The following is a 144,179-nucleotide window of genomic DNA, read 5'->3' as shown; positions in this document are numbered from 1 at the left end:
GTACATTAACAAATTAATCAATTAGTAAGGTACATTTATGTTGGTGCACAAACTTAGAAACATGTCATTCTCAATTCAGTTTGATTAAGAGATACCACATATAATAATGTTTGGGTCTCATCATTTAAAACATTGAGACATTATTGCTAAGCAATTTGTACTAAGAAAAAAAAACGTAATTAAAAATTAAGTAGACATTCATATGTGTGTATTCTATCAATGCATGTTTCAAATTGTAGTTTCAATTAATGAAGAAATCAAAATGTTGCCTGCCTATGCATGTGTGCTGATATTGTTATATCAAAAAATTAAACAAGTTTAGTATGACAACCAACTGGACATTTCAAAATGACCATTAGATTTAACATAACACATTAAACATTCATTAAAAATTGCAACACATAACACGATGCTATGAGAACAACTTACAATTTACATAAGGTGAATAAAGTACCAATTCTAAAATGTTGAAAGTAACAATGAATGTAATTAAATGTACCACTTTGGACAATGCAGACAAATATATTCAGGCACACAAGATAGGTGATGCATTAGGTCACACGGATAAATCAACAAAACTGCATCAGTTACTTCCTCACACGTGTATAAAAGTACATTTATGTTTGTAAGAGGTAAGCATAAGAAATATGCAGTTAGCCACCAATGTTTCCAACAACACTAGGTAACAAAAAAAGAAAAAAAACCAATGTTTCCACCAATGTTTGCTATATTCAGTAATAGCCATCAACACTACAAATGTTAACTTTGCAGTCGGTGTTTATAAATTTTCGTTTCCTAAGATATGAAGAATAGAAGTGTATGTGTGATTGGATTATTAAACCGATTTCTAAGAAGTTAATTGAAGGTACCACTGTGTGTTCTTGTTTTTCTTCATAACCACGAATGTATGTGAGGTAAATCACTGTATGATACACAGTAATGATGGACCATTGTGCTGAGGTTGACTCTTAATGACGTTATGACTGTAGGTTAGGGTTATTAGGGGAAAGGAAATATGCTGGAGAACACTCTTGATTGGACTTCATTTGCATACACTTAGTATTGTTATTGTAAGGAAGAAGTATGAGCGATTCATGTTTGTCACATATGAATAAGAGCTTGAATGAGGATGCCTTACCAGGTCAATAAATTTGTTTAATCGGTTACCAACCCATTTTTGCATGTACAAGATTGCATACATGCCACTATCATACCTATAATAGAGAAGAGAATGACAGAGCATAAGGAAATTTGTTGTTTATTAAATATGCAATAAGTTTGTAAAGGTAACTCAATATTACTTACAAATTAAAATGGCCTACTAAGTCGGGAAACTATGTATGCTTTCCCAATTAAAGGCTTAAGGAAAATAGCAATCCTTTTGGCAAGTCGTTCAAATTGTAATTGCTCAAAGGATGCTATTGAGGATAATATGTCGATGCATTTTTCTGGAAGATTAAAACACAACACAACCCATTGGTTCAATTCACATACTAGGATGAAGTATTATTTCGATATGTCATAGAGAACAATCAAGGTAAACAACATTAGAGGAATGAAACTATTATATACAAACATAAATAACATTATAAGGAACAAAGGCATATGTACAAGTACTGTCGTACCTGCTCGTAATGATCTAATTCCTTAGTATGTGTTGATAATCGCTTACAGATAAGGGGTTTCGGTGCATTGAAGGCCCTCACAGTTGCCCTTCCTATGTGTGTAATACAAAAGATAAGCTTAATATGGTTGGTGCATGAAAATGAAAGACGTAGTGGAAAAACACTATAATAGGGGTAAGTAAAGTATTTGTAATATCACAAAGAATGCTAACATAAAATGTTTATGCCCGTTGTTGGCCTCCAAAGAATTCAAATATATGCAAACCATATTAATCACCTACAAATGAATTTTAGTTAGCTTAGTGCTTTTCAAACAGCATATTTCCTTAAACAACCATTTTTGTACAACATTTATAATTGCAACTAATGCACCGCCACGTCAAGTTTGTTATTGCCACTTAGGCATTGCATTTGCAATCTAGTCATAGGATGTCCACTGTACAAGCATAAAACTTCCCTACAATACAAAACAAACACATATGCACAACACCATAAATGAGCATAGGCAAGAAATAAAAAATGAAACTATTGTAGACCCTCTATTTTGTCCCATTAGCACATGTTCTATTACATGTTCGTTTGATGCTTTACAATCGTTAGCTTTGTTATTCTCAGTACCATTATTATTTATTTATATTATGCTTTTACTGTGTTATTTTATTTTCATTTTTTTATTATATTATGCTTTTTTTTATTGCTTTATTTACTTTGTTTTTATTATATAAAACAAAGAAATGAAGAGTAGGAGAAGGATTTCTTGGAGAGAAAGGAAAAGTGGGGGAGTTTTTCCCGAAGAGGCTGTGGAAAATTGGAGCTACATGGGAAGTTGTAAGGGAAGTCTTAAGGGTGAAGTCTGGAAAGGGAGAGGAAGGGGTTTTTGAACAAAAGCATTCAGATTTAAAAGAAAAAAAAAATGAGGAGTTTAGAGAGAAGTCTGAGAGAGTTTTAAGAGAAGTCTGAGAGTTTTGAGAGAAGTCTGAGAGGAGTGGGGAGATTGGAGAAAAAGGAGAGTTTGAGAGGAGTTTGAGAGGAGTTGGAGAGAAGTCTGAGAGGAGTGGAGAGATTGGAGAGAAAGGAAAAAGGATATCCAAAGACAGCATTGGGGGGAAAGCAAGGAGTTTTTCTGAGGTTTTTTAGGAAAAGAGTATGAATGGTTGAACTGGAGGAGGAAGCTAGGAACAGAGGAGCGTAGAGTTGCTGGGAAGAGTCTAGGACACGGAGCTGAGAATGGAGATTTCCAGGTATGACCATTTTTTTTTTTTTTTTTTGTATATTTTCCATTTTTTTCATACTGTCTAGGTCTGATTCTCAGTGATTTGTCATTTCTGCCTATTGGGTTGTTCTATTTTGGTGATTACTGATTAAATATTGGAAGAGCTTGTTGTGTTTTATGCCCTATTCTGACGAGTATTTTCCATCTTAACTCACTGGATGTTGGACCCATGGATGAAATGATGAAATGGGTTCGATATGCTGGCTAAAGTCTTCATGTTCTTCTTCTTGTTGCTATCCTGTTATCTCCTTGTTTTCTTTTCCTCCTTAAGCGCATACTCAAGGCTCCCTCACTTACATGGAGTTTCACGGGTGCATGCTACCCTTCACTCCCTCGCATACCCATTAAAACCACTCACCCAAACCTCCATATCCATACAACCCACCAAACCTGTTTCTCTCTCTAAACTTTCACCTACTAGTGGGATCCTCCCTAAAAAAAATGCCACGTGGCTCTCTCCCCCTTGCGACGCGTGGCATAGCTCATTCCACCCGGACGGAAATCTCCGCCGACATTCCACCCGGATATCTCACATTCAGAATTCTGTCCCGGCCGACGTTCCACCTTCTCCGGATGTCTCACATCCGGAATTCTTCTCCGCCGACATTCTACCCGGGTATCTCACATCCGGAATTCTTCTCCGCCGACATTCCACCAGGATATCTCACATCCGGAATTCTGTCCCGGCCAACGTTCCACCTTATCCGGATGTCTCACATCCGGAATTCTTCTCCGCCGACATTCCACTCGGATGTCTCACATCCAGAATTTTTCTCCGCCAACATTCCACCCGGATATCTCACATCCAGAATTTTGTCCCGGCCGACGTTCCACCTTCTCCGGATATCTCACATCCGAAATTCTTCTCCGCCGACATTCCACCCGGATATCTCATATCCAGAATTCTGTCCGGCCGGCGTTCAACCTTTTCTGGATATCTCACATCCGGAATTCTGTCCGACCTACGTTCTACCTTTTTCCTTCATCCTTAGAGTATTTTCTTAAGGTTCCCAAGATCTCATTTTTAATAAATTTTGCCGCCATTTTCTTCTCGGCATGTAACTTTAACAACTTCCATGATTTTAAAATGTTTTAAAATAAGTGTGAACTTATTTTCGTAATTCTTAGTGATAGAATTCGCGAAATTGATTCACCTAATAGTAACGGGCTTTGGTGGGGGCCCCACATATGTGTTTTATAATTGATTGATTTGATTGCTATATGTGATTGATTTACACTATTCTATGATACATACACGATTATCCTGTGTCTAATTGTTAACATTTGTTTTCGTTGAAGTAAATCAGTTCATCACTCAGGTACATTCTTTGTCTCATCCTATTCATTCAGTTATTTTTGTTTTGAGTGATATTCATTTGGTATCCATACTCGAAATTATTTTTTAATTGTGCATTAACCTCACTTTTCGATAAGCTTATTGTGGCTCGTCGCCCATGTACATATCTTTTCCCATTCTGGTATTTCTATATGCATGCTTTGGTTCTCATATGTGCATGATAGTTCCAGGTATTCATTGATTTCTTCATCAATTGCCATGTCAGCTTCATTTTATTAGTAGAGACCCGTTTCTAGGGGCTTAGAGGGGTACTACGGTCTTTACCGTACCTTCCCAATAAGTAACCTGATCCCCGAACCCAGACTCAGGTTTTTCGCAGACAGCTTTTCCAAAAAAATCAGGAGTCCATTTAGGGGTTTTATTCTCACTTGTTTTCTCCTTTAAAAATAAATAAAAGTAAGTGGCGACTCCAAGTCTTTTCTAAAAATCATATTTTTCACCCAAATAAACGAAAAGTGAGTCTCGCCGATCGAGTGGGAACGCATCATTTAAAAATACGGGGTCCACAAATTGGCGACTCCAACAATCGAGAGTAGGTCAATTGATGATGATTTTCCAGATGAGGAATTTGTCGTTATGACTAGGTTATCAGGATGGCGCATGTACTTCGATGGAGCAGCTAATCATCCAGGGTATGGGATAGGTGTTTTGTTGGTATCTCCCCAAGGTGATCACATCCCGAGATCTGTTCGTTTAACATTTCCTGATTACCATCCCACTACAAATAATATTGTTGAGTACGAGGCATGTATCCTCGGTTTAGAGACTGCATTAGAGCTTGGCATCAAACAGATGGATGTACTTGGTGATTCCAATCTAGTGCTCAGACAGGTTCGGGGTGACTAGAAGACTAGAGACGCGAAGTTGAAGCCATACCATGCCTATTTGGAGTTATTGATTGAGAAATTTGAAGAGTTGAAATACATTCATCTCCCTAGAGCACATAATCAGTTTGCTGATGCTTTGGCTACCCTAGCTTCTATAGTTGATATTCCAACTAATGTGGTAGTTCGTCCTTTGCTGATTGAGACTAGATCTGCACCCGCATATTGTCATTTGATTGATGAGACAGAGGTCCAAGATGACCTACCATGGTTTCATGACATTCGTCAATTTCTTAGATATGGCACATACCCTAAAGCTGCGACAGTCAAGGATCGGAGAGCATTGAGGCAGTTAGCCACTAGATTTGTGATATGTGAAGAGACCTTATACAGACGATCAGTTGATGGGATATTACTATTATGTTTGGATCGAGCCTCTGCAGATCGAGTGATGAGAGAGGTTCATGCAGGAGTTTGTGGTCCTCATATGGGTGGACACATGTTAACCCGTAAGATCATGAGGGCTGGCTATTTCTGGTTGACCATGGAGACAGATTGTTGCCAGTTTGTTCGGAGATGCCCAGAGTGTCAAAGGCATGGAGATCTTATTCATGTGCCACCCTCAGAGTTACATGCTTTGACATCACCATGGCCATTCTCAGTATGGGGTATTGATATCATAGGAAAGATCTCGCCGAAATCTTCCAATGGCCATGAGTTCATCTTAGTAGCCATTGATTATTTTACCAAGTGGGTGGAAGCTGCATCATATGCAAAGTTGACATCTACTAGAGTTGACAGTTTCATCAGGTCACATATCATTTGTCGCTACGGAGTTCCACATGAGTTGATTTCAGATAGGGGTGCACACTTTAGAGCTGAAGTTGAAACTTTGTTACAGAAGTATGGCATCCAACACCACAGATCGTCTGCATACATGCCACAAACTAATGGAGCTGTAGAGGCTACAAATAAGAACATTAAGAGAATTCTGAGAAAGATGGTCGAGACTTCTCGGGATTGGTCAGAAAAACTTCATTTTGCCTTATGGGCATATCGTACTTCTTTTCGCACTCCTACAGAAGCTACACCTTACTCCTTGGTGTATGGTATGGAGGTTGTTTTGCCAATCAAGACGGAGATGGGTTCTTTAAGAGTGGCTCTCGAGCAGCAGATTTCAGAGACAGAGTGGGCCCAGGCTCGATTTCAGAGACAGAGGAGATTGAGAGCAGCGGATCATGTTCAGGCCTATTAGAGAAAGATGGTTCGTGCCTTCAGGAAAAGGGTCAAGCCTAGACCATTACATAAGGGGGATTTGGTTTTGAGGATGCTCAGAGGTTTGATTGGAGACCCTAGGGGGAAGTTCAAACCTAATTGGAGTGGACCTTATGTAATTCAAGAGCTGACTCCAGAAGGGGCTGCATGGTTGACTGACCTAGATGGAAACCAATTTTTGGAGCCAACCAATATGGATCAACTGAAGAAGTATTACGTTTAAGATCATGGTCAAAGGATGGGTGGCCATCATTTCGATTAGCCTTATACCTTATCGCACCCATTTCACATACATCCCGTTGCTAGCCCCTTGAGCCCCACAAGTACATTAAAGCCTTTCATTTTTATAGCTCTGCTTACCTTTCATCACCTAGGTAGGGGCCCTTGGTTGTGTATAAATGTTTTACTTGGATAGTCTCGTGAGTTTCAACTCTTTGATCTATTTTCATTTTTTCTTGTCATCATCCTTTACTATTCTACTTCTATCATGTTTCATTATTGTTCATTTTCCATCTACTTTCGTGTTTTGTCTTTCCTTACTTCATCTCATTCTCCTTATTTTCTCTAGTTGATGACTTTTCACATTTTTTGGTGCATCAAGGTAGTCATGTCACACCCTTCATTCCATTTGTTGACTTTGATCTGGATACCTTAGCTTGAGAGGTGACCTTAGGGTGGGGGCTTTATATACAAGTCAATGATTGGAGTCAACATATTTTTGAGGGTTTGTGTATGATTCATATTTTCATTGGGGATTGGAGAGAGTTTATTCATTTCTATTCTTTGCTCAGTGGGGTTTCAGTTTATTGATACTAGTGTTCACAAAAAGCAAAAAAAAAAAAAACAATAAGTTTGTTTATGGTAGCATATTCCACTAGGCACTCATTGATGTTTGAGGGTTATTCATTGAGTTATCTATCATGGAGCTCATATGTGAGCCTTTTCGAGAGCATCCTGTTCTTTGCGTTACTCATGTTTTCTGAGTAACAATAGTTTGGTGAGAGTTTTGTGAGATCCTTCGCTTCATGGATCAAGATTGGTATACATTGGGTGTGAGGATTGGGTAACCTATCACTTGGATTTCTGGATCACTGTCTTCACTACCATTCCATCTTTAGTGGTATGATTTTCCTTGGTTGCACTAATATGAGTTGGTCCTCATCCTCTGTACCTTCTCGCTTCTCTCATTCATTTTCGATCATCACTTTTCATGTTGATTATTCCATATTTATTCCTTTCTTACATTGATACATGTCTTTGATTTATTAGCCTCTTCATATCCATTACATATCACATTGAAGACCTGACCACTTCATTTTCTCTTATAGTTCGTCATTAACACTTCCATTGTTTGTTATCGAGTTAGTTGGCTCACGAGATTACCCTACACATCACATCTTACACATGAGGGTATTGGGTTTGATCATTGGATACTTGAGCCTAGTTTCCTTTCATTTCTTTTACCTTATTACCATAAGCCTACATTACGGTCCGTGTCGTAAGACCACCTTGAGGCCATGAGATTAAACGTTATCTTTGACAGTCTCCAGTTGGGCAGGTCTTAACAATTGGTTGAAATATGGGTGTTGCTATGCTTTCCCTTATGGAAGATGCTTCGAGTGACATTTGGTTCCTCTTATGCTTAGTCTGATGATGTTTGGCAGAACCTGAGTATGAAGATAGTATTTAACTGGCGATATCAGTCCCATTTCTTTGACACACCAGATGCCTATACTGGGGCATATTACCCTCATCATGGGATTTTCCTAGTTGTGATTGGTTTGTACGACTCCCACATCCATGATTTGTATATATGCTTGACTGGTAATGATAGACCTTTGTCATACGCTACGCATCTACTCTGGTACACCTTGGCCTAGTACCTTGGGTTATCAACATATGAGCGTTTTATTTTTCTCTTGGGATGCTAAGATTTGTTTGAATGTTGGGTGCATAAAGGGGATAATCAATGTTGTTCGGTTATCTTGAGACTTGATCATCAGATGTCATACTAGGGCATATCCCTCTCTTGTTGAGGTAAACTGATTGGAGTAGTAATGCATGGGCGGATGGTTTGTATTAATTACTTACTTCACGTGAGGATCATCTGTCACACTGGAGCATATTTCTCACTTTGTTGAGACGAATGGCTTTGTGCCTTGTATTTATGATTCTCTATTCTACACGGGGAATTGATGTCTCTATGATCAGTTTTTGCTTTCGTAGCCAATTCATCTCCTTATATGAGCACATTCTTCAGTTTTATAATTTGTGATATTGTGATTTGCTACATATGACATTGCTTGAGACTGAGATGGACCCCATCAGATTTCACCCAGAAAGTATCATGGACTCCTTTGTCAAGAGTTTATGAGATGATTTGTTTTCGCCATAGTCATTCTTTTGTCAAATTATGATGTGCATTTGTTGAGCTTTATCTTCGAGATCAGTTGACAAGGAATTTATTTGAAATATGAAGAAATTTATGTTTATACTTCTCGAGACCTTTGTCATGAGGTGTTGCTTTTTTCTCATTGTAATATTTGCAGCGGCTTGTTTCATTGGACATTTTAGCAGCTTGATGCAACTGTGATACTGGGGCATATCCCTTGTGTAGAAGTTATCCAATTTTCTTCACCATTTTCATAGGCGTTCAGAGCCACCACTTTCATAGGCGTTTAGAGCCACCACTTTCATAGGCGTTCAGAGCCACCATTTACATAGGCGTTCAGAGCCACCACTTTCATAGGCATTAAGAGCCACCATTTTCATAGGCGTTCAGAGCCACCATTTACATAGTCGTTCAGAGCAACCACCATTTTCATAGGCGTTCAGAGCCACCACCATTTCCATAGGCGTTCAGAGCCACCACTTGCATAGGCGTTCAGAGCCACCACTTTCATAGGCGTTCAGAGCCACCATTTTCATAGGCGTTCAAAGCCACCACCATTTACATAGGCGTTCAAAGCCACCACTTTCATAGATGTTCAGAGCCACCATTTTCATAGGTGTTCAGAGCCACCACCATTTTCATAGGCGTTCAGAGCCACCACCATTTTCATAGGCATTCAGAGCCACCACCATTTTCATAGGCGTTAAGAGCCACCACTTGCATAGGCGTTCAGAGCCACCATTTACATAGGCGTTCAGAGCCACCACTTTCATAGGCGTTCAAAGCCACCACTTTCATAGGCGTTCAAAGCCACCACCACTTTCATAGGCATTCAAAGCCACCATTTTCATAGGCGTTCAGAGCCACCACTTTCATGGGCGTTCAAAGCCACCATTTTCATAGGCGTTCAGAACCACCACTTTCATAGGCGTTCAGAGCTAACATTTTCATAGGCGTTCAGAGCCACCACTTTCATAGGCGTTCAGAGCCACCACCATTTTCATAGGCGTTCAGAACCACCACTTTCATAGGCGTTCAGAACCACCACCATTTTCATAGGCATTCAAAACCACCACTTTCATAGGCGTTCAGAGCCACCATTTACATAGGCGTTCAGAGCCACCACCATTTTCATAGGCGTTCAGAGCCACCACCATTTTCGTATGCGTTTAGAGCCACCACCATTTACATAGGTGTTCAGAGCCACCACCATTTTCATAGGCGTTCAGAGCCACCACTTTCATAGGCGTTCAGAGCCACCATTTACATAGGCGTTCAGAGCCACCATTTACATAGGCGTTCAGAGCCACCACCATTTTCATAGACGTTCAGAGCCACCACTTTCATAAGCTTTCAGAGCCACCACTTTCATAGGCGTTCAGAGCCACCACTTTCATAGGCGTTCAGAGCCACCATTTTCATAGGCGTTCAGAGCCACCATTTTCATAGGCGTTCAGAGCCATCACTTACATAGGCGTTCAGAGCCACCACTTTCATAGACATTCAGAGCCACCATTATTTACATAGGCGTTCAGAGCCACCATTTTCATAGGCGTTCAGAGCCACCATTTTCATAGGCGTTCAGAGCCATCACTTACATAGGCGTTCAGAGCCACCACTTTCATCGGCATTCAGAGCCACCATTATTTACATAGGCATTCAGAGCCACCACTTTCATAGGCGTTCAGAGCCACCACTTTCATAGGCATTCAGAGCCACCACTTTCATAGGCGTTCAGAACCACCACCATTTTCATAGGCGTTCAGAGCCATCATTTTCATAAGCGTTCAGAGCCACCACTTTCATAAGCGTTCAGAGCCACCATTTTCATAGGCGTTCAGAGCCACCACTTTCATAGGCGTTCAGAACCACCACTTTCATAGGCGTTCAGAGCCAACATTTTCATAGGCGTTCAGAGCCACCACTTTCATAGGTGTTCAGAGCCACCACCATTTTCATAGGCGTTCAGAGCCATCACTTTCATAGGCGTTCAGAGCCACCATTTTCATAGACGTTCAGAGCCATCACTTTCATAGGCGTTCAAAGCCATCACTTTCATAGGCGTTCAGAGCCATCACTTTCGTAGGCGTACAGAGCCACCATTTTCTATAAACCTCTTATTCAGGGTATTTCTTTCCTTGCATATGGTTTATCTTGGGATTTATTGCATCATGTGCTAAGACAAAATTTCTGGTCTTTCTTAGTTCTTCGGTATAGTTCATTTTGTTCCACTCATTACTCGTGTTTCCCCTCATATTCCTTACACTCATGATCTCTACCGAAGAGGGACATATTTGTAGACCCTCTATTTTGTCCCATTAGCACATGTTCTATTACGTGTTCGTTTGATACTTTACAATCGTTAGCTTTGTTATTCTCAGTACCATTATTATTTATTTATATTATGCTTTTACTGTGTTATTTTATTTTCATTTTTTTATTGTATTATGCTTTTTTTTTATTGCTTTATTTACTTTGTTTTTATTATATAAAACAAAGAAAGGAAGAGTAGGAGAAGGATTTCTTAGAGAGAAAGGAAAAGTGGGGGAGTTTTTCCTGAAGAGGCTGTGGGAAATTGGAGCTACATGGGAAGTTGTAAGGGAAGTCTTAAGGGTGAAGTTTGGAAATGGAGAGGAAGGGGTTTTTGAACAAAAGCATTTAGATTTAAAAAAAAAAAAAAAAAGAGGAGTTTGAAGAGAAGTCTGAGAGAGTTTTAAGAGAAGTCTGAGAGGAGTGGGGAGATTGGAGAAAAAGGAGAGTTTGAGAGGATTTTGAGAGGAGTTAGAAAGAAGTCTGAGAGGAGTGGAGAGATTGGAGAGAAAGGAAAGAGGATATCCAGAGACAGCATTGGGGAGAAAGAGAGGAGTTTTTCTGAGGTTTTTTTAGGAAAAGAGTATGGAGGGTTGAACTGGAAGAGGAAGCTAGGAACAGAGGAGCGTAGAGTTGCTGGGAAGAGTCCAGGACACGGAGCTAAGAAGGGAGATTTCCAGGTATGACCATTTGTTTTTTTTTTTGTATATCTTCCATTTTTTTCATACTATCCAGGTCTGATTATCAGTGATTTGTCATTTCTGCCTATTGGGTAGTTCTATTTTGGTGATTACTGATTAAATATTGGAAGAGCTTGCTGTGTTTTATGCCCTATTCTGATGAGTATTTTCCATCTTAACTCACTAGATGTTGGACCCATGGATGAAATGATGAAATGGGTCCGATATACTGGCTAAAGTCTTCATGTTCTTCTTCTTGTTGCTATCCTGTTATCTCATTGTTTTCTTTTCCTCCCTGAGCGCATACTCAAGGCTCCCTCACTTACAAGGAGTCTCACGGGTGCATGCTACCCTTCACTCCCTCGCATACCCATTAAAACCACTCACCTAAACCTCCATATCCATACAACCCACCAAACCTGTTTCTCTCTCTAAACTTTCACCTACCAGTGGGATCCTCCCTAAAAAAAATGTCATGTGGCTCTCTCCCCCTTGCGACGCGTGGCATAGCTCATTCCACCCAAACGGAAATCTCCGTCGACATTCCACCCGGATATCTCACATCCGGAATTCTATCTCGGCCAACGTTCCACCTTCTCCGGATGTCTCACATTCGGAATTCTTCTCCGCCGACATTCCACCCAGGTATCTCACATCCGGAATTCTTCTCTGCCGACATTCCACCCGGATATCTCACATCCGAAATTCTGTCCCAGCCGACGTTCCACCTTATCCGGATGTCTCACATCCGGAATTCTTCTTTGCCGACATTCCACCCGGATGTCTCACATCCAGAATTCTTCTCCGCCGACATTCCACCTGGATATCTCACATCCGGAATTTTGTCCCGGCCAATGTTCCACCTTCTCCGGATATCTCACATCCGGAATTCTGTCCGGCCTACATTCCACTTTTTTCCTCCATCCTTAGAGCATTTTCTTGAGGTTCCCAAGATCTCATTTTTAATAAATTTTGCCGCCATTTTCTTCTCGGCATGTAACTTTAACAACTTCCATGATTTTAAAATGTTTTAAAATAAGTGTGAACTTATTTTCATAATTCTTAGTGATAGAATTCGCGAAATTGATTCACCCAATAGTTAACGGGCTTTGGTGGGGGCCCCACATATGTGTTTTATAATTGATTGATTTGATTGCTATATGTGATTGATTTACACTATTCTATGATACACACACGATTATCCTGTGTCTAATTGCTAACATTTGTTTTCGTTGAAGTAAATCAGTTCATCACTCAGGTACATTCTTTATCTCATCCTATTCATTCAGTTATTTTTGTTTTGAGTGATATTTATTTGGTATCCATACTCGAAATTATTTTTTAATTGTGCATTAACCTCACTTTTCGATAAGCTTATTGTGGCTCATCACCCAGGTACATATCTATTCCCATTCTGGTATTTCTATATGCATGCTTTGATTCTCATATGTGCATGATAGTTCCGGGTATTCATTGATTTCCTCATCAATTGTCATGTCAGCTTCATTTTATTAGTAGAGACCCGTTTCTAGGGGCTTAGAGGGGTGCTACGGTCTTTACCGTACCTTCCCAATAAGTAACCTGATCCCCAAACCCAGACTCAGGTTTTTCGTAGACAGCTTTTCCAAAAAAATCAGGAGTCCATTTAGGGGTTTTATTCTTACTTGTTTTCCCCTTTAAAAATAAATAAAAGTAAGTGGCGACTCCAAGTCTTTTCTAAAAATCATATTTTTCACCCAAATAAACGAAAAGCGAGTCTCGCCGATCAAGTGGGAACGCATCATTTAAAAACGCGGGGTCCACAACTATGGACCCACATTTTTCATGTGCGTCCCCACTCGATTGGCGAGATTCGTTTTTTATTTGTGAAAAATTAATTTTTAGAAAGAAAAGTCGGAGTCGCCACTTATTTTATTTTTATTTTAAAGGGAAAATAAAACAAGAAATAAAACCCTAAAAAAATGACTCCATAATTTTTGGAAAAATGTGTCTTTGAAAAACCTAAGTCTAGGTCCAAGGATCAGGTTACTTATTGGGAAAGCACCTCTAGGAAGTAGCACCCTTCTAAGCCCTAAAGAGGTCTCTATTGACTAAATTGGGGGAAATATGGCAATTAATTGATTAATTGAGGATACCTAGATAGACTAAGGTGATTTCAAAAAATAACATGCCAAATAGGATCAAATTACAATAAAGGAGAGTTAGGATGCATACCTGGACTGCTTCTTAAGTGCCATCAAAAGACATCAATGATTAGTTTGGAAAATAAAACACACAACATATATTTTATCCTAGTCTCATAATCAAACATGGCAAGCTAAACAAACAATCAAAAAGATATGTTGAACAGGTTGAGAATCCCAAACGAAGCAATACATAACGATCATATATAAAGCAATACATAATTTATGGAATTAAGATACGAAGGTAAGAAGCATACCTGAATAGAATGGGTAACTCGTAATGTGCTTTCACAAGAAATAAGGGGTTAGATAATAAATAATAAGATAAATCCTAGTATGCTTGTTATCTAATTAGCATAGCAAAAATTATTAGAGTATACTAATTCATCAATTATCATATACGTCTTGTATATAATTCCTAAAAAAATAGATATGATTGTAATAACCAACAAAGGTGGTAGCAAAAATAAGTTTTGAAAAGATATTTTTATGTAATGGTTTCACCAATTCCCCAATTGATATACACGAATTTAGCCCAGAATTATCCCATTTATGTGGGACCACAAGCTTTGATTCGTGTCTGATTTAAAACCAAAATTTTCGTTAAAAACCAAGAAAGATGCAAACTGATAAAAAAATGGTTGTATATTATTTTAAGAAAATAGGGTTTTTTATTCTAAGGACTCTAAATGAATTTTTAAAATAGGTTTTTATAAGGAACATTTTGAGAAAAGTATTTTATTTTAAAAGGAAAGACATTATTCACAAACAAACAATTCACAAAGATCAAATATAGGCAACCCAAAATAAAACAAAATCACAAAGTAAAATTTTCTCAGTAATCAACAAGACTAATAAAGGTGAGGATAGAGGTCAATCTTTATGATTTTTCAATGACCTCTAAAAATTAAACTTCAAAAAAAAACAAAAAACTATCAAAGCAATAAACTAAATGACTTTAGATCAAATAAAATTAGAAGATATTAATCAAGAATTAAAAATGGGGAATCGAACACAGAAGAATAATTAAGCTAATTAACTAAAATTTTAGAGAAACATATGAACTAAATTATGATCAATCCAAGAATGAAAATTTATATATTTAAGATAGAAATAATACAACTTAAGATCAATTAAACAAGTTATTTAAAGCTTTGAAAAACATACAAACTAAAAGTGGATCAACCAAGAAATAAAATTAATAAGTTCAGAATATGAAAATGGCATGGAACCAATCAACTTAAACAACTCAAGTCCTAAAAACTCATGTACTAAAAAGACGAATAAAAAATAAGATTAATATTTAAAAACATGAATTCAATCGCATAGGATCAATTAAACTAATAAATTAATATCAACGAATGCATTTAAACTAAAAACGAATTAAAATTAAAGTAATTGGAATTAAAAAAAAAACACAAACTTTATCTACCATGATTATTTAAACTAAAAACGAATTAAAATCCAACTAATTATGATCACCAACACATTCAAATTAAATCATAAGCTAAAACTAAATTAATCCAGAATTAAAAATAAATAAACTTTATCTCTCAAATTATTTAAACTAAGGAATTAACATCATTAACACATTCAAATTAAATTATAAACTAAAACTAAATTAATCCGGAATTAAAAAAATAAACTTTATCTCTCAATTTTTTTTAACTAATAAATTAAGATGGACAAATGCATTTAAACTAAAAACAAATTAAAATTGAACTAACTAGAATTAAAAACACAAACTTTATTTAAACTTTCATATAGATTAAAATAAACTAGCATAGAACTAATGAATTGCAATCATAAAAGAGAGACATTTAATCTAAGAAAAATAAAAGATTGTACAAATTGAGATTTAAAAGAATTTATCACAAACAATTAATTAAACCAATAAACTAAAAACCCAAACTAAAAAAAGAAATACTGTATCGAAAACTGAAAACTAACCTGTATTGTGTAGGAAAAATACTCTTTTGATGTGTCAAAATGGCAGCCCAAAAAATCCCACCCCCCACCCCGTGTGTCTGTCCTCTCTCTTACTTCTTCATCAATTTTCAGCCGTTGAAGACCCTCGTCAAATGCACATATATTTAACAGAAAATTCAATCACTCCACTAACAACATGGAGTCATAATTTCCCACTATTCTGCCATAATTTTCAGCTCACTTATCAATGGTCCTTCACCAAATTTCCAACACATTTCATTGTGAATTTTTCAGCCATGAAAAAGCTTCCATTCACAGCCACAATTCTCGTGTGTCCACCACAAAATTCAGTTTTCAAGAATTCACCTTTTGCATGAAACTACCTTCAAAGGAATTTTCCATATGCAACCATGTATTCCGTGATTCATCCATGGAGATTTATAAATTCAAGGCCATTATTTCCATTAAGCTATTTTAAAATTTATCCATGGAATTTATCAATTCAAGGCCATTATCTCCATTAAGCTATTATAAAATTCATTCATGGAGATTTATAAATTCAAGGCCATTATCTCCATTAAGCCGTTATAAAAGTCATCCATGGAGATTTTATATGCAAGGCCATTGAAACCTGATTGGAAGCAAGTAATTGATATTCACAAAGTGGTTGTCCATTTTCCATCAGAATCAAAGTGTTAACACGGCTGAAAGTGAATGAAAGTCTTTCCATTTAACCAAGGCATCAACACGGCTGAATGTGTATAGAATCTTCTTCATTAAATCAAGCCGTCAACACGCGTAAAGGGGATGAAATTCCTGCCCGCTTCGATGGAGATCTCCCCTCCTTCCCAGAATAGTGCAGCTGAGTTCCAACCCCCCACCTCAAAAATCTGATTCTAAATGTCTCCGACCTGTTGTGTGTGCAGCTCTCCCGATCTGACCTGTGCGCGTGTTCTTAGAAATTCAGAATTGTTCGTGGACTCCTTCATGCGGCTGTGGAGACTTCCCGAAGTGGTGTGTGGTTGTTAGTGCGTGGTCCCCATGTTTGACAAGGTGGCAAAGAAGAAGAGGATCCTCCTGGGATCAATAAGCCAGGAAGGAAAAGCCCGCTTGAAATTGTATCTCCTACTGATGCACCTGCTTTCAATGATGGTGCTGATGTTACCTACCATGATGGCTATGTGATGATGCTCTTGTGATCCCAACAGGTGATGATCTATTCGAGGTTCGATTATGGAAAATCCCACAAAAACTAAAGACCATGAAACTATGTTTTTTTTTACGAAGGAGAAGAGGGAGAAACAACACGCCCTTTTGATTCATGATGGCCTTAACGGTATAATCGGAATGAAATTCGTCGGCGCCGCTCTTTATGTTTAGCCATTTTTTTCATAACCAGTTTCGGCCAAGATGACTTTAGATTCTTTCCGACTTCCGTCCTCATTGCTCCAGTGTCAGATCACAGAGGATAACACCTTACCAAAGCACAAAGACATCAATCTAGAAGGTTTAAATATTGAGAGAGGCGGAGTAGGCCAACTTCATCCTTTTACGTGAAGAATATTTCTTTACAAGCTTTTGTTTGCTCTTTACAGAGGGAAGGACAGGGTGGAAGATCAACAATTAAAGAAGCAAAATATTTCAACTTTTTCTTTACCCCTCTATGTTAGTTCGTTCTCCAAGTGCCCTTTTCCTCTGAAGCTTAGAAACACGGAGATGCAACTCGCCCCTAACAGCATATTGAACCTTCTTCACGTTTTCATTAAGTGTCTCGTGGTTTAGTGCCTTATGCGACATGATGGATCAACTGTTGTCTTATTGGTGGCGCTCAAATACACAGCAGCCTCTTGAACTAACTCTGCTACTAAGCTTTGATGTTGGGTTGACGGTGAGACGAGGTGTGGCCTCTAGAGTGGAAGCCCAAGTGCTGTGCAGAATGGCCAGGAAACAAAGTAAGAGTATAAGTCTGCCTAAAAAAAAAACTATAGCCCCTTTGTCGTATTATGAAGAGAAGTTATGAGGTATTGACTGGGCAACACCACAACGATCAAAAAACTAGTCGATCGATTCATAGGAGAATGGCAGAATAAAATATAAGGGGATCCTCTAATACAGAGGTGTCGTGCTGCTTTAAATGACGAGCTCTTGGTAGATAATGAGAGACCTCTCGCGCGTCCTCCTCTCACACCTATCTCCTTTTTGGGTCCTGCGGTTTTTTCTTCTTTTTGTCCTTTTCTTGTGTTCTCTTCTTTCTCTATTTTTGCTCCCTTTCCAAATACATGCTCAACCTCCTTTTTTAGAAAAATAAAAAAATCTTCTTTCCATCCTTCATTCAGCCGTGATCTACTTTCCTTTCTTTAACACTATAAATCTCCTTTCCATCATCCATTCAGTCGTGATCTGCTTTCCTTTCTTTAACAATATAAATCTCATTTCCATGTTGCATAGAATATCCCCACATATATGCAGTCGTGTACATTACATCGAGGATCTTCTCCAATGTGTGCATTTGAATCTCATGCCAAAATAAAATAAGGATTAAAATTAGTAAAGGACATGAAATTGAAAATTAAAACTAATTTAAAATTATGCAATTAAAAACATTATGTCTATCATAGGTACACAAAAATAATTAAGACATCGGTTTACACAATTAATCGTCAATCTCATGCAATATTCTATAAAATAAAAAAATAAAAAAAATAACTAACCAAATGATAATAAATAAATAAAATAAATAGATAAATAAATGAATAAGAAATCAAGTACATGCAAGCATTAAAAATGCAAATTATGCAAGTCATGTGGGAATTACCTAAAAGATAACATAGGTGGGTCAGGATGCCTAAGTGGACCTGATGAACCAAAGTGGGTCTAGATGTGCCTAAATGAGCCTAGGTGAATTTAAGTGGGTCAAGGTGGACCTAAGTGGGCTAGGTGTCCCTTGATGGGCCTAAGTAAACCTAAAAGTGCACCTAAAAGCTATCCTAAAAAGGAAGGAAAAAACTTAAGTCTAAATTAAGGCCACCAAGAATCACAATGGGGATAGATAAATCCTTCAACCAGAGTCTCCGAGGTGGCTCAAAAAAAATAAGTAGTGTGAGTAGTAATGGGCCACCAAGGAACTACTATGGAGCATTGGAAGTGAATTTAAAAACATGTACTAAAGGGACAAAATGGAGGGTCTACAGAAACACTATAAATGTAGTGAAAATTGAAGTAAGGCAGTATCCATTCTCACATTGGATCTCTTGTATTCTTGTATCATCGAAGACATAGTCTACAATTGTAATGTCATCTTGGTTGAGGGTGTATTTCGTTGCACACTCAAGCACAAATGGCGACTTGCAGGATGCTACTCGTTGCCTAGTACGTCGAATTCCCATATTTGATGGCAGTCTTTGAACAAGTCCATCTTCATTGTCCATCCTTTCTTCTTCATTAGAGTGAGGATGTATGAGGTTTGGAACTTGGGGGGGTGTCAAAATCATTTTGTTCCCTTGGAAATACACAGTTTGATGGTCCACCATCATCATCCCCTTGAATTGATGTTTCATCGACAAGCCTTTCAACTACTAGTTTTGCTGCATTGGTCATGTTTTTGAAGGGCTAGAAATATTAATCTATAGGAATTGAGGGACTAGGTTGCAAGTTTTTTAGAGCAATAAGGTCGCGGCCATATGTTGCTATCAAATTGTTCATTTAGGTATGTGTTGCTTCTAATTGATGACTAGTTGCCTCCATGCGAGCAACAATAGTTTGAATGAATAAGATGTTATACAGTCCCTTAAATATTGTAGGGAACATAATTAAGGGCATACGTAAAATAATTTGTAAACTAATTAAATCACATATTAAATTGTGTCATCATATAACCTGAATAAACTCATTCCCAAGACTCATCTCCGTTGTAGCATTGTTGTCATTCTTCAAACCATTATTTTCAACAGCTGCATTAAGCAAAGCACGATGGAACTGCAGAAGGGTCCCAAAAAAATCCTTTGTGTGAATAGGAGAAATATGCAACCAAAATATTGTTGCTTAAGTTATAAAATGGGGTGCTAATTAACTCATTCAAACACCTAAACACGACCTAAAGCTCCAAGCATTTGAATCTCTAGTTTTATGCATTTTCTCATGAGAACATCTATCTAATGTGCACAGCATAGCAAAGAATTTGGTATCGTCATGGACAGAAAGTGCAAATAAGAAACGTAAAATACCTATGGACAAATCACAATTTGTAATCATGAATTGGCGAATAGACATCACCTCATTAAGAAAAGCAAAATTGCTCACAATTATGTAGCGATAAGAGATACTAACCTACAAGAAGAGCAGGCATCCCCTTACATAGGACCCAACATGTTGCCTGAAGTCATTAACTCCATCAATGAAATGGTCTAAGAGAAACTAACCCCAATTAACATGGCTAGAGATGGGTTCAACTAGTGCATGCTAGAGCTCATTGTCACGAACTTAGTCATTCACTAAGCTCGTGCGTCACTTAGGCAAGTCAAGATGCTTGATCTTGCTAAGTCAGCCTTGCTCCCCCAATGCTTAGCTTGCTCGGCTAAGACACTCGCGACTCAAAAGCTTAAGAAGCTTAGTAGCCAACTCTTTAAAGAATGGAAGCTTTCACTAACTCAAGGAAACCTTTACAAGTGCTTGGAAGCTCACTTGCTTGGTGCCTTGGCCAAATGAGGCCCTCACCTATTTATAGGCACCAATGGAACTCTCTAGAACCTTGGAGGGTTCCTTACAACTCAAGACTATTCTAGAATGTCCTACATCATTCTAGGTACAAGCCTATGTACAAGGATATACAAGAGACTTTTAGAATTCTCTAAAAAGCCCGGACTCCTCTGTCTTCCACCATAGTGTAGAATTGTGTGGATTCCTCCAGGCTTCTCTAGAACCTTCCACACTCTTCCCACTCTAGGAGTCTCCAGAAGCTTCCTGGCTCTATATAAGCCCATGGGAAGGCTCATTTGAATCAGCTTGTGACATCATGGTGGCCTTCCAATTGGGTCGTCGGTGCCAAGATAGTGGCACAAACAAATATGATAAAAAGTCACTTGAAGTCATCCCCATTCTCACTTTTGGCCATCTGCACTTGAATCTCATTAATGGAAAGGACCCTTTCATAATTGTTTTTGCCCCTTGGGAAGCTTAATGTCCTTCTAGTGTGGGGAAGTCCAAAAACTAGTCCCACATCACTGGCAATCATTGGAACTACAACTCCTCTATCCAGATCAATGTGGTTGTATGCCATATTTATCTTATTTAAAAGCCATATACATAGCGACATATGAAGTTGGGTACAGCCTAACTAGAGGAGGCCACTGAATCCCAACTCCCTTATAATTTTTTTTTGTCTATCAGAAAGATGTTCGACTCCATTGAGAAATCGATGGCTAGAACATCATGATCTGATTGGCATCTAAAACACATTGGAACAAAGATAATGGTAGTTGTTGTTAGACTATATAAAGCATAGATAATCACAATAAATTAATGAAATAAGCAAAATAATTTGGTTGCAAAGTTTGGCCTATATTGTAACTTAACATATATGTTACTATGATTATTACTAATAAAAGAACTGGAAAATAAGGTAAACTACATTTAGACAACAAAAAATGGAAATAGTGCTTATATACGATAAAAAGTCGCATCAAAACTAAAACAATTTCCCATAATTCAGTTTAGCCATGTACAAATATGCATATAGAGACTTTTCACAACAAAACAATAAAGAAGATTAACCAAACAAATATTTGAATGTAATTAGTTTTCTATGTAATTGGGGGTAGGAAATTATATAAACACTATTACATGTAATATAAAGGCCTCTAACTGTATTCAATCTCAAACCTACCTCAAAACTGCATTGTACATCATTTCACCAAACATGGGACTTTAGGCCATAAAGACTGTTACATTTACGTTATCATGGTAGTACCCTTAAATTTGCCAATGGTCTGAAAGGGTTAGCTATGTAAGGACATAAATGAATAACAAGCTGTTGAGAATTAAATTATGAAATACATTAAATTGTTGTATAGTTGGATGTCTGGAGTGAAGAGAGTTTATGGTATAGATATATTTGAGTAAGGTTATATATGCAATAAAAATAGCATGGATTTTAATTTACATTAGGAATGAAACTGAATGAACGATGGAAGCAATAAGGATCACACAATAAGATGGTGATGCATGTCACAACAACCAGGTGAATAAGAGAACCTCAAAAGAATGTTACATGTAGAATCAAGGATTGGGAGTGCATTCAATCCCAAACGTGTCTGACAATTGGAAAGTACATCAATTTACCAGATGTGGGACTTTAGGCCATAACGACTGTTACATTATGGTTGTCATGGTCGTACTCTTAAATTTGGATATAGTTTGAAAAGGGTAGCTATGTAAGGAAAACATACATGCATGATGGACAATAGAGAATTGAATTATCATATACATGCAATTGGTCTATAGGTAGATGACTAGACTGAAGAGAATTTATGCTTTAGATAAATTTGTGGAATACAATATGTGGAACAAAATAGCATGGAATTTAAATGACAACACAAATGAGATTCAATGAAATGGGAAATGAATAAGGGTCATACAAATACTAAAAAAAAAACAGTTGAACAATAATATGGAGATGCAAGCAAATATCCTTATAATAACACAACCCAATGTTATATATCTTACTATGATGATTGCCCATAAAAGAAGTGGAAAATACTGGAAATTACATTAAAAAGGCAAAAAATTGCAATCCTACTTATATACAATGAAATGTTGCATCGAAACTAACAACCATTTTCGATAATTCAATTTAGCCCAAAATTATTATGGATATAAATACATTTCACAGCAAAATAGGAGCAAAGATTAACTAAGAAAATATTTGAATGTATTTAGTTTTCTATGTAATTGGGGGGGATTTAAAATTATATAAAGCATACAATAATATGTGATATGTGATGTCAATCAATATGTACTTTGTTCAATACATTTGCAACAAACAAATTCCTAATTGAAGGTGAATTTGCAATGACATGACATTGGTACATATTTCAACTTACATTCTTAGTTTCAAGCAATAACAATGTTACATCATGATTATACAGTTGTACCCTAAGTCAATATCAAATCAGAAATGACACCATGACTATACATCATTCAACAAATATTACAAATTTATATTTAAAAATGAGATATCATGAAATTACAATTATTTGACCTTCAACATAACAAGCCTTAGCTGCCATGCTATTGATGTAGTTACATGACCTTGGGCCAATGTTAGAACAATTGTGTTAAACTAACTTATAAACGATATACAAGATTCAACCCATGTGTTGCTTAAGAGGTTTAATTATATAATAGAGGGAAAAAAAATGGTACCTTGAATAAACTCTAACAGATTTTAAAGAGATGAATAACCTACATCATAATATTGACTTCACTATTCATAAATATGATTGTTCACGTCGGCTTCTGCCTAACTCCCTAACCATGAAAAGGAAATACTAGGAACAAAGCCATAGTGAATCTATACCCTAACTCACATGAAGATTGTACATTATTCAACCAACATTGTTTCTGTTATCTTAAAACTCTTAATTCAACTCCCTACCAATGTACATTTTACCAACTCAAATAAGGATACAAAACCGAGTAATTCTTAATTCTATCTAATATGAAGTACATTGTTGCATCATGTAACATATATTGTTACTTTAAGGCCAAAACAATGTTACTTTTATATGAAAGAATTGTAGACAATCAATCTCCTTAATTATAATAACACTCCCATTGATAAATATATTTATTTAAATTTCCCTAAGTTTTTCTTTTTTTTTACAAAGTTAAAACAAATATATTTTAAATCAACCATAAAACTTAGGTTTGGTTTAACTTGTATTATTTTAATTCAAAGGGGTAGTTATGTTTGAATAACTATTTAATCTGATAGTTAGGAAATCAAATTTTAGCCAATGAAAAGGTTGTTGTGGCTGTCACATGGGTTTGTTGGGTGATGTGGGTGGCAGCAAAAAAGAAATCCAATGGCATTTTCAACAAATATGGGTGGAGCAAAGTTCCACTACATGAAATGGGGACATTTTTTGGGGAAAAATGTGCTACCCATGGAAGGGTCTTTTTTGGATTCTGTTTGCATCTAAAATTCCCAATTACAACATATTTACATAATTCTCTCATTGATTAATCTAGTGGGTGGAATCAATATAGTATGCATTTGTCTCCAATTTTGATTAAGCTGGTAAATTGTGTTTCCAACTTTGGTTTTGTCGCATCTACATCTTTATTCAACAATCACTTAATGTTTATTTCACATGGAAAATAAATATAAACAAATGGAGACGAGACCCATTAATGCTCAACCCCATTTCACATGAGGTAAATAAGTTCTCGGTGCTATTTTTCTTGTGGTACGCCGATTCTACACAATACTCCTGGTCATGCCATCACTAAACCTATGAGACATCCAACTCACCCTAAAAGCTCAATAACATTTTCTCCCTAACCCCATCCCAGAACTATGGTGCGCCAATTCTACACAATACTCATGATCGTGCCATCACTAAAACCTATGAGACGTCCAACTCACCCAAAAATCTCAAAAACATTTTCTTTTTAACCCTATCCCATAACTGGAAACAACCAAGAAAGAAGACGTTTACCACAATCGATTCTACATGAAAAAAATACGATCACATATAACATAGGGAGATACCTTCAACATAGATTTCCAATTTCGAATCGCCTTCCCGCATAAAAAATATTTAAAAAAAAAAAAACTACATGTTTTTTTAAAGAGCAAGGGAAAGGTTTGTCGTTGTTGTCTCCACGTCACTACTAGGCCGCCACCATTGACAACTTCTCTCTGGCTTAAGGCTCCATCAGATTCGTCTGGTTGCTTGGGGTTTTAAGGAATATTTTATTCTTTTAATTTATTATGTTTTAAAGAAACGATGTGTTTATGTGGGTTGAGTTTTTTAAAAGAAGGATGTTTGGATCTTCTAATTAGGTTCCATTCAGCACTTAACTTTGTTTATGTGGAGAAAGTGACGTGGCTGCCAAGTCGGACCAATGGTTGTTGTGAGTGGAAGCTAAATAGCTCACCAAAGGGCATTTTCGTCCATTAAAGGGGTGCACTGTTACAGTGCATGAAACGGGCATTATTTGGTGTTAAATGGTACTTTACCTTAGAATGACCTTTTTGGGTTATGATTTCTTTGATTAATTCTCCTTGCTACTTATTTACGTAATTCTCCATTTTTCTTATGTATAAAATTAAGTGGATGTTTGGTAAATCAACTTAATAGCTTAAAATGATTTAATAACTGTGGACCCTGTATTTCTATCTCGATACATTCCCACTCGATTGGCGAGACTTGCTTTTTGTTTAAGTGAAAATTTGATTTTTATAAAAAATTGGAGTCGTCACTTACTTTTATTTATTTTTAAAGGGGAAAACAAGTAAGAACAAAACCTCTAAAAGGACTCCTAATTTTTTATTTTTTTTTGGAAAAGCTATCTGCGAAAAAAAAAAAAATTGAGTCTGGGTTCAGGGATCAGGTTACCTATTAAGAAGGTACAATAAAAACCATAACACCCCTCTAAACCCCTAAAAATGGGTCTTTATTAAATAAGATGAAGCAGACATGACAATTAACTAGGAGATCAATGGATACCTAAAGGATCATAGTTAAAAAAACAAGTCATGATAACGAAATAATAAACAAAGTGAGGGCGAGAGCGTACCTTGGTAGCATGTAATAAAGCGCTGCTATGAAAATGAGATTAGTGTACAATGACAAGTGTAAAAAAAATCTCACACAAAACCAAATCAAAATCAAACAACATCGATCACATAGTTCACTTGAATTATTTTTTAAAGAAAGGTTATGAATGTTTGGTCCCCACCAAAGCCCGCTTTATTTTGTTATGAATTAATTCTCATAAATTCTATTGTTTTGAAATTATGAAAGCTTATTCATTTTTATATTTAAAGAAATTGGAAAATGGGAGTTTTGAAAATTAAATTTGAAATTTATGAAATTTTGGAAATGGAATTTTAAGAATTAAATTTGAAATTTTGGAAGTTTTGAAAATTTTGGAAATGAAAATGTAAAAATTAAATTTGGAATTTTGGAAGTTTTGGAAATTTTGGAAATAGGAACTTAAAAAAATGGAATTTTGGAAATTTTGGAAATTTTGGGAAATTTTGGAAATAGAAACTTTAAAATTAAATTTGGAATTCTGGAAATTTTGGAAATGGAATTTTAAAATTTAAATTTGGGATTTTGGAAATTTTGAAAATGGAAACTTAAAAAATTAAATTTGGAATTTTGGAAATTTTGGACATAGAATTTTAAGAATTAAATTTGGAATTTTTGAAATTTTCGGAAATTTTGGAAATGAATTTTTTTAAAAAAAAATGGAATTTTGGAAATTGTGGAAATGGAAACTTAAAAAAATAAATTTGGAATTTTGGAAGTTTTGAAAATTTTGGAAATAGGAACTTAAAAATTAAATTTAGAATTTTGGAAATGGAAACTTAAAAAAATAAATTTGGAATTTTGGAAGTTTTGGGAAATTTTTGAAATGGAAGCTTAAAAATTAAATTTGGAATTTTGAAAATTTTGGAAATGGAAACTTTAAAATTAAATTTGGTGGGCTTTGAGAATAACTTAGGAGGGTGGCCATGCATGTTCAGGTATGAGCTATGGTAAGGCCATATGGTGGCCATGAGTGAATCGTGGGCTGCATAGGAGCTGGAGAATGGCCACATGGTGGCCATGGGTGAGTCGTGAGCTACATGTGGTTTGGGTTTTGAGGAGAGTGAACAAGGGAGGAGGTAGAGAGAGAAATGGGTTTAGTGGGTATGGAAGATGGAAACATGGGTATGGTGGTATGGATTAGTTGTGAGGATGAGTGGGCTGCATGGTGGTGGTGTGGATGAGTTGTGGGTGAGTTCTGGGATGTGCGGGCTGCATGGGGAGTTGTGGGATATGGGATGGCCATGGAGGCCTTGAGCTACATGTAGACTGTGGGGGTGGTCTTCAGATGGGAGGAGTGCATGGGTGGAGGTGTGGGTGGTGTGCAGGCTGTGTGTGGGCTATGTGCGGGCTGTGCGCGGGCTCTAACAAGATGATGAAGGTTAATGGTGATGCAACTGGGGAGTGGTTGGTAAAGATTGGAAGCTTTGGGACTGAAGTCGGGTGGTGTTCGAGTGGTGGAATAGGTGAAGGAAGCAGTGAGAGAAATGGGTTTAGTGGGTATTGAGATATGGAGGTATGGTAGTGAGATGGGTATCAGTTGCTAGCAGTGGGTATGATGAGATGATTTCTGAATCCAAGCATCACTAGAGTGACCCAATCATCTTCTAAAGAACGTAACAAGGAGATTGTCCAGATAGATTTTAGTGTTCCATCAAGGTGGCGTTAGCTTCAGACACGGTGCGTGCAAGTCTTCATAAGAATCTGTTAATAGTGTCAAGTCCATCAGCAAAGGATGTGAGAATACATCCTTTGTGCATCAAAGGTTGATCTTTAGGTTGATTTCTAGATATTACATGTTGACTTTTGGCTAGAACTAAACAAAGTAATCCCATTGATCCGTGAGATAAGTCACAAAAAGAACACCTAAAAATAAAAACCTCTAAGATCGAAATTGAGTAATGAGAGACTAAAGCTTGGCCACTTTCATTGCAAATCACAGGGTGTTTCAGTGACTTGCTTTCACACAAACTAGACAGCTCAAACGACTGTCATAACATACTCTTCAAGCCCTTCCTCTTTCAGATATTTGCTACAAGTTGACCAGTAAATGAACCAGCCTCAAGTGGGTCAACTTCATGTCAATGCAAAGTCATCCAACTTTGGTTGGTGATTAGGCCTTGGAAACTATTTTATGTGCCCATTTGCTAGTAATAGAATCGTGCTCCCTTTGATTTGCCACATTATCATCTTCTCATTTTGCTGAACTTTAACTACATTTTGTGCTTGCTTTGAACCAGAAAGGGAACCAGCAGAATCTGAGACCGAATTGAGATCAGTATCTCCCACCATAGTTCTTCACTTGTAAGAGGCTCCCCAAGTGGCTTCTTAGCTTTAGGGTCAATGAATGGATGATTCTTCTGATGGAATCCTTGCTCGAGCACCAAAAGTTGGTTCAGGCTACCTAAGATAGGTTTCCTATTACCATCCAATGAATCAACAGGCTAAGTCTGTTGCCACAGACCTGATAGTGTTAATGAGAGCCATCAAATGCTTAAAACAACCTGGCCTTTGGATCAGTTGAAACATTCCTTTGAAGCTCCCAAAACTGTAAAAAAAAACAATGGGTCCAGAAATAATTCCCATCATAATTAAACATTATCACCCATAAACTGGCCTTCTCTAGATTTTCCATGTCAATAATGTTCGTCATGTTGGGGAGAGCTGCTTTTGAGCAAGACTGTATTCAGACTTACATATGTACTCTCACTGAAGAATTTCCCATATGATGATCTTGGGACGGGAACCAACTGAGTTACTGATTTTTTACTCAGACAGGGGTATAATATTAGTACATCCAGATGCTCGACGATCATTAATCAATTTCTCTGTCATTTTTGGGTTGGTAAGGATTTGATAATCAAATCTGTGTCAATCAAGCTTCCCTGCTTCTTGTTACTACTCTTCATGATGCTTTTGAAGAATTTTTGCATCATAACCACCGAGAGGAGTTGTTTCCCTCATCCAAACTAGATTCCCCTTTTGAGAGCAAGCTAAACCCGTGTCTCATGATATTGGATCACAGTGAATGACTAGCACCACTTTTTAAGCTCCCTTTCCCACTTTTCCATAACAGCAGTAGGACATACAACTAAATAGGAACCAAGGTCATTGTAGGTTAGGTAATAACCAATACCATCATCCATGCTTGAACCATACCCATAACTAAGGCATTGTACTCAAAAGAAACACATGGTGGTTAGCCACCTGATGCACACCATTGAGAGATACCAAAACCAGAGGAAAACAACAAGAAGATAACAACCAAAGAAATAGAGTCTAAACACAAATCACTAAACCATCAAATGAAGTTTCACCTCATAAAGTATTAGTGAGCTTATAAGCCAAGGGAGATAGAAACCATGGGTTTAGATGGGAACAAGAATGTGATTATGAGTTTATGGATAGTAAAATAAAACATTGAGACAGGTTGCTTTCTAGCAAAAACCAAAAGGTAACAAATATAAAATCATAATAATAAGTCCACAATCACCTCAAAAAATCAACAGAGATTGAACATACAGAAAATCCACACTCAACCCAAACAAATATGACCCAGAATGCAAAAAGAGTAGAGGAAGAACAGTGTGATTGACCTGAGAATCCTCCTCTGGAGCAAAGAGTTGTTTGGCTTCATGCATTTCCCATCTTCTCTTGGCTGCGAAACTCCAAAGTGTTTTCTGTTTTTCCCATTTTCCCCTTAGCTTCCTTCTTTCTTTCTTTTCAACTTTCACTCAAACCCAAAATATCACTGCGTTCATCCCCTTATTCCTTCTCGAATATTTTCTAACCTGTTTTTTTTTTCTTCTCCAAACCTCTCCGAAAACCTTTCCTCCTGACCGTCCCGACTTTTTCTTTCTTCTTGCTTCACCTTTTTTTTTTTCTTTTCTTCCTTTCTAAGACTCCCCCATCTAGCTCCATTTTCCCACAACCAACCTCTTCTCAAGGCTTTTTCTCTCTTCTTTTTCCAGGCTTCTGTTGGTTTTCCTCAACCTTACCTTCCCTCTATTTTTCTCTTTCTCTCCATCCCTCTGTTTTTCTCTTCAGCCAACGACCCCCATTTTTCTTCCCAAAAACTTCAGTTTCCTTTTTTTTTTTTTTTTTTCAGTTCCTCTTCTTCCTCTTTTCATTTTTTTTCTCTTCTAGAATAACCAGCTAGTGCATTTTTTTCTTCACCCTTCTTTTTCTTCCTTTTTTTTTTCTTCCCCCTTTCTTGGTTTTCATTCCTCTTCCTCATCGTCCACCTCCTTTCCCCATTTTCCAAAATGTTCTTAATTTTTTTTTTCTTTTTTCAAAACCTCTGTTTTTCTTCTTTTAGCCAACGACCCTTGGAATATATATAATTTTTTCTAAGCCTCATTTTATGCACCCTTCCATTTTTAAAAATATCAGCTTTTTTATTTATTTTATTTTTTCTTATTTTTTTTATGCCATCGGTTTTTACTTTTCCAATTCTTTTTTTGTTTTGTTTTTGTTTTTGCCTAAGTAAATAAAATAAAATAAACTAAACATTTAAGAAAAGAAATGAAAATAAAATAAATTGAATGAAATAATAATAATAATGATGATGATGATGATAATGATAATAATAAGATAAGATCACTAATCACATACAATTTTCTTAAAATAAATAAGTAGTTGAATAAATAAATAAAAATAAGAAAAATAAATAAATGTCACATGCATATAATTAATAATCTAAATATTAAACTAAAACACAATAAAAAAATTATTATTTTTTTTAAAAAAAAACAAAACAAAATATCAAATTGACATAATTAAATATCGAAAATTCATCTTTAGCAATCAAAATCAAAATCAAGAAATCAAGAAATTAATCTAAGGAAATTAAGCCCAAAAAAGCATCTAAGTGACCTAGGTGAAAAAGTGCCTAAGTGACCTAAGTGGAAAGTGTCAAGGTGAATTAAGTGGAAATTAAACTAAGGAGGTGTCTAAGTGATCAAAAATGTGCTAAGTGACATAGAAGGTTTAGAAAAGTGCCTAAGTGATGTAGGGTGATTAGAAATGTGTCAAGTGACCTAGGAGTGTACCTAATGGGTCAAGTGCATCTAAATGAGTCTAGGGTGCCAAAGTGAGCCTAAGGTGGTGTCCAATGGGTCACTAGAGAATTATTGTAAAGTATCAAACGAACATGTAATAGGACATGTACTAGTAGGACAAAATGGAGGGTCTATAATAACCTAATTTATGTCATTAAATAAATTAAATATATTTGGTAAAGTAACTTAATAGTATGACTTAAAATAAAAAAACCAACCTTAAATAATAAGTAAAAGCAATTAACTCATTCCTAAGTCATCATCTTCATCTTACCTTTTTATTCTCATTTGCCCTAATTATCTCAACGATCTCATTCATTACTCCATGCTCTTCATTGTTACTTGATGAGAATAGATATATCAATTTAATGATTTAAAATAAATTTTAAGTTATCAAATAACCTTAATACTTAAAGTAAAGATCAAGTAATGAGCTTTAAGTCAACAACTTAAGTATAATTTAACTTAAAGTCCACTTAAATTATTAAATAATAAATATTAAGTTTTACCAAATAACTCATAAGAAAATTAAAGAGGTAAGAAAATAAGGATTCATGATCCAATTTACTTCTCAAATATGGAATATGATGATGAATAGATTACAAAACAAGAAGAGTGATGCTTAGTCGAAGATAATTCATGGATGAATATCTATGAACATTTTCAAGTTAATGAAGGTTGTAATGGAGATAGAAAGCAAGGTAGATTTCAACTTTATACTTTGTATATTCACATACAAATAATATATTAAAAATTATTCAGTTCTAGTTTATCATTAGACCAAGTAACTTAAATGTTAAAGACAAATGGTAGAAAAAAATTATAAAAGTTGAAGAAGATGGTGATAATGAAGGCATTATTGAGGTTAAAGATAAGGAAGGAGAAAAATCTCACAATCAAATCATGATGATGAGGATGATATTGAGATTGATGTTGATTATGGAAGCTGATTAAATTTTATTACTATATATATTCTTAATTTAAATTAAAGTCGCACTTTTTAAAATGCGGGTTTAATACAAAATTAGGAGTCATATTTTAAAATTATCATAGGATTGATGGTGCTTTTTTTGTATCATCGATACACCATGGCTTAGCCAAACCAACTTAAAATGTGGGACAAGCCTTGTAGGAGACAGAAAGCCAACAACCCTGAAAAAGTTGATCATAGAAAAGTGAGAAGAACGTGTACCATCAGCCCACACAAAAAGCCAATCTTCATGGGCTGATGCCTTTTTAGATTTTCGTGTTCACAACCCAATTATCATTGCTTCCCACCAAACCTCTGCACTCTCAACATCGCGCCCACCCGTGAATCCATTTGATTATTGTTTTCATTAATTTTTTTATTGTTGTAACTCATTTTAAATTCAAATTTAATCCCTCTCTCTTTCTATGTATATAATATATGTTTTTTTAGTCCAATTATGTACAGTGAAACGTGGGCATAAAGCTGGTGTTAGGTGGCAACCAAATGGCAGGAGCATTGACATTCAGCAGTGACGGAGTGGGAGCATTGGGATTTTGGAAAACCCACCAATATGGGTTTATTTCTGGGGGTTTCAACAGGCCATTGTTGAAGAATTGTGTTCCTCGGCACCCATCTTCTCCATCTCGCCCCTTCAGGTGATTTCCAATTTTTTTTGCCTTTTCCTGTTACCCACGTCCATATTACAATTTTTTTTTTTCAATTTTTGTTTTCATTTTTGGTTTGATTTTGGGTTGGAGTTGCTTTGATCATTGTTTTACTCACAGGGTAGAGGGATTTTCCTGTGATTAAATCACTTGGGAAGTCTGAGTTCTGTGACGAATTTTATGGGTTACCTCATGTCCCACAATCTTGGAAGTGTATATATTTTTTTTCTTTCAAGTTCTGGATAAAAATCACAACAATTCATGGGGAAAAATTGGCGACCCGTGATATAATAAATCCCACTGAATGTATAAAATCTATTTTTGTTTATTCATTTTTCATCCGTTTGATCCTCAATAACCCCTTTAGGAAACAAGGCATGGTTCCTTGATGTGAAATGTTTGAACATCTTTAGACTTAAAAAAAGGCATAACTAGTACTAGTGATAAGAGCTATAAGAGTTGGAAGTTCTAAAAAAAGATGTCAAGTTTTTAGGAGTTCAGTGGAAATTGAAGTTGGAGCTCTTGTTGATTTAAGTTAACAGTTTTAAGCAGTTATGGGTGTTGTACTTATTTAAAGTAAGAGATCAAGCCCACTCCCCTCTCGCTTTATATGTTAGTATAGATTTGGGAGTTAGTTGCTAATAGCAATCTAAATTTTCTTTGCTTAGTTATGGTATGCATTCATTGAGCTTTAACCAACAAATTACTTAGCTTAGCTGCTCTTCAGCTTTCGAGAATAGGTGTGCTAGTTCTTGAGGGTGCAGAGTAAGAAACCTACCAAAGATAGGGTTCCAGGAACTATTCTGATTCATGTGGCTAACTGCAGTTGCATTCTCTGCTCCAATTGCTGTTTTTGTTTCAGCATTCCTGATTTATTAAATCTTAGTATCACCTGTGATCACTGGTTATTAACAACTTGGGAAGTAAAGTTATTACACAGAGTGCAAGAAGTGCCAAAAGGGCACAAAAGGACATCAACCCTGGTACACGGGAAGTATACAAAGGACCACCCAAACAGAAATTAAGAAAATAATAGAAAGAACTAAAAATGAACTCACTGAAATAGTGGAAAATGAATTTGGAAAGCTACAAGTAATTTTGTTCTTGCACAATAACAATGGTAAGTTGTTCATGACAATGTGGCACTGCTAGCTTTAAAATGATGGGAAATGGTTACCTTTTGGTATTTTTCACATCCCATGTTTAGAAAATAGGATGAACTCACTAGCTTCTAGCTTTTAGATTCTAGATTCACAAAGCTCATGTGTTCTAAATTTTCTGTACTGAAGATAGCTTAGTAGTCTTACAATGTCAAGGATGGACAGCTTGTTAATCATCATGAACAAAGTTCTTTTCTGATTTTGTTTTTCACTATAAGTGATGGAACCGAGATGAATTATTTTATTGAGAGGCTATCTTTGTTGCAATGTGAAGTGAGTAATTTTTTAATAAAACCATTTGATTGTACATGTAAGTTCCTCTAGAGGGGACATAGTGCCATGTTGCTTCTCAGTCCTTTGCTTGAGCATCTGTTTCAGATGTTAGGTTCAGACTCGTCGTAAGTTCTCTCATGCTTTTAGCCCGTAAGTAATCAATCAAATACCATTATTTGATCATTTGTAAAGATGCCAAAGAATTAATTGGCTTATTTCAGCTAAAATATAAATTTTCGCTTCATTTTGAGAAATGGCTGAATAGGAGGCACTATGTTGAAGAGGAATTCCTAACACAAGTTTTTTAGCTTGCAGAAAGAGGGTTAAGAAGAGGCTGATTGGTGAAAGATTAGTGATCAAGATGGCAGAATATGAAGGAAAGGTGGTCCCTGCAGATTTCACTTCTGGAAATATGCTTTTTGAACCTATCCTGGAGGAAGGGGTTTTCCGGTTTGATTGTTCTTCAGATGATAGAGATGCAGCATTTCCCAGTCTTTCATTTACTAATCAGAAAAATAGAGATATGCCAATCATGAATCACAAGGTTCCTATGTATACCCCTACATTTGAATGTGTTTTGGGGCAACAGATTGTTACAATTGAGGTAAGTTATCTTGCATTATTTTCCAGTATTAGTGCCATCAACATATTCTATATTCTCTACTAACCAGCATATTTTACTATCTGTTTCTCAAATATTTCCTTGTACCTTAACTAACAAAATAGAATTTGGTCTTGATTTAGCTTCCCACTGGTACCTCCTTTTATGGAACAGGAGAAGTTAGTGGACAGCTTGAGCGGACAGGGAAGAGAGTAAGACAGTTTGTATAGTTTCTCATCATGAAGCCTTGTTCCAGTTCTACAAGTATTGATAAACTTATATTCCATGTAGGTTTTTACGTGGAACACAGATGCATGGGGTTATGGTTCTGGAACAACATCCTTGTACCAGTCACATCCTTGGGTTCTAGCTGTTCTTCCAAATGGGGAGGCACTTGGGATTCTTGCTGATACAACACGGCGCTGCGAGGTTTTGAGAATTTCTATTTTATGTGATATGCTGAAGTTCAATCTTTTAAAGGATCTTTTTACTTGGGTCTCTACCTATTCATTTATTTTCTATCCAGATTGATTTGCAGAAAGAATCAATAGTAAAGTTTAGTGCTTCATCCTCTTATCCCATCATCACATTTGGTCCATTTGCTTCACCAACTGCAGTTTTGACATCTTTATCACATGCAATTGGTAATTTCCTAATGCATTTTAAATGTTTCTTTGTACCTGTGCAATATGCTCTTTCTGAATGTTTCTATTTGACCATGTGGGGACCTAAATTTCAGGCACTTCGCAAAATATTTGAAGTACACTGTCAAACATCTCTTAGCATCTGAGTATGATGTTAAGCCTTGTTGTTGTTTTGAGGAATCTCTCAGGAGAGGCCCTGTGCAAATTTGCAACAATAAACATGCACCATAACAAGAAATTAGGTTCATGTTGTCATGCTGTTCAACCAGTTTTCTGCAACCTGAAACTGAGAAGAATCAATTTCATCTTGTACATTCTAAGTTCATCACTAGAGATGCTAATGTTATACCTGTTAGAAGAGGCAATTAAATGTTCTTTCTTGCAAAATTAATATTAATCTGAATATCAGTATTGTAAATAAGAACCTAAGCTGCAGGATTCACCTTTATATATTTAGCAAGACTTATGCCTCTTAGCAGCCTGCCAGTCTAGCTACCAAATTCTGATGATCAATTGTTGATTTGTATATGTCGTGTATACTTTTTAAAATTAATACAATCTCCATTTACATATCAAAAAAAATTGTTATGATGATCAATTGCAAGTTGCCAATGGACACCATGCTCTTCCAAGGGCCCTGATCTTATTTGAGGTAGGCATCATATGTCATGGTCCCTCGTGTATGACTTTGGAGGTGCAATGCTCTAGCATTTACTTGAGTCTGGGATTTGTCTTAAAGTAAGAATCCGTACTGAGCATCTTGTAAGGGGATTCTCAAACCTATGTTTTCTATTCTCTCTTAGAACCTTTCCCAAGAGGTTCCTTTGGGGCCAGGTAATTCCTCTCTCCACTTGTAATATTAGGACACCTGTCATAGATGATTCAGATGTTGCTATTGCATTAGGCAAGGGAGTCAGCATTTGTATTCATAAAGTGATTTCTTATTTTGTTTCTTACCAATCACTCTATCCTCCTTATAAAATATCAGTTTCACTATCCTGTCATGCCTATAATCTAGTTGTTTGCAATGTCTATGGATGGAACATAAACAAAGCAATGCCAGTGTAAGTGGAAAGGCAGAATATTTGTTGAGATAAGAGCTCTCACAATGAATAATAGATGGGAAAATGGGATTTGCTTGATCTGTCAAAGGAACTGTTGGTCATACATGTGGGAACTGAAACATGCAAGGAGAGGCTGGAAGCTAAGCAATTTACTTACACATAGGAAATTGGTGAACATGAAAATTTTTACTCCCATAGCCAAGATAAAATCTGTTCAAGATATAATTGGACAAAAAACCTATAATGGGTTAAAATGAAATATATTATTTTTGAAAATAAGCTTTTCTAAATTAAAAAGAAAAGTTTAATGTATCCAAGTGGAGTCTTCTGAAGCTTATCAATGAGTCTGACTGATATTTCTGAGTTGTTTCATTCCATAAATAAATTTGAACACTGAAAGAAACCGTTGGAGAGATTTACTCTTATAACTGATGCAACTGGCAAATGTTCTCTAGAATTTCTCTTAGATTTGAATGCATAGCTGATGAATAATGATAGAACATGAATTGATATTTTTTACTCCTCTTCACAGGAGCCCATATGCTTGTTTTTCTACCAATCTCTATTTCCCCCCAATCTAGTATTGTGATGACAACATAGATAAAAAGTCCATCATGATTCAATTGGCCCATTGTGTATGTAAGTTTCTCTGGTTGAAGATTTGTTAGGGAAAATGGGCTATATTGCTAAAATAAAGCCGCAATCAGCATTTGGAATGATCCAGTCAGCATAGCAGAACTGAATATGTTGAAGTTGATTAATACTTTGTGCCCCTATGAGATCTTGCATTTTTTTTTCCTTTGTGTTTGGGAGTCCATGTGAGGGAAGTTCCTAACGATAGACTTCTTCATGAGGAGAGGTTTGTCAATGGTGAATAGATGTAGTCTATGCAAAGTCAATCAAGAGTCGGCAAACTATTATGGTGTTTGTTTTTTTACTTAATTCTAAATAGAACCTTAATGTTTAATAGTGTTAAATATTAGGTTGTTTGTTTTTGACGTAAATTGAGAGAGCAGAATTGTGGAAATAATTTTATTCTCCTTCCTTCTCAGAAAACTACATTAGCTTTATACAAAAAAATCTTAGCTATAGAAAAGGAAACTAATTACTAGGCTATATCAAATCCCATGATTTATGGGATACTCTAACAAAATAGGAAACTAACTAAATTAACCTAATTCTAGGAATTCTGGCTGTTACAAACAAACTCTCCTAAACTAGCATAATTACTATACACAGCAAAATACAAGCCATTAATTTACAACCATAATTCACGTTTTCCCACACTCCCCCTCAAGCTGGTGAATAGGTATTCACCATACCCAGCTTGGATACAAAGCTTTGAAACACTGAACTACTTAGCCCTTTGGTAAGTATATCGGCAAGTTGACCATGTGTAGACACATAAGGTGTACATATCAATCCACTATCCAACTTCTCTTTGATGAAGTGTCTGTCAATTTCAATGTGCTTCGTTCGATCATGCTGTACCGGGTTGTGAGCTATGCTGATTGCAGATTTATTATCACAATAGAGTCTCATTGGGCCATCCCATTTAATCTTTAAGTCTTCTAAAACGATCTTCAACCATAGTAGTTCACACACACCCTGAGCCATTGCTTGAAATTCTGCCTCTGCACTAGACCGCGCTACCACATTCTGTTTCTTACTCCTCCATGTTACGAGATTTCCACCAAGAAAGATGCAATATCCAAAAGTTGACCTTCTGTCAATAATTGAGCCAGCATAGTCAGCATCTGTGTATGCCTCAAGTACTAACCCTCCATTCCTTTTAAACAGAATACCTTTACCTGGTGTCCCTTTGAGATATTGTAACACTCGATAAGCTACCTACAGATGAGCTTCCTTTGGACTATGCATGAATTGACTAATCATACTCACTGCATATGCTATATCTGGTCGTGTATGAGATAGATAAATGAGCCTTCCCACCAAGCGTTGATACATTTCTTTATCTACTGTAACATCATTTTCTGCCTCTCCGAGTCTAAGATTCGGATCTATTGGAGTACTTGCTGGTTTGCATGCGGTCTTTCCAGTTTCTTTGAGAAGATTTTTAACATACTTCTGTTGGGAGATAAAAATGCCTTGCTTAGAGTGAGCCACCTCAATACCAAGAAAATATTTCAACCTCCCTAATGCCTTGATCTCAAATTCCTTAGCCAAACATTGATTTAGAACCTGTCTCTCCTTGTCATCGTTTCCTGTCACTATTATGTCATCAACATACACCAAGAGAGCTGTGAGTTTCCCCGAAGATGAGTGTTTAATGAACAACGTATGATCTCCTTGACTTTACCTATATCCCATAGTTATCATCACTCTTGCGAATCTTCCAAATCATGCTCGTGGTGATTGCTTAAGTCCGTACAAGGCCTTTTTTAATTTACATACAGTATGAGCAGCCAAATTATTGTCATAACCTGGCGGGACCTCCATATAAATTTCTTCCTCTAGTTCTCCATGCAAAAAAGCATTCTTGACATCAAATTGCTACAAATCCCAATTGTAATTAGCTGCTAATGACAACAAGACTCTAACAGTGTTCATCTTTGCGACCGGAGCAAAAGTTTCTTGGTAATCAATCCCATAGGTTTGAGTATAACCCTTGGCAACCAATCTAGCCTTGTATCTTTCTATTGATCCATCTACTCTGTATTTCACAGTATAAACCCATTTACACCCCACGGGTTTCTTTCTTGTCGGCAATTTTACCAACTCCCAAGTTTTGTTTTTTTCTAATGCCTCCATCTCCACATTCATAGCTTGTTTCCATTTTTCATCGGTCAAAGCCTCGGATACGGTGGTAGGGATAGAAATAGTGTTTAGGCTAACAAGAAAGGCTCTATGAGATGGTGAAAATTTTTTAAAGGATAGGAAGTGTGTAAGAGGGTATAGAGGTCGATTTGTGCATTCTCTAATCCCTTTCCTAACAGCAATAGGGAGGTCCTGGTCATCATTGTTCACATGAGATTCAGATTGCAATGAAGGATTAGAAATTGTTACCTCATTCTCAGAATTTGGGTTGAAGTCTTGGACTTGCACAGATTCAGGGACAACTGTCTTCTTCCTCGAAAACACTTTGTCAAATCTCACATTCTCAGGGGCAGATTTTGGATTTTCAGGCACAAGTTCAGGCTGATCGGGCAATTTAGGTAAGGTTTCAATCAAAGGATCAATGGGACGAGATTGTTTTGACAAGGGAAGTGATGGCAGATCAAGGAATAAAAAATCCCCCCTATCCTTATCTTCCATTACCGAATTCTCCCCCTGAAGATAAGGAATAGTGAAATAAGATTCTTGTTCATGGAAAGTAACATCTACCGAGACATAGAATCTTTTTTATGGAGGATGGTAACACTTATACCCTTTATGAGTTGAAGAATAACCCAAAAAAACACATTTTAATGTCCGTGGATCTAACTTCCCCCTGTTTTGATTATGAACATGGACAAATGCCACACACCCAAATATCCTAGGAACAAGATTGTTTGTAGTGTGTAGGTTTGGATAGAATGTTGAAAGTATGTCCATTGGACTTTTGAATCCCAAGATCCTAGAAGGCAATCTATTTATGAGATGAGCAGCTGTAAGAACTGCTTCTCCCCAAAAGGATTTAGGCACATTTTTATGAAACATGAAGGATCGGGTTGAGTCAAGAAGGTGACCGTTTTTTCTTTCTGCCACTCCGTTTTGCTGTGGAGTGTTAACACAAGATGACTCATGTATTATTCCTTCCCTTTGAAAGTATGGAGTTAGGACTTGATTGAAATAATCCTTAGCATTATCCGACCTAAATCTTTTGATATTGACTCCAAATTGAGTCTTAATCATAGAACAAAAATTTGGAAGGACAGTACTGACATCAAATTTATGTTTGAGCAAAAAAATCCAAGTGACTCGAGTACAATCATCAATGAATGAAACAAACCATTTAGCCCCAGTAATGTTAGGAATAGGAGAAGGACCCCAAATGTCACTGTGTATGAGATAAAAAGGAATAGAACTTCTTTTATTGCTAACTGGAAAAGACACACGTTTGTGTTTAGCAAGTTCACACACTTCACAATGAAAATGTTCGACGTCTAGACCTTTAAATAAAGAAGGAAACATAATTTTAATAACCCTAAATGATGGATGTCCAAGTCGACGATGATAAAGCCAAACTTTTTCTTTATTGAATGAAAAAACTTCTGAGACAAAAGAATGAGATGATTTGCCTTTGGTAATGTTTGATTGACTTGGTGTTTTGAGATAGTAGAGTCCATCCCGTTCTCTAGCATGTCCAATCATCCTCCCCGAATCCTCGTCCTGAAATACACAATGACTATGATAAAAAACCACATTGCAATGTAAATCTTGAGTGAGTTTTTGGATAGAAATGAGGTTCGTGGTTAACCTAGGGACATGAAGAACATTTTTTAACATCAGTGATGGGTTTATTTTGACATCTCCTATACCTGCTACAGTGGTCAAGGAGCCATCGGCTGTGGCTATTTTTCTACTGCTTGAACATGGGAAATATGTGGAAAAAATGTTTGGTGAATGAGTCATATGGTCGGTAGCACCTGAGTCAATGACCCAGGAGTTGGCAAAGGTTATATCCAAGACATTTAATCCAATAGAGAATGGAAACTTACCTGAATACGCCAATAAACCAGTACCTGTTGGTTTGTCAAGGTTGCAAATAAGAGACCTCACCCTCTCAACTTCTTCTTGATTAAGACTGCCTGTCTCTTGCGGTGTTGCTCCATTCTGTTGTACTGTTGTAACATGGGTCTGACCATTATTACTTGGTTGTTCTCCCTTCTGTCCCCACTCTCGACTTGGTGGTTTTCCATGTAGTTTCCAGCACCGCTCACGCGTATGGCGTGCCTTCTTACAATAAGTGCACCATAAGTTGTCCTTGTAGTCACGATTTTGAGTCTTTGGTTAACTAGATCTTCCATTGCCAGAAACTAGTACTCTTTCCATATTTGTGGCTGAATTGTTACCACTGCCAGCCACCATAGCCGAGCTGTCCGTGTTCTGTGGATTAAGCATCAGGCATCTTCTGCTTTCCTCTCCTCGAATTAATGCCACCACCTCATTAAAGCACGGAACTTCTTTCTTGCCAAGAATCTGGATTCGCAATTGGTCAAATTCTGGATTGAGTCCAACAAGAAAATCATAGACTCGATCTTGTTCTATGAAATCCTTGAGAATAGCAGCATCTTCGGGACACTTGGTCTTTATCACCCTGTAATGATCAAGTTCTTGCCATAAAGATTTCAATTGATTAGCATACTCAGTAACAGTTTTCACCTTGACCTCGTATACTTGGGCCGCATCTCTCGCCTTAGAGTACGTCTGTTGGATTGCATCCCAAATGTCCTTGGCAGTAGCTAGGAACATGCATGTGTCACTGATTTCAGGAATCATAGAATTCCACAACCATGCCATAATCATGGAGTCTTCTTCATCCCATGCTTCAAAATGAGGATCTCCTAGTTTCGGCCCTGTACCCATGAGATGGCTAATCTTCCCTTTCCCTTTCAACATGGTGCGAACAAGTTGGGACCATTTCAGATAATTTTTTCCATCCAGCCTATATGCAGCCTGGATATTTTGCAATTCTCCGGAATGTTGGGGTCGAATAATCTCCTCTGAATGGACTGTAGTGGTTGTTTCTGCAATCTCTGACATTTTTTACGGAAAAAAAAGGGCAATTTCTAGGTGATTCAAGCAAAGCACGTGGGTCAACAATAGACAACGTTGAAAGCCAAGAGATCAGATTGATAATGAAGGCAAAAAAAAGGCAAATGAATGGCAATGAAGGCCAAGAAGAAAATGAAAATTCTAGGAGAGGAAACAAATGCTCTGTTTTGAGTTTCAAAAACAGAAGAAAAATTGGGCACTGTATTCAGCAATGAAGGCTGAAACAAAATAAATTCCAAGGATCCTAATTCAGCTCTGATACCATGACGTAAATTGAGAGAGCAGAATTGTGGAAATAATTTTATTCTCCTTCCTTCTCAGAAAACTACATTAGCTTTATACAGAAAAATCTTAGCTATAGAAAAGGAAACTAATTACTAGGCTATATCAAATCCCATGATTTATGGGATACTCTAACAAAATAGGAAACTAACTAAATTAACCTAATTCTAGGAATTCTGGCTGTTACAAACAAACTCTCCTAAACTAGCATAATTACTATACACAGCAAAATACAAGTCATTAATTTACAACCATAATTCACGTTTTCCCACAGTTTTTGTAGTATTTTATTTCTATTAAGTTTTAAAAAATAAAGAAAAACCAATATGTTATTTTTTCTATTTAGAAAAAGCTACATATTTTGGCTTTTTCTATTTAGTAAAAAGTTTATAATAAGTTAAGAAAAAGTAGAAAAACAAACAACCTAAATTCTGAAAACAAATTGCTTTCAGCAAAAATCCAAAAAAACAAACACCACCTGCATCTTGATCCATTGTGCCAGATCCAGAAAATTGTGGGGCATGTTACTAGCTATTTTTTGTTTTTTTAGTGGGTACTTCCAGACACAGTTGGAGATCTGTATTAGGATGGAAGTTTCAAGGCTTGGATAAGAGAAGGCAGAAGGTTTGGTGTATGGCTCCCCTTTGCTTGTTCTGGTGCATGTATTAGTCGGGTTTTTGACAAGAAAGAGCTTCCCAATCAAAAATTGAAGGAGAACTTCATTTGATACCTAGTGGGGTGGTCTAGAGCTCCGTTAGGACTGAAGAACTGTAAATTGTTGGACTTTTTAGGTGGCCTACAGTGTGGTTTGTTGGTATAAGGGAGTATGAAGAGCTAGGTGACCATGTTAATGATTGACTTTGTTGATTGGCTTAGCTTAAAGTAAGGCGAGGGAGGTTGTTTTTTATGCTTCTCTCCTTTTTAAGTGTGCCTTTGGCGAATGTCAAATGTGTACGCCGTGTGTAAGTTGCTGTGCCTTTTGCTTAGGCATCTTTAATATATATTCTCTATTTGCCTATCAAAAAAAAAAAAAAAAGGGGGGAGTGCAAAGTGCTAGCTTTGCAAGCTGGGTCTTTGTGACATAGATGGACCAATTTGAGCGGGTGTGTTGTAAGTTTAGTGTTTTATTGTTTTTTATCCTCTAGACAATATAAGGTTGTCTTTGGCCTTTTATGATTTATTTTATTTTATTTTTTATTTTTATTTTATTTATTATTATTATTATTTTTATAAATATAAGAGGCTAGGGAGAAACTGCAAGTCCTCTAGCAGCATTTTACTGTCTCTCTGTATTTATACCCAAAAACCTCAGAAATTAATGGATTCACTGTCTAATGTTTCCCCTTGCGCTGAAGCCCAGAAATCATAATAATTCATCTTTTAGGACTCATGTTCTCAAAACCATAATGTAGGAAGGTCTCTCTTTTTTTTTATTCCTTAATATAAGAACTAGTAATTTGCAATTTATTAGTTTGAAATGACAACCACTAGCCCTTTTCTTGCAAGCTCTTTAATTAAAAGGCTGGTAGAGAATATATTTCTTGTCAATAAAGTTCTATTTTTTGTGGAGCCTTTAAATAGGCTGTTAATGTATAGGAAAAATCGTCAATTGTTTCAAATTTCCTAAAGCAAGAAGGACTCTATACTTTCATTTATTTCAAGGAGAATGACATTTTATCTCATTTGTTCTTGTGAGATTTATCCAATTACAAGAACAGTTGAAGTTTGTTTTGATATCTTGGTGCTGTATCTAACTCTTAATAAAGCATCATCATGAATTCAAAGGAAGATACTTCTTTTGTTAAATAGGAAACATCTTATTTAAAAGTCTCCTAGCCTGTGTTTAACATTTGCATCCTTCTATTTAAATATTTACTCACAGCAATTTATGTTTCATACCTGATGCTTTCTCTCTAGGAACTGTATTTATGCCCCCAAAGTGGTCCTTAGGCTATCAGCAATGCCGATGGAGCTATGATTCTGCTGTGAGAGTTCTTGAGGTTAGTGCTATGGACCTATCTCAAATCTTTCATTTCATAGGAAACTAAAAGTATCGTTTTTCAAAGAGAAAGAAATCGCAAGGATGAGAGATCCTGTAAGCATAGATGGTAGGAGTAAACAAAACTAGTAAACATGATCATCAATACAGCAACATCTTTAGACTCAGCCAAACAACCCTCAATACAAAGGAGAGTGGGATGTTTTTTCAAATGCCCTTTGCAAGAGAACCTTCCCTCTTGGCAAGCCTGTTAGCTTACTGGTTAGCAGATCTAAACTTCCAAGAAAAGGTAGAAAGCATATGTTCTTAACGAGGTCAAGAATGTGGGACACCCAACAGTGGTGTCTCAAATGCTGCTAGAACTGATCACCCTTTCCTGGATCTATGTCTCATTAGAAGTAAAACCATGTTCTTGAAGAAGGTAAGAATGTGGTACATCCAGTAGCGGTATCTCTGAAGCCCTCTAAGGTAAGAGTTCTTGCTTCAATAGCTGTTGCATTCAAATATTATGCCCTCTATTTCGTTTTGGTAACATATACATAAATAAGCTCCAGAATGTGTTAATGAATATGGTATTTTTTTGAGATGACATTTGTGGTTTGATATCTTGTTCTTTTCTGAGGAAAAGTAGAATCCCAGATTTTGTAATTCTCAGAGCTTGTTTTACACACTGCTCTGACTTTGTAGAACCTTTTAAACTTTGAACTTCATTCCCTCAAATTTTCTGCTGAATTTACCCACTCATACTTACAGGTTGCCCGAACATTCCGTGAGAAGGGAATACCTTGTGATGTCATATGGATGGATATTGATTACATGGATGGTTTTCGCTGTTTCACTTTTGATCAGGCAAGTTATATATCCCCTATAAGATATTTATGAACTATAGTTTCATGATGAGTTCATAGTCATTTGGACCACATTTCAATTACTATTATTGTCATTGTCATTTGTTTATCATTTTTTCACAAGTAAAGTGTATTTATGATGTGAAGATAGAAAATATGCAAGAATCTGTATCCTTTATAACAGCAACAACAGGAAAAGCAAGAACTATAAAGCAATCTACAAAACCTGTAAAAACAGACAAAGACTTAAGAGTAAGAGAGGGTTGGTTTCCAAACAAAGACATCTGGTGCCTAGATCACCTAACAAAAGAAGAAAATATATTTCTAGCAAGGGCTTGAGTCCTCCACGTGGTCTCTGTTAGACAATCAATTTTCCTTTAAAGTTTAACCTTGTAGGATTTGAACCCACAATGTATATCATGCATTCCAACACTCTCCCTCACATGTAGCCTTCTTTTTTGGCTTACACTTGAACTTAATAAATAGGGAAAGAAATGTGTAGTAGTGATATTATCTTATAGGATTTGGGGGTACAATGTATATCATGCTCTCTAGCAGTTTGAGCTATCAGTTTACTCATTTCTTAAAATTTTGATTTCCACCAATGTACACACTGAGGACTAATTCAACTAAATACACGAGGGAAATAACAGAATTTCATCATTGTTCTGACTGTGTAGGCTAGAGTTTGAGTTTTAAAATTATCATTTGCAAATAATGTTAGAGATGCCATTCGGGATTTAATACAGGATGAAAACTTTCATGTGAGTCTTTCTCTATTTTTGTCAAAAAAAAAATTTTTCCTCCTGAAAAATGTGTCAGTGTGCTTGTGTATTAGGCAAGTAGAAGCATTCTAGTTATACTTTCATTTCAGTATCTTTTGGATTATTTTCCTCCTTTGATAAATCTGGATGATCCTGCCTCTAAGGTATAATTAAGCTTGAGTACATCTGACAGTATCTTAGTCTTACATGGACTTCAGCTTTCAATCTTTGTCATATGTAGCTACCTTTGGATGGCTTGTTTAGCAATTTGACACTGATAATCAATCATCAGTTTAAGCAAACCAGCTTTGATGCTGTATATTAAGCCAAAGACTTTCTTATGCAATCATATACAGCAGCCACATTTGGATGCTTATGCATCTCTGACTTGTTCAGCAATTTAACTCTAACCAGTCAATTTTTGTGGACCACCCACCTTGAATGGTGTTGGTCATACACTTGTGAACGGATTGGCCTCTGGGTACATCAGAACTGCATGTGTTCACTGTGGTGGAGCATGCTCTGCCAAAATCAGCATAGATTAGGTGCTGTTGAGGGAACATGGTCAAGCTGTAGGTCACATGACCTGCACTGAGTTGTGGCTGACTGGACTTATTCCTTTTATCAAAGCAGATCCATTTGCTTTATTGCTATCCAAAGGTCAGTAAAATAACGCCAGACCCTGCACTAGAACATTTAATGAAATAGGTGGCAAAACTCTCTTTTTATGACTCTTTTCAGGTGATAGGCCCTTCCCCTATCCCTTCCTTATGTTTGGAAGCAGATATGCCAAGAAAGATCAGGCTTGTGGTGGAATGAAGGCATGGACTCCATGAATGTTCCCCATACCTTTGACTAATTAGGAAAGAAAGTCTCAGCCAGAAAAAGAAGCCTTTGTGTATTCATCTACAATTGTATTTCATGTGCATGGGTGATATAAATTATCTATTTGATACCTACATAGAGGCCTTTACATCAGCAGGAATGCATTCATTAGAAGATCTGCTTATTGCTGATTTGTATCTCGTGCCATACGTAAACATGGTTTTCTTGAAAACAACATTTTAACTTGGAAATGGCTTACCCATTCCATGAAATCCATGACTTCTTTGTCCCATTCATGTCTTGGATAATAAACTACATTAATTTCCCCCAGGAGCGTTTCTCAGATCCAAAATCTTTGGGTAAGGATCTTCATCTTAATGGTTTCAAAGCAATCTGGATGCTTGACCCAGGGATCAAACAAGAAGATGGTTACTTTGTTTATGATAGTGGTTCTGCAAATGATGTCTGGATTCATAAAGCAGATGGAACACCTTTTGTTGGTATGTTTTCCTTACAGATTTGTATTCTTGGTTATTATTGGTTTTATGGATTTACTGAGGTTTACCTATCCAATTTTAGGGAAAGTATGGCCCGGTCCTTGTGTTTTCCCTGACTTTACCCAGTCAAAAGCTCGTTCATGGTGGGCCTGTTTAGTCAAAGATTTTATTTCTAATGGTGTTGATGGTATATGGAATGATATGAATGAACCAGCTGTTTTTAAGGTGATTTTTCAAATTCCTTTCTCAATTTCTTGCATTTCCTTTTGTTGCTCTTTAGTCTCATTGTTTTTGCTTTTCAGACTGTAACAAAGACAATGCCTGAGGACAATGTTCATAGAGGAGATGCTGAGCTTGGAGGTTGTCAGAATCACTCACACTATCACAATGTATTAATCTTCAAACCCAGTCTTGTGCTTTCCATAGTACATGCTTTATTATGAATTATATGCTTATATCATATGCAAGTTTGAAATAGGGTTGATCTCATTGATGCACTGGGCTGTAGCAATTTAAATGACATACTGGTTTATGAAAGTCATATTTGTCACTGCTTTAGCTTTGGGAGTGCATGATACTACAATAATCTCTTTTGGACTTCAATTATTTATATTTATTGCCCAATTAGGTCTATGGCATGCTGATGGCAAGATCAACATATGAAGGAATGAAATTAGCTAATGAAAATAAGCGTCCTTTTGTTCTCACTAGAGCTGGGTATATCGGTAGCCAGAGATATGCAGCAACATGGACAGGAGATAACCTTTCAAACTGGGATCACCTCCATATGAGTATCTCTATGGTGCTTCAATTGGTAAGTGACATGAGAATCTTGTGCTGTTTGCCTGATGCCAAGTTGAAGATTTAACTTGTTTTATGCTTTTAACATGTTTTTCAGTTATGCCTTTTGCATACTCCTCTTGCCACGCCAAGCTGCAAACCTTATTTTGCATATAAAATATTCATGTGTGAGAGGTTAGAATGTGTTCTTTTGAAAACAGTACATGAAATCCTTAGTTTCTTTTTTTTTTTTTTTAATGACCACAAAACTGTTGTAAATGGAAAGGGCAGACTTTCAATATTTAAATATGAAGATTAATGTTTAATTTAGTGAAAAATCAAGTAAAGAACTTGGAAGAATCCAGAGTTCCACAGTTTTGTAGTTAGGGGAGTTCCTTCAGATGGCTAATAATCAGTTATCTTTGAAAATACCCATGGTAGTTTCTGAAAGACTTAAGAGTGAGAGGGTAAGTAGGTCTCAATTAAAACTTAACCTGATAATGAATTCCGAATTAGTGATTGATAACACACCTAAATTTGTTTGCCAAGTCAAGATGAGTCCCAAGATCTGGATATGCAGTGACTATTAAATAAAAGAATAAAGTAGAAAAATAAACAGGAGGAAAACAAAACTTTTTATGTGGAAAAACTCAAAGGAAGGGTGAAAACTACAGGACTTTCATCTGAAATTAATCCACTACTAAAGAAATAGAGGTATAATTATTCCGAAATGTGGAAGTTGCACCTAACCTGAATCCACAGTTCATGACTCCATAGCTTCATGAGTTCTTTCTCTTTGCTAACATCAATACATGTCTGACTACATTTTAATCCCACTTACACTCTCTAGCATGATGCTTTAAGTATCTGGTGATCCACTTGAACAACGATATTCTATATCCCCTTGGCTGCATTAGCTCTTTCAAAGAATTTCAGCTGCATTGAGTAGAGAAGAACTACCTCTTTTAATTTCAGCTGCATTGAGTAGAGGAGAACTACATTTCCTTACCTTTTGCACAAAGAATCAGTAGCAGGGCCTAGTTATCCTCTCAGTAACATGGTGTTGTTTAATACTTCCTTTGCACTGAGTGACATCATATTATTTGTTCCCCAATTTATCTAGCAAGGAAACAGCCAAGATAACATGAATAAAACAATGTAATTCATCAGGAAAATCAGTGATTATAAGAATTTTGGTATAGTCAATCAACTTGGACACCAAAGAAGAAAACACCAAAAATTGACGTTCTCCTGGATTCTTCCTTAAAATCCAAAGTTACGAACATTTGATTTGGAACAAAGGAAAGAAATTATGTTTTATTTGAAGTTACGATATGTTTCCCCAAGACACTGTGATTTAACATCCACCCTACCTTAAACACACACACACACACACACACACGCACACAAACCCCAGAGGAGAAAGTTACATATGTTCCCACTTTAAGTTTCTATAATTCAAATCATTGCTCTAATTATGCTCTTTAGTGTGTGTCCAGGGGCTTAGTGGTCAACCACTATCAGGACCAGACATTGGTGGATTTGCTGGAAATGCAACACCCAGGCTATTTGGAAGGTGGATGGGTGTGGGTGCTATGTTTCCTTTTTGTCGCGGGCATTCTGAAACTGGCACAGTTGACCATGAACCCTGGTCTTTTGGGGAAGAGGTTTGTCATCATCCCACTAGTATGATAGGAATTATTTTCCTGTCTTCAACATGATAAAGACGCGACTCTTTCAAAATGGAATAAATGACATTTGCAGCTTTGACAACAGTGCTTAAACACCTAGAGATTGTGTTTGTAAGATTGACAATAGCTGCGTCTGACTGAGAAAGCTCATGCCTTGTTTCTTTTAGTAGATGGGCTTTCTTAGTGTTTCTTTTCATATGACATGCTGTTACGAATCACTACACCTGAGATTGAATGTGGAGTGAGTTTTTCATGTCAAACTCCTTTTGCATTCCATCTCCATTCCTTTATGTTAACATGTGATGTGATTACTTTTTGGCACCATTCTGATTGGTTACATGAGAGGTTGGTTCTTGTGTCAGCATTTCAAGAGCTCATAGAAGTGAAGTTAGATCTGGAACATAATTCGTTACATGACAGTCTAGTTGCCTCTAGTTTGGAGCTTAAATGCTTTGACGCTGGAAACTTAATGCCATGAGGCAAGTAGAATCATAATCAGAATATTTTAATTTACTATTTCTAGGAGTATTTTTTCTTTGTTAGGATGGGTGATGATAATCAGCCCTTCAAAATGAGGGCTTGGTGAAAGAAAATAGGAAAGGGAAAGGGAATCATTACAGGAACTATGGATCTCAAGATAAGTGGATGTGGATAGTACTCTTGGTGGGTGTGTTGGACCTACTTGGTCAGGAGAAAAATTGAAAACTCCATATCTGGGGTATTTTGACAATGTTATGGTTTAATATTGTCATCTGCTGCCAAAGTCAGAAGGCATTTCCTTGTGATTTGTGTTAATCACTTTTGTTTGCATTTAGTTCGGCTCTTATTTAATTATTTATGTTTTACAATTTGGCAATCTAGAAAATCTCTGTTTATAAGCAAGGCTCATAGAGGCTTCTTTTTTCTTTTCTTTTTTTCTTTTTTTTTTTTCTCTTTTTTTTTTATACTCTCTAGATTTGAGTTCTGTTTAGAGTTTAGCAAGTTTTCTGTTAGTAGTACAAACTTATTTTTTAATTTTTAATTTTTGAAGAGTTAGTGTCTATGCTTCTATATTAGCAAAACTGATGTGGTGATGGAGCAAATTATCAGAGAGAATCATGCACAGATTTTGCGTTCCATGAATGTTGTGTCTGTTAATTTCAATTCTTTTGAGACACCTGAAAGATCTTGGTGAGATTCCAATGTGTATCTTCTCTCTAATTCTTTTTGGTCATTTTATATTTCTGGTTTGTTGTACACACTTTGAAACAAGCTGTTTCTTAACCTAAACACTATATCTTTTGAGCTTAAGGCCTAAATCCTAGATTCATGGTACTAACCTCACACTAAAACTTATTTTTCGTCTACCATCCAGAAATTGTGCCTGCAGTTGCCAGCTGGATGACACGTAGTGACACATTTTGACTCCTGAGATCAATAGGTTTAAGGTGTTGGGCTTGGTTCAAGAAAGTCCTATGGTGTAGATTTGAAACTTGTGTACTCTAATGATGTGTCTAGACTTTCCTCATTTGTCTTGGAAAGGCCAAACATGAGCAGAACTTGAGTAAAGCTTAACATGATGAGAAGAACTTTGCTTCTTTTGAGGCCACAAAAAGAGGAGTTGTCATCCTACTGAAACTTGAGTTAGAGTTGGTAAACTTGATAATCATACTTGTCAAAAGAATACATGTAACTAATATTTGGTTCACTGGGTTTTCAACACTGCACTGACATAGAGGGTTCGCTGAAGACACCCCTTTATGTTGGATATGGAGTACTTTCAATCCAAATTAAGGAGTGCCAACATTCAACCATCTTCTGTGATATGTAGTTTTGGATTGGGACATGGATGGTTTTGTAGGGAGATCGGTTTTCTCTCTATTTTTGTAGTAGCCATGACGTGTACCTCTTCTTCCATGAAACACATTCTCATGTTTCTTTTGTATCTTTCTATTTCTTAATATGAATACAAGAATAGTTTCTTATATACTTGATAATGAGAAAAAGAAATTTCCATTATGCTCTTTCATTTTAGATTTCTATCTTTGATGTGCCAAATGATTTTCATTCTTAATTAATGCTATTTCTATCCGTTAGTGTGAAGAAGTTTGCCGTTTGGCATTGAAAAGGCGGTACCGCTTGATACCACACATATATACTCTGTTTTATATGGCACATACAACTGGTACTCCAGTGGCAACTCCCACCTTTTTTGCAGGTGGGCCCTTTTTGGTTGAATTAACATATCACCATTTTAATGGATTTCATGGAATGTTTTGCTCTTTATGGAGATTGCAAATGTTTATAAACTTCTTTTGCAGATCCAAAGGATCCCAGCTTGAGGACAGTTGAGAACTCCTTTCTCATGGGACCCCTTCTAATATATGCAAGGTGATTCTCTTACTTTGGAGATTATCTGTAGTTGCTTGTGGGATTTAATATATATTTATATTGCTTGATTTTCTGTCCTGTTTATGCAATAAGGGGCCACCTTTTCTGATGCATGATGTGAACTGTCAACTCTTATACCTATTTTTCCTTTATTTAGATTCTAGGGATAGTATTTTAAACAGGTTCTTAATTTTTTCATATGACAAGATGGGCTTTGGATACTATAGAATAAGAAACCTTGATTTTTATTTTGACAGGTTCAAGTCCATTGCCCTCTTCATCATCCATTACTCTACAAGATAACAAAATTGTGTGTACTTGTTGGCTTTGTTTCATTCCATATATTGCCTTTCCTGTTTCATGTCAAACCGCATCATCCAACATTGACCGTTGATGGATTTCCTTGGTTATTTTGTTGGGAAGCTAGATCTCTGAAAGTTGCATCTGTATTTTGTAGGATAGTAAAATTTTATTGTTAATAACTGCTAATAATCCTCCAAAATGAAAGAAAGCAAATTTCCTTTCCTAAAGTTGTAGTTTTGGAACAAAAAGACTTTCTTTTTGTCCCCAGTCTGCTGTAAGTTTGGATTGATTGATCCTTGTGTTTCATGTTAAAGCTTGACCTTACATCACACGTTTCATTTGCATTATTGGGGGAACTGGAAATTGAAAATATAAATGCGATACTAATACCATCATATGGACATTTTGATCCTTTGAGCAGAGGGAACTATTGGGTTTGTCTGGTTTAGAAATACTTCTTTTTTTTCTTTTTCTTTTTCTTTTATATATATATATATATATATATATCAGAAACAAGAATATGTACTAATTGAGAAAAAATAAAACATGAGAAGGATGAGAAATCCTTCTCATGATATCAAATCTGGTTTTGAAATACTAGAGGAATCTACTTTAACCAGTGCACTTTGTACTGACATCCTTTTCATTCTTTATCAGCACTATACCTGACCAGGGATTGGATGAATTACAGCACAAATTACCCAAAGGCATTTGGCTGAGCTTTGATTTTGATGATTCACATCCGGTATAAAATGCTGTAGATCTTAATAGGCTTTTCTTTGTAGATTCCCTCTTGCATTTGTCGATTATCATGCTTTATTTTTCTATCCTGTTTTTTCTTAATGTTTCAGGATTTACCAGCTCTATATTTGCAAGGTGGATCGATCATTCCTTTGGGTCCTCCCCATCAGCATGTTGGTGAAGCTGATCCAACAGATGACTTAATACTCCTTGTCGCTCTAGATGAACATGGTAATTTCCTGATGTTAAATCTTTTCTAATCGAAGGATATGAAATCCATACTTGGTAAAATCTATAATTTCAAGTTCCAAATGGTTCAGCTCCTAGTTAGGGTCATATTTTTGAGCCTTGAATTTTCCTCCATTTTTGGCTTCACTTATGAAACAATTGTTTGACAGTGGTTTTAGAAAGCACTTAGCATAGAAAGCGTCTTTTGAGAAAAATAAGGCATTTGGCAAATTTAGAAACTACTTTTAAATAGTCAAAATATTAGTTGTTGTGCTTCTTGGAGAAGCAGTTGATAAGTGATTCTCTTAAAAACACTTCTATAGAAAACACTTAAAACTAAAAACACTTCAAATAGAAACACTCTCAAATGCACTCCAAATCTGGACAATTTAATGCATGCTCTGTGGGAATTCTTTTTAGTTTCTTCTTTATTTTATTTTATTTTTAATTTTTTTTTTATTATTATTATTATTTTTTTGTGATAAGCATGCAATACAAGGGGAAAATACAGTATGCTTGGAAGGGTTGGGGCCAGTTTTAGGCTCATGCTCACTGTGAAATGTATTAATAGCAATGAAATTAGTTAATTTGTCGAAAGATATTTTAAAAGATAATAATAAGACTGATTAGTGTACTAATCTGATGTAGTAACAGAGGTTGTGAGCTGGCTTATACACCTTTTATCGGATATAAGTTAGGTAGTCAGGTGTTCTACCGAATTCACTGCTACTTTCACTTTATGGAATTCTATTGACTTTTGATTTTATTTATCTATTTATTTATTTACTTGGTTTTTTTTAATTGCCACAAACAGCAATTCATTCAATCATGAATCATAAAGTGCAAGAATGATGAGTTGTCCTCAAAGGACTGAAACTTCAAATTTGAACTCCCTTAACAATTCTTACGCAAGACTTCACATTTTTTAACATCTTTATAATACTAATATAAGCATGTACAGACAAGGTCAGAAGCCTCCAGCAACTGATGCCAGGCTCTGATAAGAAGTTTGATGGAAGAGAGAAGGAAAAGGGAAAAAGGAAGAGGGGAAGAGAAGAAAGAAAAAAGAGGATTGCTGGACTTATAATCCATCAACACCTTTAAGGCTTTTCTATGTCTATGCAGAGAATATAATAGAAAATATGGCCTACAATTGGCAACTAATTAACTCTCTGCCATAGAATACCATTAAGTAGATTAATATTTTGTGTAATGTGCATATCTAAATTAAATTTTTGTATTACAGGGAAAGCTGAAGGTGTTCTCTTTGAAGATGATGGTGATGGGTATGAATTCACAACAGGTGGATATCTATTGACATACTATGTTGCTGAACTTCAATCTTCAGTTGTTTCTGTTAGAGTTTCCAAAACTGAAGGATCATGGAAAAGGCCAAAGCGTGGTCTTCATGTCCAATTATTGCTTGGTGGAGGTGCAAAGGTATGTTCAATTTTTAAAGGCTGATGGTGAGTAAGACAAAAAAAGGCATTATAATGACAAACTGCTTCACCATGGGAGACTCTCTATTTACTAATTATTATCCTTAATTGTCTATCCTGAAAATAGATTGATGCACAAGGCACTGATGGAGAGGTTTTACAAATTACGATGCCTTCAGAACATGAAGTGTCTGACCTGGTATCTACAAGCAAGGAACAATACAGGAATCGTCTAGGTAGTAATGCTATTCCATGACTATGTACTGGTTCAGTTTTCCTGGAAATTAGTTCTCTAAAATTTATTTGAATGCTATTTATGCAGAATTTTCTTAATAGAGACCATGTTAATTTGTCTCGGTCTGCAGTTCATTTTGATGCCAAAGTATGACCTTACCAATGAACTGAATAGGGCAGAGTCCTTAATTTTTTCTTTTAAATTATATTGTTTCAATGATCACTTTTCTGCGGCATCTATTTGCTTATTATATTCTCTTTGAGAATCACATTTTTCTATTCATGCTGTGTACCTCATGATTTCATGCCTGTAAAATAAATTCTGACACAACTCATTGGGCTAGACAACTTGTTTTTTATGTTGAGGGTGGTAGTAGCTGCAGAACTACTAACTCATGAAGATGGAATCTTTTCTTTTCTTGCATTGTATTTCTGATAACTAGCAATTAACTCCGGGAACCTTTTTTCTCCTATGGTTCAATGGGTCCTCAGTATTGTTTATCCCAAATGCATTTATTTTCTAATGCGTGAATTCGGAATGTCTGTTGTTGACCATGCTGTTTCTTACTATATAAACTGCTAAATGCAGAAAGTGCTAAGCATATTCCAGATGTACAAGAGGTTTCTGGCCATAAGGGAATAGAACTTTCAAGTACTCCTATTGAACTGAAAAGTGGTGATTGGGCTCTCAAAGTGGTCCCTTGGATTGGGGGTAGAATTATTTCCATGATGCATCTTCCTTCTGGTATGCTTGTGTTCTTCATGAAGTTTTACCCACTATTGATTCTCTCAATTCTTTTTCTCAATGTGATTTGTTTTTTCAGTTTCTCATGTACTTCTGTGAAGTTCAGTTCCCGATGCTTGAATTATTTATTTATATCTTTGTTATCTATCATGCATTTGTATTTAATGGAAGATATACTTTTCCACTTATATTGGGAAATGATGCTCAAAGTCTCACAATGTATATCACTGACCAAGAAATAGTCTACCAAGAAATTCTTTCATCTGAGTCTCTGTTGAAGAGGATCAAGTTGCCCTTGTGATTTTATTGATCCAGAAAATGACAATTAAATCCCCTTCATCAGTTCTTTCTTTCTTTTTGGAGCTATAATGTTAGTTTTTGACAGTGCAACGATTCATTTATTTTTCCTCTTTTGCAATCCGAAACTTATTCATGAAGATATTGACTTTCAAAAAGCATATATATCATAGAATTCTTCTTTTGCAGTCCACAGATTCATCTGGAACCAATAATTGTCAATGTTCTCTAACTATGATTAAGAGAAATGAAATCTCCCTACAAATCTCTTGGTCTTTGTCTAACTCTTATAAAGTTAGAGAAAAAGTACAAGAAAAAGAAAATGTTGATGATAAACCTTGCTCACATGGATCCCCAAATTTATTTTTCTTATTCTCTCTCCAACTTCAATTCTTTTTTTTTTTTTCTTCTTATTTTCTCTCCTTTACCAAGAATGAAGAAGTTGAAAATGTATAAGTTTCTAAATAATTTCCATTGTGTTTGGTTTTCTTTCATACTTGCCACAGTAACCTTACTCCAGTACTTTCCATGATTCAAATAGAGGCGTTGTGTTCTGTTGCACATTCATACCCATTGACCAAATTAAATTCTATTTCCAAGTCTCGTTTTCCTAACTCAGAAATTTAGAACATCTCACTGTTGAGATTTTAACTCCCAGAAGCTTCCAAATGATCCAACAGACAGTTGTAGGCACCAGTCTCTAAGAATCATCGTATCAAATTACCTTTTCTATGCCGTATATGTGATGGTCACATTCCACCACAAGTTTACGGTACTGTATTTTTCTAGAGAAGTGTCTACCTAGAAAATGGAGAATTCTTACAAGCAGGAATATAAATGGACTACTGATTAAGATAACCTCCCAAATCTGAAGAAATGAATGTATGGACAAGGTTTTTCACTTGCTTAATTTGCAGTATCCTGTAATGCCAATGTTTGGTATCCTGTAATGCCAATGTTTTGATTCTCAAAACTCCTTAAGTCAACTAATTTAGATGGTTGGAACATGAATTATTTGCCATGAATTGACCATGTCTTCCTCTCCTATATGAGCAATGTTTCAGGAACTCAGTGGCTTCATAGCAGGATTGAAGCTAATGGATATGAAGAATACAGTGGTGTTGAGTACCGGTCAGCTGGATGGTCTGAGGAATATACCATTGTTGAGTGAGTTTCTCTACTATCTCTCACAGCCTTATGTTATACCGTTGTTGAGTGCGTTTCTACACTATCACTCATGGCTTTACTTCTTATTGAATGAATATTGCAATAGATCAAACACTCAATTATTTTGTTGCTCATCCTAATATTACATGACAAACCCAACCACATGGAAGGTGGGCTTGTTTGGTATCTGTTTTTTGAAAACAGTTTTCTAACTTAGTAAACACATTTGACATACTTTTCCCAAATGGATTAAGGATGCTGGCTTGGTTGAAGTGATCCTTGGCAATTCCTCTTTCACTTGACCCAATTTTCAAGAAGGCTTAATCCGCAAAACACTTGTTAGCTTTCTTCTCTTGAATGAGTGGCACTCTAGATTCCCTAATATTTTTCAGGAATTATCCAGTTAATCCCTAATCACTGCCCTATGATTTTGGAATCTCTTTTAGGACAAGTGTTTTGTTTCAGGTTGAGAGGCCAGAAAATTTTCTCTGGCCATGGTATCATAAAACGCGATTTATTTGCTGCCAATAGCCTTACTTTTTTAAGTATCTCTTATATGTAGAAAAAGAAGAGCTAATACCATTTCTGGATCGGTCTAAGAATTAAGATTAATTAATGGTTGCCTTGTTAAAAACGATGCATGATAGATCTGTGGATTGTCCAAAAACAACTGAAATTATCATAAATGCTGTTCTATCACTTTCTTGTTAATCCATGTTTGTACCTTGGAATCTTCTTTCCTTGCAGGCGTAATCTTGAGCAGGCAGGAGAGGAGGAATCACTTAAGTTAGAAGGTGAAATTGGTGGAGGATTAGTTATTGAGCGGCAAATATCCCTGCCAAAAGATAATTCCAAGGTTTTCCGAGTAGATTCTGGCATTATAGCCCATAATGTTGGTGCTGGCTCTGGTGGATATTCAAGGTTTGTGTTTTTTAATTACATCTATGTATGAAATATACCAACTAGTGACAGGTAATTTGCATTCCCGAGGTCCATGATTGAATCTTTTCATGAAATGAGGTACTTTGTATAATTCATTGTTTGGAAGAAATTCAAAAAAACTTCCCTTTAAGCCATTAAGAGATAATGGTTCTAGTGGAGAAGATAGGAAGAAATCTGTATAAACTAAGCACAGAAATGCGAATATCTGAGTCCATGCAATGTGTTAAGGTGCCTTGCTTTATTATTCATACTTTATAATGAAAAAGTTCGGACAGACAAAGTTTGAAAAATTAGAGGTGGATAAATTCCTAGCTAATAAGAAGTTAATTAGTTTATGTATTCCATGGTTTCTCTACAAGCCAATTGGTCCTTTAAAAAAAAAAAGAATAGGTTTTCATGCTTTCAGTTGCTGCTCTTTTGGGAATTCATGCATAATGCTTCATTATGGTTTGTTCATCTTGTAGGCTGGTTTGCCTCCGTGTGCACCCAATGTTCAATCTCTTGCACCCAACAGAATCTTTTGTCTCGTTTGTCTCCATTGATGGATCTAAGCATGAAGTTTGGCCTGAAGCTGGTGAGCAGTCTTATGAAGGGAATCTTCGGCCTAATGGTAATGTTCCTCTTATCCATCTTTACAATCTTCCCTATCATTGAGATAAGAAATCCAATCTATCTTTAGGGTGCTGCACCCTGAGAGTGAACTTAGCTGATTTGTTGGTTGTTGATCCTAGAATTACATAGTTATCCTAATCTTTCGAAGCAGCCACCCTTCATATATTTTCATAGCTGAAGTTGATCATTTCCTTTTTCCACGATTTTTGTTTTCAGGTGAATGGATGCTGGTTGATAAATGTCTCGGGCTGGCTCTAGTGAACCGGTTCGACATCACTGAAGTCCACAAGTGTCTCGTTCACTGGGGAACCGGAACAGTTAACTTAGAGCTGTGGTCAGAACAGAGACCGGTTTCCAAGCAATCACCTCTTACGATCTCCCATGAATATGAGGTGAGAGTGATCCCTTAGTTTGTTATCTTCAACATAAACCTGGAATTTAAGTCAGAAGACTTCAAAACTTGGAACTGCAAGCTTACATACTACTTAAGAATGTTCTTCAGTTATTACCTAAATGCTTTTCGTGATCATGGAATATGCTTTGAGCTTCTAGGCTCTATGAGAATTTCGTCTGAACTCGCAGTTCGAAATTGATATGTTAGTAGTAAACCACAAAGATTCTTTTCCTAGTGTTTGGCCTATGGGAAAGTAGGCCTTGGTTTCTCATTTGTTATAACATTAAGGCGTGTTTGGTACATAGGAATAGGAATGATGAGAATGGGGGCGGATCACCATACCATTTGGAAAAGATGAATCAAAATTTTGACTATAGTGAATTTTGGTCTTCCTAAGAATGAAATTTTGATTCCAATTCTCATTTCGCAATCCAACACAATGATATATAAATTAATTTTGATTCTCATGTCAATAAAAAATTTAAATGTGACGGGTCATACTTCCCTTCTTGTTTAATTATTTTTTATTAATTTTTTTAAAAAATTATTTTCACTAAAATTAAATATATTTTATTAAAAATAAATATTCTAAGTTTTGTAATAAAAGTAACTTTTTAAATTATATATATATAATGGACCATGATAGAGTCTGATAATACCTGGATCTGTCCAAGGTTTTAAAAAATCTCAAATTCGTTTCTAACTCGTTTGTTTAAAGATAAAGGGGTGAATTTAAAAAAAAATAAAAAATAAAAATTCATTCTTCTAGTATCAAATTTTTGTTTGATATTTTTTCTTATATTTTTATAAAAACTAATTACCTATATTTCAACCTTAAAATGGCATTAATATAATTGAAAATTTGTAAATTCCATTGAAATCCCTTTTAGATTAATGTCTTCTAGTCAAAGAAAGAAAGAAAGAAAAATGGCTTCAAGATCAACCTAACTTTTGCCTGGCTTCACTAGAAAAATTAAACAAAAAGGAAAAATATCTTGGGCTTCGAGGTACCTTCTTCATTGACTTGTTCCCCAAGAAACTCCTACCACTAATTAATGTAGCATTGAGGCATAATTACCAAAATACCCACTTTCCATTCCAAGATGGATTCATAAATTTTAATTTAATTCACGAAGTTGATAACTTCAAACATTTCTTGGGCCTCAAGGAGCCTTCTTCATTAACTTGTTCCCCAAGAATCTCCTACCACTATCAATTTGACCTGAATATTGCATTGAGGCATAATTACCAAAATACCCATAATTACTTCACTTTCCATAATTTAATTCTAAAAAAAATAATATTATTTAACTCCAAGTTTTTTAATCCTATTTTAATTATATCTTACCTAATTTGAACAAATATGAGCAAATAAGAATTTGCTCCATGGTGAAATTTATATTTTTTTTTAAATATTTCATCTCTTAAAAATTTAAATGGGAAAATATAATACAAAGTGGAGAAAAAACGGCATTTTTATTATTTTATTTTCAATGAATAATATTTTTTAAGAAAGTCGTTAGCAATTAAAAAAAAAGTGAATAAGAGTTTGTTTGGAAAAGTTTTTGAAAATAGATATTAAATAATTATTTTTGAAAATAATTTTTAAAAACAATTATTTGATGTTTCCTAAAATAAAAACTTATTTACAAAATTTTAAAAAAAAAATCTTGTGTTTTTTAATATTTCTTAAATATAATTTGTATTTATGATACTTTATTTTCAATTATTTTTCATATTTATAAAGTTATTTTTTAAAATAATCATCGAGAGTTGTTGTTAATTACAATTCATAAGTCTGAATTTGTTCTACCATGAAAATTATATTTCTCAAGATGTAAACTTTTAATGGAAAAATATAATATAAAATTGAAGAAATTTTTTTAAATTATTTATTTTCAAAAAATAAGAGTAGTTTTTAAGAAAGTGGTTTTTATTTTGCTTATGGAAAGGGTTATTTGTGTCATTTCACAAATCTACCTTGCCAAGACATATTCCACCGCCATTGCCATGCAGACCCGTGAAACAAATTTAATTAAATAAAATATATTAAAACTACGTATTAATAAGCATAAAGTTGTATTATTTCCATATTAATAATAATAGTAATTTTTTAAAAAAAAAACTATATAAACCCTGCCAAAAAGACATCTTCAACGGGTGATTATTTCAGAAGCTCTTGATTGATTTTCTTCCTAATATATCTAGTTCTTAATCATGATGATGAGTCGCAGCGCCATGAAGCTTTTGTCGACAGCCACCGTCCGTACCATCCATGGCGGCGGTGAGTTTAGGCGAGGCTTTTTTGCTTTGGGAGCGCGGAACTTGAGCAGCACGGTGTCGGCCGTAAGAGAGAAGCCGCAGACGGAGCCCGGCTCCCGCTCCGCCGCTGGCCACAGCAGCTTTGAGGGCGGTGACAAGTCGGTTGTGAGTTACTGGGGCGTGGCTCCTGTGAAGCTGACCAAAGAGGACGGTACGGAATGGAAATGGAGCTGTTTCAAAGTAAGTTTGCTTTAGAAAATACCTAAGTTCATCTTCATCTCTCTCGTGCATTAGGAAATGCCTAAATCCGATTTACATTTGTGAATTATGAAGCCATCGGAGGCCTACAAAGCAGATGTGTCGATTGATTTGGGGAAGCATCATGTCCCTAGGGTATGGACTGAGAAAGTAGCTTATTGGGGAGTGAAAATGCTCCGACTCCCCACTGATATCTTCTTCAAGGTAATCAGAACTCAAAATATTTTTTCTAGAAGGAAAGAAAATAGATAAAATTCTTACTGCTTCACTTGTATGGAATTAATTGTGTGATTCAATTTTCTTGTTACAGAGAAGGTTTGAAATGCGAGCAATGATGCTAGAAACCGTAGCGGCAGTGCCTGGCATGGTGGGAGGGATGCTCCTGCACTGCAAGTCGCTGAGGCGGTTCGAGCACAGCGGCGGATGGATCAGAGTACTCCTAGAAGAAGCCGAGAACGAGCGGATGCACCTCATGACCTTCATGGAAGTAGCCAAGCCCCGGTGGTACGAGCGCGCCCTTGTTTTCGCAGTTCAAGGCATTTTCTGGAACTTTTACTTCGTTGCCTACGTGATCTCTCCCAAAGTCGCCCACCGCGCTGTCGGCTATCTGGAAGAGGAGGCCATACACTCCTACAATGAATTCATAAAAGAGCTCGACAGCGGTAACATCCCGAACGTGCCGGCTCCGGCCATCGCCATTGATTACTGGCGCTTGGCACCAGACTCAACTCTCCGGGATGTTGTCATGGTTGTGAGAGCGGACGAGGCACATCATCGCGATGTAAATCACTACGCATCTGTAAGTTATCATTTCATTTCCATACTACTTAATTTTTAGCTGGTTCTTTTGGGTAGATATTGATGGATATGGATGGATTTCAGGACATACACTATCAAGGACTCCAATTGAAGGAATTTCCTGCTCCTCTTGGGTATCACTGAAGCCTTTGAAATTAATCCGCCTTCAATCAGCCGAATGAATAAAGAAAGTGTTTGTAGTATGAGGTTGAGGGAAAATGTTTGCAGTCTGGTAATTTTGTTCTATTGCGACCACAGTGATCTTGTCATTAATTCTCTTTTTCGTTTTGATTGTTTTGTTTTTTTAGTTTGTAAGTTATTAATCAATGATTTTTATGATATTTGTTTGAATGGCAGATGTTGAACTTGAGACATACTCCACGCACAATTGTAAATTTTGAAGGCTCTGTTTGTTTAGAAGGAAAGCAGATTCGCGGGAAAAATAGCGATCGAAAGCAGAACTTTGCGGCATCGTGGATCAACTTAGATTCAAGCAAAACTTTTTCCTGGGATTTAGTTTTCCTAGATACCAGACAGAGCCTAATGATCAAGTTCAGAACTTAAAAAAGTGGTAATGTACTTCCAAAATCTGGGTAAGACCCAGATGTTGTATTTTGCGGGTTATTGAAATTTCGTGAGTTTTTGCTAAATATCTCACTTTTCTTTCTCATTTGATATTTTCACTATCTCTTCTCTAATTCAAAATAAATAAAATATTTAACGAATTTTCAAACTAATGGAATCGGTTATATTTAGCCATAACTTCACCGGACGTAAATAAAATTAACAAATTAACTCATAATCTTTTCCTTTGACGTAAGGAGATGAGTTTGGATTTAATATTTAGGAAGAATTATATATAAAAAATAGTATTTATATTTATATTTATCTAAATATTTTTAATATGCCTAAAAACTCTCCTTATTGTTCTCTATTATATCTATCCATCTTTTGCTTAGTTTTTTATTTCTCAACAACAAACCCAAGGCAAAATCGTTGTTTTAAAATTTATTTTTTAGAAAAAAGTATTTGAGATAAATCCAAAATTAATTCCAACCATTTATTTTATAATTTTTTAAGGGTTATTTAATTAAAAAGATATTTAAAAATTCAAATTTTGAAATTTAACCTCTCATTCTTATTTTGGTCTCATTTGAGCAAAAATGTCTTTATTTTGGTCTCATTTGAGCAAAAATGTCTTTATTTTGGTTCTCTCGTCAAGATCATTTTTATAATATGAAATATCCAAATTACAAGTGAATATAAAAGTACATTTTAAACCAAACTAGGGATGAAAAAAAAAAAAACTTGATTACGTTTATTAAAATTTATAAAGTTCAAGTAGAAAACTAATTATGAAAAATTACAAAGTGATGAAAATTTTGGTGCCAAGGCGGGTGTTGCTTTAGGGTGATTCATCTTAGTCGAGTATCAAACTACCTAGAGCATCCATTCGGGTAGCTCACTATCTGACTACCCACATGTATCACGCACCAAGTCATAGTATATATGGTGTCATAGAATGTAAAAATAGAAAAATATGGAGATTATTAGTATTATATTAATAAATTCTAATTTATAGGGAGAAGCTTTGTTAACTACTAATTGTATACGCGATAAAATACTATATAAAAATTGAGAAAAAAAATAAAGTTTGTAATCTTAATACATCATTATATGCTCTTAAACAAGCTATTAGGCACTTGAATACAAAGTATGAAGTAGAAATTTGAAAAATTGGCATCAAAAGTAATAAACTAGATGATTGTATATCAATTTGATATATATAAGCTTTTGGGATCAATTTTGTTTTGTTGATTTGGAACAAAATAATCTATATCTAATTTTTATTGTTCTTAATTAATGATTTTTATCGAACATATCAATGTAAATGATATAGGGGATATTGTTAATGAGATAGAAGACTTGTGAATTTTTGGAGCTCTCTTTGTTTTAAAGGAAAATAAATTCTTTGGAAGAAGAGGACGGTGTGTTGAGTTGGATTCTTGTTCTTTTGGTCTAGGTTCGCCATGAATCGAAGAATTTTGGTGGCATGATGGATGAAAATTTGCAAAATCAACCTATGACCGAAGATTCTTAATGAAATTTTTTCCTAGATTTAGTTTTCCAAAATAACAAAGAGTTTAATGATTATGAGTTATGCTTATGGAATTTATAATGTATAATCATTAGATATGAAAGTGGTATTTCATATAGTTTTATAATTTGAATTTACGACTTAGAAAATTGAGATATGATATTTAAACTGGTTACAATATCATTTAGTGATATAATCTAATAAACTTGTTTAGAGGTCATACTAAGTTAACTTGAAAAATTTGTAGGCTTATTATCAAATAGTTCAAAATTTTAGTTTCAATTAATAGCTTTATAGGCACAAGACTACCCACATTTGGAGGTGAAAAAAACGTTTGTCCAGTAAGATAACACCTAGAAGGAGTGAACGAGTGATTTTAAAAAATTTATAATATAAAGATTAAAATATTTTACCTAAATTAAATCCTGAAGCAATTACATACACACGAGATAAAAAAAAATTTATGTGGAATACCTCCACATGAATTGTGGAAATGGAAATAAAAAACCACGAAATCTAAAACCTTTAATCTAATAATCCACTTTATGAAATCAGGAACATCCACTAATGATATCCAAGAGGTGCGGGAACATCCTTGAACTGGTGCCCTTGACATTGTATATCCTGCAATCAAACAAAAGCAACCCAAATCAATCAAACTCACACAATTTCTCATATCAGGAATAAGACACTTCAACATCAACATGATTTTACCCACCGATGCATAGTGGTTAACGTCCCGGTGATGCGCCTCATCAGCCCTGATCACCTCCACAACGTCCCGGAGAGTTGATTCCGCCGGCAGACGCCAGTAGTCAATGGCAATGGCCGGGGCCGGCACGTTCTCAAAGCTGCCATTGTCCAAGTCCTTGAGGAATTCGGTGTAGGAGCGGACGGCCTCCTCCTCCAGGTAGCCGGTGATGCGGTGGGCGACCTTGGGGGAGGCCAAGTATGTTAGGAAGTATGCGTTGAAGAATACACCCTGGACGGCGAAGACGATGGCGCGCTCGTACCACTGGGGCTTGGCCAGCTCGATGAAGGTCATGAGGTGCATTCGCTCGTTCTCGGCTTCTTCCAGTAGGGCTTTGATCCAACCTCCGCTCTGCTCGAACCGCCTCGGGGACTGGCAGTGCAACAGCATTCCCCCGACCATGCCTGGCACCGCTGCCACCGTCTCCAGCAGCATGGCATGGCACATGTGCTTTCTCTGTCATTAAGAATGGAATTCTTATATTTAAATGGGGGAAAATGGCAACGCTAGAAAAAATATGACCCATTCAGAAAAAGCAGCGTGGGATCGTGTGAATAAAAGGTACCTGAAAGAACATGTGAGTAGGGATCTTGAGAGCTTGGACAGTCCAATAGGCGAATTTGTCCATGAACTTCACTGGTTTGTGATGCTTTTCCACATCAATGGAGATGTCTGCCTTGTAGGTCTCCCATGGCTGCCAAAAATCAATTCATCCCAAATCAATACATTCATCCATATCCATATTTCAATCCATCTAAATCCATGAAAACATACCCTAAAGCAGTGCCACTTCCAGGGCGAACCATCCTCTTTGGTCAGATTAGCCGGAGGCACGCCCCAGTAGCTCACAATTGCCTTTTGCTCCCCATTTTCCGAGCCCGTCTTCGGCACTTGAATCGGCTTCTCCTCTTTTGCATCCCCCGATGCTAGAGTACTCTGCTCCCGAGCCGGCATGGGGTGGACTGTCATCCACCCCATATACGCTGGCCTCGAGAATCTCGAGGCCTGCGGGCTGACCTTCCTAAGAAGCAGACCGGAGACTTTTGCCATAGCACTATGATTCATTGTCGGAGTTGACAAAAATTGCAACAGTAGGAAAAAAGATCGATCAACACTTGAGAGAGTTTGAAAGAATGATTTGAGTTTGTACGAATTTGTTGAGCAATGATTTTTGGTTTATATAGATGGATAGTTCTTAGCTACAATTGCTGTCCACGATTTGAAGAGTTCATGGGGGGAGCCTAGAAGTTGGGAGGCAGATTCCATGGACTTCCAGGTTTGACTTGCTTTCTTGCAAGACTCGGACACAACTTTCTAAGGTGGGTAACAATATTCTGCAATGGGTAACTAAGCAACCTTCTACAATTGTGTTATTATTATTATTTATTTGTTTTTTTAAAGGTTAAGATTGATCTCTTGAAATATTTGGATAGAAATTAAGTTAATACAATATGGGTAGAGTAGAAGTCTTTAGTTAATATATATATTAGTTTTATTTAATCTCGTATTTGGTTGGTTGGATGTAATATGTATATCCAACAAAATATAAAATATGATAAGTGATAAAATATATTATCACACGTTTTCAAATCATTTTAACTCAAGATACTTAATCTTGATTAGTGAAAATATAAAATAAATTTATTTTTTAATCATTTTTTATTATTTTTATATAATTTATTTTACAAGAATAAAAAAATTTTGATTGAAAAAATAAATCTGTGGTTGAAAAAAGAACTAAAAAAAATATAAAATAATAATAATATATATTTATTGTTTATATTAAGTAACATAATATAAAAGGATTATTTATAAATTTTAAATATTTTATTCATAAATATTGTTAAATGTAAAAAAAAAAATTCTTTTTTATTTTAATAAAAAATATTGGAATATAATATAATTTTTATTTTGGACAAATATATGAGACATTGAAACCATTTTTTTTTTATTTAACAAACTAAATATAAACATAACATTATATATATAATAACATTCAAAGATTATCACTTTAGAAATGTTATTTTAAGATGTGCATTTTTATTTAAAAGATTATTTGATAAAATTAACTTAAAATTTATTTTAAATTCATAAATTGATATATTTATTTTCATAAATTATAATTAGGGCAAAGGAGGTCAAATAACAGTAAAGATCATGAAATAGCAAAAAAAATCGTAGAGGTAATTATGATAAATAAGAATAAAAATGTAAAATAAAGATGTGAATTTAAAAATAAATTGATTACTTTTATTTATTACTTAAAGTAATATTTTTTACTTTAAGTCATATTATTAAGTTATTTTATCAAATATACATAATTTATTTAATGATTTAAATTAAATCCTTTTAAGTTATTAAGTCGGTTTACCCAACACCCACAAGTTTAATTCCTATCAAATTTAAGAAAAAAAAATCAGGATGAGAAAATAAAGAAAATCATAATTCTTTTCTCTTATCAAATGGCCGGTTTGTGAGATTGCAATCTTTATAGACAATCAGGGAATGGATCCCCGTGGTGGGCTTAGGTTAGATATTTTCCCTGAATTGTGGTTGGAAACAAGATTCCTTTTCATTTGGAGGGTTCATGAACCTTTGGAAATTTTAAATTTGTGGGCCAAGTAATTGACTAGGTCAATGGTCAATATTGTACTAGTAGACATCAACAAATTTTTCTTTCTTTTATTTATTTATTTATTTTTTTTTTGAACTAAGAAGAACCTTCGTTATAAGGACAAATAATCGAGAAAATTACTAGGCTATGGGTCAACTTTACTCTCTAATTTTTTGTTTGGGGACAAAGAAAAAACACTGCACTTTCTAATTTTATTGAATTGACAAGGATAATAAAATTTGGAAAAAAAAACCTACTAAGCTTATGTGTGAATGGACTAAGAAGTCCATTGACCAGTCAATGGGTCAGATGTGAAATTCAAGCCCACATGGCCACATCATTCATTTGAAAAGAGAAAGCTTGACCGCAATATCAAACTACATATGCCGTCTGCTCTGCCACTTAAGCGTCAAAATTTAAAAAAATATAAAAATAATAAAAATAATAAAATCCTCTCTCTCCACATTCTAGACGGAGACTGAACCCAAGGGAGAAATTAATTCTCAAGATTAATCTTCCTCTCGAAACCCAAAGTGCAGAGTACGTGAAATCGAAATGGTGTGATGTTAGGAGTAAAGCTGAAGCTTCACTATGATGAAGATGATGATGGAGATGGAGATGGAGATGAAGATGCTGATGACAAAGCTTTCTTCTTCTCCTGCTTCCGGTTCATTGATGCTTTCTCTTCCTCTTCAATTATTGTCTTCATCACATAATAACAGCTTCCATTCCAAATCCCTGAATTTTAATACGATTGATGAAGCCCTCTCTTCCTTTAATTGAATGCTTTATATGTAGGGAGTTTTATTCTCCATTATCATCAAAAGCAGATACACGATATATATATAAACATATCAAGCATTAAAATATGTCTTGATCTCTAGACGGGGAACCAACCGGAATCCATTATTCGTTTGATGAAGAGATACGAATCTTCTAAGGATGTAGAGGGCTATCCACCAATTATGTAATCTCTCTGACGATGGGAGCGGGAGAGAACGAGTTTTGTTCTTATTCAAAAGATATATTTAAAAAGAACAAACACTTAGCCTTATATATATATACCCTCTATGCCTTAGGGACCATACCCTTTGGACTATTGGGTCTCGCGAGTCTTAGACCCATCATTTAAGACCCATTATGGCACTGGGCTCTACACATAAGGTGGCCTATACTCTAGATCAAATGGAAATCACATATATATGGATAGTTAAATCCTAAACAATGGTTAATATGATTTGGGTCCACATTTATTCTAACAATCTCCCACTTGGACCACATATATTAGCCAACAATGTTCATGATAATACTTCATTGAGCTCATCTATTCAAATATCCTTAAACAATCCGGTTTACTAATTATGCTAACACATGATCAAAGCGACCTTCATTAATCATAATTATAACTAGACCCATCAATGATCACAACATTAACAAAATTAGCAACATGGATCAAGTATGGATGTGTAGCATGGAAATTACATAGAATGTGATCTTTAATATGTCTCTTTCCAATTGGTCCTACTTTATGACTAAAAATAGTCAAATTCCACTTTCAACACTTGATGCTAAACTGCTTCTGAAAGTCATCATTTCAATTTAGAGTATTCAAATACAATAGCCTTTAAAATCAAGTTCTATACAAATAACACAAACATAATATCACATTAAGTAAACAAACACAAAATCTAAATACAAACTCCCACTATACTAGCACATCATCAATGCGTACAACACCCATATATGTAACATGCTCATGATATACTTTGGGTGGCAAACTCTTAGTGAGCAGATTCGCAATCATGGAGTTTGTGTTTATGTGTTCAATTGATACTTGAAGACTCTGAACTCTTTCTTTTACAACTAAGAACTTAATGTCAATGTGTTTGGACTTTGACGAACTTTGGTTGTTCTTAGAATACAATTCTGCGGTCTTATTATCACAATTGATTCTCAATGGTTTCTCAATTCCATCAACAATCCGCAACTGAGTGATAAAATTCCACAGCCATATCCCATGGTTTGATGCCTCGTAGCAGGCTATGAATTTTGCCTCCATGGTGGAAGAAGCAATAAGTGTTTGTTTAACACTTTTCCATGAAACTACTCTTCTAGCCAACATGAAGATGTATCCTGAAGTGGATCTCCTACTGTCAAGACATCCCGCGAAATAGGAATCCGAATATCCCATAATCTCTAAATGTGAGCATATAATCTTTAGTTCTTTGTAAATACCGCATAACCCGTTTTGCCTTTTTCCAGTGATCCATACCTAAGTTACTCAAATATCTGCCTAACATTCCAACAATGTACGCAATATCCAGACGCATAGAAACTTATGCATATATGAGACTTCCTACTGCCGAGGCATAGGGAAACCTTTCCATATCCTTCTTCTCAAGTTCATTTTTCGAACATTGGTGCAAACTAAATTTATCGCCTTTTGCCACAGACGTGTCTCCTGGTGCTCAATTGCTCATGCCAAATCTACTCAACACCTTATCGATGTAGGACTTTTGTGATAGCCCAAGTATATCTCTTGAACGATCCCTATAGATCTGTATACCCAGCACAAAAGATGCATTACCAAGATCCTTCATGTCAAATTTACTGGATAGAAATCGCTTGGTTTCATGCAAAAGTTCCATATCACTACTTGCAAGTAAAATATCATCAACATATAGCACCAAGATAATGAATCTGCTCCCACTAAACTTGAGATATATGCATTGATCAATAGTGTTCTCCTTAAAACTAAATGAAGTAATCACCTGATCAAACTTTCGGTACCATTGTCGGGATGCCCGCTTTAAACCATATATGGACCTTTTTAATTTGCATACAAGTTGCTTTGAATCATTAGACTCAAAGTTCTCCGGTTGCACCATGTATATTGTCTCATCAATGTTGCCATTAAAAAACGCAGTTTTAACGTCCATTTGATGCAGCTCTAAATCATAATGAGCTACAAGTGCCATGATGATTCTAAAGGAGTCCTTTAACGAAACCGGTGAAAAGGTCTCCTTATAATCAATGCCCTTTTTTTAGTGAAACCTTTTGCGACTAGGCATGCCTTATACCTAACAATGTTGCCTTTTGAATCATACTTGGTCTTAAAAATCCATTTACAACCAATCGGTTTTACACCTTTAGGCAACTCTACTAGGTCTCAAACACCATTGTCTTTCATTGATTTCATCTCATCCTTCATGGCTTCTATCCACTTTTCAAAATCAGAACTTTGTTTAACTTGACTAACTAAAATTGGATTGTCTTCCAGACCCATGTCAAACTCATGTTCCTAGAGATATACAACATAATCATCTGAAATTGTACTTTTCCTTTTTCTAGTGGATCTCTTCAATGGCACTTGTACTTGAGGTTTTTGAGGTTGTTGAGTTACCTCTTCATGAACTTGAACTGGTTCCATAACTTAAGTAGGAGGAATCTCAGGTGTGTCTTCAATCTCTGTTATTGGCTGTACATTCTGGATAGTGTCATTAAACATAATATGACCATGTCTAGTTGTAATAATAAGAATACTAACAGATTCTTCTTCAAATACCACCTTTCTTAATGGCTCTCTCCCACTTAACTCAACATCCTCAACAAACTTAGCATTGCCCGTTTCAAAGAAGGATCTTGTTGAGGGGTCATAAAACTTGAAGCCTCTCGACTTTTCAAAATACCCTACAAAGTAGTAGTTCACTGTTCTGAAGTCCAATTTCTTTTCATTTGGTTTGTAAGGCCTAGCCTCAGCTAGACAACCTCAAACATGCAAGTGCCTAATACTAGGTTTCTTGCTAGTCCATAACTCATATGGGGCTTTGGCTACTACTTTGCTTGGAACTTTATTCAAAATGTAAACTGCAATTTTGACAGCTTCGTCCCAAAGTGATTCTGGTAAGGTGGAATGACTGATCATACTTCTTACCATATCTTTAAGAGTACAGTTTCACCTCTTTGCTACACCATTTTGGCTTGAAGTCCCCGGCATGGTGTATTGAGGAATGATACCACACTCCATCAAATATTTAGCGAATAGCCTTGGACGTTGTTCACCGGATCCATCATATCTACCATAATATTCACCTCCACGGTCAAATTTGATGACCTTTATTTTCTTGCTTAATTGGTTCTCAACTTCAACTTTAAAATTCTTGAACACATCCAATGATTGAGACTTCTCATGAATCAAATAAAGATAGTCAAAACGCGAGTAATCGTCAATGAAAGTAATAAAATATTGTTGTCCATTCCAAAAAGGGGTAGGAAATGGACCACAAACATCCATATGTATGAATTCCAAGATGTCACCGCACCTATTGGCATCCCTTTTTCTCATATTTATTTGTTTACCCTTAATATACTCTATAGAGACTTGAAAGTCTGAGAAATCAAGTGGTTCAAGAATTCCTTCTGACACAAGCCTTTCAATACGTTGATTTGAAATATAACCTAAACATTTGTGCCATAACATTGATGAATTCTCATTTGTTAATTTTTGCTTAATGTCATAATTACTTGAATACAAGGTTTCATTTCCATTAGAGGCCTTTATGTTCAATTTGTATAATTTGTCTGTTAGACTACTTGTACTAACCATTCCATTTCTAAATGAACAACAATATCCACATTTGTCCAGACATGAAACATAAATTAAATTTCGTCTAAACGACGGTACTACGAAAGTCTCTTCCAAATCTAAAGTACATCCAGAGTTTAAATGTAATCTAAAAATACCAATAGCCTTGACTACAACCTTGTTGCCATTTCCCACATGGATGTATCTTTCACCATCAGTTGGCATTCGGCTCCTTAGGAAACCCTGCATCGTGACACTTATGTGAGTAGTTGCACCCGTATCTATCAACCAAATGTCAGTAGGCATTATAGCTAAATATAAACGTAACATTATATATATATAATAACATCCAAATATATCATATCACTTAAGAAATGTGCATTTTTTATTTAATGAGATGTGATATTCTAATATATATGGGGTGTTTAGTAAAACTTAATACTTATTACTTAATGCCTTAAATTTATTTTTAGTTAAATTATATTTAAGTTATTTACTTAAAACTTATTATTTAATTTTTACTTTAAGTATAAAGATTGTTTGATAAAAATTATTTTAAATCTAAAAATTGATATATTTATCTTCATAAATTATAATTATGACAAAGGAGGTTAAATAACAATAGAGATCATGAAATAACAAAAAAAATCATTGAGGTAATTATAATAAATAAAGATAAAAAATTAAAATAAAGATGTGGATTTAAGAATAAGTTAATTATTTTTATTTATTACTTAAAGTTATTTTTTATTTTAAGTAATATCATTAAGTTATTTTACCAAATATATTTAATTTACTTAATAATTAAAATTAAGTCATTTTAAGTTATTAAGTTGGTTTACCCAACATGTTGATGACAAAATTCCCCTGCTACAATAGTCGTCACCAGCAACGGAATCTCGATCAACGCGTTACAGTGAATTCTCCTTCCTCCTGCAAAAAGATGTCCGGATGGGTTGTCCGGACATACCCTCCAATGATTAAGTTAGTCTTTTGGAAGTTGTTGGAAAATAGAGTTTTCCTTTGGGAGTGTTGCTCCGTGATTTTCGTCAAGGATGCTTATTCTTTGTTACTTATTGCTTATTGCTTCAAGGATGCTTGTTCCTTTTTTGCTTACCTTCCTGAGAGTCTCCTTAGAGTTTATATATGAGTTAGAAAGTATGGCCCCGCTGTGCTAGCGGGTCCCATCGTCATGATTGTGGCGAAGCAATCATGACGTTTCTGGTGCCAGGTGGCGGCTGTCAGGAAGGTATTCAGGCGGCGAATGTCGCCTCAATTTATGACTTTAAATATCGGGGATGTGTCAGGCGACTTGAGAAGATTTGGGAATGTCTTGTCAAATGTATCTTGCATTAAAGATGAGTGACAGTTCAAGAGACTTGATCGTCAGTATTGTTAGAGTTTGCTTTTTGATTGTGGGCGGAAATGGATCCAGCGAATCGCGAGTATCTAACGAGCCAAACTATCCGGGGAAGCTGTCCGGGTAAGCGTTACCAGAGGATTCGGACATGTTTGTCCGAGGAAGCTGAATCGTCGGCTACGGATATTCTCCAAGTAAGCGTTACCGGAGGATCCGGACATGTCTGTCCGGGGAAGCTGAATCGTCGACCTCTCCCATCCGACGACAAGCTCATTCGGATCCGGACATGTCTGCCCGGGGAAGTTGAATCGTCCTCCTCTCCCATCCGGTGACAGGCGTCGAATGTGGTATATTCGGAGATGGTGGAATGCTGGTCCTGACAGAATTACGACTGTGAGATATCCGGAGATGGTGGAAAGTCGGCCGGACAAAATTCCTACCCGGGTGGAATGAACTATGTCACGCGTCGCAAGGGGGGTGGTCTGCGTGTCCAAGGGAGAGGGAGCCACGTGGCACTTTTTGGGGAGGATCCCACACAACACCCATAAGTTTAATTCCTATAAAATTTAAGAAAAAAAAATCATGATAAGAAAATAAAGAAAATCATAATTTTTTTCTCTATAAGAAAATTAAATTTTTAAGAATATACTTCTCTCAAACTTTCCTAGCTTTTTTTAACAAACTTAAAAAAAAATAAAAAATAAAAAATATTTTCATCTACATTATATCAAATGGCTGGTTTGTGAGATTGCAATCTTTATAGAAAATCAGGGAATGGATCCCCATGGTGGGCTTAGGTTAGATATTTTCCCTGAATTGTGGTTGGAAACAAGATTCCTTTTCATTTGGAGGGTTCATGAACCTTTGGAAATTTTAAATTTGTGGGGCAAGTAATTGACTAGGTCAATGGTCAATATTGTACTAGACATCAACAAATTTTTCTTTCTTTTATTTATTAATTAATTAATTAATAAAATAAATAATGGTATTGTAAGGAGTAGTACACAAAAGAGGACTAGGTTATGTACATAATGGTATTGGAGCATATGGATAAAAAATAAAATAAAATAAAATAAAAATGAAAACCCGCTTATGTGTGAATGGGCTGAGAAGTCCATTGACCAGTCAATGGGCAGGCTCAGATGTGAAATTCAAGCCCACATGCCCACATAAGGGTCTCCAACAGGCGGGCCGGGCCGGGCCGGGCCGTAAATAGGAGGCCCGCGGCCCAGCTCAGGCCGGGCCTATGGGCCCGTTGACTGGTCAACGGGCCGGGCCGGGCCGGGCCGCGGGCTTTTTTAAATAAGCCAAAATGGCTTTTAAATAAAGGAAGAGAGAGGGGGGGATTTGGACCCCTCCCCTCAAACTTAAATTTCAAGGCTCTAACCAACTGAGCTACATTCCTTTTGTGCTTATTAAATGAGTTAGTTATATATATATATAAAAATAAAGTATATTTTTTTTAATACTTTTTATTTTTGTAGTTTTTTTTTAAAGGGACGGGCCGGGCCTAAAATTAGGCCCTCGGCCCGGCCCGCCCATAAACGGGCTCGGACCGGGCTTGGGCCAGGCCGGGCCTAAAGCGGGCCGCGGGCTTTTTGGAGACCCTTATGCCCACATCATTCATTTGAAAAGAGAAAGCTTGACCACAATATCAAACTACATATGCCGTCTGCTCTGCCACTTAACTACTTAAGCGTCCCAAATATAAAAATATAAAAATAATAAAATCCTCTCTCTCCACATTCTAGACGGAGACTGAACCCAAAGGAGAAATTAATTCTCAAGATTAATCTTCCTCTCGAAACCCAAAGTGCAGAGTACGTGAAATCGAAATGTTGTGATGTTAGGAGTAAAGCTGAAGCTGCACGATGATGAAGATGATGATGGAGATGGAGATGGAGATGAAGATGCTGATGACAAAGCTTTCTTCTTCTCCTGCTTCCGGTACATGGATGCTTTCTCTTCCTCTTCAATTATTGTCTTCATCACATAGTAGCAGCTTCCATTCCAAATCCCTGAATTTTAATACGATTGATGAAGCCCTCTCTTCCTTTAATCGAATGCTTCATATGCAACCTCCACCCTCAGTTGTTGATTTCGCCAAAATTTTAACCTCCATCGCTAACATGAAACACTACTCCACTGTGCTTTCTCTTTCTAAGCAAATGGATTCTCTTGGAATTCCCTCCGATGTTTACACTCTCGCCATCGTCATTAACTCTTTCTGCCATTTGAATCGGGTGGATTTCGGTTTCTCCGTCTTGGCGAAAATCTTCAAACTTGGGCATCAACCGGACACCGCTACCTTCACCACTCTGATTAGGGGCCTCTGTGTTGAGGGTAAAATTGGTGAAGCCCTCCACCTGTTTGATAAAATGGTTGGGGAAGGTTTTCAACCCAATGGGGTTACTTATGGAACTCTGATACATGGGTTATGTAAAGTGGGCAACTCTAGAGCCGCTATCAGGTTACTTAGGAGCATGGTACAAAAAAATTGTGAGCCTAATGTGATTACTTATAACACCATCATTGATTGCCTTTTTAAGGATAGACAAGTAAATGAGGCTTTGAACATTTTCTCTGAGATGATCGCTAAAGGCATTTCACCTAATGTTTCAACTTATAACTCAATAATTCATGGCCTATGCAAGTTCTCTGAGTGGAAGCATGTTGCAACACTGATGAATGAAATGGTAGATAGCAAGATAATGCCAAATGTAGTTATCTTTACCACATTGGTGGATGCACTCTGTAAAGAAGGAATGGTCACCATAGCACATGATGTAGTTGATGTGATGATTCAAAGAGGTGTGGAGCCTGATGTAGTCACCTACACTGCATTGATGGATGGACACTGTTTGCGATCTGAGATGGATGAGGCGGATAAAGTATTTGATACGATGGTTCGTAAGGGCTGTGCACCTAATGTTATCAGCTATAGTACCTTGATCAACGGTTATTGCAAGATTCAAAGGATAGATAAGGCCATGTATCTCTTTGAAGAAATGTGTCAACGAGAATTGGTTCCTAACATCGTGACTTACAACACTCTTATACATGGTTTATGCCATGTTGGAAGACTCCGGGATGCAATAGCACTTTTTCATGAGATGGTAGCTAGTGGCCAAATTCCAGATCTCGTTACTTACCGCATTTTATTAGACTATCTATGCAAAACTCGTCATCTAGATCAAGCTATGGCTATGCTGAAAGCTATTGAAGGTAGTAATTTGGCTCCTGATATACAAAGTTATAATATTGTCATTGATGGGATGTGTAGAGTTGGTGAACTTGAAGCTGCAGGGGATCTCTTTTCCAGTCTCTCCTCCAAAGGTTTGCATCCTGATGTTTGGACTTATACTATAATGATCAATGGGCTTTGTCTACAAGGGTTATTAGCTGAGGCAACTAAGTTATTTAGGGAAATGAATACAGATGGCTGCTCACCAGATGATTGCACTTACAATTTGATTACTCGAGGATTTTTACGAAATAATGAGACATTGAGTGCTATTCAACTTCTTCAAGAAATGCTTGGAAGGGGATTTTCCGCTGATGCATCCACCATCACATTGATAGTGGAAATGTTATCTGATGATGGATTGGATCAATCTGTAAAACAAATTCTACATGAGTTTGTGCAGTAAAGAGTTATGGATATTCATCAACTCTAAATGTGGAATTCTTGGAGGGTCTCACTCTTCGTGGTAGTTGTTAATGACTTTTGATTGTATCAACAATTTTTTTGCAAGCAAATGAGTTTAATTTTTTAAAAAATCATGTTGTTGCAAGAGATTGATCTAGTTTATTCCAATTTATGTTATTTTTGTTTGTTTACTTGCCATTGTTTTCCTTCCATGTTAATTTCATTCAATGGTCCTTAAACTGATTGTCTTTTAGCAATGGAATAAGCAATGATCATTGGTTACTACCACTGGTGTTACTCGAAGCGGTTTGTTCTTAGGTGTGAGCTCATTGGGTTGCACTAGAGTGCAGTATATTTGTAGAAACTGTTGCCTTGAGATTTTACTTGTTCTTCTATATTATATTTGTCTAGTAGGTGTTTTTTTTTTAATTATTATTAGTATTATTGTTGTTGTTGCCTTAGAAACTTTGTTGGAGCATTATTTTGGCTAATTAGTGTTTTGAATGATATATGTTTTAAGTGACATTTAAATTTTATTAAATTTGATTTCATTTAGAAATTTAATTATGTGCAATAGTTAAAGATGTTGATATTTAGTAAAATTTGGTGATGCTTGCGTCTAGACTGAGAATGTTGATGAGAACACATACACACACAAAGAAAAAAAAATTGAACGATTGCAAGAAACGTGCAAGCATAGTTTTAGCATAGTTGATTTCATTGGAATGTCAATGGTGATTCAAGTGATAAATAAAAATGTCAGAAAGAAAGTGAAACCATGGGTAATGCCTCGATTCCTTTGGTTTGTGAGGCACTTCGCTTTCATATTGCCAACTACCTTCCTTCTGAATGAGGGGTGGGATTGGAGCTGGAGAAACTATGGGTAATGGAAGGTTTTTAGCTTTGGGATTGCAATTAGCTGGGAGGTTCCTTGCCATCTCTTGTAAGTTACTGCTATATTCAATGTATTTAAAAATGGTGCAATTTTTATATTGTTTGTTGTTTTTTCAATAGTCACATTGTTCCAAACTCATATTTGTAACTAAGTCCTGATAATTTTTCCCTTTCTTTTTTCCTTTTTTTTTTTTATTCAAAAGGGGAATATCAAAATGTATAAAAAATTCGAAGATTTTTATATGACTAATCTTTTTTTTTCCTTAATATTTTCTTTACTTCTAGGTATAGATATATTAGATGATCTATTCTTTTTTGTCATTGCAAATAATTATCTTTGTTTATTCTTTAATGTTATTTCATCTATAAATTTCTAAACATTCACGTGAATCGTAACTTACATACTATGCGTGTTTCTTAACTAGTAACTAATGCTTCTCACGTATACCTCCATTTTTTTGTTGGGCAACTGTTGCCTATACTTGCTTGATTCTAGGTGAGCGCAATTTAGGCAGTTTAGCTAAAGAGGCACTTAAGAGTAATTAATTTTCTCCACGAAATGGGTGCAAATGGATTTATGCCTTTGCATCCACTGCAACCATGTTAGTCGATTTGTTATCTAATGATGAGTTGGATCAATTTGTAAGAAAATTCTATCCAGGTTTATTTGAATTCTGTTCAGGTTTTCAATGTTGGGATTGCAACAAGCTTGGGTAATTGTTGATATCACTTGTAAGTTACTGTTACATTTGTTGTGTATGATATTGTTGCATCTCAGTACAGTCAATATTTTCAAAACTATATTATGTAGGAAATTAGTGATAGCAGTTCTTTTTCTTTTTACAGAAAGCAAATATCAAATCTGAAGGAATGTTCTCTTTTCGGTCTCTTCTTGAGTGGTCTCAACAGTTTCTGGATTTGGACTATCTCTCTTTTCTGAATTTTTTTTGTGATGGGATTGTTGTTTAGCTTTTTCCTCTCTAGGTTTTTTCCTTCTTTTGTGGCCTTGGATTTGACTTTCTTTGTATACTGCCTGTGTACGTAGGGAGCACCCCCTGTATAGGCGTGTTTTAATCAAATTCTCTCTTTGTCTATCAAAAAAAAAAAAAAAATCAAATCTGAAGGATGTCATCTTTTGTTATGCTTAATCAGACACTAATACCTCAGCAACCTTACATCTTAGACTTCAGTATTGCTCATCCATTCTCAGTAGTTAAGAATCTGATAGCAAAAGTTAGAATTGACCCTTTCGGTCTACATGATGATATCTAGGAAACACCATGACCTGGGAAAATACAACGCATCCCATATCGTTGTACGGTTACTGCAGTTTCCCTCCAAGACATGCAGTCTTGAAGGCTACAATAGTAAGGAAATTCCAGAGCTTATTGGAAGCAGATGGGTGGAAACTTGTGAAGATAGGCTCCTTGGCATTCATATTTACGGGCTAAGTTTCCCATTCCAAGACATGCTGAGTGCTGTTTGCTTTTGTCAATTTGCTATTGCTTATCAAAGATAAAAGACTGTTGTTGCCATTGTTTCTTTAGTGCATTACCATAAACCATCAAAAACAGGAAGATATTGTATTTTCTTTTCAAAAATTTAGGCCACCATCAGCTCCATCACATCCTTCCTTGAAAGGAACAACAAAAAGCAAGCTCCATTACATTCTCGCTTGCATGGAACAATAACAAGCAACATTTTCATAATTAGATCGACAATTGAACTAAAAAAGTTATCAATTCATAATTCAATGGTCAAACTGATGGTTAAATTATGATTACAGTCAAACTGATAATGTCATGATAAATGATTTTTCAATACTATAAGTGAATTTTTATATTTTTAAAAGTGTTTTATAAAATTTGCCTAATACCATTTTTTTTTTTTCAAAAACACTTTTTAGACTAAAAATGTATTTTAAAATCATTGTCAAACAAACTCAAATTTGTTATTAGCCAACAAAATAACATATTAATTTAATTTAAATCTTTAAAAAACCCTCAACTTTTAAATAATATAACTAGTTCCCTTTAGAAAATAAAGATTCAAAATAAAAATTTAAAAATTAGGGGGACAAGCATGATTGAGAACACAAAATCACAACACCAAATATTAAAAAGGTATTTTAAAGTTAAACACAATTTTTAAAAAATATTCGAATAAATATAATACCTTCTTTGAAAATTGAAATATAATATATTATTATTCTCTAATAAATAAATAAAAATTCATATTCTACAATGTGTGAAAAGGCAAACTTGGAAAAGCACTTAAAAGTCAGAAGAAGAGACCCAAATTAAAATGATAACCTCCCTTCAAAAGCCATTGATTGGTTGTTTCCATTCCAATCTATCAAAATCAAATATGTCAAAATGAAGGCACCCAATTTTCTTTGGAAAGTGACAAGTGCCAACTCAATTTTATTAATTCAACCCTTCACTCATTGGTGTCCATTATTGGAGAAATATCTCAATGATGTCAATAGAAATTTAGGGTTTACTTGAATAATCTTCTCTTGAGAAGATATTTGAATCTACCCATACATTGAAAATAAAACTTTGCAATTTTTGTAAAATCAGCAAAAATCTAACTAGCCATTTCATTCCATTTAACATCTATTTTGAAAATTTAAATCATATTTGATAATTATTTTTTAAAACCGTTTTCTATTCTTCAAAACATAAAAAAAAATAAAATAAAATAAAACATATTTGACAATTAAAAAAAGATTTTATTTTCTAAAAAATAAAAAATAAAGTGTTTTCAGATATTTTTTATTATTTTTACTTGTTTTTTAAAAGTTATTTTAAAAATAATTAAAAATAAAGCATGACAGATGAAAACTATTTTTAAAATATTGAAAAATATAAAAGCAAAATAAAAAGATTTCAAAGTTCCTAAATAAACTTTTATTTTATAAAATATAAATAAACAATTTACAAAAACAGTTCTAAATTATTGTTTTCGACAACAATTACCAAGTAGAGTCTTAATCTCTATTTTAAATTTGAAGGTTCAATTGCTATTATGATTTCCATATTTTGAAAATACAAGGAAATGAATTATTTTTCTTAAGCATATAAAGAAATAGATTTTTATTTAATTGAAAATTTTAAAAATATCAAAATTACCTGTATTTCAATTAAAATATTTTTTAAATAGGATACTCAAAAATAGAATCAACCACAATATAAATGGAAATTAAACCTTATCTCAAACAAACCCTCAAATTGTTAGGTATGATTAATTCTACACTCACAGGTTTCAGGAATCCTAAAGAGACCCTCCAATGATTGAACAAAATAACATCCAATCAATTTGGTTTCTACCAACTTGTGACAAAGGTACTGTGTTTTGTATTTTTTTTCTTTTTTTGAACAAATAAAATGAATAATTAAACCCGAGACTAAAAATGCTTTTGATAGTGATTCTAATTTGAATGATAAAATTTTCAAGTTAAAAATATTATAAACTCTACTTAGAATTTGTGAAACAGATTTAAAATATTTATATATGAGGAAGATAACAAAGTTGTCAAGAGAGAATATAGGCTGGAGAGTAATAATACAGTTATATATGGATACTACAAATGAGATGACAGCTATGGGAACATATGTAAAAGAGTTCCCCTGTTGCCTTGTTGCCCTGTTGCCGATGCCAATCAATAGAGATAGAGAATCCTCCAAAGACAAAGAGATACCATCCTAGTTTGACTTGTCATCCCATTGAGAATCACAAAGAAAATTGCTGTAAAAAACAGGAGAGAGTTTTGAATCTATGACAAGGGTTTATTGAGAAGAGATTTGAAGAGAGAAAAGAAAAAGGAAAGAGAAAAAGAGAGAGAGAGTGAGAGTGAGGTGGGTTGTGGCCCATGGCTTCTTGTCCACCGTTTGAATTCTCCAGCAAGTATTATCAAGTATCAGATGGAGGAGGGTGTGTGAGGCAGAGCAGCTTCTTCCAAGGAAAAGCAGTGCTCAACCAAGGTGTTGGCTACTCTGTTATTCTTGGTTTTGGTGCCTTCTTTGCTGTCTTTACCTCTTTTCTGGTAAATTTCACAGCACCCATGTCTTGATTTTTTATTTTTTATTTTTTATTTTAGGTGTTTTTGGCTGATTCCCATGTGGTAGTTGGTAACTACTGAAGATTTCCAGCCATTGATTCCACATCTTTCTCATATCTCTACTTCTTTTTCTTCACTTTTGCTATGTCTTATTGAAGAAAGACTAGAACCCACCATTTAGATATGAGTATTGCGGTTGCCTTCAATTTGAAACTAGAGCCTAGAGGAGTGTAATATGCAGAACCCATCATCTAAATTATGTTGGGATTTGCTAATTTTCATTACATTACTGAGTGAGTTGTGGGAGAGATAAATAATAATAATAATTAACCAGAGGTCTGCAGTCTGGAGATTTTAATCCTATGCTGTTTCTTGAATTAGAGGGGATATTGATTAATCTTGTGTTTTGGGGCCATGGTCCTGCTTTTTTGGTATATGACAAGAGTCTCTTCTTCAGTTCACTGGGGAATTTTCTTTCTCTATGGCTTAATTCCATTCATATGAATCACCTCCTTTCTTGCTATCATGATCTTCTTCACTAGCTTGCTTTAGATGCTAAGGTTTGTTTGCAAATTTTTCTTAGAAAGCAATTTTCTTTCTTTCTTTTATTTTTTTTAGAATAGAAAATAATTTTATTACTTACAAAACATGTTTGTTGACGAATTTTAATAAAAAATAGTTTTTCGAGAATTTGTTAAAAGAAATAAATGAAAGAGTTTTTAGTTGCTTTTTATAAAATGCTAAAAGCAACAATTGAAACGATGAAAAATACTTTGAAAACTTTTACATTGTTTATAAATGCACGATACGGTCAATACCTTCATAGAGAATAAATTAACAATTGTTTTTCATATTTGATTTCTTGAATAAAATTTTGTTCCAAAAAACAATTGAGAACCGGTTTTTTAGAATTATTTTTGAAAACATTGTCAAAACATACCCTAAATTTTTCAGAATAATCTCTGATCAGATATCTCCAAATGTTATGAATTGGTGCCTTCTTGATGTTGAGACATTCCCTACCCCTAACTCCTAGTCATGACAAGGATGGTCTCCCAAAAGAGTAATCAAGTCCCTGAAACTTTGCTCAGAACTTGATATGAGCTGAGCAATTAACATATGATCTTGGATATACCAATATATTAGAGTGCTTATAAAAGACGAAAGTCCATGACATTTGCAGAAGAGGATTTCCTATGAGTCACTATTGTTGATAGTGCTGACAATGGGTATATCAATGGGGTCAGGTATGGCTGGAGAAGCGATACGTTGGTTCCCGACATACATCAGAATGGTTTAACACTGCAGGCAGAAATGTAAAAACCGGACTAATCGCCAGTGTGATCGTATCCCAGGTAATGTCTAATATCGCTTCCTTTGTAGTTCTACATGGAATTCAGATTCAATAAGCTTATATTTTCGAGTACCGGTCTGTACAGTGGACTTGGGCTGCCACAATCTTGCAAAGCTCCAATGTAGCATGGCAGTATGGAGTTAGCGGCCCTTTCTGGTATGCCAGTGGAGCTACCATCCAGGCATGTTCAAGCTATAATTTCTTCTTCTATGTTTTCTCTCAATCTAGGAAAATGACTCCAGTGATGCTAATCAATAGGTACTCTTGTTTGGCATCATGGCTATAGAGATCAAAAGAAAGGCTCCTCATGCTCATACTGTTTGTGAAATAGTTAAAGCTCGGTATGTTATACTGCTGCCACAAGCCTAACCGTAATCATTCAATGTTTTTCAACTCATCATTTACCAATTTCTCGTATTTCAGGTGGGGCACCGCTGCTCATATCGTCTTCCTCACTTTCTGCTTTATGACAAACATTATTGTTACTGCTATGCTTCTTCTTGGGGGCTCGGCAGTGGTGAATGCACTCACTGGAGTAAACATCTATGCTGCAAGCTTTCTGATACCGCTCGGGGTTATCGTTTATACAATAGCTGGAGGACTAAAGGCCACCTTCTTGGCGAGCTATATTCATTCTGTGATAGGTATTGGTTTCCCTAATAGTATTTGGTCTTTTTTCCTCTCAATCTGTTACTTGACTGAGCTTTTTCTTTTCAAAATTGGTTCCAGTCCATGTGGTCTTAGTCATCTTCGTGTACCTAGTTTACACGGCCAGCAACGAGCTTGGGAGCCCCAATGTTGTATACAAACGGTTGATGGAGGTTGCAGGCAAGTCGAGGATGTGCCAAGAGCCATCTTCCCATGATGGGCAAGCTTGTGGCCCTGTAAATGGGAACTACAAGGGGTCTTATCTAACGATGTTGAGCTCTGGGGGGCTTGTGTTTGGGATCATCAACATTGTTGGCAACTTTGGTACTGTTTTTGTTGACAATGTAAGTTTCCATCTTTTGTTTCCTAACCTACCCAGCATATTGTCCATGTCTCTACCTTCAAAAACATAGGTAAACTTTGCAGGGATACTGGGTGAGCGCCATAGCAGCAAGGCCTTCATCTACACATAAGGGTTACCTGTTGGGTGGGCTGGTGTGGTTCGCTGTGCCGTTCTCTTTGGCAACATCACTAGGCCTAGGAGCACTGGCGCTTGATCTACCAATAACTGAAAGTGAGGCAAGTCATGGACTTGTTCCCCCTGCTACAGCCATAGCTTTGATGGGAAAAGCCGGATCAATTCTGCTTCTCACGATGCTTTTCATGTGAGTTGCAGAATATATCAAACCCCCACTTCAAGATTTCTTCATTTTGCCCTAAACATGATTTTGTTTTCCTATGCTCATCAGGGCTGTAACTTCTGCTGGTTCCTCTGAGCTAATAGCAGTCTCCTCACTATGCACCTATGACATCTATCGTACTTACATAAACCCGAATGCAAGTGGGAAGAAAATCCTCCAAGTTTCAAGGATGGTTGTCCTGGGATTCGGGTGTTTCATGGGGCTTCTGGCAGTGATCCTGAACAAGGCAGGAGTTTCCCTAGGATGGATGTATCTGGCCATGGGAGTACTAATTGGATCAGCTGTTCTACCCATAGCTTTCATGCTTCTCTGGAGGAAAGCAAATGCATTTGGCGCTATTCTTGGCACAGTTACAGGGTGTATTCTAGGAGTGATCACTTGGTTATCGGTTACAAGCATCGAGTATGGGCAGGTGAACCTTGACACAACTGGGAGGAATGCACCTATGCTTGCTGGAAACCTTGTTTCCATTCTAACTGGAGGAGCTGTTCATGCTGTGTGTAGCCTTTTGTGGCCTCAGAACTATGACTGGGACACAACTAGGCAGATAACTACGGTGGAAAAGGAGAAGAGTGAACTGCCAGCAGAAGAGTTCAGAGAGGAGAAGCTGATCAGAGCAAAGGCATGGATCGTGAAATGGGGTGTTGGCTTTACTATCGTCATTGTTATACTCTGGCCTCTGCTCTCCCTTCCAATAGGTAAATTCAAACAACAATTTTCTGTGTCATCCTTAGCATTTCAATCACAGACCCAGTACTAAAATTAAGTTTTTACTCAAGAATGAAACAAAAATCATCAAAAAGATAAACAGTAGAAGCTTAAATCCATGTCTTAGTTGTATAGAATGGACTCATTTCACATGCTATGTAAAAGAAACCAAAATAGTTTTGTTACTGTTAGCGTCCAAACCATCTCCTTCAGTGTCTGAATCAGTTATTCAAGAGGATGCCATCAAGTGAGATTAGCTTCAACGAAGTCGTTTCTGAGGGTCCTGTATCTTGTCGTTTTCATGTCAATTAACTTAAAAGCTTAAGCTGAAGAGACTCTTAACACAAGACCCTCCAAGCTCAAACCAAAACTCAGTTACCATGTTAAACTACGAGTTAACCTCAAAGCTTAAGCTGGCTAACCCTTATCAACCCTGACACCCCCCTCAAGCTTCTTCACATTCATTGACAAACAATGTAAATTGAGTAAGCCTTTCAGATTAGGAGTATTGAATATTCTTAGGCTCAAGGGTACTATTTTGGATTTCAGTTTTCTCGGTTTATTTACCTGTGCCTTTCTGTTGCAACAGGGAAATTCAGTAAGGGGTATTTCACATTCTGGGCAATCATAGCTGTAGCATGGGGTACAATAGGATCAGCTGTCATCATCGCTCTACCTCTAGTAGAAAGCTGGGAAACGATCCAAAATGTGTTTCTTGGGATGTTTACAAATGACAGGCTGATGGAGAAGATTGAGGAGATGAATATCAAGTTGCAGTCCATAATACTGTCTATTCCTGAAGCAGAACGAACATACTTAATGGAGAAAGAGAAACTGAAGAAGAAAGAAGCATCAGAGTACCTAGCTCATTCTACTCCAAATTTATGAACTCAAGAAATGAGGAATGTTTTCTAGCTTTTACAGTGTATATTTACATATTTATGTAAAGGAAACTATGAGGAATTGTATAATGGAATTGATGTTCTACAAAGGTGAAACTGCATCATTGAGTTTTATATCTATTAGGGCTCTCACTAAATTGGGTTGTTGGTCCATTACCTACCTGTTTAGGAGAGCAAACACTAATAGCAGCATTTGAAGGTCAAAGCATTTGGATAAAACTCTCAACTATGAGCCACACATTTCCTAACGAGGCTGATTGGCATCTTTTTCAAGGTAGATTGAGAATACGCCTTAAGCCCCTATGCTAGAATGGACAATAATGAGATTATGGTTTTAATCAACCACAAATAGTTCAAAAAACTCTTGAAATATGACAGCTAACTCAAGGAATGTTGGAGGCATGAAAAAAATAATTGAGGTAAACTAGCTATTACACAAGTTAGGACACAACTAGAGGCTATCAATGTGACTTCACAACTAGTTTATGCACCTCAAAAATTCCCAAACAGGATAAATTCAGCTTGATTTACATTAATCTGTAGGATAATCTACAATATCATTGGACAATATTCAATAATTTATACCTACTTGGCAAGAAATGGATAGGATAAATTCCCTCTCCACTCATGCAAACATATTAATTACAAAAAGATTAGGCTTAAAATGCTACTTCTTACAAAATTTTCATTTTTCTATTAGGCAAAAATGCCTGATGTCAATCTTACTACATTAATGACTATACCTAGGGTTTCAATATGAACAATAAACAATTTAAACAAGCATGTTACATACTCAGCATTGATGACACTGGGGGACCAGTGTAGCAGATAGGAAGACTGGCATGAAATCACCGATGGTTCTGCCTACACAAAATGCATGTCATAGTAGTATACATCCAGTCTTTGTATAACTGTATTTGCAGCAGCGCCAGCAGCAGTAATGTGCATTTACAATGGAATGGTAGCACAGTTTGATGTTCTGACCATGATAGTTGCCGATCAGAGCCGCCAACTTGGGTCTCATAGGTACTTGAGTGTAGAACTATAATTGGATCATTTACCTGTCTCATAATATTAACGATAATACGGGTTTCCTATTGCTTTATCATTCAAGGTTGATTATGGGTTATGCCTCTGATGCTGAAAATTAAGTTTTGTCCTATCAATATCAACACCCTCCTTTCTTGCAGATAAATTACCCGCTGCCCGTTCTTTCATGGCTTCCTTTTCCAATTTCTTCTTTTCAGCATCAGCCTGTTTTTCATTATCATCGCGTGACTTGTTGAATGTCTTAATGAAGACGACTAAGATTTGGGTCACTGCAAAACAAAAAAAGTTTACCAACCAAAATGAGAATTTGTCCCATTGAAATACAGGGCAAAAGCTTTATCTTTCTTTGCAGGATTGTATCTTGAGTAAACCATCCACTAAATAACAATTGAATAGTAATCAATCTTATGCATATAGATTTTAATACATACATATATATATATATATATATATATTAAAAAAGGAGATATAAAAACTGCAGCTCTGAGTATCAGTTCCCTTCTCACTTGGATATACCAAAATCCAAGGAAGAAGAGAGTTGCTTGTAAGGTCTCATCTTCCAAAGATTCACTTCAGGAGTCTGGAGAATGTATTTCAGGAGAACCTTTGCTTTGGGAGACCAGAGCATGTGTTCAGGAAAACCTTCCATTAAGTGGCCACCCAGTAAAGGATTTATGTTTTCCTCTGAAAAACTAGAAGCACACAGAAGACTCTAAGCTATAAAGAAAGAATATTATTTTTCTTGGATGGAGAGCTTGATGATTTATAGAAAGAATACCATTTGTCTTTTCTTCCTTTTATTTTATTTTTAAATTTTTACCTTTTGTGCTGATTGAAGGCAAAAAGAACTTATTAATGCAATTTGCTGGAACCCCAGTTAGGCTGCTGCACATGGATGGACCATTGCTAACATCTCCTCAATCCTATGCTTGCTTGTGTCTGGACTGAGCACTTGCTTGGAGGATTTAGGAGAAAATGTGTATGAAAACATTTAACCATTATGCTGATGTTGTGCAATGAAGGACTACAAAGAATGTTACTGAGAATAGTGCTTCCAAAATTTTAAAAACAATAAACAATAAACATCCTTTCTGATATGAATTTAAAAATAATAAACATCCTACAGTTGAGAAGAGGAGAATTGATGTAGAAGCAGACTCACTAGTCTGCAGCAAAGAAATTCAGGGTCTGTTTGGGACCCATACGTTTTTGAAACCTATTCTCAAAAACCAAGTTTTTAAAGACAGTTTTAAACAGCTCTCTCATATTTTGTATTAACAAAAATCTAATTGGAAACTTGAAATGTTTTCAACTTGTTTTCTTTGTTTCCAGATATTTTTTAAAAATCTGTTTTATTTTTAATTATTCTTCACATTTATCTTATTATATTTTTTAAAAGGCTCTAAGAAAACAAGAGAAAACAACTGAAAACAACTCAAATATATTCTCAAAAAACACCCTATTTTTCTATTTAAAAAAAAAAATTGTTGTGTTTTCTAATTGTCAAATATGTTTTCCTGTTTTATTGTTCTCAAAAACAATTTACAAGCCCTCGATCTCTAATTAAGATTAAATGCTAGCATATTCCCACGTTTATTTCATTATTTTGGTTTAATACACAGGTAGTAACTCCTAGCCTTTCTAAATAGTCGTGTGAAGGTAATCTTTGAAGTAGAGAGAATGTAAAGTGCTGTAGCCCTAGAATAGTTCTACCCATAATGAGTAGAGAATGCAAGGTGCTGTAGCCCTAGTATAGATATACTTCCAAAGCTAAATTTAAAGAGTTTTTTTCCATTTAATTTCAGAAAATTTAAATAAATAAACAAAAGAGAAAGGAACAGTGATTCAGTCTTAGAACCCTGCAAACTCAACTTCAATCTCATTGCAGCCTTTTCCTATTTTTCTTGGTGGAAGTTCCCCAAAGGTGCAGGTTTACACCTACTGCAGCAAGCTGGTGGCATATTGAATTGCTTGCTGCATCAAATTGTTTTGAATACCAAACCCTAGATATAAAGCATGGTTGGATGGGGAAGAGAAAAGGGCCCAGACAACATAGACAGACAAAGTATGGCAAGATTTGATAGGCTGTGCAAATGCTTCAGGAGAAAGAGAGGACTTCTACAGGGATTCTAGAGAGCAACCATGAATCCATGGACATACCAGAAAGTAATCTAGAGAATGAAAATTTTGAAAAATCACATCCAGACGATTTTTCAATACTTCTATAAATACATGTAGTCATAGAAGAACAAAGATTCTTCTTCTATTCATGTTCAATTCTTCTTAGGCTAAAATATGTTAAGAATAGCTCTTTGATTCTAGCTGATTTTCACTAAATACGGTGATACAAGTTAAAAAAACAAATGTTCTCTTTCTAACGTGACATTGAATGGAACAAGGTTTATTTTAAAATAGGACACAACTATTTTAAATTTGTTATCCTTTTCATATGACTGGTATAGAAAGTGAACTGAACTATTAAGAAAAATAACACCATACCTTGCTCAAATGGACACCGAGCTGGATCTTCTCCAAAGTACTGGGACAAGGAGTCTGCATTTCTTCCCTGCAAGACAATGTAGCAGTACCAAAATCAGTACCGAACTACATACTCACAGTTGTCAGCAACTAAGACCATGGAGAAGACTCACCACTTCAGAATACAAGGAGATAAGCGACCTTACTTCAGCTTCAGCAGTGTCAAGGAAATTCTTCAAGACCTGAGATTGATGGACATCAAGTATATATGTTTATACAATCAACCTTCTCATAACTATGAATTAAGGTGGTTATCTCAAACAATCAAATAACTTCTTGAGAGAACATCTTGGTTACATGTTGAACAATAATTCTAGTAACCAATGATGATAATTATTGAAAAGAAATCCCTTTATATTATTAAACACACACACATGCACACTCAGAAACACACTGTGCAAACAGACATAGATGAACAGAAAAATATTAGCAAAAAAGAACTGATAATCCCACATGAAATGTCCAGGCCAATGAGATTTTCAATCAAACAGATGATGTTAATATATTATTATATCTACAGTTAAGCTAATAATGTAGTAAACTAAAATCAGCTGATCCTCCAACCTAGATCCCTTTTTCAGTCGAGTAATGATCTTCCATAGTTTTTCCTTACAAGTTCACTTTTTTTTTTTTTCTTTTTTCTGATAGGTAAATTTTTGTCCCCATTGAGACTTGAACCTAGAAACTCCCATAAACCCCCCAATCCTTTCCCACTTAAGTCAGGCCTCAAGGGCGCCTTAAAAGGTGACTTTTTTGTGTGATGTACATGCAAAGAAGTCTTTTGTTAAGACACTAAGAGAGTAATCAATAATTAATAATCATCTTTTGATGAGTAAAGCAAGAAAATATTATAAACAAAAGACACTCAAATAATGCACCAAAGCACTCAAGCAGCATACAACAGACACCTCTAAAAGAAGAGGGACCACAAAAAGCAACAACCCCCTCAAAAAGAACCCAACTAGTCAACAAATTCTGCTAAAGATGGAGGACCAGAACCTAAAAACAGCCTAGACCAAGATCATAAATTAAACAGGAATGAGTGTTTTATTCTTTGAACCAGATGTTCCTCGCTTTCAAAAGATCTACTATTTCTTTCCTTCCATATGGTCCAAAATAAGCATAGGCGAGTAGCCCGCCACATCTTTTTCCATTGTTTTCCCACAAAAGGACCATATCATCCTAAAAGTCTCTTTGACCGAAAAGGGAAACACCCAAAACACACCAAAAAGGGAGAACAACAAATTCCATAATCCCCTTGTCTTGACACAATGGATAAGAATGTGATCGATGAACTCTTCCTCCGATTGACAAAGGAAACATCTATTTGCCAAACACCACCCTCTCCTCCTTAAATCATCCAAAGTTAAAACCTTTGCCCAAGTAGCCTCCCATGCAAAAAAGCTCACCTTTGGAGGCACCCAAGAGTTCCAAATCACACTTGCCGAAAACAACACCGTACTTCTTGATTCTAAAGTCGAGAAAAAGACTTTAACAGTGAACTTCCCATTTTTTTGACCATGTACAAATCACCTTATCTTCCGCTTCCATGCAAACACTCCTTCCTAGCAAAATCAAAAGAAAACGCTCCACCATGTCTACCTCCCAAGCATTTAGGAGCCTAGAAAAAAAGGGGGTTCAACAACCCTCTTCATCTGTCGGGTGCCAAACATCCACCACCTAATCCTCCTTAGAATCAGCAATAATCATATTAATCAATTCCTTTTTTGTCTCCTCCAATTGTTAATTATTAGCAAGTCAGGTTCTAATCTTTTGCACAAGTAGAATCACCAAAAAAAAAAAAAGGATGATTACACAAACTAAGTCCAAAAGAAACATGAGAGCAGATTCCATAGTGAATTAATCAGTAATCCTATGTACCCCTCACCTTTTGGAAGCCAGCAGAGATAGCACCATCATTCACCGAGGCAGTGAGTTCTTGCTCAACCTTTTCAAGACCTTTACTCACAGCTTGCATTTCCTCGGCCAAAGATTTCAATTGAATCTTGTTCAATGGGAATGCAAAATGGATAAGAACCAACAAGAAACCATACAGATAAGCTATGGAATGTTGTTACAAGTTAAACAAACTAAGCAAAGAGCTGCGGGGACAATACTTTTGACATGTTAAGCATACCTTAGACGCTGCTTCCAAATGAACAAGATCCTTGTCAAAATCCAACAACTCTGACAATTTCTCAGAAAGGAGCTAATGAAAACAAGAAAACAGTCAACTACAGCATGAAGTGACCATCCCATATTAAAATTGAAATGAACACAACAAAAAGCTGGAAATGCTAACCACACAGAAATGGTAATGATGATCATAATAAAATTGCTTAACCAATAACCAAAAGAAAGACAAAAATTCAAATACTAATCAGTGCTTCTCCTGTAAGAACTCAGAATTTTTGAACACCTATATTGATTTGAGTGGGTATCATTCACAGTACCAGTATATTTGATACTACCCGTATCAGAAGTGCAACTTGGCAGTATAAACTAATCATACATCATATAAAAATATATAATTAAAAAGTTAAGGACAACAAAAATCCAAAACCATTAAATACCTAAATCTGAACAATAAAATGGGCAAACTTACTGCACTAAATTTGGATATTAATAATTGATACTAAACAGAAAGTACTTGAAACTTATGTTGGAAAACTAGTATATCTTCTAGGCAAGAGAATGTTTCCAGATGCAAAAGAATCAACTGCAAGAAGTAATTTTCAGTTCTATCAAAGAAATCTATTAATGATTCTTCCTTTTATTTAATCATCATTTTTTTTAATTGTACATCACATTACTATTAGGAAAACATTTTAGTGTTGGTGAATATTATTTACTACACAGCAATCTGAATTGTGATATGTCGATGCTCCAAAATGTCTTTACCAGAAATGGCTTGGCTCAGATTCTTTCAGGAGGGTTTACATAACTGGAGCAATGAATTTGTGAAAGCTATACTAGGAACTAAATTTCTAGACTAAAGCACTTAATTATTTGAAGAAGTTTAGAGCTTGACACATAGAGAAGAAGAGGAAATAAGGAAAACATGTAGGTCTCTAAGCAATAACACCTAATAGAGACGACGACACATATCAATTGAATATAATAGTAAAGGGTTATAATTTTCTTCATCGCTTTAAAATCTGTCAAGCATTCTCTTAATAAAGATCACCCATACTCAAGAAATGCAAAATTCCACAGAGGATATATTTAGAGTCAAAGTAATGAACAGAGAGAAATAGTCAAATTTCATATGAAAATTGTTAATGATTGCACTTTTCTTTAAGCTTAAATTTTTAAGCAAGAAGGCAGTTGTTATTAAGTTCTTCAAATTTTTGTGCTAAATTTTGCATTTATAAAGTTTTTTCTCTTTCATAATGTCATCAATTATTTGATAAATAAAAACATTTTGACCTTCTAGATAATGTGCACTTGTCTCTATTGGTACATTAGGTTATGTAGTTTAAGATTGACAATTTTATTCCATTCATTCTGGTATAGGATCTTTCTAGACTGTGCCTTACTCTCCATTGAAGACTCGAGGTTGTTGATTGATCAACCGGGATGACACAAGTAAGTTTGGAAAGGTTCAGTAAAAGGCAAATTAGGGTTGGTGTGGCATGGGTTAGATCATGTTTTTAAAACTATGCAAAATAGCTTTTCAAAACTGTTCTAAAAACTGAATGAGTGCCCAAGCGCTGGTGCGAGCATCGGTTCAAGTGCTCAAGCGCTTGGGACTGAGTCTTCTAGAATTCTAGAGATCCGTCTTTGAATAGCTTTATTTTTGGGGATTATTCCAGATGCAATCCACTAGGTCATTAGGTCTATATATGCCTTACCTAAATAGGTTTTCCAGTTTTATGCAAATGTTTAGAAAAACCTAGTTTGTCTTCTCATTCCCAAAGCTCTCAAAAAAGGCTTTCCAACTTCTATCAGGTTGTGAAGGAGATCTTCTACATCCCCTTAGGCGCTGAAGTGAGATCCAAAGCAAGCATACGAGGCGCTGCGTCACGAACATGGAATGCAATGTAGGCACTAGGAAGTAAGTTTAAGGTGTCTGCCATGTAAATCTATGTATTGCATTCTCATATAGTGGATTTAGATTTGAGGTTTCTGACCCCATGTTGGATTCTTTTTAATCTTCCCTATATTCTCAAAGGAATGAACTGGATTAAAAAGAATCAATTTTTGGGCTAATAAGAGGAAAAACATTTGTAACAAGTGATACCCCATTGGATCATTTATTTTTTAGTCTCAAGTTAGTTCAAGACTTATTATGATAGACTTGCTGTCACAAGAGAACCACAAGTCTTACAAGTTCACAAGAAGCAAAAAAAAAAAAAAAAATGATTTTGGGGTTGCCTAACATATAAGCTTTCTACAACAAAGTTTGTTTTACCCTTTTAGAGTTTTAACATGGGATACATTTGTAATTAGGTACCAAATTACCATGCACAAGATGCTTGTTTATGACACGTGTTTATAAAGGCCTATAAACTCATTTCGAAACAAACGGTGAACATATCCCTATTGCTCAATGCTAAGAGATATAATTGGTGGTATCCATATGCCCAAACCCAAGCACACATGTGAATCATAAGACGGAGTGCTATTAGAAAAGCATCTCATGACTTCAACATCTAGTTCAAGATGAAGTTAAGATCCAAACTTAAACTTATCTCTTAAAATGATTATCAAACCTTTTTATAGGCAACCCCTTTTTTCTTGAGTGAAAGATAATTGTTTAAGAGGTAATAAAGTTCACAATAGATGAAAAAGAGGGAAGGAAGACACACCATACCCTGTATGGAAACATTATACACCTTATTGAAGACATGCGTTCAAGATTGAATGTCTAAGCAGAATTATTGTTTCAACAAATATTGATAAGTGTCATTTGAACAAAATATATATTAGTTTAGATGATTTAAATGTTAACCTGGAGGTCGGGTTCAAAATTCGGTTGAGACTAATACAACTCGGCCAAGTCATATCCACCTTAGCTATGGTTGGTACCGGACCAATACTTGAGTTTAGGATTTAGTTGACTCATGAGTAGACTCAATTGAAATGAACATAAATATGTAGTCTCAATGTGAATTGCATAGCAACTTTAAGAAAACTCCAAGATTATGTGAATATAAACTATTCGGATCATGGGTGATGGAAAAAATAATTTTGAAGCATAAATGCTGGAGAAGAGAAGATCAAAAGCCACAAGAATGAAGAACTATGTATGAAGAGTTCGGACCCTATTTTTACATCTTCATCCTTCAAATGTAGAGCTTTGGCATCTTCATAAGGTTGTTTTATCTTTCAGTTTAGAGCCTACAAACATCAAAGAACTAGGTATTATGTAGATAAACAAGGAGTTGTCAATTTTGAGGTTAAATGGGTATATTATGTAGAGAAGGGGAATAGGTGTTTGATGGAGTGTATGGATTATATGTATTTGATAGGATTAGGAATTTAGGTTTTGAATCATGGTAATGGAAATTTTGATGGAACTTAGGATTATAGTAAATGGATAATGAATATTTGGGTTTATATCAAATAAGTAGGAAATGAATACTAATATAAAAATTAAAATCAATGAATAAATGTATAAAAAAACTAATTTATTTTCAAATATGGTCATTCAAATAAAAATCCACGTTTTTTATAATCGTTTTATTTAGAATATATTTTAAAGGAAAAATGATGTTTATTTTTTTAAAGATGATCCATGGATGTATTTTTTAATAATTGAAATTTTAAAAAAATTCAAAATATTTAATTTAACAAATTTGTTATAAAAATAATTTTTTTATTATTTTCATCTTTTATTTTTTTGAAAATAATAAATATTTCATATGAAGTGATTAAATAAAAACGTTTTAAATTTTTAATATTGTTATAAATCATTCCGAAGGTTTGCTTTTATCACAATTTGAATAATTTTATACATAATAGAAGCTTATTTTACTAATTTGTTAGTCTAATTATTTGTATTTATTTTTGTAATAATTTTTGCAATCTTTAAAAAAAAAATTGAGCTTTTAAATTAGAATATTGTGTATCACTTGATATTGACCCGAGATGTCAATACCGAAGCACCTCGGGACCTCTCAAGTCAGTGACTGATGCCACGACTTAGAACCATGCTTGGAGAATGATCATTTGATTTTAACTCCTATATTTATGTCTTAATGACATCGCCTCTTATGAAAATAGTTTCACTATTTATATTCCGTTCTTGTAGTATATATGCGTTTGCATTAGATTCTTTGTTAAGGTAGGTTGGCAACATGGATCATGATGTTTTGCCATTCGAGAGAGCAGGGCTATGCAAGACACTAGTGAGGGTGGGAAAAAATGAAAGTAACCCCCTGAAGGGGCTTAAATTGAAGAACTAAAAGGGTGAACTTCTAATTCATTTCTAGAGAAAATTTTGAACCCTTCAAATGGTGACCTCTTATGCCTATTATAGAGGTTTTGTGGATAAGGGCCAATTAATTGACATAGGATGAACCAAAGAGATGTTGTTGTGTCTACATGGACTAACAAGATGGTGTCACATGACATGAAACAATAAGATAGTAACATAGTAACATGTGTACACCTATTTAACCCTTTGCAAATGCATGCAGCGATCATGATACATCATTTGTTAGGTCGTCTCTTGTCCTTAATCCTGTTGAAACAGCCTCAACAAAACTGGGCTCTTGCTTTTGCAGGCCTCCAACAGTAGTCACCAAACCAGAATCCTCAAACAATCCCATATACTCAATGGAGAACAGGCAAACCCACTTCTAAGATCCACCAAGCCTAATTGGACTTCTCTAAGTCTTGCTCTTAACTTAAGGAGGCACAAACCATTTGGGCACTATGCCATTATGCACGATAAAAGTGTAGATGACACTAAATGTGAAGGCAATAAACTTAGGTGACTCCTGATGAATGAATACAGAGAAAGATGTTTGGGAATATCCTCCTAATAAGATGAGAAAGGGTAGTAAAGGCAACATAAGAAGAAGAGGAAATGACCTCTCATCACTAATTTTAGCATGTCAAAGGTAATCCTTCATTCATTCCCAACTCCAAGTGATATTCCATCCTAAGGCGAATAGGAGATTTCTCTCATTATCCACTAGAAATGGCATCTACTTTCATAAGCATCCACCTGAAGGATGCACTATGTTGCCGCCATCTCCTAGCAAAGGAAAGAAGAGTAGGAGATTAAGGCATCAAAACCAAATGGAAATTAAATAACACATGGCATCCTCACAATAGCTCTACAGGGCGGCATTCATCAGCAACCTAACCTCTAGAGATGTATTACGTCATAGTCTTATGTGTCATAATGGATACATGACGCATCTTTGTAAATCCATATGTTTGTGTGAAATTCAGATATCAACAATATGAATTTATATTTATTTTCCAATATGTAAAAAAAAAATATTTAAAAAAAAAAAAAAAAAAAAAAAAACTAATAATAAGCAAGATGGTATGATTGACATTACAGAAAAATAGGAAAATTATACATGCTAAAATTTTTGAGTTGACAACTATGATCATAATGCAAATAAAAATTAATTTGGACTTTGAAGTGAAGGTTTCAACAACCTACCTTACACAAGTAATGCATTAAAGTCATTTTGTTGTTTCTTGCACGAGTATCAGCCAATTTAAGAAGGCTGTCCAACTTGAATCCTATGGCAGCTCCTGCAGTATAAGGAAAAGGGGCTGTAAGCTAAGAAGCTCTATGTCAAGAAAAGCATCAAAAGATGTATTTACAAAGTTGAATAGACATTACCTCGTGCTGTGCCCTGATTCAGTGCATTTCCCAACGTGAGAATTGTTTGCATTATCTGACGCAATTTTACAGATTCCTTCACCTGCAATCACATGTATGATGGTTAAAATCAGGATGAATGTATGTTCAGTAATATTAGCTTAAAAACCTTAGAGATACCTCCCTAGCAGCATCATTAATCGTATTTAGGTTATTCCTTAAGTCCTTCACCTGAAAAAGTTCAAGGCTATAAGCACAAACTGTCACCCACAACAAATTATCATGTAAAATAAAACAAAAAAACGCACATTTACAAACAAATATACAAACGTGCATTTACAAACAAATATACCTGACTTGAAAAGGTTATTTTAAATGAAAATACTCGCAACTTGGATTCAACTCGTGGAACCTTCATCAGCTCCAGGAAAAACTGATATCAAACATGAAGTTTGTTAACAATCAAGATACAGGATTGGGCATGCATTCATATTCCAGGCATCAGAAATCACCTGCTCACACTTTCCAAGCATTGCCTTGTCTCCAGGGTAATTCTGAAAGATATCGTGAAACTAGTAAGAAACAAACAGAAAATGCTAAAACCATTTTTTTTTTTTTACAATAAATTAAAAACTATAAAATGGCCTACTAGAGTACATAAGAAAGCAAGAAACCAACACAATCCTTGACTTTCCATAAATCGTTGATAAATTTTTTTGTTTTTCATGCAGTAAGAGAATTTTGGAGGTTAAGACAAAGAATCAAATGCATCAGATGATACACTAGGCTTCAGGTCATAGAACAAAAATTACATAAGCATTAAATCTCATACCCATGTTAGCATTTCTTCATCTTCGTGATGGTTTCCTATGGCCTGTTCTCACTTTTGTTGGGTGTCTAGTGATCCAGATAGTCATTTTCTTGTATTGGATTGTCTTGGACTTTTTCTGTTTTGTAGTGTGTTTTAATCATGTTCAAAATTAGCTGATTTCCAAATGCAGCCACTAGGATTGGAACAAACCACATTAGAGCCTAGAGTGAGAAATTTTCCTTCCAATCATGACCATGAAGCTAGTGTGAAAATGACTAGATGTCACAGAAGCAACTCTTTTGTTTATCAAGAGCAGAGGGAGGATGAGCTACTTGAATGGGAAAATCAAGAAACCTCTTATGACAAGTGAGACAATCAGACTATGCAGTGATAAGATGATTACTTCAGTTCATGCAACCACATCAACAGAGGTACCTTGAGAACCACAGACACAAATTGGAATGGCATCATCAAACAAATTTTAATATAGCAAATGCTATTTTCCTTTTTAGTTGAAGAGGCACAGTTGTCAGACAAAATGAGAAAACTATTGGAGACTCAAATATGAGAAGCATTGACTGTTCCAAAATATTTAAGTATATTGCCACTGTGATGCTACAAGATAATAAGATAATTGCGAAAAAATGAATTTTAGAGTTTGTAGTAGGGTTTGAAACAGACTTGAAGTGGACTCGTGGTCAGGTTTGCCTATAGATTCCTATCCTTCTCTTAAAGAATGTACCTATCAGATCCCTGTTTTAGTGGGCACCTCTTCTGGCCCCTATATGCTATTCTCTGTTATAAGACTTCAGTTCAACCTTGAGTGCACTACTGGTTAGCCTTTTTCTATTTTAATAAATTCTTATTCATTAAAAAATCCTTTGAAACAAATAATACAGGAACAAACCTAGAGCATGATGATATTAATAATCATTTACAAGACACTATAACTTCAGCTCTAAGAAATACATGATGATAAAAGGTCATTTGCAGATATAAGCATAAAACAAGAGCACATAATGTCCACAGAAAATGCAAGTGCAAGTTCAAGAAAAAAAGTCTGTGTGAGGGTTCTGTATGGATGTGCATGAAAGAGAGAGAGAGAGAGAGATTGTACCTTCAGCAACTCCATTTCTTCTTTTGTAGGACAAAATTTAATGAGATTCTCAACCTGATCAATGTCCAAGGTTGAAGAATCCAAAGCCAAAATTGCGTTCTAGAAACAAAGCATGACATTAAATATAGGAACATAATAATCAAGACATTTTACAGAAATCAACTTAAAGGGGACAAAAGAAAAAAAAACATTGGTTAAATTACTCAGAACAGAAAAAGTAATCAATATTTGCAATCAAAAATAATGTTTTGGAATGCATAGCAAAAAATGGAAATGGATGGACATCATTCCAGTCTCCCAAGCTAATATTGCAGAGAATTCTCTGCACTAGACCTTTCAAAATTTATTTCTACTAGTCCATTAGTTCCATTAGCTACTAAAATAATAAATAAATAAATAAGTAATATTTGAGACATGATACTAATAGCAAGTCAGAGGATATAGATGATTATTAGTGGTGATTATGCTACTTATTCTAACAGAGAATAAAGAAGAATCTTAATAGAAATAAATCATGACAGGAAAAAAAGGTAGACAAGAGATCCTTTAAAAAAATATGAAAACAAGGCTCTAGCCATATACAAAAGGAACTCTATTACATGGGATCTAGTTCTTCTCTAAGTGAAAGAATCTGCATCCTGTTAGTCAATCTAGATCCCCACAAAAACACACTTATATGAGAGTTAAACTTTGGAGAAAATGAACACTCATGCTTCATTATTTTAATGACCTAATTCCATTTATACATATATGAATTATTTGTCTAAAAAAATATGTTTTTTTTTTATATGTTCGAACATTATGAATTTTGGAAGATAAAACTGTAAATGTTAAGGCTTAGGGGTATTTGATGGTCTTGAGGTCCAAGCTGGATTCAATGAAGTGGAGCTAAAGAAAACCAGCTGGTGAACAGTTGATTCTCCATAATTGGAGCAATCAATTCCTTATCACATCCCTCCCAATATCCTAGCTTACCAAAACTTCCTGTGGATTGATTGACGTGCAGTTTTCCCATATTACTATCATTTTGGGCTAGCAGCCCCCATAACTGCAAGAAGGGAGGAAACTTTGGGATGCTAGCACAAAGGCAAAAGTATCATGACATCTCAACTAAGGTAGTGCCACAGCAGGTCTTTCCTAAGAAGTTGTTTAGCCTTCCAACAATTGAGAGAATTTCATGTGTAAAAAACATTATTTAGTGTCTGTTTTACATTAATTTCTAGTTATATCCTGCATTGTACAATAGTTGTCTTATATTCTAGGTTTTCTGTCTTACAGTTTAGTCAAATTTTTTACATTAGGATTGACATATATTAAGTCTTCCAGTGCCATATTTTATCTCATAGCAGGTCCTTAAGCACTTCTAAGCACTAGTTTTGCATTTCCATCCACATATAGAAGATGCAAGAGTGCTTGGGAACGAGTAATCCAAAACTCATTAGACTATTATAACGCCCGTTCATAAATATAATATAAAGTCCTAATCAAGCCACAAGAGTGAATTCATTGGATTGAATGCCATCGATAAACCTTGGCATCTAAAAGAACTTCTTAAGGACAGGAAAGTTTAAGCTTAGCACTGTCCAGTGGATGGAACAAATTAAATTTGATCGAAACAGACTTTTGTAAAAGCAATAGCCTCTCAGTTGGCAATTTCGTAGAGAATTGCAAGTCTTTGTGCAAGTATGCTTTTTTGCATGCATGTTGGTGAAGATCAAACATAAATATCAAGACAAAGTGCATAAAGCCCAGATTACTGCAACATAGACAAAAACTTGTCTTGGTATTGCAGCCTCCAAATACCTAGCAAGTTTACAAGTTTATACATCATGTCCATTGTCCCAGAGAAAATAAAGAATGGTGAAATGAATAAAAGGTAGTTTCTATGAATTTTTTGTCCTTGAAATCATAGGCTTGTCTAAATTTTTCAAGCATCACTTTGACCGTAACAGAAAGCATAAATACAATAACTACTCCTGAAAATCCCTCCAACCCACTTGAGCCTGTCTGGACCCCCCAAAAAGCATTCATCCATATTAAACTTAACCACACTGCTTGGCAGAACTCTCCCAGCTCAAACTGAGATCATACAGAGGCACTTTGAGGAGCAAACAGCATTGAAAATCCACTAGGAAAGGAAAAGCTGAATCCTTCCAAAAGGTTCTTGTTACAGTATTGAATCAATATAATTCTGACTGATGATTTAGAAACTGAATTTTTAAAAGATGTCTTCAAATAGTTATAGCAAATACAGAATTAAGAGGCTGAATTTAAAACTTGAGGATTCCCTTAGACAATGAGTTGTAGAGAACAAACAAATATACAAATCAGTTAAACATTGATTCCCTTTAAATTTCTTCACAAGGTTATGATTTAAATTAATGGTACTCCAACATATGTACCAATAAATATGGAGAGAAATCAAAGAAGACCAAAAAGCAAATTGATTTCAACTAAAACTTTCAATTTTACATTATACCTAGCAACACCATACGAGAAAAGGGAAGGATGAGCTTACAAGCATGTCTGGCAAAGGAATTTTTATTTTTGTCAGCATTATCTCACAATTATATGCTCTGCGCAAATCAACCTGACAGATGGAAACACAACAAAAGGCTTACATCTAGATATACAAGTAACTTAACAAACTCACATTCTTAAACACACAAGTAAGAGAAATTTCTTAACCAAATAAAGAAAAAAGGAACCAATGCATGCCTTTTTCAACAAGACTAAGCATAGACTTTGAGTCTTAATATCATTTGACCCAGGTAAATACTAACGACATGCTACAGTTGAGAAGACCCTACAAAGCACTTAGTCCCAACATTTGCATGTTGTGCATGAAGCAGGGAGAAACAGTAGATCATCTTTTTCTTCATTGCCCTCTGACGATGGGGTTATGGTACAGATTATTTCAGTTAACAAAGATAGATTGGGTCCCTCCTAGGAGCATCTTTGACATGTTATCTACCAATTTTAATGGTTTTGGTTCTTCTAAGAGAGGGATTGTATTATGGCAAGTTGCGTGCATCGCTTTATTATGGGTGGTGTGGCGGGAAAAAAATGCAAGGATTTTTTAGGATAAAACAAGGAATTCAGAGAACCTTTGGGACATGATTCATTTCCTTGCTTCTCTTTAGGCTTTTTGTTCTAAGGTTTTTAAGGGGATTCCCCTTAATGTGATACACCTTGATTGGTTAGCGACGTGCAACTCCATTGGGTTGGCCTAACTTATAGTAGTTGTCTGTATCTACTTTGTATTCTCTCGCATTTGTTTCATTGTAGTTTTGTTTTTCTTTGGTGGGAGGATTCCTCATCCTTCTCTTGTACTTTCCTTTTTATCAATATATGCCTTTGTCGTTTCCTATCAAAAAAACATATCATTTGACCCAGGGGCCAGGCAAACATTGCCGAATTAGACAAAAGCAATCATGAAAGCTTACCAGAAATTAAAAACAAAAAATAAATTATTCATTAATAGAAGGGTTAATAGGTATATCCAATGTGAACTCATCAAATTCCAATTGCAATGTCATGTCAATTGATGAATCCATGTTCTACACTAGAAGGCACCCTCCTCATTTCCCATAGGTTGTTCCTACCAAACTTCCAAAATCAAAAATAGAAAATAAATTTTTTTGTTCAATTGTGTATATGTCTAAGGGTTCCTAGAAGGAACTTAGAGGAGAGCAGTGAGAATTTTCTAAAGCACCCTATTTCTTTTATACGAAACAAAATTTATTAAAAGAAAGATAAACTAGAAACAAAAGTAGAAACCAAAAGCCTTAGAAAGCAAACTTGAGATCCTTGTTTTTTTTTCTGAAAGGTTTTTAATTTTCTTAATTTGTTTTTTCCATATAAATATGTTATAATAACATTCATGAGACGCATATATAGTCCTTTTGGGACTACCAAACTAATTAAGAAATGATATGTGATTGCGTCCATGACAGGAGAGAATGTTTCCTCATAGTCAATACCAGGTTTCTACGAGAAACCTTGTGCTACTAATCGCACTTTGTATCTTATGATCTCATTATTCTCATTGAGTTTTCGTACAAATACCCATTTGTACCCAACAGGTTTTACAACTTTAGATGTTTGAACTATAGGTCCAAAAACTTCTCATTTTGTTAATGAGTTTAACTTTACTTGTATAGCTTCTTTCCATTTTGGCCAATCATTTCTATGTCGGCATTCTTCCACATTTCGTGGTTTAGGATCTTCATCATTTCTTATGATATCGGAGGCCACTTGGAAAGTGAAAATATTGTTAATAATAATATTATTTTGATCTCATTTTTCTCCCATGTATACATAACTTATTAAGATCTCACAATTTTCAAGTACTTGTGCCTCTTCAGGGGCTTCTCGTTCAATATGTGCCTCTTCAAGGGTTTCTTGTTCAATATGTGTGCCTCTTTAGGGGCTTCTTGTATTATTTGTGCCTCTTCTAAGACTATAAATTTATCAATTTTAAACTAATCAGTTATTTTTTATGGCCTCTTTTAGAGTGCCAAGTTTTTCTTAGGTACTCCTCTTCCAAGGAGTTACATCCTTTGAGCCGACAAGTCTACCCCACTTTAGGCATATCTTAGATTAATTTGGTAATTGTCTTACAGGGACATCAATCTGTGCTGTAGTATTTGCAACCGGGATGTATGACTTTGTCACTTTCTTTGTATCAATGAATGCATCTTGTAATTGATTTGCAAGATTTTGCAAATGAGTGATCCTTTGAACTTCTAGTTCACATTGATTTGTATGAGGATCAAGATGAGTCAAAGTCAATGCATTCCAAATAATTTCACACCGTTCTTCTGGAACTAGCTCTTCTTCCCCTAACAGCGAGATAATTATCTCATTAAAATGATAATCTGCACAACAAGTCATTCTACCTTTTAAATGTATAGGTAGACTAGTCACTAAATAAAAACTTCTGGTTTTATAATGTACATCCATATGATCTTTTACCCCAGGGGACCAAGTTGGTCTTAAAAGATTCTTCTGGATCTATCATCATATAAAGTGTCATTCACATGGAATCAAATACTACTAATGACATAGTATAAGCTCTTTTGGAGCCTTTAATTAGGTTTCTATCACCTGATATATTATTAACATTGTTTATCATCAATATTGTGCAATTAATGAGACAAAAGTTTCATCAAAGTAACAAGTCATAAAATATTGTCATAAAGACTTCGTCTTTATAGAGTTTAATAAATATTACCATAGAGAAAAAGTTAAAATCAATGGAAAAATAATAGTCATCAATGATAACTTAACTTAATAAGTTGTGTAAAAGCACTTCTTGGTTACAAAGACCCATAGAGAGGCCAAAAAATAAATATGATCCTTTTAACTTTATAGTGAAGCTCTCTCCCTCAAAGGTTTTAGCATTTCTCAGTCCATATCAACCAGAAAGTAACCGGCAAAGCACAATGCAGTAGAACCTCACTTCTAGCACCTCTAACCCCTGAAAAGTTTTGGCTCATATCTGAGATCTATCTTGAAGCTACCGACTAATGCCAAGACATAGAGAGTGAACTGCCAAAGATCACATGCGAGGAGAAAATGGAGGACCAAATGATCAATGACCTCACCACGTCCCCTGGAAATAATGCATCTGGAACTGTTGATGACTCTAAAAGGTCTTCAGATCAAAATGATGCCAAAGGGAAAACCAAAGAAACTTTTTGAATACAAAAACACAAATAGATGACAGATGATAAGTGTTGTGCAGCCTATCTTCAAGTAAACTCCTTTAGTTGTTGATAGATCATCAAATTCCTCTCAAATGTAATAACCCATAGGGTGACTATACAGTACATTGCCCACAAAAATATGCCCCAAAGGCTCCTCTTAAAACTCTGGAAGCAAATAATTGTTATATCAGCCAAGCCTCTTGAAGCTATCCATGTCACCAAGCTAAGTAGAACAATCCCTATGATAGTTCAATAAAAATAGAAATAAAAGAAATGTATAGATACTCCACTAATTTCCTATCTTAGATACATCTCTAGAGGCTGATAACCAGTAAAATTTCCTAATATGAGGTATGCTATTGGTATTGCTTCTTTTCAGCCACTAACCAAGCCATGTTCTAATTTCTGAAGCACCCTTAAGTCTTTCAAATAAGTTTGGTTGAGGGAAACATGATAAAGTTATCAATCTTTAAAGGAAAGCCAAAGATGGATTAGTTAATTGATCAACATCTTTCACACTGGAAGGATAAGGATAATAGAACATGAAACAAAGACAGCAAAAAGGAAGAAAGGTCATTAATCTCATGATCAATTAAATTCCTTTTCAAAAAGCAAAGTCCCATGAAAGTGAATCATGAGAAGGGGAGGGAGAGAAAGAAAGAGAAAGAGAGAGAGAGAGAGAGAGAGAGAGAGAGAGAGAGAGAGAGAGAATGTGATAAAAATGCAGGTCTATAATCCTCAAAAGACTATATGCAAAGATAATAGAACATAAAAAGCAGGTAACCCCATGAAAGATCCTCCCAAATTCTAATCCACAGTCCATCACCATCAACACATCAAGTATGATGAATGAGGTCCTAGTAGCCCAAGAAGATGGCCCTCCTTGAAGTTGGCACCCCTTCCAATAATTATTATCCGAGTCATAGATGCTTTTATATGGCAAGTTAAAAAAATTATACTCCCCAGGGAAATGCCACAGCCCCATACCAATCAGAGCTCTATTCCTCATAGAGTTTTTCTTGAACTCAAACCGCTTGCCCCACCCTTCCCCTTAAGATTTTGGCTAGCAGACTACTTTCAACCCAATCAAGTGGCCCCTATAACCCTCCCAAAACCCAACCATCAAAAACCTTCCGGATTTCTCTATCCTAAAGCAACTTTAACAGGAACTTTAAGAACATAACAAGCCTAGCATAAAAATGTAATAACAATACTTCAAGAAGGTTGATCAATCAAAGCATAAAGGATTTCCAAGAAAGATACATTTATGAAAAAAAACAAAGTCCAGGTAAAACTGTTGTGCCACATCAGATAAGGCATAATGCACATGAACTTGATGAATATGGAAGGAAAAGGGGAATATAGCAAGAAAGTTGATCAATCAAAGGATAAAGGATTAAAAGAAAGAAATATTTATGAAACACGCAAGGGTCTAGTAAAAACTGTTTCGACGCATCATTTAAACATGCCCTGATGAAGATGGAAGAAAAAGGCCACATAGCACGTGATATAAAGGCTAAGAAAATGTTAATATAGTGAAAGCCTTTGAAGAACACAAGGAGAAATTCAAATTGGAACCAGAACATGATCTGTCTGTGAAAGAGTGAGTGTACAAATGGGATCTTGATGCAGATAGCCTAGAAAAATGAAGCTCCTCTAAAACAACCAGATGCTGACAGAGAGAAAGAGAGAGAGAGAGAGAATCATTAGAATCTCCACCATTAGCCTCAAAACTCTATGAATCACAAGTTTCTTTGGAGTTGGATAACCTCAAATCCGAGAAAAGACATTGGATATCTATGGCACAAGGGAATGAAATCTAAAGTCAACTCTGCATTTACTCATTTGAAGATAATCATGGTTGAACAAATAGGAGGAATTCCCAGGATTCCTTCCACTAAACTTAAAAACAATAGATAGCTAGAAGGATTAATAAATTTAAAATTATGCCCATATTAGGATAATCCCAATGTCACTGAGCGGGGAAACTGGTGGAAAATGATTTATAGCATCAAAAAGATTGCTTGATGGTATGTGAAAGTTTGGGAGGCAGTGGATCGAGTGCGAAACAAAACCAGTAGCCCATGTCATTGGATGTCCATTCTTACATATTATTATATCACTTAAGATACACAGATGACCTCTCAGAATATCACTTTTGGGAGCTACTTGGCTTCCAAGACAACTAGCATGTTTCAATGCTAGGTAGAATATTATTCCTTATAAACTTCTTCAAATCTTATTTGATAACTTATTATTTCCAAATCTTCCATCACAAATTATAAAAACTTCCAAAAACTGTTGAGGTCTTTTTTAGTAGACAGTAGCTGCTGTGTTGAATGCCAAATGAAGAAGGCTAGAACAATTAAGAAATGCAAATAGATTTTGAAGCACATATAGAAGCAAGGGATTACAAAGGACAAAAATACCCCTACCCAGCTCTAATAAAACCAGTACCCAAAACAAAACCTGAAGTAAAAAATAGAAAAGAAAAAGAATTCTACCTTTCCCCTTACAATCTTGATATACCATATCCAAATAGTCAAGCAATAAGCTATAAGAAAACTAAAAACCAACAGCACACTGTTAATTTTTAACTGCATTTAGCAGAGGCAGAAATATGCCTTAACCTAACCATGTCTAATTCAGTGTTATGTAAGAGTCATGATATCAAGTACATAACCATCTGAACCAGTATCAAACAATTACTGTAACTGCCCACTGGAAAAAAATATCAATTACCAATTGGACTTTCTCGGGTTTGTTGATATTAGAACCACGTCGACCTCCACCTTTTTCAGTGCCCTTTCCATCTGAGGTAGAAACCGCTGAAAATAGACTTTCAAGTTCTGATATATCTATTTCAGGGGCCCTAGTAAAAATTAAAAAATGGACTTCTATCAGGCAACATCAGAAATTACATATATATAAATGAAAGGCAATTACACAAGCACTTAGCTTGGCACAGGATTGAACAAGCAATGACTGAATATATAAAATATGGAAAAGTGAGAAAGAAGAAAAGTATGCCACCCAACATCAAAAAATTTCTCTAATATTAATGTCAGGGGTTGCAATATGACACATGAATATCATCGAGTCTGAGGCCAAGCTCAAACTAGAATAATCTCCAAAGTCAAACTGCCAAAGGAAATTAAATATGTGGCTCAAGAAACTTACATTCATGCCAATTTAAAAAGTTCAACCAAATTGCTTGAACTAGTTTTCACTTTTCATCATCTAAAACAAGAGATAACATATTATTTGATACTCATAGAAAAGTTCCACATTCACTAACCTTGACTGATTTTCCTGTTTTTGAGAATCAGCCCATAAACTCCCTTGCACTGCTCGGGTAACTTTCACCCAATGCAAGGGCCTTAATGAAGCTTTCTTAGGGGCAGTGGTAAAGCCTGTACTACCTCGACCTCTTCCATGACTTGCTGACCCTGAAGAGGCTCTTCCCCTTCCAGTTGGTGGTGGTGGGGGTGCATTGGTGCCCTTTGCTCCAGGTGGTGGGGGTGGACCTGGTACTGTGACATGACTTGGTGGTGGAGCGGGGGCACCAGGAAGCTTGGGTGGTGGAGGTGGGGGAGCACCAGGAGGCTTGGGTGGTGGAGGTGGGGGAGCACTAGGAGGCTTTGGTGGTGGAGGTGGAGCACCAGGAGGCTTTGGTGCTGGAGGGGGTGGTGGTGGTGGTGGTGGTGGTGGATGGGCACCAAGAGGCTTGGTTGTTGGTGGTGGAGGTGGGGGAGGTGGGGGTGCACCAGGAGGCTTGGGTGCTGGTGGAGGAGGAGGGGGAGGTGGGGGTGCACTAGGAGGCTTGGGTGCTGGTGGTGGAGACGGGGGGCAAGAAGCTTGTCGGGCGGATCCTGGAGGGAGCGGCGGTGGAGGTGGGGGTAGAGGTGGTTGAGTGGCATTGCTAGGATTACAACCCAAAGAAGGTGGAGGAGGTGGAGGATGTGGAGGTGGCACCCCATGACTTGAACTAGATCTAGATGTTGAACTCGATGAGGAAAACATAGGCAGAGGTGGAGCAGGTGGTGGAGGAGGTGGAGGTGGCAGTGTTGGCTTATTACTAGATGAAGAGGAAAAATCTGGAGGTGGAGGGGGTGGAGGGGGCCCTTTAGAAGAAATGGAGGTGGGAGGTGGAGGTGGAGGAGGAGGAGGAGGTGAAGGGCCTCTACCAGCAAGCATGGAAGTATCACTATTGGAGACACCAGGGAGAGGAGGGGGAGGTGGTGGGGGAGGTGGAGGACCTCTACTAGCAGGAGTGGGAGGCATTAAAGGATTTCCATTAGATACATTGGGGAGAGGTGGAGGAGGTGGTGGAGGAGGGGGTGACGGCGCTTTATTAGAACTAATAGGTGGAGGTGGAGGTGGAGGTGGTGTAGAGGTGGATGGAGGCAGAAGGTTTCTGTTGGAAGCATATGATTGGGACATTGACAAAGCACTTCCAGGTAAGGGTGGGGGCAGTGGTGGTGGTGCTGATGATGGTAAGGATGCAGCTTGAGGGGCAATTGTACCAGAGATAGCAAAGGGAGGTAGAGGAGGTGGAGGAGGTGGTAAGGTAGGCGGAGATCCTTCAATAGGACCTGATGATTGCTGGTGAACAGATGACATAGCTGTTTCAATGGACGCTTGATTTGAAGCAGCTGGAGGACTAGGAATAATATCAGTTGCTTCATCAGAAGCGGAATCCTGAAATGAGGGATCATCAAGGAAATTATCTGCAGGTTCAGTTGTGTTAGTCAGGCTATTAACCTTTTCAGAATCCATAAAATCCAAACTATCAGCAATACTAGATGCATTATTTTCTTCTTCTGAGTCAGCAGGTGATGTGCGTGAACTGACTTTATTTGGAAATCTTGAAAGTTCTTTCGCATCATTTAGAACAGACAGTTGTTTCAATAGCCATAAAGTAGCATCGTCACTGTTGTCAACCCATTCAACACCACTGAAGAGTTCTTGAACCCTAGAAAAGGCTTCAATAGGCAATCCACCTTGCTCCTCGCCATTTAAAATTTCAGTCGGTGCTCTTGAAGGAGAGATGCTCTCGACATCGCCAAACAGAACCTGAACTTGAAAATGAAATTTACAATCAAACAGATGGATGGATGAATTATAAGGAAAATCCCTAAGAAAAACTAAACCTAAGTTTTCAAAAATAATCACCTCTGCTCGAAAGCCCTTTGGATACCGCTCCTTTGAGTCCCAGAGTATGTCCAAGTTTTCACAGTTTAGCATCAAAATGTTGGATCGAATAAAAGCAGTATTGAACATTACACGAAACATCATAACCTCCCTTTCTGAATCCACATCTAAATGGACACACTCTAGCACAACATCTCCTTGCACCATACACTGAATATCTATTTTAATCACATCACAATCTGCCTGCAATACAAGAACATTCATACAGCCACGTGCCAATACTATAGAATAGAAGCTAACATAAGATGATTGATCATTCCATAAACCTATACCTGGCAGTAATGTCGAATAGTTTTCCTCTTCTTGGACATGGAGAATAGCATTTGGGTTGAGAGCCCACCTTTGCTATGGAGATTTCTACCAAAAATACGAATAATTGGCCTGCATCCATTCTGTGAATCAAAACTTGGAATAGCACGAAGAAACACACAATCCAAAGAAAGAGCTCGCTCAGGAGGTGGCCATTCTGGAGATATATTCCTTCTCGCCACATACTGGAGATAACGAAGCTGAGATGGAAATGGGTTTAATGGAGACAAGAGCTGCAAAAAACCCTTTGGAGCCTCTCGATGGACGATTTCTAGCGTCTTACGTTCACCACTGTGCAATTTTCTAAAAATCAAGAAGCTAGCTAAAAGTAATGCCAAGAGCGGCCAACCCCCTCTCTCACAATGGAGCAGAATAATATTCTGCTGACTCCCAAGTGAAAGCCAACTGCCACAAACTCTAAGAAAATGCTGAATCAAAGACAATGGAAGGAGGGGACAGCCCTCATATTGTCGTGGATAGTCCAAGACAGTGACATCATACTCGCACAGAATCTCTGCAAACTGACTCCTTTTCTCACCTTCCCGAAAATTGAAGGCAAGAAAGGATGAATCGGGGTATTGCTCATGTAACTCGTTTATAATTTCATGCAAGTATATTTGGTACATCCCATTGGGCAAAACTTCAGTCGAAAAGCATGAATCAAAAACTGCAACAAAGACATGAACCCAATAACTAGATATTAACTAAGGCATTGACAGATTTTCATCAGTTTAAAATTAAAAACCATACTAACACCTCAACCCAACACCCAAAAATTAGACAAACACCCCATAAAATGAAAGTTGAGTGATTCAAATTAGAGAATACGGCTCTTACCATACACTCTATCAACAAATTCAAGCAAGCCATCAGGGGGTCTTCTGTAAAAGAACCTACTCAGAAGGGACATATTTCTCAACGAAATTTCAGCTTCAGAACCTGAAACAGTGCAATCCTGAAACTCAGCGCTGATCTTCTCTTGTTTGGTTTCTAAGAAAAACTTGAAAAATCAAGATTTTCATTACCTGGGTCGCCAAAGAAAACCAAGAGATTTAAAAGTCCAGAGCTAGCTAAGTGATGATTTCCCGTTTGAAAATTCTTGTTTTAGCTGAAATTTAAGATTCCCAATTTGCATTCTACTGATTTCCTACATTTTCTTGGCACCCAGACAGGGTGAAACGGACTGAACCTTAAAAAAAATGTTATTTCGAAACTCAGCACTTATCTTTTTCCTGTTTTGCTGCCGAGAGAACCTCCAAATTCAAAATTTTCCATCGTTTGTTCCCCGAGAAACCCAGGAAGAATAGAAAAAGAAAGGACCCAGTGAACAGAACATAAAACAAACGAGTTGGCTTAGCTAAGTAAACTTCGATTCAGCTGAACATTTTTTTCCCTTTTTAGCTGAATCATAAGATTCCTAATTTTGTATTATTCCATTCTCCTACATTTTCTCGGCAACCAAACAGGGAAAAATACACCGCACGTTAAAAAAACGTAACTTTGACACTCAGCACTGACCTTTTCTTCTTTGGCTGCGGAGAAAAACTCAAAATTCCAAATCTCCCATTGCTTGTTTCCTGAGAAAACCCAAGAAAGAAAAGAATGAAAAATAAATAAATTGAAGGCCGGTAAACTAAACACAAAGCAACGATTCGGCCTAGTTAAGTGAAGTTTCTTCAGCTGAATTTGCTGGTTCAGCCGAAACGAGAGAGTCAGAATTTTGAAATGGCTTAATTTTCCTGCATTTTCTCGGGAACCAAACAGAGGATAGAACACTGCGAATCTGAAAGGAAATCAAATCTAGGGGAAGATTTAGAGAACCGTACGAACCTGAGAGAAACCCGAAACTTTGTGACAAGCGGTGGACTCGCTTTTTCAACTCCTGATTTCAAATTCTGGATCCCATACATAAACCTTCTAAAAATATTTCAAATTTTAAAAAAATAAGTTTTTTTGTCCATTTTTAAAGGATATCAATTAAAATAACAGTGAGCCCCTTAATAGTACACCCTCCGTCCCAATCGGGGGGTCGGGTTGTACCCACTTATCAATATGCCTAACTCATGTCAAAGGTGGCCCGAGATTGATTTGATTAGGATTTATAAGGATGGCAATGGAATGGGCTCGGACAAATTCTCTTATCACAATCATATCTTATTTATTTAAAATAATTTTCATTTTCATTCTGTTAAAAAAATTAAATGAAATGAGATGAGGCAGGGCGGGACCAGGTACTATGCAAATTTCTCATGCCAATCCACCCCATCCAGTTTGGTTTAACTTTTTTTTTTAAATTTAAAATATATATATATATATATTAAAACTTTTTCTAATTACATTAAAATAAATATATTTTATAAATAATAAAAATGTTATAATTTTTTATTATTTATAAAATATCCTTTTGAGAAGCTTATTTAGTAGGAAAGATACTTTAAAATATAAAGGTATATTTTGGCAGTATTTTTAAAATTGTTCTAAAAAATTAGTTTTAAGACAGGACTTTTTAGAAGCAAAATTTCATTTGGTAACCTAATTCTAAGAAACAACCTTATTCTCCATATTTGAGAGTAAGATGATATGAAAAATAAGTAAAATTTATATTATAAAATGATCATTTTTTGTGTTTTCTTAGTTCTTAAAACAATTTATAAGAAAATAAGAGTTTTATTTTATAGTAATTTTTTAAAGTATTTTTAAGATTTTTAAAACTTGAAATTTTTTATCATTTAAGTGTTAGAAAGTCTAAAAACATTTTCTAAAATTGGTATCAAATATAGTGTGTTTGGTATTGATTTTTAGGAAGTGTTTGTAACATTTATAACATTTGAAAAATTTTATTGTAAGTATTAAAATGTTTCATAAAATCACTGTCAAACACTCTTATATTCTAAGTAAAACATCTAAAATTTATCCTATTTTGAATGTATATATATATATATATATATATTTTAAAAACTATTTAATGACAAATTTACCCAACATTTTCTTAATGCAAAGCCAAGCCTCGAACATCTAATCTCAACTTCATTGAAATACGATATTTTAAGGTTAAAATATTTAATAACGGGGGGTTTTAGAACTAATTTGAATTGAGAGATAAAAATTACTTTTTAAGGTGTGTCTAATTGATTTAAATGGAACTTTCATAGATTTTTGAAGAAAAATTAATTATCAAAATCCTTCATTTAATTTTTGGGAAAAATATTTTGATATTGACGGATAAATATGTTATAAGTATTTGAAAATATTGATTTGATATTGATAATACTTTTAGAGAATGTTAGTCCATTCTCGAAAACTCTATGAATATAACATCGAATTATTTGTTTTTTAGGAAAAATGTTATTTGAAGTATGTACAAGCTTATTTGAACTTTACGAAAAATTTGCTTTAATTGAAATATGCATTAAGGAACATGTGCTAGAAAAAAGACAAATCAAATTATAAAAACATCAAAAGGAAAATTACAACAAATGTTAGGTATTTGCTCTTAAAATATTCGATTGGTTTAGAGTATGATGATAATGTGCTTAGGATATTCTATTAAAATTATTCATCAGTTGTTACAATTTGATGAATAGGATACCCGGTAAGATAATCAAAGCTAAAACATGTTTTTCTATTGGTCCAATGATTATTATATATATTGTTTTTTTTTTTGTAATCCACTTTTAATGGAAACCAAATTTATGGGTTTTGTTTTATTCTTTTTTATTTGTGGTCCTTTTTTGGTCGTCCGAGTATGGTTGTTTAATTTTCCAAAAAAATGAAATAAAATAAAATAAAAAAGAAGTGAGAGATTGCATTAAAAACCAACAAAGAAATTGAAAAATTGACAAATAGGTCTGTTTAGTAACTGTTTTGAAAATAGTTATAAAAAATAACTTTTAAGAATAATTTTTGAAAACTATTTTTTAATGTTTTATAAAACAAAAGTTTGTTTGGAAACTTAAAATGTTGTTAATCTATTTTTAAGATTTTGAAATATGTTTAAAAAATATTTTTTGTTTATTATTTTATTTTTAATCATTCTACATGTTTGTATAATTATTTTTTAAAATAATCCTTAGAAAACAAGTGGAAATAATATAAAATAACTAAAAGATGTTTTCTGAAAACACCACGTTTTTTGTTATTGAGAATAGAAAGCAGAAAATAGTTTTTAGTTGCTAAATGTGTTGTCAAATGCGTTTTCTTAGTTTTTTGTTTTGAAAAGAAAACTGTTATTGAAAACGGTTACCAAACAGATTAATATTTTATGACAGTTTTAAAAAACACTACTATGTTATTTAAAACAAAAGTCTAGTTAAAAATTTAAAATCTTTTCAATTTTTTTCTTTGTTTCTCAACATGAATAAAAAAAATTACATGTAGTGTTTTATTTTTAATTATTCTCTATATGAAACCAAAATATGGTTAGTATCAATTTTGATGATAATAAAACAAGGTTTATAATTAATGTTTTATCTTAAGTGCGTTTTAGGAAATAAAATTTCTAAAGAGATAATTCTAAAGATAAGTCAAAGGAATAAAAAGAATGTCCTAAAGAGAAGATAAATCAAAACTTTTCTATATGATATCTTTGTAAGATTCTTGGTGCACTAGGTTCATATTGCATTTCATTTTACTTAAGCACCAAAATTCATCGAAGTGTTAAATTGTTTTAAATTTTTTTTATAATTGAATCATTTCATGTTTTGATTAAAATCTTGAGTCAAATTCTTTCTAAACTTATCTTAAAAGATTTTAAGAAGTTAAACATAAGTTGTTTGAGGTTCCACACTTCAAACTGGGTTGTTAAACACTTTATAGTGCAACCCAATTGAGGATGTGAGGAATCGATTGAGTTGGTTAGGCTCGACCAATCCAAGTACATTTTTGTCACTCTCACTTCTAGTAGTATATGTCTACCTAATTAAGAACCAAATGAGGTCTTGAACCCCAACAGTCATTTATCAGTATAATTCATGTTTAACGACTAGTGGTCAGTTTGATCGATTGGTTGACCGGTCGACCTTAAACTATGTCTAACTGCTAGTTTTGACTCTAAACTTCATTTTTTTGTAAGTTTGACATTCTAAAATATTTCTTGAATATATTTTAGCCTTAGGGAAGTGTTTTTAGTGCACTTTGCTTTCAAATTGCATATCCATTTAGTGCACCTCCGTCATAGTTTATCTTATATCTATTTAAGCTTAAACTTATATTAGGATTTTGTGAGATTAATTTTGGGTTATCTTTTGTAACATTTATGAGGTGAGCTTAAGTGTCGGTTGAGGGAAAAATCTAAGAGTGAGTTATCACTTAGTATTTGTCAAATGTCGAGCATCATTTGGGGAGTTAAAGAATTGGACATCTTTTGAAGAAATTGTATGTACCCATTAAAGCCAACTAATCCAATTATAATGCTTAAAGTCTTATGTTAGAAGCCTTGGTTTAGTGAAATCATCATTTGGTTATGAGCTAAAAGAGATTGAATGTAGGTCAAATTATGTTGAACCGTTATCGAAATCTAGAGTTTGCATCTCTCTTCTTTACTTTCCTTATTTTATATGCAATTAGTTTTCTATTATATTTTTTATTTAATTACATATAATTGTCACCTGCATTTATATAGTTTAAATTTGCAAAAGGTGGCCTGATTACTACTCAAAAACCACACATTTTAGATACTAATTTTCATGAGTTTCACACATTTTGAGTAGTAATTATGCCTAATATGCCCAAGTAATACATTGCTACCCTTGCAAGAGATACTAATGATTCTTTGTTGAGTTTTGGAGATATTTTAAGGTGACTTTTGAAGCATGGAGTGACAAATGGAAAATGGAATGGAGGAGGGTACATAATGTGGATGAAGAGGAAGAGGAAATGCACTTGGACCAAACTTTGGAGCTTAATTGAAGGTGGTGGAGATGGATTAAAAATGAAAAAATGGGAGAGATTGCAAAGAGGAGTCGGAAAAGCATTTTTTCAATTTCGCATAGTCATGCGAAATAAAACAGTATAAGCTTGGCTGCAGCACATAAGGGAAATGTGAAAAGTGATTTCGCATTACCATGCGAAATTTTTGCACAGTCATGTGAAACATTCCAGCAAGACGAAAATGCAGTTGATGGATTTTCTACTTCACATCATCAGCGAAATTGTTGAGGCTCATGCGAAAATGTATTTTTCTCCAGATTCCTTGATGAAGAAGCATCTGGAAGACCTCTTAAATGATGTCAAGTGTCCTTTTGACCTTGGCCTATAAATAGAAACGTGATTGACTCATTTAAAAACTTTTTTGGATTTTTCCTAATTGTAGAACTTTTCAGACTTCTTCTCTCTATATAATTCTCTACTTTCTTTCATTTTCTCAGTAGCCAAACATGTCTTGTGAAATCAAATCTCCAAGCATGAGTGGCTAAATCTCATTTTTCTCGGAGGAGGGAAGATCTAAAGGCAAGATCTATGGTGAATTAGAGAATTGAGCTTGATTTGCAAAGGTAATTTGATCCAATTGATTGATTAATTGAAATTTGGGGATTTTTCTCTTCAAATTGTCTTGGATGATTACTACAATGCAAGCTAGGTAGATTCATCAAATTCTTAATGCTAGATTTGATGAGATTGAATAGTTGCATTGTGTGAATCATCGGAAGATAATTTAAGATGAATTGAATATATGATTCAAATTGATCTCTTGGATTATATTACCTAATTTGAACATAAATTAGATCTAGACCTAAAGCTAAATCAAAAATCGGTTTAGATGAAAATTTAGGTTTTCAATCTAACTTGATGAAAATTAGATCTTAACATCTATTCACCATGGAAATTGCTTTCTAGAAAATCCTAACTCCGAGAATCTCACATCTTATTAATTTTCTTCTCTTGTACACTTCATTTTCCTTTCAATTTGAATACACTATTATCTTGAGATTTTATCATGCAATTTCAAGTCAATTTCACTTGATCACAATCGTTTCTTATCATCTCATTCAAGCCTTAATTATCGAGAATAATCCATCCTTGTGGACGATACCTAAATACCACTATACTATAGTAGTTTGTACTAAAACCACTTTTTGATCGGGTACAAATTGCTATAGAATAGTGAATTAGGTTATAAATTTTGTTTTGATCCAACAAACGATAAAATCCGAGTGATCAAAAAATGGCGTCGTTGCCGGGGATGGTGCTAAGGTGATTGAGGCATTTTCTTTGGTGAGGATTAACCTTTGTGATCCACATCACAAGATTGGTGAAGTTTTCTTTACTGATTCTCCACGTTCATCTTATTTTTCTTCCAGATTTCATTTTTCTTTTTATTTTTCTCTTTTGTTTTTTATTGTGTTTTGGTTTTTCTTTGTTTGTTGTGTAGGTGAACCCTTGTATGCTCCATTGGGAATGAAATTCTAAGGGAAGGTTGGAAAGAACTAATTCATCTACTCAAGTGCTGAATATTGGAATGTGTACAAATACAATGGAACCTCAAGGTGAAGATCAACTAAGTCAACATGGTCCAAATGAAGAAAATTTCCATTTGTATCGATCTATGAAGGACCATATGCATTCACCGAGAATGAGTGCATCATCATGCATTATTCCTCCTAGTGAGCAAATGATCATCCGTCCTTATTTGGTGCCATTTTTTCTTCAATTCCATGGAATGGAGAATGAGAATCCTTACACTCACATAAAGGATTTTGAAGAAGTATGTCATACTTTTCAAAAAGGGGCTGCATCAATTGATATTATGAGACTTAAATTGTTTCCTTTCACTCTCAAGGACAAGGCAAAAGTGTGGTTGAATTCTTTGAGACCGCGAAGTATCTGCTCATGGCTTGAATTACAAGCTAAATTTTTGAAGAAATTTTTTCCAGTTCATCGTACTAGTGGACTGAAGAGGCAAATTTCCAATTTTGTGGTCATGGAGAATGAAAAATTTTATGCTTGTTGGGAGAGATATATGGAGGCTATCAATGCTTGTCCTCATCATGGTTTTGACACTTGGATGTTGGTAAGCTACTTTTATGAAGGTATGTCACCGGCTATGAAACAATTGTTAGAAACCATGTGTGGAGGAGATTTTATGAGCAAAAGTCCTGATGAAGCTTTGGATTTTCTAAACTATGTGGCTGAAATATCTAGATCATGGGATGAACCTCATGGAAAAGACTCCAACAAAGTCAAGCCCCAAAACAATTCTAAAGGAGGAATGTACACTTTGAATGAGGATGTAGATGTGCAAGTAAAAATGGTAACTCTATCAAGGAGATTGGAAGAACTTGAAGCAAGAAGAGCTCATGAAATCAAAGTGGTTAATGATGTTCCAATGCAAATTGCTCAATGCTCCATATGTCAATCCAGTGAACATCTAGTGAGTGAATGCCCTACCATACTAGCTGTTAGAGAAATATTTATGGATCAAGCTAATGTTGTTGGATTTGTTAAACATTCCAACAGTTCTCCATTTTCAAATACTTTTAATCCGGGGTGGAGGAATCATCCAAATCTATCTTGGAAGAGTGGACAAGGACAATTTTCTTCTAACATGCAAACTTCTCAACCTCAAGCTGCACCGGTAGAACAAACTATAGTGAATTTGAGTAAAGTGATGGGTGACTTCATTGGAGATCAAAAGAGTATCAATACTCAATTAAATCAAAGGATGGATCATGTGGAGACATCTTTCAATCAGAAATTTGATAGCTTGCAAACCAATCTCACACAAAAATTTGATAATATGCAGCTTGCTATTTCCAAACTCACAAGTATGCATACGGTGCAAGAAAAAAGAAAATTCCCTTCACAACCCCAACAAAATCCAAGGGGAGTTCATGAAATCGGAGAAAAAAAATGAAAATTCTGCTAAAGTAGATGAAGTGAAGGCAATTATTACCTTAAGAGGTGGCAAACAAGTTGATCAACCTATGCAAAACCAAAAGAGAATAAAAGAGGGAAACAAGAAGAAAATGTGAAAGAACAAGAAAAAGGGAAAGTGGTGAATGAAGATGATAGACCAAAGCAAGATGAGATTGTCAATGAAGAGGTTAAGAAGAAAGATAAGCTCTTATCTCCACCTTTTCCAAAAGCTCTTCAATCAAGGAAGGTGGTAAATAATGCAACTAAGATTTTGGAAGTTCTCAAGCAAGTCAAAGTTAACATACCACTCCTAGACATGATCAAGCAAGTTCCTCCATATGCCAAGTTCCTTAAAGATTTATGTACAATGAAGAGGGGGCTAAACATCAACAAGAAAGCTTTCTTGACTGAACAAGTTAGTGCAATCATACAATGCAAGACTCCAATCAAATATAAAGATCTAGGGTGTTCTACCATTTCTGTGAATATTGGAGATACAGATGTAGAGAAAGCTCTTCTTAACTTGGGTGCAAGTGTAAATCTTCTGCCTTATTCAGTGTACAAGCAATTGGGTCTAAGGAAACTCAAGCCTACTTCAATCACATTATCTTTGGCTGATAGGTCAATTAAAATTCCAAGAGAAATGATTGAAGATGAATTGGTTCAACTGGATAAGTTTTACTATCCGGTTGATTTTATTATCCTTGATACAGAACCAATAGCAAGTGGACTCAACCATGTTCCTATTATACTTGGCCGGCCTTTCCTTGCCACAACAAATGCATTGATTAATTGTCGAAGTGGGGTGATGCAACTCACTTTTGGTAACATGACAATTGAGCTAAACATTTTTTATTCATGTAAGAAACATGGTACCAAAGAGGAAGAGGAACTTAAGGAGGCTTATTTGATTGAATTGCCTATGGAAAAACTAGTGAAAGAAAAAGTTGAAGACAATTTTTCAAAACTTGGTGAAGCAATTTCCAATGAACGAATTGAAGTTTGGAGCATCAATGAAGAAATTCAACCTTTGAAGTTAATGAAATGGTCTTTCGGCTTGAAGAAAGTGAAAACCATGAAGCATGGTATGCACAATAATTCAAAGACCATGAAAAAGAAGCTCAAGGAATGACATGACCAACTTATTCAAAAGAACAAGCTCAAAGAAGGCTATTTCAAGCCACATATTTTTTCGGGAAAGCTTAAGTACCAAGGAGTTGGTCCATTCATTGTTTGCAAGCCATATCCAAATTGAGTATTGATGCAAAGAATAAGGGGCTTAGTCATGTCAATGGCTAGCTAGGCTAATGGTTTCTCATTTCTCTATTTTCCTTTGAATTTTGATTTTTTTTCTTTTAGTTTCCATTAAATAAATCCATCTCAATTCTTTGATTTGTGTTTTGAAGGATTTTTCGAATGGATGGAATGCATGAAGCAAAGGAAAAAGCAGTTTTAATGGCCCATCACGAATTTGCGTCTTCATGCCAAAATAGGGGAGTTCTCATGCCAAAATAGGGGAGTCTTCATGCCAAAACAGGGGAGTTTTCATAACTTCAGAAATGTGCAAAACGAGTCTTTGTCCCAGTTTGCATGATCATGCAAAATTCTCGCATGACTGTGCGAAACTGATAAGGGTAGTGCAAAATTTTTTAACCCTCTAGACCATTTCACATGACTATGCGAAATCCAGCTTAAGCACTACAACAAAATGACCCATCTGGACCACTTCGCACACTTATGCGAAAATTTCGCATGTCTGTGCCAAAATTTTCTTTAAAAAAAAAAAAAGAACAAAATTGTCCCCAATATAAGCCCTGTTTTATTTCGCACCGTTAACTGAAAGTGAGCCTCATGCGAAAACTCTTTGTCTTCGTTAGTCATGCAAAACTGAGGAAGAACACCATCGGTTTTTTTTTTCCATTTCACCCACTCTCTCTCACACATTTCTTCCTTGCCCTAAACCACGATCAAACATCGGGAATCTGATTACTTTCAGTTCTTGATTTTTGGATTGAGCACTCCCGACATTTCAAGCATTTCAGGTATTTGAATCTCACTCATCTCTCTCTAAAATTGCAAAATGAATTTGAGTTGAATAGTTTGAATCATCTTGGGTGATTGTCGCAATTTTTTGCAAACTTCGGTCAAATTGATATCCATTATTCCATTTCCCAGTTAATTCATCAAATTGTTTATTGTAATTTTTTGTTCTTCTTTGTTACAGATGGGGAATCAAAAATGAAAATCATCAGACATTGAGAAAAAATTCATGGCGATGAATGACGGAAATGGCGAAGACACTGATCCCGAATCACCTCCGGGATTTGCCCTTTCTGAACCTCCCATTTTTGGACATCCAAACCAGAGGAATGTCACAAGATCTTCAATGGATAAAGGAAAAATCAAAGATGGTTGCTCTTGGAAAATTACCGGTGAAGAGAACACGAAGCGTCAAAGCTCGAACTCCTTCAATTTTTCCGGCATCCCCTGCTACTCCTTCAGAGCAACATGCTATAGTTCAAGCCACTGTTGCTGAAGCCCCTACACCTACTCCGGTTACAAAATCCACACCCCCACCGAGTCGACCACTTCAGTTCCAATTCACGAAAGCACTGAAGAAGAAATTAGCCACTGGTGCAAGGGAGGACTACTCAGGTAGAAAATTTCATGAAGAATGTTAGTATGATTTCAAGGCTTTTGTTGCATCCCCTCTTACTAAATTCTCCACGGAGCTTTGTTGTTGATATTTTGTGGAGCCATTCATGGTGCCTAGACCATTCTTCTATCTTGGCATAATTCGGGAATTTTACCACACCATGACCAACAAAGAAGTCTACCCATCTTCAGTGATTTATTTCGAAATTGATGAGAGACAAGGTATGCTGAATTCTGAAATGCTAACAAGAGCTTTGGATATTCCTTTCACACCTCCAAATCCAGCTGAGTTTCAACCTATTACTTAAATTGAAGTTGCTGAGATGGTTCAGATTGTCTCTCAAAATCAATCCATCAATACACATGCAGTGCTGAGGAGAGAAATAGACTCCAAATTTTGGTTCTTGGATCATGTCCTACGCTCCAATGTCTATCCTTGCCAACATGCAATGCAAAGGCGAGAACATATCCTAGAGGCATTATTCAGAATTATTAGTGGACAATGGTGGACACCTGTTGATTTATTCATGGCTACCCTATTCTACTTTGAAGATAAGGTACATCTAAAGCAATTGCAAAGAGCCAAGAAATATCCATTATTCTTCCTGCGCATGTTGGGCACCATATTGGAGTACTATGGCTTGCCTACTGAACCTGATAAAGAAATAAAGCATCATTGTAGGGAAGTTTATACTGTTTCCAGATGGCAAGGTAGTGTGACCAAAACCGAGTCCACTCTCACAAGTGCCTCATTGACTACTGATAATGAACATCATTATGTGCCTCATTCGAATTTGATCCTTGAAGATTTTGGTGATAGAGAAGATACACCCTCAAGACCACCAACTGCCACCACACCAGGAGCTACTTCTACTCCCCCAAATCCGGATACAGCTGCACATATTTTGGCTAGTCTTTCCTCTACCCCAAACATAGGCCCATTAACTTCTGATGGCTATGTCCATATATCAGCTGAAGCATTCAATCAACTCTTAGCTCTCTTGGATATGATTCAAGAAAATCAAGCAAACATCCAACTCACTCAGGGGCAACTTGTCCAAAGAGTTGATGAACTTACCATGGCTGTCCAGCAATGGAATTCTTCTTCTAAGAAGCCAACTAGTGTTCATGATGCTCCTCCTCTATCCATCCCACCTACATAAGAGACAAATTCTACAGAGAGAGAGTCCATAGTGCCCACCACGATTTTGACACCTTCAGAGATCATCCCCTCCCATCCATCTCATGCTTGAGGATAGGGAGTGCCCTCACTTTTTTCCTTGACTTCGTATTTTTTTTATTTTATATAGTGCTCATATTTTTTGTTTCTTCTTTTCCTACCACACTTATACTTCTTTATTGTTTTGTCTCAGTTATAGAAGCTGGAAAACAATGCTTTGTAGGTACTTTTCCCTTCCTTGCTTTACATTTTTTTGGTTAACATTGAGGACAATGTTTAGTTTGGTTGGGGGAAGGTGATTACTACTCAAAAAGTGCTATTTGATAGCATGTAATTAACTCTTTTAAACACTTTTGAGTAGTAGTTATTACTTTTTAACTCAATTAACATATTAAGGACCTTTGCAATCATTTCTAATCAAATTGTGTAAGTTTTGGTGCTTTTGATAGTAATTTGATCACCAAAGCAGTCCAAGATTGAGGAGAGTTATATGGAATCCATGGCAAAGCAATGGGAAGCTCATTAACATGAAGAACTAAAGATTTGAAGCTTTATAGTCTTTTGCCATAAGCAAATCATGAATGAAAGGAGGGAAAGCAAAGAGAGAAATCTAACATGAAGCATTCAAGAGGATAGCAACTGTTGGACACTTTTGGAGCACTTCCTGGATCTCAATTGATGTATACCATATGTCGTTTCGAAGCTCGGGAAGTCAGAAATCCAATACTTCAAACGGTGCGCGATTCAGAGTTAAAATGAAGAAATTAGAGCCATTGGAAGCTGATCACACCAAGTTGAAGGCCAATTTCGGAGGCTGCGAAATTAGCCTTTGGCTGCGAAATGGTGTCCTTCAGGTTGCGAAATTTCGCATCCATCTTGCACGCTTGCGAAATTCTCCTGAGTGCTTCCAGATATTTGCGACCGACATTTTTAGATTTTTTGCTTCAGATATTTGATGTCTAAATCCCCATTTTCTCATTGTAATCCACTTATCATAGGATTCCTTAGTCTTTAAGTAAGAACAAAGGGTAAATAGCCTCATATATATTGTTTTGTAATTTTCATCACAGACATATCTCGGGAGCTTGTACTCAGAGACATCTTTTGTATAGTTTTGGAAGGAAGTAAAATACAGAGCTTTGCTCTGCCTTGCCTACTCAATTTGATTGTATTGTATTTAATTTTTCTTACTAGCCAAACAAGCTCTGAGGATGTTTCCTCAGAGAATGAGTGGCTAGACTTTTAATTCCTTGGAGCTAAGGTAGCCGGGTAAGGCCCCAAAAACAAGAATTGGAAGTTTTGTTGTTTCAGCTTTTAATGAAGAGAAAGTGTGACCCGTTAATGATTTCTATGTTTTTAGTTAACTTAAAACGCCTTCAATTCACCTAGGCCAAAACTTGGTAAGGTAAGTGATCTCCATCCATGGAGATGCACTAGTTTATCTCTTGCGAGCCTTTGGGAGGTGACTTGAAGGTAGGATTTTCTAGAATTGCCAACACTTGGTAAGCTTTTGGACTCTAAGGAGACATCCATTAGTTATCTCTTGTGAGCTTGAGAAGGGAAGTCCAAGGTTAATGATCACCTTGAATGGCGAATGCTAGGTGAGAGGCACGAGCCATTGCAAGTTGCATCAGTGAGAGAAAATTAGTGTTGAAATCCATTAAAGGGAAGCATCTGTACAACACCGATTAGAGAAGTAACTATATGTTAATTCTCTAATGCGAGGAAAAGATTCAAGTGACTGGAGCTCTGTTTTTGCATGAGAAGCCTGACCCCAGTGATCCTAAAACTCCAAGGAACGCTTTTCTTCATAAGTAATTCCCATTACTTTCTTTTTAGTTAGCTTAAAACAAATCATTTTTCAACCAAAGTTTATGTTTTCTTCTTAAGCTAACCTTGAAATGGAAAAACACCAATTCAGCTTTGAATTGGTATCAGTTGTAAGTTGAAAACCCTTCCCATCGAACGATCCTAGAGCCACTATGCTATATTAGCTAAGGCTATCCTAGTACATGGTGATATAGGTTATAAATTTTGTTGATTACTCCCGTTTGAGGACCAAACTCATGATACACCAATTAGGAACGAATCAGGAGGATAGGAAAGGAAGGACTTTTGGTTTCTTGTTGATTTAGAATTGGTTGTTAGATTTTTTCTTTTCTTTTCTTTTGCTTGTGTATTAGCTAGATTTTTTTTAATTGGTAATTTTGTTTTTGAGAAGGACATAGCACTTATGATTGATAAATGAGCATACCTAGCTTAAAAGAAGTTGATTTGGAATATCAGCTCATTTGCTTGATCTTAGAAAACTTGTTATGTTGATTGAATTTGATTTGATTTTGAAGTTTTCATCTTCCCAAGGGTTTTTTTCTAATTGAGTCTTGACACACACTGTGCACTCTAGACCCTTGATATAAGATGAAAGACTAATCTAACCCTAAGACTTGGACCCAATTGTCTTAGCAAGTTGAATCACTTTTAAATTGAGTTGAGACACCTTAAGAAGAGGCCAATGTGCCCAATTTAAAAAAAAAAAAGAAAAAAAGTTGATGAATAAAAAGGTTGAGTTATGCTTTCCTTGAAACCTGAGCAAGATTCGAGGGGTATATGGCTTAAAGGTCTTTAAAGCCTGGTGCCTTAAGCCATTATGGTTGGGAGCCACCGACCTCAATGCTCGCTACATGGGTGAATATGTGGAGTATGAGCTCGATTGTAGGTACTAAGGTATTGGATCCTAAATTGTGGAGTCTGGGGTGAAGTCTGAAGAATTAGTGGCTGAATTAATCCTATAAACTTGGTGCCATATGCCTTATGGTCGGGAGTCATCGATGAATCCCCGCTACATAGACCGTATACTTGGAGATACCTTTAGCATTGCATTCCTACAAATAGACATTTGAAAAAAAAAATGTATATATATATATATATATATATATATAAATAAATAAATATATATATAAATAAAAATAGGTGCGTTCTTGACCTATGAGAGAGTGGTTTTTGTTGCTTAAGATAAATTAGGCATGGTTAGGGGGAGGAATAGTTTTGAATAATATATTATGGGGCTAGTTTAATTTCACTCAAGACTTGTTTGGAAATATCATTTTGGGGAGTTGAAAATGGATATGTCTTTGACACTTTGATTTGCATGATGTCTTTTCTATTAGAGATAGTAAATGAGCTTGAGATTTTGATGACACCTATGGATGGTGAGGTGTGTTTCATTTTTGACCATTTGTGCTATGGGATTTTCAAACACATTTTCCAAACAAGTTTAAGATTTTCTTTTTGAGTAATTTTCTCTTTCTTTTTGTTATACCATTGCTAAGGGACTAGCAGTGTGTTGGTTGGGGGGAATGATTACTACTCTAAAACCACACATTTTAGATACTAATTTTCATGAGTTTCACACCTTTTGAGTAGTAATTATGCCTAATATGCCCAAGTAATACATTGCTACCCTTGCAAGAGATACTAATGGTTCTTTGTTGAGTTTTGGAGATATTTTCAGGTGATTTTTGAAGCATGGAGTGACAAATGGAAAATGGAATGGAGGAGGGTACATAATGTGGATGAAAAGGAAGAGGAAATGCACTTGGACCAAGCTTTGGAGCTTAATTGAAGGTGGTGGAGATGGATTAAAAATGAAGAAATGGGAGAGATTGCAAAGAGGAGTCGGAAAAACATGTTTTTCAATTTCGCATAGTCATGTGAAATAAAACAGTATAAGCTTGGCTGCAGCACATAAGGGAAATGTGAAAAGTGATTTCGCATTACCATGCGAAATTTTCGCACAGTCATGCGAAACACTCCAGCAAGACAAAAATGCAGTTGATGGATTTTCTACTTCGCATCATCATGCGAAATTGTTGAGGCTCATGCGAAAATGTATTTTTCTCCATATTCCTTGATGAAAAAGCATCCGGAAGACCTTTTAAATGATGTCAAGTGTCCTTTTGACCTTGGCCTATAAATAGAAACGTGATTGACTCATTTAAAAACTTTTTTGGATTTTTCCTAATTGTAAAACTTTTCAGACTTCTTCTCTCTATATAATTCTTTACTTTATTTCATTTTCTCGGTAGCCAAACATGTCTTGTGAGATCAAATCTCCAAGCATGAGTGGCCAAATCTCATTTTTCTCGGAGGAGGGAAGATCTAGAGGCAAGATCTATGGTGAATTAGAGAATTGAGCTTGATTTGCAAAGGTAATTGGATCCAATTGATTAATTAATTGAAATTTGGGGATTTTTCTCTTCAAATTGTCTTGGATGATTACTACAATGCAAGCTAGGTAGATTCATCAAATTCTTAATGCTAGATTTGATGAGATTGAATAGTTACATTGTGTGAATCATCGAAAGATAATTTAAGATGAATTGAATATATGATTCAAATTGATCTCTTGGATTAGATTACCTAATTTGAACATAAATTAGATCTAGACCAAAAGCTAAATCAAAAATTGGTTTAGATGAAAATTTAGGTTTTCAATCTAACTTGATGAAAATTAGATCTTAACACCTATTCACCTTGGAAATTGCTTTCTAGAAAATCCTAACTCCGAGAATCTCACATCTTATTAATTTTCTTCTCTTTTACACTTCATTTTCCTTTCAATTTGAATACATTGTTATCTTGAGATTTTATCATGCAATTTCAAGTCAATTTCACTTGATCACAATCGTTTCTTATCATCTCATTCAAGCCTTAATTACCGAGAATAATCTATCCTTGTGGACGATACCTAAATACCACTATACTATAGTAGTTTGTACTAAAACCACTTTTTGATCGAGTACAATTTGCTATAGAATAGTTAATTAGGTTATAAATTTTGTTTTGATCCAACAAACAACAAAATCCGAGTGATGATGACCATTACCTTATTCATCTCCCCTCTAGTGTGATTACTTTTAGTTGATACAACTAAAATCCCAACATTTTCTATGTGTCCTATTATTTTTAAAACAATCCTCATAAAACAAGTTAAAAGAATTGAAAATAATTAAAATATATTCTTATAAAACACTTGATTTTTTGCTTGAAAGAATAGAAAATTGTTTTGTTAAGAATTGTTTTATTTGTTTTGAAATTTACATTCTTTGGTTGTTGGAAAGAAAGTAAAGGACATCCTGAGTTCGAGTGAAACGACAAAGTTACATCTCTTTATTACTCATTTTTTTAGGGAACCTAAAGATCTTTTTGCATTTAATGTAGTATGGATGACCTAGGCTCTGGTTAATAAAGGAAGATAACACATTCTCTTTCACTTATTAATTTGTTTTCTTTTGTAAATAGCCTATTGACCGTAAATTAGTTATATTATAGGTTATAATTTTAGGTAATTACAAACTTTCAAAACTCATATTCTTTATATATATATATTTCAAAATCAAAGGAATAACATACAATAATTTACCAATCTTATTTGTCTTCAACATGGTATCAGAGCATTCAAGCTCCTTGGCTTGAAAACCCTAACCACCACTTCTTCTTCTTTCTTATCTCTTTCTCTTTGCCAAAGCCATCTAATGCTCCTCCTCCTCCTTATAGCCTCATGGCCACCTAAGACGCCACCACTTCTGCAACTTCTACTCTTAATATTCACAATACCTATGAGCCATACCAAACACTCATCTTAATAAATGTTTTTGCTTAAGCCCCACTTAAACTAACCACTACCAACTATGTATCATGAAGGCTTCAATTCCAAACCCTATTCATTGGCTATAATCTCCTTGGTTATATTGAAGAAACCAACCCTCATCCACCCACCACTCTCATTGCTAACAACACCATAATACCCAACCGAGCCTATTCCTCATGGCGTCGTCAAGATCAATTGACACGATCCATTTGCCTATATGAATCACCTTACTTCAATTGGTCATATTTACCTCGTTTCAACTCCGAATTACGAACTATTTGTAACATTGGATTCTTGACTTCCTAAGCTTCAAAACCATATGTGATTTTCTTTAAGAAACTTGCTAGAGATAGTCCCAAATTTAACTCAAAGTTACGTCAATCCTAAGGATCCATAAAATTAATTGTGGATTTAACACAACAATAGAAAATTTGAGGAATTTGATATCTTTATTTCTATCTCAGCAAATATGACGAAACCTAGAAATCATCCTAAATGCATTTATTGGCTCATTTTTACCCATCATACTTCCATTCATTACCTATGCCACAACTTCTTGTGAAACATGAACCATCTTTGCTAATACCTATGCCAACCATCATGTGGTTGCATTAGACAAATTAAGAGCCACCTTAAGAATCCCACAAATGGTTCGCAAAGCATCACTATCTTCCTACAAACCGTCAAAGTCCACGCCAATGAACTTACTCTTCTTGGTGCCCCAATGGATGAAGAAGATCTCACATAAAATCTTTGATGGTCTCAATGACAAATACAAAGAACTAGTCTTTTTTGTTCAAGCGCGTGACATCCCAATCACGTTTGATGAGCTCTAAGAAAAGGTCCGAAAATTTTGAAGCATTTCTTCATACTAAGCAACCAGCCTTGGATCACCTCCCTATTGCTGCTAATCCGACTCATTGAAACACAAATTGGTGCCCATCTTATTCCCTTAGTCATAACAAGGGTTGGCGTCCATCGTCTTCCTCCAACAATCGCTTCCCCGTCACCTTCAATGTTGGGCTAAATTCAGTACCATCACAAAGGGAATACCCATTTCTACGCTCCTACCAAGGTTTTTGTCAAATTTGTGGCCTCCAAAGTCACACTGCTAAAAGGTGTATTTCCTTTCACTTCATACCGGTTCAAGCCTCCATGCATTCTCATCATCCCAAAACCATGGCAACCCTGTGCTCATCTTGCTATCAACACCATTTCCAACCCTACATCATGGATTCTTGATAATGGTGTTTCACACCATGTTACTGTCGAATTGAGTAATCTTTCCTTTTATTTCCCATACATTGGCACCAACAACATCATGATTGGTGATGGCACAAGGCTTCCTACACCCATACCCGTTCCACCTCTCTTAATACTCCCAATACTACATTTTTTTTAAAATAACGTTCTTTACATGCCTAACATGAAAATAACTTGATTTCAATCTCTCAATTTTGCACATCAAATAATGTATCAATTGAATTCTTACCTTTTTATTTATTTATGTGAAGGAACTTCACATGGGGGGCAATTAAACTAAGGATGGAGTGCAGGAGTGGTCGGTTTCCCCTCCTGAGTCATCACCTTTACATGTTTTCTCCAATGTCAAGACTACCTCATTCGAGCGACATCATCAATTAGGCCATCTTGTTTTTCCAATTTTGAAGCATATTGTTTCTAGTTACAATTTAAATTTGTCATCTTCTATGTCATTAAGCCCATTATGTCATGCTTGCAATTGCAATAAAAGCCACAAATTATATTTCACTACTTCATCTATTCTCTCATCCCAACACTTGAAATTCTTTTCCCTGATGTGTGAACTTCTCTTGTTATCTCTTATAATGATTTTAAATATTATGTTATCTTTGTTGATCATTTCACAAAGTATATTTGGTTTTATCTACTTAAGCAAAAATCTCAAGTTCTTGATGGATTTTTTTTTATTTAAGGCTCTTGTGGAAAAATGTTTTGATCGTAAAATCATCACTTTTTACTCCTGTTAGCCCAAGGGTTCTTCTAATCGTGTTTTGATGATAATAACCATGGTTAAGTTGCTAATTGTTTTGAATTAAAAGAATTTAAAGTTTTAGTTTGGAAATTCAAAAGGATATCCGAGAAATTCATTAAAGAACCTAATGGATGCAAGATCAAGACACATAAAAGACTTTTTAATCTTAGGAAACATATGTAAGTGGAATGCATGGGTGTACTTAAGATTTTTCATATCTTTTCATCTATTTTTAAAATTTTGGTTTATGCATTAAAATTAAATTTCTGTTAAAACCTGAGTTTTCTTATACAAAACTTATGCAAATCGTTTTAAATTTAACTTATTAATACTCCTAAAGACCTTACTTAAGTATTAGAAGTGAAAGGAATAGAAAAAAATAGGTTTTTGGGCCAAAATAAGTGAACTAATTAAGGGAATGGTGAACTGACTCAACTGGACAAGATACCAGTCAATCAGTTAAGCCTTCATGGTTAAAGATAGATCGAGGGATGCAACAAATCTTCTCTTTTTTCCAATAGCTATACATTCCCGATCGATGGGTAGGTTTTCCCGATCTTGGTCCAGTCGAGGTTCGGTTAAGATATGATTGAGACCCAACGATCACTTGTCATGCATTTATTGCCCCACAACTAGTCAATTGATCGACCCCTAGTTTGACCGATCAAGGCTACTTTTTGAATTTTTGGCTCCAGAGGCTAGAAACTTATATATTAAGAGTTCCACTTCACTTGTGACTAAGAGAACACTTGCATTCAATTATTTAACTACCTGTTCTTCACTTAAAAGCTCTCATTCTCTTCTTGATCCATTAAATCCTCACTTGCATACTCTTTAAGTTCACCCTTGTCATTCTTCCTAGCATTTCAATTGTATTTGAGCCTTTATTAAGCTAAGTTTGAGAGGTTTCCATCTATATTTTGAGTGTTTTTGTGAGTGTTAAAAGATTCAAGTGAATAGAGACTTGAATGGATTGTGTAATAGCTCATTGGAGCCAGAATCCAAGTGTAAAGATGTTGGAAGCTTGGTTGAACCTTCAAGATAGTGGAACCCTTACTTGATTAGGAGCGTTAGGAGAGTAGACATAGGCAAAGGGTGCCGAACCATTACAAAATTTGTGTTTGTCTTCTTTAACCCTATTTCTTTATATTTATACTTATTTTTCTTGAATTTGAAAAAAATCTTTTAAACACCTAATTCACCCATCTTCTCTTTCCCTCTTGGATGTTTTCCTAATTAAGATTAGCTTTATTTTCTCAACTCCGATAATGGAGGTAAATACTAACCTCTTACAAAATTTCTCGCCACCCAAGGTATCTTTCACCTTACCACTCCCTCCCACACCCTTAGACACAATGATTATTCTAAAAGGTGTAATTGTCATATTATTGAAATTAACTTCTCCCTTCTTTCTCATGTCTTTCTTCTCCTTACCTTTTGGTCTCATTCCTTTGCCACTTTGTCTATTTTATGAACCACATGCCCACTCTCATCCCTCTTTTCCTTTTGAGAAACTCTTTAGCACTTTTCCTAACTACTCCAAGTTCCGTGTCTTTAGTTATTTTTTATACCCCTGGCTTCATCCCAGTTCCACTCACAAGCTTGCCTTCTACTCTAAACCATGTGTTTTCATAGGGTATTCTATCACTCCAAGCACTTATATTTGCCTTGATCTTTCCATCTAAAAAATCTATGTCTCTCGTCATGTCAAGTTTGATGAGTTTGTGTTTCTATATACCCTCCATTTTGTCTTCCTAGCACATGTCCTATTAGATATTTGTTTGGTACTTTACAGTAATTCCCTGGTGGCTTATTACTACTTGTGTAGTCTATCTTTTCTGAGCCACCTTGGGGACTTTGGTTGAGGGATTTATCTAACCCCATTGTGACTCTTGGCAACCCTAATTTAGACTTAGGCTCACTTAGGCACCTTAGGCCCATTTATATACACTTGGCCCATTAGACATCACCTTACGCCCACTTAGGCACCTTAGGCCCATTTAGATACACTTGGCCCATTAAGCACCACCTTAGGCCCACTAGGCCCATTTAGATGCACTTGGCCCACTTAGGCTTACTTGGGCCCATTTTGGCACACCTTGACCCACTTAGGTTTATTTAGTCTTGCTTAGGTCACCTTTTTGGCACATCTTGCATGGTTGCATTGCTTCATGGCTCACATTTTTGCATGGCTTGCATGACTTTCTTTTTTATTATTATCTATTTAGCCATTTTGTACATTACTTTGTGTATTTTTTTTTTTATCATTTCATAAGACACTTTTATTCAATCTAATAATTTTGTAAAATACTTTTATTTATTTTAATCTAATAATTTTGTACAATACTTTTGTTTAATTTAATCTAATAAATTTATCAAATACTTTTATTTAATCTAATAATTGTATAAAATATACATTTTTTGTCAATCCAATAATTTTACTCATTTTCTGAAAAACATGTTTTTTTATTATCTAATTTAATTTATTAACTTTGAAATTTTGTAGGAAGGTATGGAGCAGCATTTTGGATAGAAAAATCAAGCTGATCTTAGGGGAAAGATTCGGTATGCTTTTAGGAAATGAACGAAGGTTGGTCAAAGGGAGGATTGGGAGCACATTTTGGGAAGGAGTTGGGTTGACATTCTGGAGGATTCTGAGCATGCTTTGGTGGAATTCTGGGGCTGACCTTTGAACGACATAGAGGCCATGGATAAGGAATGTGAAGATTTTTTCTGGAAAGGTGGATCATTCAACGGTTAGGAGGAGCAGACATGGGGAGGATTGACAGGATATTTTATGGCTGAATGAGGCTGATTTTCAGGGAAGATACATGGAGCGCTTTATTCAAAATAGGAAGCAACCGGAGAGAAGAAAAATGGGAAGAAAGTGGGGAATCAATCTGGTGAAGACAACATCATTTTTCCTTTTGAAAAAAAATATTTTCATAGTCGGTTTTGGCAAGTGAAATGAAAAGATGTAGCGTGTATGTGGACAAAAAGTGAGAGGATGTTCAAGAAGATAAAAAAAGAAAAGAAAAAAAAAAAAGAAAATGGTTTGAAAAAATAAGAAGCGGCACCATTAGGGGGAAGAGATTTGCAGCCGCACGAGGGAGAAAGCTTTGACAAAGCATGCATCCAGAAAAAAAGAAAATGGGCAGCACCAAACGGGGGAAAGATCGGCAGTCGCACCAAGGAAAAAATGAACATTTTGGAGCATAAGAAGATGTGGGGTTTTTCTGTCGGTAGTGGGGTGCAAGTTTGATAGCTGCACCATTGAAAAAGGAAAATGCAGTTGCACAATGGGAAGCGTGAGAAGGTGCAACCACACCATAGAGAGGATTTCCAATGCAGCCACACCATTGAGAGGATTTTCGGAGGAGCCGCACCATTTGATAGACGAGAAAAGGGGCAATCGCACCATTGAGGGTAGGATCTCTAGAGGAATGAGCACCATCTTGGAGTGTGAAAAGGTCCAGCCATACCATTGAGGGGATTTCTGGAGAAGCCACTATCTTGAAAGACAAGAAAAGGTGCAACTGCACCACTGAGGGGAGGATCTCTAGAGGAGTGAGCACCATTCTGAAGCGTGAAGAGGTGCAACCGCACCATTAAGAGGATTTTCGGAGGAGCTGCACCGTTCTCTAAGCAAGGGAGGAGAATCCTCTCTGTCTTGCATTTCCGGCGTCACAATAGGCACTATCCCTATTTGGAAATGAGATGTACCAACAACGCCGCACCACACTTTCATCTCTACCCCTTCGCTGCACCATCATAGTTGTCTCCATGACCACCACTAGCCATCCATGATGACAACCATCAACATTAGTGACTATTACTACCAAAAATCTCATGTCGCCCATAGCAACTGCTCACTTGTAGCAACCCATCTATTGCTAGTTTGCATGAGGAGTTGTTGCTGACCCACGCTACCTAGAGCACGCCTAGCTAGCCGGTTTTGTCTCGTCAAATCATTCACTCGACTGCCATTTGGAGAAAGAAACAATCCACACACCTACAAAACCTCCGTGGGAAGCACTTTCAGCACCAACTCCATGCCACAATTGGTTGACATTTGCTCACACCTCACCACACCAGCCGCACGCCATCCAAGTAGCTTTGTAACACCACAACTGGCTAGGTAAGTTAATTTTTTATATGGGCTTTATATGGAGAATTTAAAGTTTAGTTTATTTTCAATTTGAATTCATTATGTCGGGTTGAGTGGTTTGACTTATTTTATTAGTTCCAACATATATTTGTTTTAGTGTGGCAGCATGAATCTCATTCTTATTTAATTTTGATATACTACATCAATGTTAGAATTTTGTTTAAATTTAGTTTTGATTTATCATATTAAATTCAAAAAATATAATTTTATATAATTTTAGCTTTGAGAAATAAATAATTTGATATCTATTTAATTTAGTTTTGATTTATCGCATCATATTGAGAACATTTGAGTTTTATTTATCTATTTTCTATTTATTTAATCACTTGTTATTTATTTATTAATGAGATTGATCATATAGGTTAATTTAGTTTCAAAAAACCGTTTTGGTTAGTTTTTTTTTAATTCAACTTTAGGTTTAAAGTGCTCTTATAAAATCTCAGTTTGTTGAATTAATTAATCTTATGTGTTAAATATTTGATTTTAGATTTGTCTTAATTAGTGTTTAATTCATTTTAAGCTTAGATTTCATTTTAGTAATGTAAGTTTATTTAGAAAATTGATTCCATGAGTTCATATTTTGTTTTAGTTATATTTGTTTATTTATTGTTATTTATTTATCCATTTGTTAATAAGATCAATTTTATAGGTTAGAAATTTAGTTTTAAAATTTATTTTGGATAGTTTTCAATTTGATTTTAGGTTTAGGTGTTCTTATAAAGTTTTGGTTTGTTAAAATAATTATTGATCGCTCGGATTTTGTCGTTTATTAGATCAAAACAAAATTTATAACCTAATTCAATATTCTATAGCAATTTGTACCCGATCAAAAAGTGGTTTTAGTACAAACAACTGTAGTATAGTGGTATTTAGGTATCGTCCACAAGGATGGATTATTCTCAGTAATTAAGGCTTGAATGAGATGATAAGAAATGATTGTGATCAAGTGAAATTGACTTGAAATTGCATAATAAAGTCTCAAGATAACAATGTATTCAAATTGAAAAGAAACTGAAGTGTAAAAGAGAAGAAAATTAATAAAATGTGAGATTCTCGGAGTTAGGATTTTCTAGAAAGAAATTTCCATGGCGAATAGGTGATGAGATCTAATTTTCATCAAGTTAGGTTGAAAACGTAAATTTTCATCTAAACCGATTTTTGATTTAGCTTTAGGTCTAGATCTAATTTCTCTTCAAATTAGGTAATCTAATCCAAGAGATCAATTTGAATCATACATTCAATTCATCTTAAATTATCTTCCAATGATTCACACAATGCAACTATTTAATCTCATCAAATATAGCTGTGGACCAGCATTTTTCATGTACGCCCCCACTCGATTGGTGAGACTCGCTTTTATTTGGTGAAGATTTTGTTTTTGGAAAGTTGGAGTCGTCACTTATTTTATTTTAATTTAAAGGGAAAATAAAACAAGAAATAAAACCCTAAAAAATGACTTCATAGTTTTTGGAAAAGCATGTCTTTGAAAAAACCCGAGTCTAGGGCTAGGGATCAGGTTACTTATTGGGAAGGTACCTCTAGGAGGTAGCACCCCTCTAAGCCCTACAAAGGTCTCTACTGATTACGTTGAAGGAAATGTGGCAATCAACTGATTAATTGAGGGTACCTAGGTAGGCTAAGGTGATCTCAAAACTAGCATGCCAAACAAGAAAAACCAATCACGCCCATAAAGAAAAGTTAGGATGTGTACCTAGACCACTTCTTAAGCGTTATCATAAAAATCAATGGTTTGTTTAGATAATATATCACTCAGCGTGCGTTTTATCATGAATGATCAAACAATGTAGCAAATATCAAGACATCCCAAGCATTCTCAAACATAGGTATAATTCATAATGACAATCATATTTACAGAATTTAGAAGGTAGGTGACTGGAGACCTACCTGGATAGCATAGATAACTCGTAACGTGCTTCCACAAGACATGAGAGGTTAGATAACAAACAATAAAATAAGAAGTCCTAGCATGCTTGTTATCTAATTAGCATAGAAAAAAATTATCACAGTATACGAAACCATCAATTATCGCTTATATCTTCTATATCATTCCTAAAAAATAAATAGACATGATTTCCTTAAATAGCAAAGGGGACAACAAAGATGAGTTTTGACAATTTTCCTTATGTAGGGGTTTCACCAATTCCCCGATTAATATACACAAATCTAGCCTGTAATTATCTCATTTGTTTGGAACCACAAGCTTGGATTCATGTCTTACTTAAAACTGTAATTTTATTTGAAATTTAAGAAAGATGCGAACTGATCAAAACATGGTTGCACATTATTTGAGAAAATGAGATTTTGATTCTAAGAACTCTAAATGAATTTTTGAAATGGATTTCTAAAGGGAATGAGATTTTGATTCTAAGAACTCTAAATGAATTTTTGAAATGGATTTTTAAAGGGATCTTTTGAGAATAGTGTTATGTTTTAAAAATAAAAGAAACTAATTTAGAACCAATAAAACGTATGAATCAAAATACCAAGCAAAACAAAAGAGAAACAAAATCACAAAGTAGAATTTTTAACAACCGAGAAAATTGAAGTGGTGAGAATAGAGACCATTCTTCACTATTTTCCGATGGCCTCCGAAAAGTAAATTTTACCAGAGACTACCAAAGCAATAAACTATTCAAACTTAGATCAAATAAGCTAATGAGATACCCGCCAAGAATTAATGACAAATATTCAAGAAACACATCCATTAAGAATAACAATCAAGAATTAGCATGAGATCAATTAAACACACAAACGCATCTAGATTGATTAAAATGAACCAAATTAAATCAAAGCAAACAATAATTTTCAAACATGGAATTAGCTTTATTAATGAACTAATATTATATAAAATACTTAAATCGAATAGATGTGTGAAACTAATTCAGAGTAAACTAAAGGCATGAATTTTCAAATATAGAATTGATTTTATGAATGACCTAAAGTCATACAAATTCCTAAAATAATTAAAATGAATCAATTTAAACGAAAGGAAATTAAAACAAAATATTAATTCAGGGAATCTAACTTCGAAATAAACTTACATTATTAAAATGAAATCTAGGCCTAAATATATATATATATATTAACACTAATAAAGGCAAGTCTAAAATCAAATATTTAACACCTAATATTAATTATTTTAACGAACAAAAATTTTGCAAGAGCACCCAAACCTGAAGTTAAACAAAAACACTAACCATAATATATTTTAAAGCAAGATCTCTAACCTATAGAATTAATTTTATTGACATATGGATAAATAGACAACACATAAATAAATAATATAATTAAAAAAAATAAATTAATGGAGTCAATTATCTAAATAAACTTACGTTATAAAAATGAAATCTAAGCTTAAAATGAATTAAACACTAATTAAAGTCAATCTAAACTTAAATTCTTAATACACATGATCAATTATTTTAACAAACTAAAATTTTACCTCAACCACAAATTAAATTAAAAAACTACCGAGACTAAATTTCTAACCTATAAAATTAAACTCATAGTCAAATGGATAAGTTGATGATATAGACAAATAAATATGAATGAAACGAAATACGAACTCAAGGAATTAAATATTTTTTTTTTAATAAACTTAAGTTAGTAAAATAAATTTGAGCTTAACAAACATTTTTATCACTAATTAAGGCAAGTTTAAAATATAATACTTAACACATAAAAATCAATCATTTCAACAAACTATAATTTTAACTAAACCTAAAGCCAATTCAAACCACCTTCAATAGATGTTTTTTTTTTATTTTTTTCTTTTTTATTTTAAACTGAAATTTTAACCCATAGGTTCAATCTCATAAATAAATAAATAAATAAATAAGTTACAAAGCATTAGATTAGTAGCAAATAAATAAATAAACAACTAATAATTAAATGAGTCAAAACTAAATTAAATAAAGATCAAACTATTTTTTTTTTCTTAAAGTAAAACTACATAAAAAAAAAAATTATGTTTTCTGAATTTAATATAATAAATCAAAAACTAACCCTAAACACAATTCTCATGTTGTCATATTAAAACAAAACAAATATATGTTGGCACTATAATAAAAGTCAATCCACTTATCTATTCTAATAATAATTCCACTAAATAAAAATATCCAAACTTGCACTGTTACATAAACATAAATAACAATTCTAGTCTTTTTAAACGCATGCTACCATATTCAAAATCAATACATGCCGAAACTTGTAAAAGTCAAACCACTTACCTTTATAATAATATTTCCACTTAAAAAAATATCCAAACTTGCACTGTTACATGAAACACATTCTGTCATATATATATAAAAAATGACTCACCTAGCTTACCAAAACAACAGTATGTAGATATTTTCTCCAATATGCTCGGGAACCAAGGTGTTTTTCAGTGATGCGTGGGTGGACGAGTGTCAATAGGTCCAAATGGTTCCGTTGGTGAGTTCAAATGACCGCTTCTTTATTCTCAAATCTCCTTGCACCTATCCTTTCACGCAATCTCTCTCGCTTGTGATGATCTCTGGGAGCAGCAGCAGTCCCCTGATCTAAATAAAAATTAGCAGCAGCAGTAGTCCGTTCCTCCCTTCTTTCTTTCTTAATGACGCCCTTCCACTTTGAAAAATTCCTTCCAAATCCCTTAAAAAAAATGGCATCCTTTCCTCTGAAAAATTCCTTGCATAGATCCAAAACGATAGCTCTCTCTCACGCTCTTAAAGCTCGCTCTTTCGATCCCTTCAAACAACCCATCTCATGCTCTCAAAACTCTCTCTTCATATCGTCTCGAACAACAACTTCTCACGTTCTGAAAACGTGGACTAACCTTTGTTTGAACAACAACCTATGATCTTTTCAACACGCCTGCTGATCTCTTTCCAAATGACCGCCTCTAATCCCCTCCATTTTTCATTCGATGATCCCCCTTCCAAACTTTGTGCGACATCATAAAAAAGATCGAAGTCACAACCGTCAGATGATAAAAAATGTTCTCCTCCTTAATCTGGTGATGAGAAAATATAATCTCTCCATCTTAGCCTTAACAGCTCGCTCCTCTTTTTTTTTTTTTTCCTTTTCCTAAAAATTTCCTTTTCCTAAAAAAAAACTATTCTCTTCCTCTGTATCTTCCCCACATAACTGTCCTCATTCATTCTCGTGAGCATCCTCTTTAGAGCCGCCAAATATGCTCTTTTTACATGTCAGGAATCGCCTCCTCAAGCCATCTTGATCCCTTCCCATAAGCGTCCCTCTTGGACCAGTCGAATATGCCTTTTCTATGCAGCTCAGAATTTCACTTCATTCTGAACACAACTCTCTTTTCGTCCCTGTACACACTTCATCTTCTTATTTTCATTTACCAAAACCAGCTTTGGTAATTTTCCTTCTTTCAAAGGTCTGGGTATTCTCTCGAAAGTCAATAGCAGCCCGTTTCCTCATGCCCAATAAAAATAAAAATAAAAAAAGAAAAGAAATAAAATTATGCTTAAGTGGGCCTAGGATGGTGCCTAAGTGGGCCTAGGATGGCTAAATGAGCCTAGGATGCCTAAATGGGCCTAGAGTGCCTAAGTGGGCCTAGGGTGCCTAAGTGAGCCTAAGTCTAAATTAGCGCTGCCAAGAGTCACAATGGGGTTAAATGAACCCCTCAACCCAAGTCCTCGAGGTGGCTTAAAAAAGATAGGTCACGCGAGTAGTAATGGGCCACCAGGGAATTGCTGTAAAGGACATGTGCTAGGAGGACAAAATAGAGGGTCTACACTAGCATTAAGAATTTGATGAATCTACCTAGCTTGCATTATAGTAATCATCCAAGACAATTTGAAGAGAAAAATCCCCAAATTTCAATTAATTAATCAATCAATTGGATCAAATTACCTTTACAATTCAAGTTCAATTCTCTAATTTACCATAGATCTTACCTCTAGATCTTCCCTCCTCCAAGAAAAACGAGATTTAGCCACTCATGCTTGGAGATTTGATCTCACAAGACATGTTTGGCTACCGAGAAAATAAGAGAAAATGAAGGAAAGTAGAGAATTATATAGAGATAAGAAATCTGAAAAGTTCTACAATTAGGAAAAATCCAAAAAGTCTCTAAATTAGTCAATCACGTTTCTATTTATAGGCCAAGGTCAAGTGGACACTTGACATCATCTAAGAGGTCTTCTAGAGGCTTCTTCATCAAGGAATCTCGAGAAAATACATTTTCACATGAGCCCCCAGCAATTTCGCATGATGGTGCGAAGTGGAAAGTCCATTAGCTTCATTTTCGTCTTCCTGGAGCGTTTCGCATGACTGTGCGAAAATTTTGCATGGTTATGCGAAATCACTTTTCACGTTTCCCTTGTGTGCTGCAGCCAAGCCTATTCTGTTTCATTTCACATGACTATGTGAAAATTTCGTATGGTCATGCGAAATCGAAAAACATGTTTTTTCAACTCTTCTTTGCAATTTCTCTCATTTCTTTCTCTTGATTCCATTTCAACTACCTCCAAATCCTGATCCAAATTGATTGCATTGCTTCTTTCATTATGCATTTGGATCATCATCAACTTTATTTGTTTTCTTCAATTTGATTCATTTCTTTTGTCACCAATTTATCAAAAACATACCTCGAAATGACTCCAAAACTTCATAAAACTTGTTAGTAACTCTTGCAAGAGCAACAACATGTTAATTGAGTGTTTTAGGCATAATTACTACTCAAAAGAAGTGAAACTCATGAGAATTAGTATCTAAAATATGCTCTTTTTGAGTAGTAATCAATTATCATATGTGTTGAGGATTTAATTTTAGATTTGCCTTAATTAGTGTTAAATTCATTCACCTATTTAGTTTGGGTATTTTCTATAATATTAGTTCATTAATAAAATTAATTATAAGACTGAAAATTCATTTCTATTGTTACCCTTAATTGATGTGTTTCTTGAAAATTAGTCATTAATTCTCGGTAGATGTCTCATTAGCTTATTTGATCTAAGTTTGAATAGTTTATTGCTTTGAGAGTCTTTCGCAAAATTTACTTTTTAGAGGCCATTGGAAAATCATGAAGATTGACCTTTACCCTCACCTTTATCATTTTTGTTGATTACTAAAAAAAAATTTATTTTGTGATTTCAATTTCTTTTGTTTTGCTTGGTATTTTGTTTCTTATGTTCTGTTGTTTTTTCAAATTAATTTCTTTTATTTTAAAATAAAATATTTTTTCTCAAAAGATCCCTTTAAAAATCTAATTTTTTTCTCAAAATATCCATTTGAGAATCTATTTTAAAAATTCATTTAGAATCCTTAGAATCAAAGTCTCATTTTCTTAAATAATATGCAACCATGTCCTGATCAGTTCACATATTTCTCAGTTGTCAATGAAAATTTTGGTTTTGAATAAGACATGAATCCAAGTTTGTGGTCTCAAACAAATGAAATAATTACATGCTAGATTTGTGTATATCAATTGGGGAATTGGTGAAACCCCTACATAAAATCATTTTTTCAAAACTCATCTTCGCTACCACCTTTGCTACTTGTTGTAATCATATCTATCTATCTTTTTAGGAATATATATACAAGATGTATGTGATAATTGATGATTTCGTATACTTTGATCATTTTTGCTATGCTAATTGAATAATAAGCATACTAGGATTTCCTTATTTTATTATTTATTATCTAACCCTTTATGTCTTGCGGAAACACGTTGCAAGTTATCTATGCAATCCAAGTACGCCATTTACCACCCACCTTCTAAATTCTGTGAATATGCTTATCATTGTGAATTATGCCTATGTTTGGTAGCACTTGGGTGCCTTGATATTTGTCTCATTGTTTGAGTACTTATGATAAAGTGCATGCTAGGTGATATAATATTTAAACTAACCATTGATGCTTTATGATAGCGCTTAAGAAGCGGTCCAGGTACGCATCCTAACTCTCCTTGATTGTGATTAGTTTTTTTGTTTGACATGCTATTTTTTTTTTTTTTTTAAATCACCTTGTCTACCTAGGTATCCTCAATTAACTAATTAATTGCCTCAATTCCCTCAACTTAGTCAGTAGAGACCTTTGTAGGGCTTAGAGGAGTGTTACCTTATAGAGACACCTTCCCAATAGGTAACTTGATCCCCGAACCAAGACTCTGGGTTTTTCAAAGACATGTTTTTCTAAAAAATCTATGGAGTCATTTTTTTAAGGTTTTCTTTCTTGTTTTATTTTCCCTTTAAAATAAAAATAAAATAAGTGGCGACTCCGACTTTTTCCAATACTAAATTTTTCTCCAAAATAAAAGCGAGTCTCGCCGATCGAGTGATGGCGCACGGGAAAAATGCAAGTCCACAATTTTCCTTCGCATATTTTCAAAGTCATTTACCTCATCTTCAACTTGACATTATTTCCACTTTAGGTCTCTCATATCCTTACTATCTTTCTTCTTCCTCTTCCACCACCACCGGTTTCATCACCATTGATAGTTATGCCACTTTATACACCTTC

General features: G+C 35.4%; 6 protein-coding genes across 10 annotated transcripts; 4 read left to right on the top strand and 2 right to left on the bottom strand.

Annotated features, from left to right (window-relative positions):
* The first annotated feature begins 31,808 nt into the window (after positions 1-31,808).
* Positions 31,809-59,213, top strand: LOC100254505 (uncharacterized). The gene is made up of 23 exons (XM_002263112.5): positions 31,809-32,352; positions 34,110-34,398; positions 34,539-34,607; positions 34,687-34,824; positions 34,922-35,039; positions 44,021-44,103; positions 44,856-44,951; positions 46,871-47,039; positions 47,119-47,261; positions 47,339-47,425; positions 47,665-47,850; positions 49,316-49,483; positions 51,584-51,704; positions 51,808-51,877; positions 52,838-52,925; positions 53,032-53,152; positions 54,396-54,589; positions 54,716-54,824; positions 55,412-55,567; positions 56,929-57,031; positions 57,779-57,952; positions 58,438-58,583; positions 58,802-59,213. The coding sequence occupies exons 1-23, from the start codon at positions 32,201-32,203 to the stop codon at positions 58,993-58,995; spliced, it is 3,174 nt and encodes a 1,057-aa protein (XP_002263148.3). The 5' UTR covers positions 31,809-32,200; the 3' UTR covers positions 58,996-59,213.
* Positions 59,214-61,047: 1,834 nt separating this feature from the next.
* On the top strand, positions 61,048-62,947 carry LOC100252878 (ubiquinol oxidase 2, mitochondrial). Of its 2 annotated transcripts, XR_788447.3 has the most exons (5): positions 61,048-61,481; positions 61,575-61,703; positions 61,810-62,298; positions 62,382-62,529; positions 62,655-62,947. XR_788447.3 is itself a non-coding variant. In XM_010667166.3 (4 exons), the coding sequence occupies exons 1-4, from the start codon at positions 61,197-61,199 to the stop codon at positions 62,439-62,441; spliced, it is 963 nt and encodes a 320-aa protein (XP_010665468.1). In that variant the 5' UTR covers positions 61,066-61,196; the 3' UTR covers positions 62,442-62,947. The 2 variants fall into 2 exon arrangements, 1 of the variants encoding a protein (XP_010665468.1); XM_010667166.3 differs by having other exon boundaries at positions 61,066-61,481; positions 62,382-62,947.
* A 1,822-nt stretch (positions 62,948-64,769) lies between these two features.
* Positions 64,770-66,415, bottom strand: LOC100247765 (ubiquinol oxidase 2, mitochondrial). 2 transcript variants are annotated; one of them, XM_002262946.5, is made up of 4 exons: positions 65,921-66,402; positions 65,712-65,840; positions 65,114-65,602; positions 64,770-65,019 (listed from the first exon to the last, which is right to left on the bottom strand). In XM_002262946.5, the coding sequence occupies exons 1-4, from the start codon at positions 66,209-66,211 to the stop codon at positions 64,960-64,962; spliced, it is 969 nt and encodes a 322-aa protein (XP_002262982.1). In that variant the 5' UTR covers positions 66,212-66,402; the 3' UTR covers positions 64,770-64,959. The 2 variants fall into 2 exon arrangements, with proteins under 2 accessions (XP_002262982.1, XP_059590950.1); XM_059734967.1 differs by having other exon boundaries at positions 64,770-65,602; positions 65,921-66,415.
* An 8,974-nt stretch (positions 66,416-75,389) lies between these two features.
* LOC100244236 (putative pentatricopeptide repeat-containing protein At1g12700, mitochondrial) lies at positions 75,390-77,639 on the top strand. The gene has a single exon (XM_019225406.2). It carries the CDS (start codon positions 75,577-75,579, stop codon positions 77,353-77,355), a length of 1,779 nt encoding a protein of 592 aa, XP_019080951.1. The 5' UTR covers positions 75,390-75,576; the 3' UTR covers positions 77,356-77,639.
* Positions 77,640-81,792: 4,153 nt separating this feature from the next.
* On the top strand, positions 81,793-86,713 carry LOC100242634 (urea-proton symporter DUR3). Of its 2 annotated transcripts, XM_002263007.5 has the most exons (9): positions 81,793-82,296; positions 83,559-83,666; positions 83,751-83,846; positions 83,924-84,006; positions 84,089-84,309; positions 84,395-84,657; positions 84,740-84,978; positions 85,063-85,712; positions 86,312-86,713. In XM_002263007.5, the coding sequence occupies exons 1-9, from the start codon at positions 82,123-82,125 to the stop codon at positions 86,608-86,610; spliced, it is 2,133 nt and encodes a 710-aa protein (XP_002263043.1). In that variant the 5' UTR covers positions 81,793-82,122; the 3' UTR covers positions 86,611-86,713. The 2 variants fall into 2 exon arrangements, with proteins under 2 accessions (XP_002263043.1, XP_010665449.1); XM_010667147.3 differs by lacking the exons at positions 81,793-82,296; positions 83,924-84,006.
* Positions 86,714-87,123: 410 nt separating this feature from the next.
* Positions 87,124-113,150, bottom strand: LOC100264917 (formin-like protein 14). Of its 2 annotated transcripts, none has more exons than XM_019225402.2 (19): positions 112,997-113,150; positions 112,685-112,743; positions 112,004-112,191; positions 111,130-111,833; positions 110,819-111,040; positions 108,942-110,719; positions 108,386-108,515; positions 102,451-102,522; positions 99,933-100,031; positions 98,517-98,558; positions 98,357-98,437; positions 98,185-98,235; positions 98,026-98,107; positions 97,840-97,934; positions 92,350-92,421; positions 92,101-92,217; positions 90,326-90,394; positions 90,174-90,240; positions 87,124-87,943 (listed from the first exon to the last, which is right to left on the bottom strand). In XM_019225402.2, the coding sequence occupies exons 3-19, from the start codon at positions 112,074-112,076 to the stop codon at positions 87,744-87,746; spliced, it is 3,954 nt and encodes a 1,317-aa protein (XP_019080947.1). In that variant the 5' UTR covers positions 112,077-112,191; positions 112,685-112,743; positions 112,997-113,150; the 3' UTR covers positions 87,124-87,743. The 2 variants fall into 2 exon arrangements, with proteins under 2 accessions (XP_019080947.1, XP_010665430.1); XM_010667128.3 differs by having other exon boundaries at positions 112,004-112,105.
* Positions 113,151-144,179: the final 31,029 nt, after the last annotated feature.

This window comes from Vitis vinifera, chromosome 2 (assembly GCF_030704535.1).
Source record: "Vitis vinifera cultivar Pinot Noir 40024 chromosome 2, ASM3070453v1".
Lineage (NCBI taxonomy): Eukaryota > Viridiplantae > Streptophyta > Magnoliopsida > Vitales > Vitaceae > Vitis > Vitis vinifera.
The sequence above is the reverse complement of the archived record's forward strand: the minus strand, read 5'-3'. Positions and strand labels throughout refer to the sequence as shown.

Excerpts from the sequence above, each read along its gene's own strand:
- LOC100254505 (XM_002263112.5), top strand. The coding sequence starts at position 32,201 with ATGGCAGGAGCATTGACATTCAGCAGTGACGGAGTGGGAGCATTGGGA. Across the intron at positions 32,353-34,109 it reads TCTCCATCTCGCCCCTTCAG|AAAGAGGGTTAAGAAGAGGC; the intron begins GTGATTTCCAAT and ends TTTAGCTTGCAG. Across the intron at positions 44,104-44,855 it reads CTGCTGTGAGAGTTCTTGAG|GTTGCCCGAACATTCCGTGA; the intron begins GTTAGTGCTATG and ends TCATACTTACAG.
- LOC100252878 (XM_010667166.3), top strand. The coding sequence starts at position 61,197 with ATGATGATGAGTCGCAGCGCCATGAAGCTTTTGTCGACAGCCACCGTC. Across the intron at positions 61,704-61,809 it reads CCACTGATATCTTCTTCAAG|AGAAGGTTTGAAATGCGAGC; the intron begins GTAATCAGAACT and ends TTCTTGTTACAG. Across the intron at positions 62,299-62,381 it reads ATGTAAATCACTACGCATCT|GACATACACTATCAAGGACT; the intron begins GTAAGTTATCAT and ends GATGGATTTCAG.
- LOC100247765 (XM_059734967.1), bottom strand. The coding sequence starts at position 66,211 with ATGAATCATAGTGCTATGGCAAAAGTCTCCGGTCTGCTTCTTAGGAAG. Across the intron at positions 65,841-65,920 it reads GGAAGTGGCACTGCTTTAGG|CCATGGGAGACCTACAAGGC; the intron begins GTATGTTTTCAT and ends GATTTTTGGCAG. Across the intron at positions 65,603-65,711 it reads CTACTCACATGTTCTTTCAG|AGAAAGCACATGTGCCATGC; the intron begins GTACCTTTTATT and ends TCTTAATGACAG.
- LOC100244236 (XM_019225406.2), top strand. The coding sequence starts at position 75,577 with ATGATGAAGATGATGATGGAGATGGAGATGGAGATGAAGATGCTGATG.
- LOC100242634 (XM_002263007.5), top strand. The coding sequence starts at position 82,123 with ATGGCTTCTTGTCCACCGTTTGAATTCTCCAGCAAGTATTATCAAGTA. Across the intron at positions 82,297-83,558 it reads CTGTCTTTACCTCTTTTCTG|GTATGGCTGGAGAAGCGATA; the intron begins GTAAATTTCACA and ends CAATGGGGTCAG. Across the intron at positions 83,847-83,923 it reads CCAGTGGAGCTACCATCCAG|GTACTCTTGTTTGGCATCAT; the intron begins GCATGTTCAAGC and ends GCTAATCAATAG.
- LOC100264917 (XM_019225402.2), bottom strand. The coding sequence starts at position 112,076 with ATGTCCCTTCTGAGTAGGTTCTTTTACAGAAGACCCCCTGATGGCTTG. Across the intron at positions 98,559-99,932 it reads AAGAAATGGAGTTGCTGAAG|AATTACCCTGGAGACAAGGC; the intron begins GTACAATCTCTC and ends GATATCTTTCAG. Across the intron at positions 92,422-97,839 it reads TAATGCATTACTTGTGTAAG|CTCCTTTCTGAGAAATTGTC; the intron begins GTAGGTTGTTGA and ends TGTTTTCATTAG.